General features: G+C 37.9%; 1 non-coding gene across 1 annotated transcript; it reads left to right on the top strand.

Annotated features, from left to right (window-relative positions):
• The first annotated feature begins 42,665 nt into the window (after nucleotides 1-42,665).
• On the top strand, nucleotides 42,666-42,828 carry LOC123575426 (U1 spliceosomal RNA). The gene has a single exon (XR_006700713.1). It is a non-coding gene; the product is annotated as a U1 spliceosomal RNA (small nuclear RNA).
• The last annotated feature ends 101,351 nt before the right edge of the window (nucleotides 42,829-144,179 follow it).

The raw sequence follows: 144,179 nt of genomic DNA, 5'->3' as shown, positions 1-144,179 counted from the left end.
TCTGAACACAAAATTAATTTATGTTTTGTACCTTATACACATCAATTGAAATTAATTTTATACAACAGTTTTAATGCCTTTGTGCATGAAACACAGTTCGTGCACATCAGAAAGCAAAGGTGTCACTATCTCAGACACCCATGTGGATGATCTGTAGTTGTTTGGCATCACCATTTTTCCTAACTCTGAATTTATATGCTACTGATAAGCAGTAACTTCTTACACTTATTCACGTATAAGTACTTAACAGTAAAAAATACAACATACAGGCCGGGCGTGGTGGCTTATGCCTATAATCCCAGCACTTTGGGAGGCCAAGGCAGGCAGATCACGAGGTCAGGAGATCGAGCCCAGCCTGGCTAACATGGTGAAACCCTGTCTTTATTAAAAATAAAAAAATTAGCCAGGCATGGTGGCATGTGTCTATAGTCCCAGCTACTCGAGAGGCTGAGGCAGGAGAATTGCTTGAACCCAGGAGGTAGAGGTTGCAGTGAGCTGAGATTACGCCATTGCACTCCAGCCTGGGCGATAGAGCAAGACTCTGTCTCAAAAATAAATAAATAAAATAAAAATAAATTTTTATATATATATAAATATATAAAAACATACCATTAATACAGGAAATAAAAATGTGTTCAGGGTGACTAACCAGCATGGTGTCATCCCCAGAGTACCTGGATCAGCTGTTAGACAGCAGTGACAACAGGCAAAGGGAGGTTTTCAGTCTCCACCTACCATGCTGGGTTTTAGTTAAAAGGTTACCATATGCTGTATTTTGGTTTTAGGTGAAAAGAAACATCAGAGCAGTTTAGGAATGAGGAAGCATTCTGCTGGGTGGCTCTTTAAATTTTTTCTCCCAAGTCACTGGTCTTACTAACAATAGTTTTTGTCTTAGACATCTCTGACTTTATAAACTGACAAGATTTCTTGTTCTGTTATGAATGCTTGCTGATCTAGCCCTTCACTAAGCCCATGACACTTTTTCACCACCTTGTCTACAGGCACATTTTCTGCAGTGTTAAGGATGTCATCTTCATCATTGCTATTATCACAATCACCTTGATTCAAAACCATTTCGGCTATTTTACCACCAACCAATGAATGAACAACTGGAGCCTCATTGTCAAGGTTGAAAACTTCTTTAGTGTAATCCCAGCACTTTGGGAGGCCAAGACAGGTGGATCACGAGGTCAGGCGTTCAAGATTAGCCTGGCCAAGGTGGTGAAACCCTGTCTCTACTAAAAATACAAAAACTTAGCCAGGCATGGTGATGGGCACCTGTAATCCCAGCTACTCAAGAGGCTGAAGCAGAGAATTGCTTGAACCAAGGAGGCAGAGGTTGCAGTGGGCCGAGACCACACCACTGCACTGTAGCCTGGGTGACAAAGCAAGACTCCATCTCAAAAACAAACAAACAAACAAAAAAACTTCTTTGGTATCCACTTCTTCCAGATTACTAATGGACTCTGAAGGTATAACATTTACCTATATAAGAAGGTAAGATACCGTTTTTTTTCGTACTTGAAATGCAGAATCCTTCAAAGCTACCACATTGTTCATCATTACCAAACATAGTCTCAAATCAGAGGTTGTCCAAGGCATATACAACTACATCTTCAGTCGTGCTCTAAGTGTTGCAACAGCATATATGGCATCCTACATGCTCGACTGTTTGAAAACCTTTTATGCCCATGCCTCTCTTCCCTGTCATTAGCATGGTGTTCAAGAAAGTGTTTTCTATATTTACTCTTCATTGATCTGAGAATACCCTGGTCACATGGCTGAATTAATGAAATCACATTTGGGGAAAAGTACATGATGCAAGTATTTTTTATGAGAATATCAGCTAGAGGATAAGAACAGTTGTGAAGTAATAACAGAATATAGCAGTCATCATCCAGTCCAGCTTCCCAGCAGTAAGCACGAGCTGCTAGTACATAATGTTTGTGAAAACAGTAAGAAAAGATATCCGGCCAAGTTTGGTGGCTCATACCTGTAATCCCAGCATTTTGAGGGCCAAGGTGGTAGGATCACCTGAGTACAGGAGTTCAAGACTAACCTGTACAACATAGTGAGACCCCAATTCTCTACAAAAAAATTATCCAGGCATAGTGGCATGTGCCTATAGTACCAGCTATTCAGGAGGCTGAGGTAGAAAAATTACTAGAGCCTGAGAGTTTGTGGCTCCAGGGAGCTGTGATCACACCACTGCACTCCAGCCCAGGCAACACAGTGAAACCCTATCTCAAAGAAAAATAAAAATAAAAGTTGTCCTTGGTGATCCATATCTTTTGTGAGCACTATAATGGACTGGTAGAAATTCACTCCATGGAAACAGGAAGGATGCAAGCTTTTGCCTATCACAGCAATTTACACTTAGGCATGCCTGCTGCATTAGCACATCTCAGCAGTAAAGCTGTCCTTGGCATCCTTAATTCCTGTAGGGGATGTCTCATCAGCTGTAGTCAATGGCTTTCTGTGGCAATAACCACAAAACAGTGATGCTTCATTGCATTATAAACTTGTTCTGGCATCATATTTTCATCAGTGGCAAACTCATCCATCAGTTTTTCTACTGTTTCATAATTAGTGCATGCTTTATCACCACAAGTCTTAAAAAAATAAATTATGTCTTTTCCTAAATTCCTGCAATGTTTGCTGAATACTCACAGTTCCCTTCAATCTTGAGTTCACTGTTATAGATCTTTGCTTGTTTCATGATCAGTATACAATTAAGTGCCATGTATTCACTGCAATGCTGATGAATCTACTCTTTCAACACACAACGGAGATCTTTGTTTTTAGCTTTATGCAGTGTTGTTGTATTTTTCATTGATTTTTCTACATCACTTTCAGCATAAAACTATACAACTGTGTACTTCTGTTTCCTCAAGTCATACAGAGTGGTCATTCCAACACCATACTGTCCTATGAGGTGTTTTACATTTACACCACTGTCCGATTTCTCCTACAGCTTGACTTTCTGTGCTATACATCATCATAAATGCTTCCTCTTTTCTTATCATTACCCATATGGATATTTGTAGACATTTTCAACATTTTTACACCACAGACAAGAGAATAAGAAAAAAAAAAAACCCATAATGAGTAATGTACATAGGTCTTGGCCCCATGTGGATCATCCTCGTGAACCTACCATTGGCATGTCCAGCCTGCACACATACCATTTTATTACACTTCTGGGGCATATTTGCATGGGGGAATCTGGGCATGCACAGAAAAAATATATCATAGCCGAAGGGGACTGGGAGGGCTTTTGTTCCCTTGAGAATGCTGAATCAATTGTGTGATATGTACCTGTGTTTTGACTATGACCCATCACATGAGGTCAGGTGTGAAATTTGCCACTTGTGACATAGTGTCAGTGCTCACCAAGTTTCAGATTTTAGAGCATTTCAAATTTTCAATTTTCAGATTAGAGGTGCTCAACCTCTAATTCTGTGTAAGAATTATTGTTTCCCCAATAACATTGTTCTTTGGGAGATATTATTGGAATAATATTGTTCCAATATTTTGTTTACACATATTTACACATGTATTAGAATACATGTGTAAATATGTAAACACATGAGGCTAAAATAAACCCTCTTTCTTTTTTCCACTAAGGTGACTACATTGATTATTGATGTGTTCTATTTTATGCACATACAGTCCAAGTCATGAAACTTGGTGTGAAACTTACATGATAGTAGAAACAGCATATCTATATACTTTGTCCATTATAATTATGCTCCCACAACAAGAAGAACTTTCCTAAATGTGGAAATCAGAGTCAGCAATCAATCATTGCATTCAGGAGAAATTTCTCAGCTCATCATTTTACCTAAGAATCTTTTAGTCTGAAGTGATACCTTCTGTTAGTTCCTTCCTGGATCCTGGTTTTCTTTTTGTCATTGAATCTTTAAAAAGGCTGCAGTTTCATCAGACCTTCTGAGAAAGAGAAAACATGCTCTGCACACACGTGACTGTGGGAATCACAATGAGAAGATAAACAGAGTATCTTTAAAATACAAATCCGTAGGTGAGTGCTTTTATGTGTTATCTCAGTAAGTCTGTGCAACTGTTCTAAATCATAGTCATCATTAGACTATTTTCAAGATGACAAACTTGCTAATCAGAGATTAAGTAATTTTCCTCAGGTCTCTCATGTATTAAGTAGCCAGAACTATGGTATTTACAGCCTGTAGTCTTTTGGCTATTCTACAGCCCTGCTCATTAAGTCAGAAGGCTGGGGAGAAGGCTACATTAGCCACGAAGATGGCCTTTAGGATTTAGGAAGCATTTTCCAATACCTCCATAACAACTAGATTTCTTTTGTAATATCTGCAAGGTGGGACATACAGGAAGTTTCTGTGTTTGGTGAACAGCTGATTTCAAAATGGGTTTCATGAATTATCCACCCCAAGGAGCACAGGATCATGGCACAGCAAATTCTACCTCCTGAGAAAATGCTTCAGTCCAACCCTCAAGCTGAAAAGGTCAAAGAGATCTCAACTGCCAGCACTAATAGCAGATTCATGCTACACAGTAGGGTAAGCAGGTGACAGGCACAAAAGTGAAGGAGGAAATTAGCAGAAGCCCATCATTTCAGAGAAAGTGTGTAAACATTTACATAATACCAGTAATCCTTTTAAATGCATGATCATTTAATTTTATCATGATTGAGAAGTAATCACTTTGAAGACACTGATGCTTGCCTTTCTGAAATCCTGCAGCGCATGCAGTTATAATACAAATATAGGTTTACAATATTTACTGTCTTGAAAAATAGTAAATGGTACAGGAAAAATGAAGAATCTAAAAACAGACCAACTTGATCTGTCTTGGTGCTTCCATGTACTTGCTGTATGACCTTGAATGAGTTACTCCATCTTTCTGGGCTTTATTTTCTTCACCTGAATCAAGGTTATAGTTATAAAAGTAACACTTATTTTTTCCTACATGTCAGAAGCTCCTTTAGATGTTTTACATGGATTAATTCATGTAATGATCACAATAACCTTATAAACTACACCCAATTACGATTTTTATGAATACCAGAGTCCAGATCCAAATATAAGCTTTTGTCACCACCAAAGACCAGCTCTTACACTGACTATTTAAATGCCTATACCATTTGGGGTGTGTAATCATTAAGATAACATACTTAAATACCTATTAATAATCAATAAAGGTGAGTTTCTTTTGGTAAAAGAAAATCATGGATGCCTTCCCTGGCCCCTTACCCCCAACTTTACTCCATACTCAAAGAGTAATGTTGCTGTGGATCAATTAATTTTAAGGATACTGATTGACCTTCAGTTTCTAAGAGTGGGACCATAATGGAGTATATATAAATAACTCTGTTTTAGGGGAAAATTACACTTTATCTTGCTGATTGAAATACTCTTCAGTAGCACTGTTTACATTGGAGAAATTGAAGAGAATATTTTCGTTTCTGCATATCATTCTGGTATAGTATGCCTTGTGATGCATTGAAGAATTAAAATGAAAACCAAAATAATCCACAAACATTCAGTTCATAATCATGTTTCTTTGGTAAGCCCTGGTAAGACTTGCCCTGGTTCTTTACACTAATACTCGGAGAGAGGAGAGATATGGATAGATGAAACTCACAAAAACAATAAAACAGAAGGCTGATCATTCTCATTGGAGGTATAATAAATCACTGGTGTGGCATCAAATTTGCAACACTCTCAAAAAAAGCTGAGAGATCAAAAGTTTAAAAAAACATGAGAAACTGGTAGAAACAGACGAATGCTCAGTGATTCAAAATACCAATGACCCTAAAGAATATACAGTAAATTCTTATTATTTGTGGTACTTATATTCTGTAAAGTGGCTATGAACCACTGAATAAGAAACCAGTACCCCTAAGTAAAATACATGGTGAGGTTTCTGCCCTGTGAACCTCTGGTCGCAGTATCTTCACGAATCCATCAGTACATAACTTTGTTTTATGTCTGCCTTTGTTTAAAGACACTTTATTCACTATATAATTTTTATTAACATTGAGCTCACCGCCAACAGCATTACAACTCATGTCTGGAAAAAGAAATAATCTTATCTAAGATGCACAATTCCTCCCTTAATCATCTTGCAGCCTTCCTGCACTTAGGAACACCAGACATACTTCAGTACAATGTTTGGAGACCATTTTAAATGGAGAAATTACCAAGGAAAAGCATAAAAATGTAAAAAAAAACAAAAAACAAAAACAAAAAAAAGTGGCACTAAATATACTGAAAAAAACAAAGTGTTCGCTGGTAAGCACATGATGTTCATGTCTGCAAATGACCGTGAAAGCATTGCAAGTAGTATTTGGGGATTACGAATAAATTTTATCAAGTAAGCAAATTCACAAATACACAGTGTAAGAGTAATGAAGATTGGTTGTATAAGAATGAATTACATTCTAAGTAACAGAGCTATAATACAGTGACATTTATTCTAGTAAAACACTTCTGTATGAAATTGGAGAAAGTCTGTCACATCCCAGTGAAATTGAAGACAACACTGACTGTTTCACCGTTTCTGGCAAAATATCTGAGCTACAGTCTTATAAGGAGTATAAAAACAAATAAACAAAACACTGAGAAAAAATATTCCCAAAAGAATAATGGGTAAAAGACATAAAGTGTTCAAATGGTGAAAAAGTAAGAAACAAGTAGGAATAAAGTGATTCCAACTCAATAATCATCAGAAAAGACAAATGTGTTGCTCACAAAATTATCAACACAAATGTTAATACCAAATGTCAGCAAGGCTGTGAAGAAATAAGTATCACATAAATTTTTTGGCTGGGACATCAGTAAGAACAATTTTGATGGGAAATTTAAGAATGTGAATTAAAAAACAAAAAAGCCTTTTGAGCTAACCATATTTCTTGTAGAAATAGAGCCCTTAATGAACATAAATGTGCTATTATATTCATCAAATTATTTTTATAATAAAATATCTGAAATTCCATGAATGCCCAACATTGAATTAGAATACATTAGAAGATGGAATATTACTTAACTATTTAAAATTATTGTAGAGGATTCATATATAAATACATCTTTAATACAAATGCACTGAAATTGTACATAGCAAAACCATGAATGTACTTATGTGCAATGCAAATTTATACACATATATATAAACACATACCAGGATAACCAAATATAATTATGCACATAAATATTGCTGCACATCATGGATATATATGTGTGTATAATATCCACAGACAAGTATCAAAATGTTAACAGGAATTACTTCTAAAATTTGGGTAACAAGTGATTTTTACTTTCTTCTTAATGTTTCACTGAATTTTCCAAACGTTTTAATGTATATTGTATCACTTTCCATAATTCAAGAGGAGACGTAATTTTAAAAAGGTGGGTAATAAATAAAAATTATTTGGATTTTTTTAAGAAGAAAATTTAACTGGTATGACACTGCCCAAGCTTTAGCCTGTTGCTTCAAATCATCAACTTTGTTTTTATTTCTTCCTCCAGCTTCCTTGGTTGCTCTTAAAAACAGTGCCAACCCCAACTCTCCCAATAGGAAGTTCAAATATTGAACCTTTCTCAAGCCATTCAGCTTTGCCAATGTTCTGCAGAAAATGGTCCTGCCAGAGGTACTGCATTCATACCTGCTCAAGGTATTTTAAGACATCAAATAAATTGTTTCTTGTGAAATTATAACTGGCACGAAATAAGCCACAGCCTGCAGCATCTACAAACATGGTCAAATCCAAGTTCAGTAGCTTATGCTCAAGTCTGTGAGGGGCATGGCATAGGATGGTGCATCCTTGAGAGTAAACAGGGAACAGCTGCATTAGGGAAAAGGGGGAGGGTGTGCAGTCATCTTCAGTAGGAGGATTATATCTATGCCCATCAGATTTAAATACACACATACACACACACACACACACACACACACTGTCTTATGTGACTGATCAAGAAAATGGATCAGTAATTGAAAATGGCTTTCAGTAATTGGCAATTATACCTTCAAAGAGAGTTGTGTAAAAAATGAAAAAAAAAAATGAACTTGAATTCCCAAACTGCAAACATCGGCGACAAGGACTTGTAAGTGTGTATGTGTGTGTACGTTAAATCTTAATTTTACTATAGAAGAGCAATACACACTATGGGAGTGTGACTGGGCACTTGTCCCTGGGAAGTCACAGAGGTTAAAAAAAAGAAAAAAAAAAGCAGCTTTGTTTCTGCTGGAAGAGCAAAGAAGGAAGAGGCTAATAGCCAGGGAAATAGGCCAGACTGTGGATTTTAAACCCAAAAAAAGCACAAACACAAGTCACCCTGAAAATAGCACTGGCTGGACAAATGGTGGACTGGAAGAGTCTGTTGAGAAAGAAATTGCTGAGAACATTTTAATTCTCTTCACCAGTTTGCCTTCTTCCATGATTGTAAAAACCACAACAAAGGGAGCAAGGCTCACCCACTGTAGGACAAAGTGCTGCAAAGGTCGTTACCCACTGGATGGCAGTTGTGCTACTGAACATACAATGGCCTTCCTTTATCATCCTTCCAGGGCCAAATGAGGTACCCCTGCCATCTAACTCTAGAGTTCAAGATTGTCTTAAGTCAAAGATTCCTTGGTTGTTCTGTTGTGAAAATGAACAGACGCTCCTGCCTATTGTCCTGTGGGTGACACAGCTATGTTCAACTAACCCAGGGCCATAAAAACCTAAACCACTCCTCAGTTCTGGTTTAGGAGGTCCTGGGGTCTGGCCTAAGGAGCCACTTGTTTCTGATGACTGGTCCCACTTTGAACAGTTCTCTGTACCCATTTCATTCAGCATGACGCTGTGACTCTTCATCAATCTACTCCCCTATAGGTTCATTACTTACACTGTAGAAATGTGAAAAAAAAATGCCTATAAGAAGAACAAAGTGAGCCTGAGTCCATAGAAGGAAGTCTTCTGACCACTGTTTACCAGTAATCACTGATACAAAGAGGAAGGAAATGCACATTTTATATCAGTTTTATATTAGTTTTATATTAGCACTTATCAATAAGACATGAAACTTTTAATCCAAAGTGGATGAAAACTGTTCTTTAAAACAACAGAGAAAGAGAAATGGATGAAATGCAAAATTCCTTAATCATTCTAAGCTCGAACCTGTTATTTTCATTTGGATATTCTTCAATCAACTTCCTCACCAAATCAAATTTTCACAGTGGAGAGGGTAGCATACTGCTATTTGGAGGTAGGGGGTGGAATTCATTTGTAAGTACTCATATAGCATTACAGGATAAATAATGCATTTATCAGCAAGAGATGAGCATACCACAGAGAAAAAAGGAGAACTAGCCATTTTCTTGGAATTATTCAGAGAGCAGGTTATACCGTGTCACCCAGAGTAGATACTGCCATTTGAATGCGTGTCACATCCATTATGGAATGATGCAGAAAAGCTTAGTTTCCTCTTCAATTTACTGTTCTAGTGGTTATGCTAGAAAGTTGCAATTTGGCCTTCTATGACTTATTATATTAACAAAAGTAATTGTATTAATTACTACAAATTTATTTATAATTTTATAAAGTTATTTCTATAAAAATAGTATAGATTATAAATTTATTATTATAAAATTAAATACAATTATTATATTTTGATTTAATTATATTTAGTAAGGAGGCATTATATTCTCACCAGGGATTTGGGTTAGACAGGTTTTCACATCCCAAGCCACCTTTGCATTTTTCATAGACATGACATCCACATGGAAGAGACTTGGCATTCTCAACAATGCTTTCAATTGCTAATTCAATTGTTTTCCAATGGCATGCCTGCTACACTGCCCAAATTTTGAAAAACAAAACTCATATTAAGCAGTTTTCAGAATACTGATTTTTCCAACTAACTTCTTTGGGAAAAATAGATGTCTTCAAATTATTGCCTTACTCTTTCCCATACATGCCCTTGTCCAGGCATTATCACCTTCATGATTAATTCACAGCAACAGATCTTTTTGTGCCTCTCTCCCAGCTAGCAGTTTCATGACTGCCTTGCAGAAGGGCACAATGAATTAAGCAGGTGTGCACTTGTGGCTGTGTGACAGGCAATGGTAAGTCTATGAGTTAACATGCTGATTCATGAATAATCATGATTCACTAGCTAACATACTCCAAAAAATTACAATTTTTATATATGTGGTGAAATAGGAATTGAGAAGGGCATACTGTAAAATGAGGAAATATTCTATCCCTACCCTTTCTTATGCTCTCATGCTCACTTGGTAATTTCTCTTAAAACAATTTAATTCATATGGATTTCTAAACAGCAGTCCATGGCATTTATAATAACAAGTCTGAATTTTTGGCTGGGCATGGTGGCTCACACCTGAAATCCCAGCACTTTGGGAGGCCAAGGCTGAGGCTGAGGCCGGCGGATCACTTGAGGCCAGGAGTTTGAGACCAGCCTGAGCAACAGGGCAAAACTCTGTCTCTACAAAAATACAAAAATTAGCCAGGCTTGGTGGCACATGCCTATAATCCCAGCTACTTTGGAGGCTGAGGCAGGAGTATCTCTTGAACCCAGGAGGCGGAGGTTGCAGTGAGCCAAGATCACTCCCCCACACTCCAGGCCGGGCAACAGAGCAAGACTCCATGTTTTAAAAAAAAAGAAAAAAGAAAAAAGAAAAGAAAAGAAATTTAGCCTGCTAACTTGTACTACTTTTTAATTTGCTTAGCAAATATTTTAATTTGCTTAGCTACAGTATAGCAGGGAAAAAATAATTTTAAGCTACCACTCACAATCTGATCTTTCCAACTAAATTATTTCAGTTTTTACATATTTTCTTCTAGTCTTGTACCAATTTATGCTATATTATATACATACACATGTACAGTTTTAATAGCCAGTGAAATATGTACACTGTTAAATACCTATATAATTTATATGCAAATACACATTTATTATGGACATACATATATGTACTCTATACTGCTTATTAAAAACGTAAAGATTACTGTGTTCATTTAGTATTGAAACATAGCTATCAATCAATGATTTCTCTCGTTGCTGTAACTGCAATTGTCACTCATCTTGGCTTAATCACCCAAATTTTCTTAACTTCAATTTCTTTTTTGAGGGAAAAATTTATACGAATAATATTGCCCGACCTACTTCACTGGAATGTCAGAAGCCGTTTAGAAAGTCAGTGGGAAAATGCATTGCAAAGACATAAAAGTTTGAAACGCAAGGTGCTGTGGTCACTGTCACAACTGCCTTCTACCACTCCTGTCCAGGTGAGAAGTGTCCTCTGTAGGTGAGACATTGCTGCTATGCCCTCACATTCTATCAAGCCACTTTTACCTGGAGATGCAACTGGCAATTCAAACTCTACCAGAAAGCTTTTAAAAGTGCATTCCACTCTACACTGTCTAGCTTTAGAGTCTATTCTCTCAGTGCCTTTGTGTTTGGAGGAAGAGCCTGAAGAAAAAGGCTTAGTTCTCATTTTTCAGGGTGAAAAGCTAAAATACAATGCCTGAAACAAACAAAAAAAAAAATCAGGAATTAACATCATAAAATGTGTTATTTAGGACATACATGGAAATACCAAGAGAAAAAGCTAAAAGAATGGAAAGCGGCTGCCTATGAGGAGTGGGTGCTGGAAATAGTGGCAGAGGAAACAGTGGTTTTCATAATAGCCTTTGTAGACCTATTCAACCCCTTAACCTATGTGTATATATATATTTTATAACAATGTAAACTTTTTTAAAAGTTTACATTGGAAAAAGGTTTACAAAATGCTTTGTGTGGTGCCTGTTACATGGTACATGCTTATTATTTTATCATATGTTTTACGTGAGAGACAGAGCTGCTTTTATTCCCTCCCCCCGCCATCAACAGAAGTCTGTGCTCTGATTCTCAATTACTCTCATTGCTTAATGATCGATTTGAGCTTCCTGATCATGGCCTGTGTCCTCTTAACCTAATCTCTTCAATTAATTTTTACATAGTCATCAGAAGGAGGCTCCAACTTCCTTAGTGACAATGCCCTGGAGTCCCATTATACTATGGCTTTCAAAACTCTCCATAGTCCAATGAGTTGCTGAATTTACATCTCCAAGCTTGAATTCTGCTGAAAGCTCCAGACTTACGTAGTATGCACTCTATGACTGTGCTGGGAAGCTCAAACTCCATAAGAAGTCTATATGAAATATAAAGTTAAATAGACTTTTAAGACCTGTAGCTCAGCTTTAAGGTCTTCCGTCCATCCTTCCTTCCTCTATGGAACTGAGTTGGTAAATGTCTTCATGATCCACCCAGCTAGTGTTCAAGCTGGAAATCTGAGACTCAACTATGAGTCTCAACTTTCTCCCTCACTTCTCACTTCCAATTCAGAATCAAGTCATGCAGATCCTGACTGTGAAATATATCTCAAAATTGCACACTGTTCTCCAACCACCTCTGTGACCACATTAGTCCACCTCAATACCATCACTTGTTAGAATGATTACAAGAGCTTGCTAATTACTCTCCTTGCTTGCAAACTTTGCTCTTCAGTGGTTTTCCACACAGCAGGCAAAGTGATCTTTGTAAATACAATCTGGCCAGGCCATTCCCTTGATTTAAACCCTTTAATGGATTCCCACTGTGCTTAGGTCCAGGGGAGATTTATTATCTGGGAACTGACTATTTCTCTTTCTCTTGAACCATTCTCCTTCATGCTATCTCCTGCATACTGGCCTCATTTCAGCTTTTCAAGGACACCCAGCCGTTTCCATTTCAGGGACTTTGCACAGAGACTACCACTGCCTGAACACTCATCTACGATGGAGGCAGCTGAACACCTCCCACTTACACTACGTTCCTGTTCAAATGTCCTTTCTTAAATAGCCTTTTTTTGGATGCATTAATATTAACATTTATCACAATTTTTATCTTTATATTTATGTATGTGAACATCTGTTGGTTGACTCCCCTTCCAAGCTATGTTCTGGAAAGTCAAGGACCATGTCTGTTTTGCTGTCCACTTGACCTCAGGACTGGCTCATTGTAGGTGCTCAAACACTATTCTAAAGCATCTTCCACTAATGGTTAATTCATTTTTAAAAGTATCGAGTTAAACAGACTGCAAGGAACTAGCCCAGGGACAATCTATGGGGCTCTTGCTGGCAAAAGGCCCTTGAAAAACGGCTCTTTTCACCCAGGCTTCCAAGCTCCACAAGTCAAGGGCACAGCAGGATTCTTGATGACTTATACAAACTCAGCTCAGGAGAGCCAGACCTTCTTCTTCCCTTGGCTCCACATGCAAATAATATGAACATTTTCTTATTAAAAAGGAAAAGAGCATCTAAGGTATTTTATTCTGAGTATTTGTTCAGTAAGGAGAAGTTTACACAGCTTGTGGAGAATTATTCAGCAGGAAATTAAATCTCTGTAATTCTGAATTTTCACTTTGCTTTTAATTGGCAAAGCTTCCTGGCAAACCACTCTCCCCTCTAGAACATTTGTTAATACCACATCCGCCATCAAAATGTGCTTTCAGAGCCAAATTACAAAACAGGTTAAACAAGATGACTCTCTGGAGGTCTGAGATACTAGGTTTTCGATAGGCTATGAACACACCACCAGGGCATGCAGATTTGGGTAGCAATTAAGTTTTGCATGGCAATTTGAAGCTTACAAAGTATTCAAACAAGATAATGGTTTAACAAAAAAAAAAATTCTCTTACACTATCTATGTAAACAAATTATCTCTTACACTATCTATGTAAACATATTATTTCATTTGAGCCACCCAACAATTTTATGAGACTGATCTTGGAACTATATTTACCAAGAAGGCAACTGAGTGGCTTGGAGAGACTGAAATGACTTGCCCAAGGTCACACAACTAATGCCCCACAGGCAGAACTTGAAATTAAAGCTTTTAGCAGATTTATTTTTGTATTATCTCGTGCTACTTCTCTTCTGCTGAATCTGAGTATTTTGCCATTTCATTTAGGACAGAGAATGGACTTCACCTAGAAACAAATAGTTACAATAAAGAGTGGATTTGTATTTTCAACAACCAACCAACTTGACCCTTTACTTACTAAGGAAAGCCAGGTGGATTTTATCCTTTTACTTTGCTCCATTTAATAAGGAAGGGGCAATGATTTTTACCTCTACTGGACCAGAAGATGTTAGAGGGATTTTATACAGAGAACATGAGAAAATTGGACAGTAACTTATCTCATTTTGCTGAATCTATGGCTCCATGAATTGTTACACTCACCAGTGTGTTTATGCATTTAGAAAGAAGAAAAAATATTCTGCAATTAAACCAGGATAGCCAATGGTAACATGAATCTAAATTTCGAACATCTTTACATATTTTTAAATGTACATTTAGAATATATTAAATATACAAGATAACTCAGATCAGTATGACAGGGAACGTATTGTCTCTCATATATATCTTTAGAAACTCATTCCTTTTTTCTCTTTTTATGCTAATTTAGTCTTCATCATCTTCTTCTGGAACATTAATATGCAAAACCTATTGCTTTTCCCATCTCACTTCTTCTCCCTCCAATCCATCCTCTGTACTGCTATTAGAAAAACTTTTTTTTTAATACAGCTCTGACGATGACTTCCTCACATTAAAGACTTTCATTGATTTCCTACATCCAGGGTGAAATTATAACTTCTTAAATTGTCATCCCCAGGCACTTTACAACTGGGTCCCAAACTTCCTCTCTGTCGCCACCTCATAGTGTATCTTATCCATAGAGCATACTTTACTTCTCACTATTCCCCAAGACTGTGTCCTATCACACCATACATACAGACGTGAACATTCTGTTTTCTCTCTCGGCAAAGCTATTATTCTCCGTCTTTGCTGGTAAACTCTTGTACATCCTTAAAGACCAAGATCAAGTGGAATACCTTTTTTGTGATGCATTTCCCACTCCCAGGCAGCCAGGAGGATTGGAGGGGAGATCCAGTGGCAACTTAGCTCAAAACATTCCAACAGATGTTAAGAGAGAGGCCCAGACAAGTGGAGTGTTTTGTTCAACGTTAAACAGCAAGCTAATGACAATGTTTGGGCAAGAATCCATGACTTCTCGCCCCAGGTTCACTTTTTCTTGCACTTGAATGAATGTAAATAAAAGAATAGAGTGAAGGTAAAACTCAAGACCATCCCTGGCCATCAGATCTCCACAGTTACTTCCAGCAGGTCTACCAGGGACTACCTAGACCACCAGCAAGCAAACTGATGTCCTGACAAGGCAGTCACAATTGGATTCAGACCTCTTTGCCCTTGGGTTACTTCACCCCCCAGAATAAAAATCCCCACCTCATAAAACATTGTGAGGATGAAATGAAATTTGTGTATTTCAATGTCTATCACTGTGCCTAGCATAAATAAAACTCAATAAATGTCACCTCCTTTACCCATTTCATACTAGATGAGGTCAAAATATGGCTGCTTCAAGGTTAAACTCATTGTCAAACCACCAATGTAGTTAAGCAGCATTTTATTTAATACATTTGTAAAAACACACAGCTTTGGTATAAGGTCCGCAGTGAGGATAACACCATGCTGTTTATATAATACACACGTGTTCACTTTGAGAATGGGGTGAGTGGCATTACCACCAAAGTCATAGCATTTGGGTATTGACCCCCAGCAGGAAAATGGATCAATTAGGCAAGCAGAAGGAAGCAAACAAGTCTACAACTATAAATGTCAGCACACACACACACCCAGAATTAGGGAGCGAGATCAAAGGCAGATTGTAGCTACCCAGGAGAGACACCAAGAAGATTCGCATTGGAGCAGCAAGATCCAGGCACCCAGAAGACCTTTTCAGAACTTCCAACCATATCTGGAGAGAAATCAAAGGCTGAATCCTTGGCTATTGCATTTCAAAATAAATAAAGACTCCTCTACTTCCTTCACGAAATATCAGCCAAGCTAAATTTATGCTCTAGAATATTACCCTGGGAGCTGTCCCTGGAAGAAATCATTTTAACCCTAATACTGCTCTTTGTTTTGAATCCAAGTCTTCTGCCTTTGCCCACACAGCCATTAGCAGACAAATTAGAAAAGCATCCAATCAAAAAGTATTTACCGAGCAAAAGGGTGTAAAGTGCTGTACTAGAGGAAGTGCCAGTACCCAGATATTATTGAAACATCTCCCTTCGAGTATTCTAAACTTACTTTGTTACTAGTCCCTTCTGTAGGGTTAAGTATTGCCTTTTTTTGGAGGTCACCCTTTAAGTGTCAAAATCCTTGATGTGAGGATAACACGTTAGATTGACAACACCTTTCCAGAGGGGCAGGACTACTGACATCTGAGAGCATTTGACTGGGAAGAGGCCCTGAAATGTATTGAGAAACAAAGGTAGAAAGAGAACCAAGAAATCGGACTTGCTCCTTTATTGTAGTTAAATATTGTGTGATATGGAGCTAAATTTGAAGTAGACTTATCTACATGTTACCTTCTATTAACTGGCTGTGGCTTTCTGGAGCTCTGTGCTAAGGATTCTAAGCCCATTTCGGGACATGGGCTGACAGATGAGGGGCAGCATACGTCATGTATATTTTCTAACCTCTCTACGGGGAAAGAGCCCAGCATTTGGAGTCAGAATCTGGGTTCTGCCATTTGCAAGTTGCAAGTTCTATGGTGCTATGAGCATCGCTGCACCTCGATGACATTTGGTTTTCTTATCTGCATAACAAATGACAATAAAATTATTATAATTGGGTATGGTACAGTGGCCACAAATTTAGCATCTAGCTAAATTAAGTAGAAATAATTTACTATCAGGTATTAAGTGGCTTACAAAAAAATCACAGGAAGGTTAGGAGAGCCAGCTCTAACCTGACTCCCTGAAACACTTCCCAGTCCCCAGTATCACACTGTCTCTACCACGACTGCAGGAGAGTTGTCACCATCAGTGCGAGAAGGTGCCAGATAAGGAAGCCTCCGACTGAAAAATCATGCTGTCTATGCCACAGATCCCCTCAGCAAATGAATGTCTGCCTGTTCTGTCCCTTACTTCACTCAGTTCTAAATCAAAACCTCCGTGGAGTACCTCTGATCACCAAAACCAAAATCACACACAGCTCTTCATCCGCAAGGGAGTGTGAAACCCTAAGACTTTGGACGTCAGAATGTCTAGTTTAGGAGAGCACTGCAGATGATATCCTCCAGGTGGGTGGCACAGATGCTTATGTGGGACTGAGCCACTCATTCCTCCTGCAACTGATGTTATTGGTGGCCAACCTGTCTAGGCTGAATCTTTCTCTGGAAGTTCCCTCCAGTTGGAGAAACTTAACTTATCCAGGATGAGGCCCAGTCCTGGGGACACACTGCATCTAATTGCTGGTCTGCAGGAGGGTATGAAGGACAGGAAGGACCCTTTGGCTCGAGGCAGGATCATTCCAGCAACAGAGGCCCTCATAGAATGAACTGAATAATCCTGCATTACGACTGCCTTATAGGTTAATTCCTTTCTCTGCACAATCTTATGTCTTTTATTCCCCCACAGCTGCTATGATGGCCACTCTCCAATATAAACTTCCCCTATGCAATTACTCACCTCAGAGTCAGTTTGCTGAGGGGCCTGACCTCAGGCAGACACATTGGATGTAGGTGGAACAGAGGTTGAAGAAGCCAGTTCTCAATACTCACCACAACTTCTACAAATCCTCAATCCTGTAATTCATGTGAAAATAGCCCTGGGAGCTGTCACAGAGCCTGGCATAGGGTAAACCAACACATATTTGCTTTAAAATACTACGATAGCGCTAACATTTGTTGAACACTTCCTGTGTATGTAGATATTGATCTAAGTTCTTTGTATAAACTCACTTAATCTTTATAAGAAGCCTATGGAGTAGATACTACTTTATCCACTTTACAAGTGAGAAAAATAGGCACAAAGTGGTTATTTTCAAAGTTAAACATACTAAGTGGCAGAGCTAGGATTTTAACCCATTTAGTCTAATACTAAGGCTTGTATTCTTACCTGCTTTTCTGCTTTAATATTAATTTTGCAGCCAATAAAATCTCTCACATACAAAAAAAAAAAAAAAAAAAAAGCCCTGCTTTGACATTTTAAAAATGTGATGGGATTAAGAAAAAGGGATTAAGGGATTTTTACTGAGGTCTGTAGTGGGCTGAACAGTGGCTGTTTAAACTGCCCAGATCCTAATCCCTGGAACCTGTGAATATGTTATCTTATATAGCAAATGAGACTTTACAGATGTGATTAAATTAAGGATGTTGACACGGAGAAATTATCTGTAATTAGCCAAGTGGGCCTTAAATGTAATCACAAAAGTGCTTCCAAGAGAGGTAGAGGGAGATACTACGAGGAGAAGGCAGGGTGATGACAGAAGCCAAGATTGGAGTGATACAGCCACCAGAAGCTGGGAAAGACCCCCGACGCATACCAGAAAAGGGTAGAAAAATAATTTCCTCTTGGAGCCTCCAGAGAGAACTAGCATTGATGACACCCTGGTTTTCACCCTATAAGATTCATTCCGACTTCTGGTCTCAAGAACTGTAAGAAAATAAATGTCTTTTGTGAAGGTAGTAAATTGTGATAATTTGTTTCAATAATAACAAAAACCTAATATTGGTTAATAAAAATTATAGCATTTGCAGTACTCTATGGAAGCATCTTTTGGAGAGCTAGATTGGATCCACCTAGCTATTGCAGGTTAACAGGAACGGTCCAATGAACTCTGAAAATATTGGCCGTGGACTTAATCTAACTACCACTTTCTACTAGGGATAGTGGTTAGGTGGGGCATGAGACTCAGAGATGTAATAAATGTGTAGTTGGTAATTAGTATGGGTAGGTGATGTTTCTCCTCCCAAAACTTAATTTCTGAGAGTTAAGAATTGTACATAAGGCAGGTCACCTACTGAATAATGCATAACAAGAGTCATACTTCAATTTCAGGATAGCTTTTTCTGCATTCCACCTCAGAAGTGGCCTTGCACATCATCAAAATGAGAGCCAGAGTTGAGGCCCACCTGGATCCAAGCACACTGTCAACAAGACCAGCTCCCAGATGCTAATAATCTTTTGGAGGGTGGGAGAAAGGAAAGGAAGCTCCCATCCAAATGCCACTGGACTCTTCAAGAACAAAACAAATGTTTCCTAAATTTAGAGAGCCTCATTCCATCTCAGCTTTCTTAGTCCCTAAGCCAGTCTCCTTGAATTTTTTTTTCCAGAACAAGGTAAATACGCGCGCGCGCACACACACACACACACACACACACGAAAAATACAATACATATCTGTCCTTACGTTCACTGTCTAGTTTTAACTACAAACAGGCTTGGCAACAGCTATGATTTGACTCAGAGAGGGAAAAATGGTCAATTTCTGAGCAATCATAAATCACCATCTCAAGGAAAACCATAAACAAAGAGGTGTTTTCACAAATGAAGTGATCTAGATCAGGGCTTCTCAACCTACTCCTGGTGAAAGAACAAGTTTACTTAAAATTCCCAGTCCATCATGGTCCAACACCCTTGTAAAATGCAATCAACATGAATTACTAGAAAAATGAAATTGAAAGAAAAGATACACAAATATGAACCCAATGTATTTTACTTCTTAGATTTAAGAAACATAAAATTACTCTTTTAAAGTGTTATTCAAAGTTCCTGAAAGCTTACTTTTAATTTCTGTACTGATTTTGTCACCAACTGGTAACAAGGATTTCAAAGATGGCACCAGCCCATGGAACACATTTTGAGTAGCCCCAGTTTACATGAACAGGCTCTAGGTAAAAAAATTAAGTTACGACTAGATTCAGTGTGCAAGATGCCATTCTCTAATGTCAGTTGTACTTCTAGGTAACTCCAGTCAACTGTTTCTCTTACGTACTAATTCTGCTAGTTCTGAAGCATCTCTATAATCTTGCACAGAGTATTTTTTTTAACAATGGAAACATTTCCATATACCCTACATCAGGATATTTACTGTTAACACAATTTAAAATGTTCATTGGTTTCATTATTGACTTCAGAGCATCTTGAACTCCTCGGAACATAGGAAGCTAGAGTGTGGAATGTTAACGTTGATGGAAACAGTTCACAATCTCAAGCCAATGGGGCAAGTTTGTGAAAAGTTAGTGGAATTTCATTTCTAGAAGACATCTGCAATACAATTTCATTCTCCAATTATTTCACAAAATATTCTATAAAGAAATCTGCTTGAAGGTCACATGCATGCTCTCTTGAAAGGCATACTTCCAGGGGCTCTACCTCAGCACCACTGATTCTGAATCTTTGTTAGTGAAACCTAAAAATTCACATTTTTATTAAGCAATGCATCAAGATTTTTAACATGAAATATTAAAATAAGTGTACTTGTTTAAAGAAAGGTACATTTGTATCACAAAGTTACCTTACTTCTAACAATGCAATGAAACAAATTCTTAATTTCATTTTTACATTCATTTTAAGTTTCATGACTATATCATATTAGGGTTAGTGTGTACTTAGATCAAATGTTTTTATATCTCATCTTCTTTCAATTAAGGTAGCTTGCAATATTTTGAAAGTAAATACTTTTGGTTTTTGTAGTCTTCATTACAGAAATTGTTTGGCAAGAAAATCGTGGAATACACGGGGGAAGAAGTGTAATGACCGGCATTAAGGAAAATGACACATGTCCTAGAATAGCTAGAAATCATTTGGGATTCATTTAGTTCTGGCTTAGTGGGAGAACCGATTAAATGAACCTAAAAACTAACTTATCAGCACCAAGTATCTGCAGAGTAGCTGGTTCTGAAAATTCAATTTGACAGGAGTATAAATCACGGTACAATTTTACCCTGCCTTTCTGAAATCCCTTGATCCAAAAGGACGTACCTTGATGTTGACATCCAAAACTCTCAATTTGCTTGTCTCCATTGGGAAATATGTTTTGTTTTGTTTTTTTTACCTTTTCTTGCTTCAAAACAAAATGATTATATAATTATATCTTTGTGACCAAGATAGCTCATTCTTTTTAGGGAAGAAGCAGGGCTGAGAGAATAATTAAAGCATCCATTTTTGCATGATTGTATGCGTCAAATATCTTATATTCTTTTTTCTTTTAACTTTCACAGTTCTGCAAAGAGGATATTAGAATTCCTATTCGATAAACGAGGAAATGAAAGTCAGCGAGGGTAAGGAATAAACCAGAAATCCCACAGTAAGTGACAGAGCCAGAATTGAACCCAGCTCTGCCTTACCCCAAAGCCTGTGCTGGGTGGATTACACAGTGGGGGCCTCCTAACCAAGGTAAGTCTGTACATACACCTTTTCCTCAGTAGTGTTTGTTGATACCTAGATTTTGGAGACTACTGTTTACTATATATGCTCTATCCAGAGTTATACTGCCTAGATTAAAAGAGCTTAGGTGCTCATTTAACCCACAATGGGTGGGTTACCAGGAAAATCAATATACTGAATGTGCTCAAGAAATCAGTCAACCACTTATTTCAGGCTCCAGAGAGCCCTAAAAGCATATCTGACACTCAGTTACTTAGCCTGATTCCACAATGACAATTTCCTATAGTCCCCACTCATTGAAAGAACTCTGATAGAAAGAAGACTCTCTAAGTCAATAAGATTGAGTTTCTGAAGTTCCCTCAGTTAAATCCTCTATTTCATGAAGTCAGATAAATCCAGAGTTAGAGGTGAATGGTAACACCCCAAATCATAGAGCACTACAGGGAGGCAAAGAGTAGGTCGCCTAATACCCAGTCAAATACTGAAGGAGACAAAATGAGTCTATACCATGGTTACAAAATCCATTCAAAAGGTAGTTCTCAGATATGCAAAACTTAAACTGTCCTTCAAAGTTTACTCTGCTTGGAAGTCTTACACTGGCTACCGTACAAAGATATACCCCTTGTCACTGAGGGGCCAAGCAACAGAAATGGAAATGAAACCAGCACAATTCAAGATCTTAGACAAGACCTTGGCAATAAATATCTCTTTAGCCTGTAAGTAGTCCTAAATATTTCATTACCAAATATCTTTCTTGTTTCCCCCAACAGAACTCAAAAGTCTACAAATTTGCATTTAATACATCATTTTTCAATTTCTTACGAATAAGGAATGACAGCCAATCAAAGTTTCTGAGCAGAATTAAATAAGTATATTTAGTTGGATATAGTTTTAACCAGTAGCAAAGATCCATTGCTATAGATAATCTTTGCACAGGAGAAGAAACATTTTTCAATGGGGCTGTTTGGAATAGTGGTGTGTATATCCCACCCTCACTTCCCTACTCCCATCCCTGGTCACTGTTACCTGCTTCAAGTATGTAGACTTAACATGGTACCAGACAAGGAGTGCTTATGTCCGCTATCATCTTTCCTTTAGTTTCTTGTACAGTAGGAAGCCAGATAAAGCCCATTTTATGCTCAAATGCTATAGTTTCCCTCAATTTGCAAATTTTATGTTGTTATTACTGTTTTTCAATGAGTTTTGGAGTTTTTTTCCCTCTTTTTAGAAAAGTAACAAGTTAAATGCAATATGGTATCCTGGCTTAAATCCTGGAACAGAACTAGTTAAAACCTGGTGAAATTCAAAAAAAGTATCCAGTTTAGTTAATAGTAATGTATAAATTTCAATCTTATTTTTAACAATTGTACTGTAATTACAGATTATGTTAACATTAGGAGAAGCTGGGCGAAGAGCACACAGGCATTCTGCTCTCTTTGCAACTTTTCTATACCTAAATTATTCCAAAATTTTTATTTTTAAACAACTATTACATATTACAGAAGATTTAGAAAGTACAGATTAACAAAATTATGAGGAAGAACTCAAAAATGACTTAGCAAATTTTGTCACTTTCAGATTTTTTCTTTATAAAGTTATTCTTAATTCATGCTATACATGTTATCTTCTATTTTATTTCAAAGTGGTGAGTATATTTGCATGCCTAATATTGATTTAGAACATTTATCTTCCCAATAGTCAATAATATTAACTGTTTTCTATAAAATGTCTATATTTTATTACTTATATCATAAATTTTTATAATACTCAAAAATTATAGAATGTTATTTTTAATTTTTAATGCTATGAAATATACACCAGGAGCCAAATTATTGTTCACTGCCATAATTATTTTAATAAGAATTATCATAAAGTTATCATTTGAGTTAATGGGTATATCCATTTTGAAAAGTAGTATATGAGAATATCCATTTTGTTATAGCCTTGCCCAGATCAAATATCATAATTTTAATATGAGATAATTTTAAAATACCATCTAATAGGCAAAAAGTAGTTTATCATCCTTTAACTTGAATTTCTTAATGTACTGAAGTTGGACATATGACAGTATATTTACTGTCCATTTGTATTTCTTCCTCTGAATTTTCTGATAACCATTTCACATTGCATTACTAGATGTTCAAACTACTGTTCGAACTTACTGTTGGAACACCTAGTAGTGCAATGTGAAATGGTTGGCAGAAAATTCAGAGGTAGAAATACAAATGTAAGAATTTTGTATTTCTGAGAGACAGAAATTCAAATACACATGAGACACATACGTGTCTAACACATATAAGACAAATATTTCACATGGGGTCTTATCCGCATTTTATTTATGTATTTGAGACAGAGTCTTACTCTGTCTCCCAGGCTGGAGTTCAGTGGCACAATCTCAGCTCACTGCAACCTCCACATCCCAAGTTCAAGCTATTCTTGTGCCTCAGCCTCCCAAGTAGCTGGGGTTACAGGCTCACACCACCCAACCCACCTAATTTTTGTATTTTTGGTAGAGATGGGATTTCTTCATGTTGGCCAGGCTTGTCTCAAACTTCTGGCCTCAAGTGATCCTCCTGCCTTGGCCTCCTGGTGTGCTGGGATTACAGGTGTGAGCCACTTCTCAGCCTATTTATGGTTATTTTTTAAATGTATAAGTTGCTTTTGTAAAGCAAATTTATTTTCTCCTTTATGCTTTCTGCCTGTCACACTTAAAAAATTTTACCCCCTGCCCTCAGGAAATCCTTACCCATATCAAAATTATTTTTACTCATATACATGCATAGTCACAATTTTGGAGATTGCTTTAACATGTATGTCTTTAATTCTTCTGTCTATAATGTATGCAAATGTGTAAGAGACATAGTTATCCCAAAAAGTATGAAATATTCATTTGAAATATTCCTTTTTGAAACAGTAAATTCTTATATATACTATACTCTGTCTGTTTCCCAACTTTCTATTGTAACTACACTGACAAATCTGTTGAAAAAACTATTTTGGGTTGATTTAAAAAAAAAAAAAAAGTTAATACCTCCTACCACTACTTTTCCTATTTCATTCTTCTTTATCAAACTCTAAGTCCCTATTTTTAAGCTTCTAGATGAGTTTTAGAAACATTTTATCATGTTTCAACAACACCTTATGGCATTTTGATGAGAATTGAATTATATGAATGTATTAATAAGAACAGAATGGACATTTTTACAATTTGAATCGTAAGACGATGCTATGAAGTTCTATTTTCAAATTTTTATCAATGCCCTCAGCAAAGTTACATATTTTTCTATGATGCCTAATAAATTTTATTTACTTATTTTTATGGTGGTAAGAGCACATAACATTATATCCACCTTATTACTTTTTAAAATACACAATACAGGCTGGGCACGGTGACTCATGCCTGTAATCCCAGCACTTTGGGTGGCAGAGGCAGGCAGACCACCTGAGGTTAGGAGTTTGAGGCCAGCCTGGCCAACATGGTGAAATCCTGTCTCTACTAAAAATACAAAAATTAGCCAGGTCTGGTGACACACAAATGTAATCCCAGCTACTCAGGAGGCTAAAGCAGGAGAACTGCTTGAACCTGGGAAGCAGAGGTTGCAGTGAGCAGAGATCGCACCAATGCACTCCAGCGTGGGTGACAAAGTGAGGCTCTGTGTCAAAAAAAAAAAAAAAAAAAGAAAGAAAGAAAGAAAGAAAAAAGGAATAAAAAATACAAGTAAAATATACAATACACAATACAGTATTGTTAACCTTGAGTACAATGTTGTACGGCAGATCTCTAGAGCTTATTTACTTTGTTCAACTGAAACCTGTGTTCATTTACTGGTAGCTCCCCATTTCCCCTTCCCTCCTATCCCCTGGGAAGAGCAATTTCACTCTTCAATTCTATGAATTTCACTACTTTTGATATCTCATATAAGGGGAATCATACAGTATTTAAGTCTTTAGCATATTTCACTTAGCATAATGTCCTCAAGGGTCATTCATGTTGTTGCATATTGCAAAAGTTTCTTATTTTTTAAGGCAGAACTTTTAGTTTGATGGAGTCCTACTTGTTTATTTTTGTTTTGTTGCCTGTGCTTTTGGTGTCCAAAAAAAAAATTGTTGCTGAGGCCAATGTCATGAAGTTTTTTCCCCTATGTTTTTGTCTAGGAATTTTGTAGTTTCAGGTCTTACATTTAGGTCTTTAACCTATATTGAGCTGACTTTGTGTGTGTATCATAAAAGAAGGGTCGAATTTAACTATTTTGCATGTGGTTATCCAGTTTTCCCAATATCATCTGTTGAAAAGACTATGCTTTCCCCATGGTGTATTCTTACCACTCAGTTGGCTGTATATGTGTGGGTTCATTTCTGGGTTCTTTCTTCTGTCCCATTGGCCTGTATATCTATTTTTATGCCAGTACCATACTGTTTCAATTACTCTAGCTTTATAATATATCTTCAAATCAGGAAGTGTTTTGCCTCCAGGTTTCTTCTTTTTTCTCAAGATTGCTTTGATTATTTGGGGGTCGCTTGTGGTTCCATATGAATTTTAGTATTTTTCTTTTATTCTATAAAAAGCACAGTTGGGATTTTGATAGAGATTGCATTGAATTTGTAGATAACTATAGATAGTAGAGACATTTTAACATTATTAAATCTTTCAATCCATAAACACAAGATATTTTTCCATTTCCTTGTGTCTTCTTTAAATTCTTTCAGCAATGTTTTATAGTTTTCAGTGTTTAAGCCCCCCTCTTTGTTAAGTTTATTCCAATAGATTTTATTTTTAATACTATTATCAGTTAGATTGTTTCCTAAATTTCCTTTTTAGATAGTGTATTATTAGTCTATAGAAATGTAAATGATGTTTGTATGTTGGGATTTTATATCCTACAACTTTATTTATTAGATCTAACATTTTTGTATGTGTGGAGTTTTGGGTTTTTCTACATATAAGATCATGTCATCTGCAAACAGAGATAATTTTACTTCTTGTCAGATTCGGATACTTTTTCTTTTTCTTGTCTAATTGCTCCTAATTGAATTTATTAGGAGATCGAATTAGTAACCAAAAATCTCCCAACAAAGAAAAGCCAAGGACAAGATGGCTTCACTGACAAATTCTACTAAGACTTTAAAGAATTAACATAAATGCTTCTTAAACTCTTCCAAAACATTGAAGAGGAGAAAACACTTCCAAACCGATTTTCTGGTGCTGGCATTACCCTGATACCAAAGCCAAATCAAGATCCTACAGGGGAAAAGAAAGAAAGAGAGAGAGAGAGAGAGAGAGAAAGAGAGAGAGAGGGAGGGAGGGAGGGAGGGAGGGAGGGAAGGAGAAAGGGAGGGAGGGAGGGAGGGAGGGAAGGAAGGAAGGAAGGAAGGAAGGAAGGAAGGAAGGAAGGAAGGGACCCATTAGCCAATATCCCTAAGAAACATAGCTGCAAAAACCCTCAAGACAATGCTAAGCAAACCAAATTCAACAGCACACAAAGAGGACCACACAACAAGTGGAATTCATCCCTGGGATGCAAAGATGGTTTCAATCTATGCAAATTCATTAATGCAAGAGATCTACAATTAACACAATGAAGGATAAAAATCACGTTATCACCTTAACAGATGCAGAAAAAGCACTTGACAAAATTTAACACACTTTCATGATGAAATATCTCAACATACCAGTCATTGAAGGAATTTACCTCAACACAGTAAAGACTGTATAAGAAAAACTCACAGCTAACATGATCTCAATTGTTAAAAAAAAAAAAAAAAAAAAAAAAGATTTTGCTCCAAAATAAGGAACAAGGGAAGGATGACCACTCTTGCCACTTTTATTTGATATAGTAATAGAAGTCCTATGCCAATTTAAAACTTTTCTTCTTGGTATGAATTGGATTTTGCCCATTATTCTCATGCTTATCTCTATTCTTGAATTCACACAATCTTTTCTTAACACAGCAGCAAGGGTAGGTGATCCTTTTTGAAACAAAGTCAAATTATGTTATTTGGAGTAGCCGTCCTCAAGCCTTACTGCACATAAGAATCACCAGGAGAGTTTAAAAATCCCAATGCCCAAGGCTCACTCCACACCAATTAAACTAGAATTTCTGGGTGTGGGGCTAAGGCATCAGTATTTTTAAAAGACCACATCCCCCCATTCATCCAACCACAATCATTGGCAGCCAACCACTGTCCCAAAGTAAAATCCAAAGTTTTTCAATGGACGATGCTCCTTGAAATTTAACGTCTGAGATTTGCCTGAGGACTTGTTAAAATGCAGGTTGTGTTTGAACAGGTCAAGATGAAACCTAAGATTCTGCATTACTACCATGTTCGCAGAGGATGCTGATGCTGAGGGGTTTCAGGATCACACTTGAGTGGCACAGGGTCCCTGTGTTGTAGCTCCCCTGCTATTTGTCTTACTTCACCTACTGTCCTCTCCCTTGCTCACTCCACTTCACCAGCCTCTTGCCATTCCCACAAGCAAATCAGCCACACCCACATCCTTCTCCATCTTCAGCATTTGCCTTGGTCACTCCCCTTACAAAACAAAAGTCCTTTCTCCAGTTGCTGCTGGTTTCCAAACTCCACTGACCAGGTAAATGGATCCCAGGCCCTTTTCACCTTTCACTCTAAGTCATCTGAACACCAGTTAATGTTGGCGCTTACTATGCAAAATTGACTGCATATTCCCTAGTGAAGTTCTTCTGTATTTCCCTTTATCTATGCTACTTCTGCCAAAATATATTACCTGTAGTATAATGATTTGGTAAAATAAACAGATTAAATAATACAGACATTGTGTCTTCCTTATTATTTTAGAAAACAAAAATATCACATTTTCTGGACCCAACACCCCCTTCTAGAACACTTTCAAATTTCTCTCTAAGTTAAAGCTCTTTTCCTTGTCTGCTTGTGTAATAGCTTGAGTTCCTGCTCAGATGGACAGTTGAAGGGAAGGTTGACTGGCAAAGCTGCTAAGCCAGTCAGTCCTCTGTGTCTAGCCTGTCACTGGGATTTTTACAAATTAGAGCTGGGGTTCCTCACCAACCTGTCCTTAGATCCCATGTTGTTGCTGCTGTTGTTGTTGTTGTTTAGTTTTGGTTTTTTGAGACAGGGTCTCTCTCTGTTGCCCAGGTTAAAGTGCAGTGGTGTGATCTAAGCTCACCGCAACTTCTTCCTCCTGGGTTCAAGCGATTCTCTTGCCTCAGCCAGCTGAGTAGCTGGGACTACAGGTGCCCGCCACCATGCGTGGCTTGTTTTTTATATTTAAGTAGAGACTGGGTTTCACCATGTTGTCCGGGGTGGTCTCAAAATCCTGAGCTCAGGCAATCCGCGCACCTCTGCCTCCCAAAGTGCTAGGATTACAGGTGTGAACCTCCACACCCGGCCAGATCCCATGTTCTGTGACATCTTTTCTATCTAATATTTCATGACTTTAATACTTGAGGTTGAAAAAAAAAAAAAAAGGAAATACTGAGATTTACTAAGAGTTTCACACCCTACTAAGGCATTGTCCTGTTAATACACTTTCTTAATATAAAGTGCAAAAATATGTATCTTGAAAGCCCTTTATGTTTTAAACAGTGATTCTAGGTAAACAAAGAATCAGAAGAGGTTATACAATTTCTTTTCAGTTAAATTGTACATTTTAGGTAAAATTACCAAAGATCTTATTTGTGAATTTTAAGTAAGTACCTGCAGCTGCTATTTAACCTTGAGCACAGAAAAAGCAACTAACAGTGACTTGAGTCCAGTCGGCAAAGTTAAAATCACAAATAGGTTGACTTAATCTTGACGGCTGCTCACTTATCTTATTTGGCTGAGACATCAGGTTCTCATCACCCACACATCTAGGCTGTGAACAGCAAAACTTCAGAGATTGGTTTTGTGTAAGCTGAACCATAGTGATTCTCCGGGAAGCCCATACCAAGGAAGAAGTTAGAAATTCTCTTTTCTTCTCTCAAGATCCACATCGTCCACACAGCCTCCAGCTCTCTCCCCTGTGCCAGCAAGCAAAGCATTTTCTATCTCCACAAAAAATCTGTAAACATTAACTCATCTGTATGGATAACTTCCCTTGCATGTTGTTTTATTTTTTTTAACCAGGAAAAAAGTAAAACCACAATTTAAATCAGTAGCAGCAGCCCAAAATTAATGACTAGCTAAAAAAGAAAAAAACACAGTGTATGAGAAAAACTGCAATGACAAATGACCCCACACAGAGTGGGGAAGAAGTGAAAAGGATGTTATAAGGAATAACACACACAGAGGGAGGAACTATTTTTAAAGGAAGCTTATGGAACACCTTATAATTTACTTCAATTGCTAATTGCTTCTAAACATAGAGAAGACATCAATAGGCGATCCATGGCATTTTGGGCAGGAAATGGTGTGAAAATTAAGTCCAGTGAATCTAGACATGTCCCATCCTTAATGTGGGAAATAGCTACAGACATGGATTCACATTAGATCATATGACTTCCATCGTAATAGGACATCATAGCCAAATAAATAAAAGCAACTATTCTGGTCCATTGGGTTTTTGGAGGATAGGTATACATGACAGATATTGCAGAAACCTGTGGCTTAGGGAAGAAATCAAAGTAGTAAAGAGAACATGTATGCATACGGCAGTAAGAGACGTCAGTGTGGATTTGAAACTGCCTCAACAACATGCTAAGAGAATTACTCAGCCTTTTTCAATTCCACAAAACCTTCTTGAAAGTTGTCAAGCCTTGATGTTAATTTTCTTTGATAGCACATAAATGTATCAGGTTGCATCTTCTGAAATTGTTTTTGAATTTCAAGCCATTTTTATCTTCGAATGAGAATTCTGTAAGATTCGACCTAGTAAACTGGGAAAGACAGGATGAAAGGCTGGGACACGGTGTGATTTTTTTAAGTCATTATCTCTCATCCCCACCCCCAGAGAACCATGTACTACACCAAAGCTGTTTGGGTTGGGTCAAGTCTCTTCTCCCTCCTGCAAAAAGCAAAACCCTTTGCTTAGTAATAAGTTCATTATCGCAAGTAGCAATTTGATAGTATAGAAACTACACCAGTATCACAATTACGTAAATAGAGTCAGTTCTAAGCAAAACTGTATTAACAGGAAAGGAAAATTATACCTGTGATCATGGTAACAGAGGAATTGGTTAGACCTGGGTTGAATCCTGTTTCAAAACTATTGTCATCCTACTAACATGATACCCTGGAGAATCTTTCTGATGCTCCATTTCTTCCTTAATACAAATTAATATTGTTATATCTACATGGTAGGATTATGAAGATTAAAATAGAAAATGTACACTAAAATGCTATAGTGAGTTAGACACATCGTAAGTCTGCATTAAACGTCTGTGTTTTGTATTTTTTCACCCCATTCCAGAGCCTGTCTACCCCATCTTGTCAGAATGGCCTAGAGAAAACCATATGTTCTCCAATATATTTCATCTATTAGTCCTGGCTGTTTGTTACATGCCATCTAAGGATCTAACCAATAAAGTCTAACCCATTTCTAGTGACTAATAGGCTTAATTGTCTTCTAGAAAGATCTGCATTTTAACAAACAAAAATTCCTCTTTCCAAAACAGGGAGGCCTACTGGTTCCGTTCCAAGCATTTGTTAAATTCTAAGATCTGGAGGCTAGAATTAACCTTTTAAAACAGGGGTCACCAAACTTTTCTATAAATGGCCTGAGAGTAAATAATTTAGGCTATAGAGTCCGTGTGGTCTCTGGTGCAACTGTCCTGTTTTGCCATTGTAGCTGAACAGAAGTCAGACACAATGTGTAAACGAATGAGCGTGGCTGTGTTCCAATAAACTTTATGAACTCTGAATTTAAATTTCATATAATTTTATGTGTCACAAAATATAATTCTTTTTTAACTATTTAAAAATATAAAAGGCGTTCTTAGCTCATAGAATCATACAAAAACAAGCAGTGGGTAGTATGTAGCCTGACGCATGCTCTGGTCCTCAAACTTCGCACATCAGCCACTGCTAGCCCACGTAGCCAAATGCAGTCTCTTCTTATAATTTCCCAGTCAAAGCCAAAGCAGTCAAAAGAAGTAAAAAGAAAGAAAAATAGAGAGTGGGAAAAAAAGGAGGCAGAGAGGAAGAAAGAAAGCAAAAAGAGGGAAAAAAAGGAGAGGAAAGGTGGGGAAGGGGGAAAAAAAAATCCACAGTTCAAGAAAGTTGTGCTCATATTTCTCTTCAACCAAGAAATCTTAAGTTGTAAGTTTGATCATAAGGAAATTGTCTTGGTTTTGATCACGAATTGTGTTTCTTTTGATTCACAGGTAGATGGTTTTAATCTACTCTTCTTTTGCAATATTGCATCAAAAAATTGCACTTATATTACTATTCTAGGGACTCTTGGCATTAAATCTTTAGCCCAATTGAAACACTTACTGCCCACCGAAAGCTGCTAGCTTTCTGTAAAGTGAAGAGTTCAAAGATAACCTGGCAGGACATGACACCTCGGTTTAGATGTCAGTTCTGCTGACTATTAGCTAAAAGATCTTGGGTAAAATAGTCTCTAGACAGTTTACTCATCTTTAAAATTGGATTATATTGGCTAAAACATGTCTGGCCATATCTAGTTGGGCCTGCTGCAGCCCTTAACTCATAAAATTACAGTGAAACTTAAATAAGAATTACATATGCAAAATTTCTGAAAGAGTAGAGTTGCTTAATGAATTATGGTCATCATTATTGTCCTCTTAAAGATATAAAAATCTGATCCTCCACACAAAATGTGATAGAATTATTGTAACAAGAAGATTGTTGAATATTGTCCTGGTTGACTACTGCTAAGCTACCTGAAAAGCAGGGGAAGCTATTGAAATTTCTTAGAGGACTCCTATTATTAATGGTGCTTCCAGAGATGGGGAGGTAAATTACTTGAAGACATATTGGTGGGTCATTTTGCATAAGACATGCAGAGGAGGGAGGAAATACCAATGTCTGCCAATTGCTTTGGATTTTTATCAAAATTGGCAAGGAATTCTTATTTGAAAAGAAAGAAGAAATAACATTAAGTAAATTTGTGGTTTTAAAGAGAGAGAATAAAAGCAAAGACAATCTTGTTCATTTTCCTGGAAGCTTAATAACTAATTTGGCTGTAGGTTTGTATTAGAAAAAAACAAGTGCTAGTTAAACACAAGGTAGTTCATGTGTGTGAGTCATAGGAAGTTTCGTGGTACAGGGAAATTATATCATGTAATTTTACGATCTGCTGGGCAATAATTTCATTTAATAAAGACACAGATGTATGCTTTGTCACACGGAGAAAAGTTTTCAAGTGTTTTAGATTTTAGTTCCTCTGGCTTATTTCTTCTTTATTCCTATGGCAAATTTAACTTTTATAGGATTAAAAAATAAACTTTATAGGAAAGGCACTTTATTTACATTCCCCAAGTTAGTAGGCACTTCCTAGAGCTATAACCCAAGTTAGAGATATAAATCAACTTAGGGATAAAGATTTTTCGCAACTGGGAAAACATTTTGAATATAGGCACATCAGTTCAGAGAAAAGAAATGCTTGAGCATACCATTTGGAGAGGAAAGCGGTAATTTTTTATTAAAGTCAGAAAACCAAGTAAAGCATCAAGTAAAAAAAAATACTATAGTTGATTTTAATTCCTTGGGATAATTAATATATTCATTAGGAAACAAAAACATGTTTCCTCAGCATTACTCTGTTATATCAAAAAGGATAAGAATGTGAATGATGTAGAGACATCTTATGTTCATGGATTGGTAGACTCAATAGTATAAAGAGAGTAATTCCCTTAATGTCACCTATGACATGTAAAGAGTTTGGAACTCAACCCTCCTATGTTACAACAAGTAAAACATGAACTGGATGCATAAGACAGGTTTCATGCCAAACTACCCCTGCAAAATCTGGACACACAGGTAATTCCCAACAATTACAGCTGATATCTGCTTACTGTGAACAGAAGCCTTCTGGAGTCAAAAGCTGGGAGGAACACTTCAATGGCAACTTTGATGAATTCCTGGAGGCTACGTGCAGATTAGCATGAAAGAGAGAAACTCCTGGGGTTAACAGTCTGATAGGGCTGTCACTCTTTTCTGGGCTTTATTGCCATAAATAATACAAGGTTCTCAATGTGAAAGTTCAAGAAAGATGGCTGTGGCAGGGGTCAGACAAGAAAAGACATTGTGAAATACACAGAGCCTTATCCATAAGAAAGCCTACTTCTCCAAAGTAAAGACTTTACCAGAGTCTCATCTCACATGGAAAAAGTCATTTCTCTGACTCAAGCCCCTTCTAGCTTTCATGTTCAATCTAAAGAGGGGGAAGCTAAGAAACGTTTGTGAAGAATACAACTTGAGGAGGTAGGCCTACTACAACACTGAGATTTTATCATAAGATTATAGAATACTTCCTCTCCCTCAGACTTTACGCAACACCATTAGGTCTCCAGTATAGTAGCAGTGAACGACAGTTCAAAGAATATCAAGATATAGACTCTATCAAGCATGGAGTTTTGGCTGGGTGCAGTGGTTCATGCCTGTATTCCTAGCAGTTTGGGCAGCTGAGATGGGAGGACTGCTTGAGCCTAGGAGTTTGAGATCAGCCTGGGCCACAAAATGAGGCTTTGTCTCCACAAAAAAATCAGAAAGTTAGCCAGGCATGGTGGTAAGCACCTGCGGTCTCAGCTACATGGAAGACTGAGGAAGGAGGATGTGTAAGTCCAGGAAGTCAAGACTGCAGTGAGGTGTGTTCATGCCAGTGCACTTCAGCCCAAGTGACAGAGTGAGACCCTGTCTCAAAAACAAAATTTAAAAAAAAAAAAAAAATGGAGTTCTGGGAGAATCCCAAACAAAACAAGACAAAAACAAAGCTACTATAGGAATGTGAAGACTCTGGCACCTACAACTACACCAAACATTAAACACGACCTAATTTCTACCCATATAACATAAAAAGTCACATTAGAGGTTTAACTCGGTTTCTATTACTTGATACATTGTCTAGAAAACATGATAAATGTAAAGAAAAAACAGTCTGAGAGACAAAGCAACCATCAGAACCAAATTTAGATATGACACACTTTGGAACTAACAGGGAATTTAAAATAGCTATAATTAATACATTAAGAACCGTAATAAAAAAATAGACAACATGCAAGAACAAATAGGAAAGGTAAGCAGAGAGAAACTCTAAGAAAGAATCAAAGGAAATACTAGATATAAAAAACTCTAACCTAAATGAAAAATGATTTTGAAGGAAATAAAAGTATTTTACCTCAAAATATCTATCTTTGACACATTTTGAAATGGCTTCTGGTGGGGGTCGGAAGACAGAAGTAACCTTGCAAAGCTCTCTTTTGCAGAAGAAATTTGCATCTGTGGAGAATCTCCATTAATGCAGCCCGGTCTTTCTTTTCTCAGCCCTTCCCAGCTCTAGTAGAGACTGAGCCTGATATCTTTCAAAGTTTGAAAAGAAACAGTTATCATCTATTCTCTCTGAGGGCTATGGCCTATGAGACTTCATCTACGTAACAAGGCCAACTTTGCTAGCATAGCTTCTTCCTTTCTCTCTCCCATAACCTGTCTTGACCCTCAAATCTGATTTACTGCCATAACATGTTTTTGGCCATGCTCTGAGACCATTATTTTAACCTCAAGATGGTCTATAAACTTCTGTACCTTGTTGGGGGCTTGGGTCTCTATTCTGAAGCCTCTTGTGTATACATGTTAAATAAATTTGTATGTCTTTTCTCCTATTAATGTGCCTTTTGAGAGTTGATTTTTCAGTGAAGCTTCAGAAGGCCAAGAACTTCTCTTGGGAGGGAGAAAGGCAGGAGGAATAAGAAAAATAATAGACTATCCAAGAAGACATGAATAAATGGAGAGATATTCCATGTTCATTGATTAATAGACTTAGTAGCATTAAGATGGCAATTTGTCTCAACTTGATCTATAGAGTCAACACAATCCCAACCAAAATTGTAGCAAATTATGTTTAGATGTTGACAAACTAATTTTGAACTTTACATGAAAAATTAAAGCGCCAGGAATAGCCAACACAATCCTAAAAGGAGAAAAGTATAAAGCTGGATGACACATATTATTCTATTCCAAAAGTTACTATAAAGTTACAATACAGATACAGTGTGGTATCATTGAGGAAAATAGACACATAGATTAGTGAAACATAATAGAGTGCAGAAATAGATCTAGACAAATGTAGCTAAATAATCTTTAACAAAAGTGCAAAGGCAATTCAGCAAAGAAAAAAATGACCTTTCAACAAAGGTTGCTGTAACAATTGGACATTCATATGCAAAAAAATGGGGGAAAGAAAAAAACATAGACAAACACCTTTTACCCTTCACAAATATTAACCCAAGTAGATCATAGACCTAAATTACTTTGCCCTAGAATGATTAGAGAAGAGATTGTAGCTTGTAATGTGAGAGGATAAAGAGGGAGGTTGTGGGGCATAGGGTCTAGTTGGGTTAGTTTCCATACGAAAGGTAAAGATTGATCTGCTATGCCTAGGAATTAGCTTGACACAGCAGATCCCTCCAGGGTTTCCAGGATCTCAAGATATCAAAGTATCAAATACAGAAACTAGAAAATATGGTTATTGCACTATAAAAGTCATGCAAAATCATGAATAAATCTTAAATACATATTGCTGAGTAAAAGAAATCAGTCTGAAATCAGTCTATATAATGCCAAATATATGCCATTTATATGACATGCTGGGGAAGGCAAAACAAAAGACAGAGTAAACTGAGCAGTGATTGTCAGTAGATTATGGGTGGACAAAGGTGAATCAGTGAAGCACAGGGGATATTTTTTTCAGAGCAGTAAAATATTCTGTGTAATACTGTAATTCTGGATACAGGATACTATGCATTTGTCAAAACACATTAAATTTTATGGCACAGAGATTGAACCTTAATGTATGTAAAAATTTAAAAATCATTTAGGATGTTGAGGAATCCTATGATAGAAGTAGACAGTCACAAAAGAATCAATTTTACTACAAATACGTAAAATAATCTCATTGATGGTAATGGGGGGAAAGTGCTGACCCGAGTAACTAAGAGTAAAGCAAAGGAAAGTGTGCAGAAGCACTGCACTCCAGTTGATAAGTTATTTCCCATGGTTAACAATTCCAAACCATTATATACATATACAGGAATAGAACAATTAAGTGAATTTATGATAGAAGGTAGAAGTCAAGTTTCTCATATTTTGGAATGGGTATTTACAGATAAGCAAGGTATAGAGACATTAGTATAACCTCATGTTTAGCTTAATATAAATGCAAATGATTGCATACAGCAATATTTATATATATATTTATATATATAAATATTGATAATTATATATAGAGATTGATAATTAATAAATATATAGAGAGATATTGATAAATATCTATATATAGAGAGAGACAATATTGATATATAGATATATAGAGAGATATATATAGATATATATATATATATATAGAGAGAGAGAGAGAGAGAGAGAGAGAGTGTGCCAGGATAGCATGCACACATGTATGTTCTTCCTTTGTCAGCCAAAAAGACCTAAAAGTAATGACACCCAAATAGTAATGAGTACACCTAGAATCCAGATCTTGGTTTCCAATACCATTCTCCAACAAAAATACCATCCTCTATTACCAAGACTCCTTGGAAAAAAGGTTGATTTTAGGACTAAGGCAGGAAACACACAAGATGAGACCAGTGCATCTTGCAGGGATAGAAAGTAAGGAAGTACTTAACCCATAATGACTATGGCATATCAAAGGAACACAAAGGCCAACAATGGCCAAAGCTGAGACAATTTGAACAAAATATGGTATTAGATTACAACCCAAAGTATAAATATTCATGAATACATATTCATTTAAATAAATAATTGAATTATGAATTCATTTTAAATAAATGGAAGGAGAAGAGACACATCTCCCATGCAGAAGAATTCCAGATAATTTATGTAGATCCTCCACCCTCAAGTGGGAAGTATAACTGTCCATGCCTTACCTGTGGGCTTTGCAGAGTGACTTCCTCCCCAGGAGTAGAGTAGAGCAAGAGGGGGAAGGAACAATGTCAGAGTAGAGAAATATGACAATCACTGTCTCAGCCCGATAATCAAGGTTAATATGATAGAGATAAGTCTTGTTGATGGTATATATCCTTGAACTTGATATGACAAAAATGGCACTTTACCTCTCTGGTATTCCTCTCAAAAACACAGAATCCCAGTCTAATTATGAGAAAGATATCAGACAAATTCCAACTGATAGACATTTTACCAAATTCATGAGCAGGATGTCTTAAAACTTTCAAGGTTATCAGAAACAAAGAAACTGTCACAGCCAAGACAGACAAAGGAGACAAGATGACTAAATGTAATGTGGTATTCCGGATGGGATTTTGTAACAAAAAAGCAACATTAGGTTTAAAAAAAAAACCCTAAGTAAATCTTTAAAAATCTGAACATCAGTTAGGAATAATGTATCCATATCTGTTCACTAGCTGTAATAAATGTACTATAGTACTGACAGGTACTAATAAGAGAAGAAACAGTATGTGGGGTATGGAAACTCTTTGTACTATCTTGGCACACTTTTTTGTAAATCTAAAACCAAAAATAAAATTTAAAATATATAAACAATCTTTCACATCCATTCTGTATAACAGAACACAAATTATAAATTTTCAAAAACTGAATTATTTCTTTAGGTATCTAAGGGTATCAGTATTTATATAAACCATTCTATATATATTGAATCCATATATCCTACCTATTTGTGCAATATGAACATTTGTCTCCTAAGTATTTATTGGCTGATTCTTTGCTTATGCAATAATTCAACACATTTAAAGGATTAAACACTTGCCCTTGGTTAGGATTACTATACAGGCCTAATGACATCTTTAAAAAATGCTCCAAGGGTTTCAGTTGGTAGCAAACTCAAAAAAACATAGAAAATAATAAAAACATAACTCTCCAAGTTCTCAGGGGAAAAAAAACAATTTATTTCATTGGCAAGGAAAAACTATTAGCTATTTTTCTAAAGGCTTCATGAGGTATTTCATAGCCTACTGAATTTTAAAAGATCAGTTTTGGCCACAAGCCCAACCCCAGATTTTTTTGTTGTTGTCAGCATACTGAGTGGGGAGCAGAATAAGAAAAGGCTCTGCACCTGTCCAGCTGTCAAGCAAGCTGTTCTGTCAGTCAGGCTGTACGACCCAGCAGATCTGATGGTGCTTGAAATGTCTGGGGCAGATAGGCATTTGGCAAGAATCTCTAGGTGAATCACACTGCAGATTTTTAGAATTTTGAAGCAAAACTATACCATCCTTTATGGATATCTTTTTTTTTTTTTTTTTTTTTTGGAGAAACAGCTTCTGGCTTACTACTGGGCCCTGGTAGAGAAGGAATGCTTAGCCGTGGGCTTTTAAATCACCATGCGACTTGAGCTGCCCATCATATCCTGGGGTTGTTTGACCTACAAAGCCAAAAAGTTAGCATTCTGTCAGCAAATAAAGTGGTATAAAAGAAAAAATTTAAGCACATCTTGAAGTCGCAGAGATGGCCAGAAGTGTGTGACTCAAGCACAGTGACCAATGGTTTAGCTGGACTTCAGGGACTTAGAAGAAACAAGATTGGAAAATTAGCCCTCGGCAGGTCTTGAAAAGAGATGTGTGGAGAAACACTCCAAATGGGAAGAGTTTAAATTATACTTTTCATGGCCAACTGTTACCAGCAAAATGTAATCCAAGCAAGAAATAGAAAATGTAAAAGGAGTGAGGATAATGAATATGAGGGAAATTAGATGCTAGAATAAGACCTAAAGTCAACTTTGGGCTGCCTTACCTTCACCTTTGCAGGCCTACCCCTGGTTAGTCTCTAAGCCCAAATTAAACTATAAGGATAGTACATCAGCAGCAGCAATTGAAAGTAGCCTCATGCTCATCAAATGGTATCTAGTATGTCTAAGCGAGCTCTGTTCCTGTTTGTGCATTCTTCCCTCCCCCAACCTCCCTATTATACACAAATAGCCTTCCCCTAGCCCAAGTTCCCAGTCCACTGATCCCACCTTGAATACTGTGCTTTTCATCCCTGACTCCAGTTTATCTAGTTCTACATTCTTGAAATCCTCCTGAAGAGCTGGTCTTGCTCCCAAATACCTTCAGTTGCTGGCCATTGGCCCCTGTTCCCTGTATCTCAATGCTAATTCAACCTGCTGGAGTAAGCCTTCCCAAATATGGATGCCAGCTGACACTACACAGAGCATGCCTGACTCTGGTTGCCCATGTGGTGCCAGCAGCACAGCTGAGTCCATTTCTTCTCTCATTTGTCTGATTGTACACTGCCCAGTATGCATCCCAGCTAAGCCTGGTGTGAGGAGTGACACCCAACAGATACGTTTTAGGAAGGTTATTAAAAAACAAATACTAGGATGAATGATAATCTGATTCCCCACAGCAATCCAAGTGTTCTTTTTGTAGCACATACTCATTCCCTCGAAGTAATTATTAATTCAGATTTTTAAATTCAGATAGGTACTCTAAAACTACCAGTCTGGAAGAAACCTGGACATATCCTTTTACACTCAAATTTCTGTGGTACCGGGCTTCCAAAGATACTTGCAAACATAAACGTCTTGAGATTTTTCCCTGTTAGAAACTCTGCTCAAGTATCCTAATGCCTTCATATGAATTCTGTCAACTGGATACTGTTGGCTTTTTCCTTTCTGTGCCTCAGAGGGAGGCAGATTAACTCAATCTAATGTGCCCAAAAAGAGAAAAAGAAGTTGGGAGTGGAGGAAGGATCACACCAGTTCATAAGCTGACAACAGAAAAAACTGCCTGACACCAGGCCTGAAATTATTTGGTGTTATTTGCCTGCTAAATCAACATCTGTCTCCTTTAGATGACTAGGAATTAAATAAGAAAAAAATCTCTCTCATGCTGCAAGATTGCTAATAATGACAATCAGTTCTCCAGGGCTAAGCATAATTGGAAATATTTTTTCTCAGCGACTCAAAAAGTAGAATATCAAAATTATATTTAAATGGTGCTACTTCCAAAATATATTTAGAGTCAAGGAAAAGTAATATAGTGATTTAATCTATAATGTCAAAAATAAGAAGAAAATTGGTTACTTAAGAACAAAATAGCATCATGTCCTTGTCTATGAGTAAATTACAGATAATGGGTAATCAGTAGAGATAGGAGTATATTGACACAATGTGTGATGAAGATTCTCAGCATCAAAGATAATGCATTTACTAAAGTCACAACAAGGCTTGCTAATTGTTCAAGGGGGCTCCTGAGCATCTCACATGTACCCCTAATACTACAGCTAATAAGTAAAGTTACCTACTTATACATCAATCTTCCTAACCAGGAGCTAACATTTATAAAGTTAGAAGACGTGTAATAACAATTATAGTCTCAGTATTTAGCAAATAACAGGTACAGGGGTCCCTTTGTATCCATGGAGGATTGCATTCAGGACCCCCGCAGAGAGAAAAATCTGTGGATGCTCAAGCATCTTCCATAAACCTACAAACATATAACCTACAAACATCCTCCTCTATACTTTAAATCATCAATAGGCTACCTATAATACTTAAAACAATGTAAATGTTATGCAAATCATTGTTATGCTTTATTGTTTTTAATTGTATTATTTTTATCATTGTATATGTATTTATTTACTTTTTCTTTATTTTTGATCCTCAGTTGTTTGAATCCTCAGATGCAAAACTCGTGGATACGGAGGGTCGATATACTTGGTAAACATTGACTGAATGAAGTGTTCAGTTGATGTAGCAACTGAGATGCCTCGTGTAACCCCAAAGGTTTAAAATGCTCAGAATAGCTGATTCTATTTTCTTCCTGATGGGAAGACACATCCCATCCCTTTCCCTTTCATGTCATATCTCAGCTGAAAAACAAAAGAGATGCGAAAAGGAGGGCCCAGAACATCAGAAGAGTGAACAACAGAAGGTATGATCCACATTTACAAATATCTGAGTCCTACTTGATCTAGTACAGATGGAATCAGACTAAAACCAAGAGCCCCAACCACAACTTTGTTCTGTCATCTAGCTAAGAGTATCTTGATGTTTAACTGTCCAGACACTATAATTGCTCTCACCCCTGTGTGGAAGCCCACATTATAACACCAGCCTGACTCATCATCTTGTCTCTTAGATTTCTAACCATTGCCACTTGTATTTTAATTTTGAAATTATATTATTAATATAAGGTATAAGCTGTGCCAAAACCCTCTCAGCTTCCCACCCTCTCAGTCTAAAGCTAAAATTTGACAAGAAAATACTGCTTTACACAATCGGGGATAATACAACCCGTCACTTAATGAAAATCCATTAATATGAAAAGGAAATTGTAGGTATCAAGAGTAGTATTAGCATAATAAGTTTTCAGATGATGGGCCAGTGGAAAAAAAGTGAGAGGTAAAAACAAGGCAAAAAATTTCCCATTTACAGGTGAAAAGGTTTTATAAGCCTAGAGGGAACGATGTTGAAAAATTCAGACTTTATTTTAACAAATGTTTACCATAGTGAAAAACTGCTTAAGTTCAAGTGTTTACATGGATGTAATAATAATAATTATTATTATTATTTTTTTTTTTTTTTTTTTTTGAGACGGAGTCTGGCCATGTCACCCAGGCTGGAGTGCAGTGGCGCGATCTCGGCTCACTGCAAGCTCCGCCTCCCGGGTTTACGCCATTCTCCTGCCTCAGCCTCCCGAGTAGCTGGGACTACAGGCGCCCGCCACCTCGCCCGGCTAGTTTTTTGTATTTTTTAGTAGAGACGGGGTTTCACCGTGTTAGCCAGGATGGTCTCGATCTCCTGACCTCGTGATCCGCCCGTCTCGGCCTCCCAAAGTGCTGGGATGTAATAATTATTTTTATAAGTAAAATATACAAAAGGGAAATCAGAAAAACCTATTTTTAAATGTTAAAATTCATTCCCATGGAATCATGGTAGAAAGAGAATACAGATAATCATTGAGACTTTATAATAGATAAACAGTACTTAAAAAGTACTTTTTAAAACAGAGGGGATATGTGCCTAGTCATGATGGAATAACAGGGACTAAATTTATACGTACTTTGAAATAACAGGGAAAAAGCAGACAAAATATAGGAAAGAGCAGTTTTCCAACATTGAAAAACAAATAAATAATGGCAGTGATCCCCAAGAATCAGAAATCAAAGTAAAAGAGTCCTAAGATTGCTCTAGCTTACTGCCTGGAGAGAGTATGCAGCATCAAACAGATCAAACCAAGTTGGACCTGGGCGTTTTCCCTGAGTTGAAGAGGCAGAGATCAGGATTTAAGAAGGCTAAGAATTCATACTTACTGGCAGGGGAGATACCATGATCATGAAGGTGGTTTTCCCAGCATGAGGCTCATCCATTGCACTCCAGATGTGCTGACCCCTGCAATTTCCCCAAATGTGGGAAATTCAACTGCATAATTTGTGGTAGTGGGGGACTGTGTTTGCGCTTTCCCCTGGTCTTCATGGTTGAAGAACAGGTCCAGGCCAGGCTTGGTAGCTCACACCTGTAATCCCAGCCCTTTGGGAGGCTGAATCAGGTGGATCACCTGAGGTCAGGAGTTCAAGACCAGCCTGGCCAGTATAGTGAAACTCTGTCTCTACTAAAAATACAAAAATTAGCTGGGCATGGTGGTGCACGTCTGTGGTCCTAGCTACTCAGGAGGCTGAGCCAGGAGAATTGCTTGAACCTGGGAGGTGGAGGTTGCAATGAGCCGAGATCATGCCACTGCACTCCAGCGTGGGTGACAGAGCAAGACAAGAAGAAGAAAGAAGAAAGAAGAAAGAAGGAAGAAGGAAGAAGGAAGAAGGAAGAAGAAGGAGGAGGAGGAGGAAGAGGAGGAAGAAGAAGAAGAAGAAGAAGAAGAAGAAGGAGGAGGAGGAGGAGGAGGAGGAGGAGGAGGAGGAGGAGGAGGAAGGAAGGAAGAAGGAAGAAGAAGGAAGAAGGAAGAAGAAGAAGGAGGAGGAGGAGGAGAGGAGGAAGAAGAAGAAGAAGAAGAAGAAGAAGAAGAAGAAGAAGAAGAAGGAGGAGGAGGAGGAGGAGGAGGAAAGAGGAAAGAAAGGAGAAAAAAGAAAGAAGAGGAAAGAAGAAGAAATAAGAAGAAGGCGGTTAAGAATTGTCAATTCATGAGGCAGATTACTGAAGAGAAGAGAATGAACACCAGAGATTATCAGAGGGTTTCCTCAAAGACTTTAGCCGAATACTGATCAGCATATGCATGTAAAATAAGTCCTAAAGCTAAAGCAAGTAGCATTAGAAAGGAGCAGGGAGAATGAATGATCTCCAAGTCTCACTAAAAGATGGAACTAGTTCATGCCCTCAACAGCTACAATGGAAAGCTCTCCTAATGCTTATCATTAAGTAAAGCAGGAGTCAGTAAAACATGGCCCACAGGCCAAATTGGAACGTAGCCATACTCATCTGTTTATGTATGATCTATGACTGATTTTGTGCTGCAATAGCAAAATTAAACCATTTCAACAAAGGCCATTTGTCCAACAAAGTATAAAATATTTATTATCTGGTCTTCTAGAGAAAAAAATTTGCCAATGTTTGTGTTAGAGCCCTCAAATGTGTTTTGCCTTAGGAGTTGAGACAAATTAGTCCTAACTTAAAAGCTGCTCTGGACCCACATAACAAAACTTAAAAACAAACTTTAAAGTAGTTTAGTTATGCCCTGGAACATAGACCAAAACTATTTAAAGAAGCAAAACAAGATTTATCATCTAAAATTCATAACTGGTATACAATTAAACATTAATAGTCATGAAAATAATGAGAAAAATATGAAGCATAACAAAAAGCCAATAACAAAGAAATCAAAGAAATAACAAAGATAATAGAATTAGTGGACAAGGGTGTTAAAACACAATTATAAATACAACTCAATTTGTTCAAGAAGTATGAACAGAATAAAAAGATAAGTAGAAGATTAGAAAAATTGAACTGAAATGAAACTGCAATGTTTGACATAAAAGTGCACTGACTGACAGATTAGACACTGCAAAAGAAAAACAAATAATAAACTGAAAGACATGATAGGATAGGGTATCCAAAATAAAATAGAGGGGAAAAAGACTTTAAAAATAAACAGAACAACAGCGAGTTATCAGCAATCTCGAACAGTGTAATGAGCATGGAATCGAATTCCAGAATAGAAAGAGTAGTGAGTCAAAAAAAAATTTTTTTGAAAGAATTGCTAAAGTTTCAATCTGTAGAATTATAAAAATTATAATTCTACAGATCCAAGAAGCTCAAAAAACCCCAAATAGAAGAAACAAAGAAAATCACAAGAAGACAAATCATAGCCCAACTGTAGCAAAGCAGTGACACAGAAAAAAAATCTTAAAACCAGCCACTGGAAAACAAAAGACACATTACACACAAAACAATGAAGGTAATGACCATGACAGACTTCTAAACAGAAACACAAGCCAGAACACAGTAAAGCAACATTGTTAAAATACTCCATAAAAAAACTGTCAACTTAGAATTCTATACCCAGTGAAAATATCTTCCAAAAAGAAAATAGATTGAAAATTTTTACAGGTCTATAAAAGCTGAGAGACTCCATTAACAACAGATAAGCACTATAATATAAAATGTAGAAGGGAGTCATTCATGAGAAAAAAAGAATCATATCAACTAGACGTTTGGATCCATGAAGAGGAACGAAGAGTGCCAGAAATGGTAAATATGTTGGTAAATTTCATTGTATTACTTTTAAAGCTCATTAAAATATTATTGGCTGTTTAAAGCAAAAACAGTAACAATGCATTGCCAAGTTTGTAACATTTGTTAAAATAAAATACATGACAATAGCACAAAGACCAGACATGGAAAATGAAAGTGTACTGTTATGATGTTCTTATAATATGTATAGAGTGACAGACTAATATTAAAAGGTATCTTGCTAGAAGTTAAAAATTATATGTATATGTAAACTATAGGGGAAAAAAAGTAATAAAGAGGATCAAACAAAATCATGGAAAAATATGTAATTCATGCAAAACAAAGCAGAAAAGGAGAAAAACTAAGAACCCAAAAATAGATAAGACAAAAAATGAATGAAAAGCTGGCAGATTTGAAGACATGTATATAATCAATCACATTAAATGTAAATGATATAAGTATACCAATTAAAAGGCAAAGTTAGACAGATTAAACACAATGACCAAAAAAAACAAAAAGAAAACAGAATGACCAAACTATACACTATCTAAAAGAAAAATTGACATTGAATACAAAGACACATATAGGCTGAATAAATAACAAAGTTGTATTTTGCAGGTATACACACATATACACAAACAAGCTTGACTATATCAATATCAGCTATAATATTAGTATATAGTATCGATATCTATAACTGTATAAAACCAAGGAAAAAGCAGGTAATTGTATAGGATTAAGGGGTCACTTAATCCAGAAGAGATAAATATTCTAAAATGTATTCACTTAAAGGCACTTCAAAATACATCAAAAACTGAAAATACAAAAAATACAATTTTCTTAAATCCACAATTATTGTTGAAGATTTCAAATTCCCTCTGTCAATAATGGATAAAAATTAGCAGACAAAAATATCAGGAAAGACACAGAAATCGTGAGCAATACATATTATCAAGTAACTTGACTTAATTGATGTTTATGGAATAATCCCCTCCACCAACAACCAGAATACACATTCTTTTCAAGAGCACATGAACTATTTTCCACAAATGACCATATTTCTGGGTCATAAAATTATTCCCAATAAATATAAAAAATTATTGAAATTATACAAATATAATTGGGTATAATTTTAAAATAACCATAAAAAGTCTGATAATTTTCCAAATATTTAGAAACCTAGCATCTCACTTCTAAATAAACCATTAGTCAAAAAAATACCACAAAGTTAGACAATTTTGTGAACTAAATGAAAAGGAACACATAATATTAAAATCCATGGGATCAAGTAAATCAATACTTAGAAATTTATGGCATTAAAAGCTTATATTACAAAGGTTGAATAGATTAAAATCAATGACCTAGGCTTACACATAATAAATTGTAATAAGAATAACAAATTAACCCAATGCAAGCAGAAGGAAGAAAATAACACACATTAAGCAGAAATTAATAAAATTGCAAAGGTAAATAACACAGAAAAATTCTTGAAGCCCAAAGCTGTTTTTTGTTGTTATTTTAATACAACAAAACTGCTCTTTAACACCCATTGTTAAAAAATGAAAAGGCAAGCCACAGCCCAAGATAAAATATTGGCAAATATATAACAAATGAAGAACTTGAATCCAAAATATAGAGAACTCAAACAACTCAATTAAAAGAAGACACATAACCCAATTGAAAAAAAAAAAAAAAAAAAAGCAGACAAAAGACTTGAACAGACACTTCACCAATGATGATTTGCATTCTTTTTCCTGCCTCAATTTACCTCTGGCAATCCATACAGAGTCTACTTAGGATCAGGATTTGAGAGCTCCTTTACCCCATTAGCTCATTCCATCTGCTCATCATCAACAGAGTTGGAAGCCTTTGTTTTCCACCTCAAATCCACACAGAGCGTTGTTCTCTGCAGAAGCAGAGCTGATCATTTGTGGAATTTGCTTCCTTCATAAGCATCATAGGATCTTAAGCCTTCTGTTCCCCTCTATTCCCACCCAATCCCAAATCCAGCCTTTCTTCTCATTGGCTTCAGGCCTCAGTTATAAGGAGTGAACTTCAGATCAATGAAGCTGAATAAGGGTATAAAGAAAAGTGACACTCCTTGGCCTGAGGCCAAGACAGCTTCTACTGTAAGACAACCTCTGATAAACTTCAGCAAGTGACCAGACTTTATATTTTACCCTACAAGGAACTGCTGAAGGAGTGAACCCTGGGTACCACTAAATTGCAGCTTCATATCATCTTAATCCACAGGAGAAAATCTAGGGAGGCTAGTGTTAAAGGAAGGGGTTACAGAGTGAGACACAGCCTCTGTGAACCAGCTTGCCTGTCAGGATCATGCCCAAGGATGTAAACAAGCTGCAGTGCTCCCAGAGCATATCTCTGTGCAAAAGACTGTGAAGGAAGCTGCAGAGATGGCTCTGTCAATGAGTTGTAAAGCTGAAATAAACTTCTCCAAACTATGAATTACAAACAACAAATTCTGATCAAACATGCTAAGGGAAATGCTGAATTATCATTGTATCTTTCTATAGAAAAAAATATTACAAAACCATTTTCTAATACTCAATGGTGCTTACAGATGTAACTATAGAGGAATATAGCTGAGTACAATAGTGCTGAGTAAATAATTTCACAGACCATGTAGGAATCAACAAATTCAAACCAACATCGTTTTAGTGTTTCTATTATCTTCCTTTAAAAGTGTCCAAAATGGCTGGGCATGGTGGCTCACACCTGTAATCTCAGCACTGTGAGAGGCTGAGGCAGGTGGATCACCTGAGGTCAAGAGTTCAAGACCAGCCTGGCCAACATGGTGAAACCCTGTCTCTACTAAAAATACAAAAATTAGTTGGGTGTGCTGTCAGGCACCTGTAATCTCTGCTACTCAAGAGGCTGAGGCAAGAGAATCACGTGACCCAGGAGGCAGAGGTTGCAGTGAGCAGAGATCACGCCACTGCACTCCAGCCTGGGCGACAGAGTGAGCCTTGGTCTCAAAAATAAATTAATGAATAAAAATAAATAAAAATGCCAAAAATTCTCACTGAAAATTAAGAAGAGAGACAGAGAGAAAACACAATTAGATTGGATTTAGGGTTAATAATCTGAGCCTCAGTTGCCCTATAAGCTGGGTGACCTACAGCAAGTCTTTTGCCCTCTCTGAGCCTCACTTTGTTACAAAATCAGAAGACACATGTAGCTCGCACATGTAGCTCGTCATCTACATATGGCCATTAGCACTGTTAAAGTCCATGTGAGTGAGACATTAAACAAAACAATATTCTTCCCATTTTTCTAGTTTTTGTGAACTGTTTACAAGGCTCACCATGTCTAGAAAAGAAGATTCGACATAAAATTTTTAGATGGCATGCTGGCTCCCTTCCCCACCCAGCAAAAATCTGAGCCTTATTAAGATAACTGGAATATTGATATTAGGTAAGGAATGAAACAGAAGCCTCTGCCTCATATACAGACCTAGGAAAATAAGAGATAAATTAATCAGTTTTGTTGTTTTGTTGGAGTCAAAAGGACAATGCTCGTGAAGCTAACACTTCTCACTATAATTTTTCATCCATTAAACTGTATGCAAATGAATTTACATAAGTACACATGGAGGTAACACAATATAGTGGAGAAAACAAATTTGTCTAATAACATGGATGTGTTAATTACTGTTTGACCCTCAACAAGTCTCTCAACTTCTGACCTATGATTTTCTTATCTGTAGAATGTGAGTTGGACCATCAATCATAGCAATTTTACCAAATTGTTACTAAATGAAATGAATTATGTAAAAGTGATTTTTAAACTCTGAAGTTTAATAGACATGTTAAAGCATGTCATGGACATTCCATCTAGGGCAATATTGACATTAACTAGATTTGTGGAGGTGGGCTTAGAAATAATTGAGGAAAACCATGACCCAGCATGTTTAAGAGCAGTTTGAGCAATCATAGGATTTGGGTTTCCATTCCAGCTTTGTTACTCATTAGCTGTGTAATCTTTTTTTGTTGTTGTTGTTTTATTATTTTTAGTTGATACATAATAATTGTAAATATTTGTGGGGTACAATGTGATATTTTGATACATTTATGCAATGTGTAATGATCAGGTAATTAGCATATCTATCACCTCAAACTTATTATTTATGTTGGGAACATTCAAACTCTGCTTACAGCTATTTGAAAATATACAAATTGTTAATTATAGTTCACCCGATAGAGCTACAGAACACTAAAACTTGTTCCTCCTATTTAGCTGTGAGTTTGTATCTGATAACCAACCTGCCATTATTCCCTCACCCCACGAACCCTTCCCAGTCTCTAGAAACCATTGCTCTATTCATTACTTCTAAGAGGGCAACATTTTTTGTAATCTTGAGCAAGCTACTTAATCTCTCTAATTTGACATTTCTTCATAAATGTTACATAAAATAGGGAATATCTCTTGTTGTTTAGATTAAATGAAATAACACACATAAAATGCCTATCAACAGAACTGGCATATTGCCAGGGTCCAGTAAATGAGAACTGCCATGATGATGATGATGATGATGATGATAAGGAGGAGCCACATACATGTAGACTCAGAGAGGAGAAAGAAAGCACATTTTCCATCCTCCAACTCTCAGAGAAATAACAGTTCTCAAGAGCAAAATATTAACATCATGAACAGAAGCAAAGTTTGACTCACCTCACCAAAAATCGTGGTCATTCTAATTTATAAAAGGAAAAACCTACCAAGTAACTTAAAATATTTATTTGCTGTGAACATTTTCATTCTCAGTTATAAAACAGCATGTGCTGCTTTGCTGGTACTCCAGGATTTTTTTCTATACATGATACACATATGTACACACATCTATTTGAGAGAAACCTTCATGACCCAGGTACACGTGTCCACATGATTTAACAAGACACATGTTTGTACCTCCATAGAGCACGAGGTTTAACTGGAAAGATACACAATTAAACAACTAATTACAATAAAATGGAATAACAATCAGAGCAGGAGAAGTTCATGGTGCTATGGGGACATATAACAGGTAGATTTTATTGTTTTATAGAAGAAAACAATTTCCCTGAACTAATAACATTTACACATATTCTTGAAGCCAGTCAGGTAAGACAAGAAGCCGCATTTTCCTGGTGGGGAAAGTATCAGGAGTGAGAGCACCTCATGTTACAATAAGTGAGGGGAGGTGGAGAAGGAAAAATGAAAAAACATGGTATCTTCTCAGGCATATTGAAAAGTTTTAATTTTCCCTGAAGACAATGGGAACTGTGGAAGCATTTTAAGAAGAATGCATTTTTTTTTTTTTTTTTTTTTTTGGACACAGAGTCTCACTGTGTCGCCCAGGCTGGAGTACAGTGGTGCAATCTTGGCTCACTGCAATCTCCGCCTCCCAGGTTCAAGCCATTCTCCTGTCTCAGCCTCCCAAGTAGCTTACAGGCATGCATCACCAAGCCTGGCTAAGTTTTGTATTTTTAGTAGAGATAGGGTTTTGCTATACTGGCTGGGCTGGTCTTGAACTCCTGGCCTCAGGCAATTTTCAAATGTACAACTATAATCACTCTAACTGATGCTTCTTCCACTTTCCAAATGTGAAAATGATTACAGAATCCATCTCCCAACTTGTCACATTCTCCTAATCAAAATCCTTCAGTAGCTTCCCATCAGCACCGATTAAAATCCATTTCTTCACTTGATATTCCAGGCCTTTCACTGTCTGGCCTCAAATATCTTTCTAGACCTATCTCCCTCTGCTTCTTGTCATATATTTTATAGTCCAACCAATTATTTCCAAAACTCAACCTGTGCCTTTCTATTTTTGTCTTTGATCTTATTATTCACTGACTCTAGGAGATTCTTTTCTTTCTTTTTATTTGCTTATATTATTCAGGATCCTATTTAACTGTCTCTTCTCTAAAATCTCCCTTATTCTCTGAAGTGGTACTATTCTCTTTCCACTGAACTTTTTAACTATTCCTTCAGTCTTTTTCCTACTAAATATTTGCATTATGTATGTCTATGTCACATACATATTCAATCTCAAATTAAATACTTGACGGCAAAGGATAAACTTTATTAATGCTCATATTCTCTATAGGTCTAAGCCATGTTCTTGGACTATGATAGAAGAACAATTAATCAGTAAATAAATGGATGAATGGTAGCTTTACTATTAAAGATTCTCTTGCTTCAAAGCTATAAATGGCATTGTAATTTATAGTTTCACTTTCTCAGAACCTTGTAACCAAGTTTCTGCATTATAGAATGTCACAAAATGATTGAATTTATGTCTATCTTTAGGATATTTATGAGTTGATAAGATAATAAAGGAAGAGTAAGCCTCCGAGTTTGAATTATTGTGAGAATCCTGCAAGAAAATTAAAGCACTTTTTAAAGTACTAGGTGCTATATAAATAGGAAAATCTAGTATAAGTTTTTTAAAATTTCAGCATAATTTTTTGCATTGAATATTAGTGACGTGGTAATGGTACCTAAAAATAGATTTATGTAATAGATTTGTATCAGTTAAAAATCATGTGTATGTCTTTCTGTTATTAATTGTATAACTTACAAATCGAGCATTTGTATAATGAAAAGAACATGGAACCCTGAGTTAGAATTGGTTTGAATAATGAATCCATGAATTATTCCTTTCTTATGTGAGGTTGGGCAAGTTATTAAACTCTCTGGGCTTCAGTTTTATAATAAGCACAATAACCCCCCTACCTCATAGGGTAGTAAGAACTGAAGTAACAAATATCAGTACTTTTGTAAACAGCAGCATTCCCGTTTATTGTAAACGTTAAATTTATGATTTCCATCAATCTATTGAATCTTATTCCATAAATAAACTCTATTACAAATCTTGTATCAAAATAGAAAATAATTCCTTCTACTCTATCCATTGTTCATAAAGCAAGGTCTTCATATCCTGGCCCTGCTTATGAAAAAGCTTACTGCTTGCCTGCCTGGAATGGCTTTTAAGGTTAGAATGGGCAAAACATAAATGAACAGTGGATGAAATGTTTCATGATAAAAAAGGAAGTAGAGACACCAAATCGATATTTCTCATATATTTTAGTCTAACCATTAAATTTCCAATGTTACATTACAGTTTAAGCATTTTTGCATATTCAAACTTGTGCAATAAGGCATGGTTCTTATTCTTAAGAATTTCATAAATATGTAAATATAATAAATATACTAAACCTCAAAATAAAGACCTATATGGAGTGCTTTCTGAATACAAAGGAAAATCTCCTCTGAAAGATAGAGTGGAAAAAGTTTCCAAATATGTTGAAACATTTCCTATGTCTTAAAAAGAAAATAAATGAATTTTTTAAACAAATGGGCAAAAGGAGAGATGGACAGAGATTTCAGATCAAAGAAATAACATGTGATACAAAATCCCAACATACTTCAGTAAAGGGAAATTCTTCCTTGCTATCTCTTCCTGTAACAGGGGTGGGAAATGACCAGGTGGTGATTCTGGCATAGATAGATGTAGTCGTCTTTCATCTTTTATTTTATTTAACATCCAGCTCTTAAATCTTCCCACCGTTCTTAAAAGCGAGAATGACTCAGAATGATAGAATTGATGCTGACACATCTGCTTTGCTTTAATAACAAGCTAATTACTACAACCAGTTATTAATTAACTGTATTATATGTAAATTTTAAATGTACAACAGGATGTCAAATGGGATGTTTTCCCATCATGTTAATTTTGGCTGGTAACCCAAACCTGAAATCAAAGGGTGATGAGTACCCAATATTCCAAAGAGATACCAGACCATCTAGCAGGTGGTCTAGCAAATAGGGTTAGCAAACACTGGGCCACGTTGAGGGCATAAACCAAGGACACCTGCCTAATGCTGAGGAGACACTGGTGCATTAGCATTTCTTTAGCAAGAGCATTTCAAGGTACAGTATCTTCCCTCTTCCACCCTCCAAACTAGTAACCTGGATTTCAGAAATCTGATGGGTATATCCTCTGAAGTTTGGGGGATATTGGACCTGATACCTGACTTATGCCCCTCTCCCCACCGCCCCCCCTCAAAAAACAAAAAAACAAACAAACAAACAAAAAACTAAAGGCCAGAAACTGCTTAGAGCATCCTGGCCTGACAGAAGAGATATGGTTAGAGTGAAGGTCATAATATAAGTGTAATAAAAATGCTGTATCAAAAGTGAAAATAATTCCCCATACTCTATTATGTAAAACAAGGTCTTTGTGTCTGGCTCCACTTACTGGAAAGAGATGAATACCTTACACTTTGAGAATTTTTAGAGATTCCAGGACAAAAAGAAACGTAGCATTGGGGAATGAAGTCAGACATGAGTCAACTTGCAAGGAACCCTGTCCAAAAGTTGGGCTTCGAGGGGTAAGGCACTCCCAAGAAAGTTGTTTGGAGTAGATAGAAATGGACTGAGGAGAGTGTTAAGCGGCCAGCCATAAAATATCACTTCCATCAGGGAACAGCGGGAGGAAGATCCCCAGAAACGAGATCCTCTGAGAGACAAACAAGAACTCAAGAGAGAAATAGCTTGCATCTGCCTCTGTCCCATTAGAAACATGCCAATACTGGGTAAAAACTATGCTGGCCAAAAGAACTTTTGTGTCCTTCCCTCTCTTCCCTTTCCCAGGCTCTTCCCTGTAAGAACAGGGGCAGCTCAGTGAATGACAGGGGGAGGAGTAACATGAGAAAATATTAAGGAAGGTCACTATAACCTCTTTCCCCCGTCATGGTTTTCCTAACCTGAAGTTATCCCAAGCTGGGATATCTCAAGCAGGAAAGACTCAGAACTAAGTGAGAAACTGTTGTGAAATCACAATGGACTAGACTCTTTAGTACCTGAAAATGAGACTATCTATTCACACTTAAGAACGATCAGAAAACCCATGGTTATCTGCTTGATATTTTACCCAGGAGGAAGGAAGGAGTCAACAAGACAACTTTAAAGAAACAATGAAAAAAAAAAGTTAGGTTGCTTCTTACTCACACCCTACTGAGCCCACAATGTTCAATAAACTAATTGCACATAAAATATCTAATGGAATTGTCATCAAATCATTTGTCTTAGACATTTTTATTCCTATTTTATAGATGAAAATAATCTTGCATAGGTCAATGTACATTGTTGAGGGCCACCACCTGTAAGGGTGGATTTAAACACAGGTTTGCTTAACTCCAAATCTGGGACTTAACATCTAAGCTATTCTGACTTATTACACACACTATAAACTGAAGTCCCCATTACCATTAAACAGGCTTTGTTGTGAAAATGCTTAATATTTTACTTACTATTTTACCCAGATTCCAGAAAAGGAGATTATAAAGATGTGGCAAGAAGGAACTAGGAATAGCTAAGGGGCAAATAAAAGCTATGTTATAATTGGGCCAGCAGTGCTTTCCCAAACTCCTCCTTTTTGTTCTTTAAAATACAGTTCAAATGTATTGATTTAACAAATATCTATTGAGCTTCTCCTATGTGCCAGGCACTATATTTGGCACTGAAGACACGAAATGAGCATGGTTTCCACTATTATGGGAATACAAGAACAGTGAGCAGCCCACCATCCAATTGCAGCCCAATCTGTTATGTTTTCTAACACACATGTGCGCGCACAAAGAAGGGGACCTAACACTAACTTAAAAGGTCAGAGAGAGCTTCCTGGAGAAAGTGACTTGTGAGCTGAGACCTGAAGGATAAGCAGACAAGGAGAAGCGAAGAGGACGTAGAAGTGTTTTCCCCACAGAGAGAAAGCCACATGTGAAGAAATGGATGCAGGAGCGGATACCACAGGTTTAAAGAAATGACAGAAGTTGAGAAGTGCCGAGTCACAGCGGGCAAGGGAAGATGGTGAGAGATGCAGCAGCAAAGGGAAGCTAGACTCTCTGGCCACGTTGAAAGGACTTGGACTTTCCAAGAAAGGAAGGGCAAAGACAAGACCTCAGCCAACAACTCATAGGCTTACAAATTCTTGAAATCATATAAACTATTTGACGCCTGAAAAACTTCTCCCTCTGAACTTAATCCAAACCACAACTCTGATCCAAAAAAATGGGGAAAATGGGAAGAATGCAATGTATTGAGTTTAATGTCCAGTTTCACAAAAGCTGTTTTTTTTTTTTTTCCTTAGTCTGCACCTTATGCTGGTACGTGCTCAAGGAAAGGGTGTGAACCTCAGAAAGAACCATGCTGCCACAAATGCATTATCTGGGCATCCAGATAGACATAGATCCACCACAAATATGACAACAAAACAACTCTGGTCACTAAAATTTCTAAAGTTATGGGAGTTAAATTTGAGATACCCTTTCCATTTTGAATCACAGAAATGATATGTGTTTATTGGGTTGATTATAACATAACTTTATTGATTGTTATTCTAAAATTCTACAAAGCTTTTCTTCTCTTTTGCCTTGCTTTGTTTTATTAGGAACAGAAAATTACTAAACAGAGACACAGTTCTGGGATTCTCTGCTTTATCATCACTCTAAAGCTACAATATCTAGTCTCCCTCTTTCCTTCACTTTCTTCTTTTAGTACCTTTTCTTGGGCACTAAAGAAAAGGGAATAGACTCAGAGAAATAATACTAATAAACAATGATTTTTTAAAAATCCATCATTCATTGAGTTCCTACTCCATAAGAGGCAAAATACTAGATGTTTTGCATAAATTATCTCACTTAATCCTCACAACACTCCTACAGCATAGATACTATTTTCTTCATCTTTCAAGTGAAGAACTAAGGCTCAGAAAGATATGCTTAGAGATTTCCCTGACTCTACAGGCATTGTATGTTCTTAGTTACTCTAGTGTAGTTGAAAATAGTCTTCAGTTTCCTTATTCTTACCCAGAGCCTTGGATAGGTCTTGGGTAGGTTAGACAGGAATAAAATAAGGGTACTCTTCTTCAAATCATGGAGTGTATTAACATGAGAGAAGATCTTTTATATTCATTAAAAACTGCAGTACTGCAGCCATATTCTTTATTCATATTTTTACTTTTGGTAAAGGAACAAATAAAAATGTTCTTTCACTCTACAAATTTATTTTTCATTAGAAGTAGGCACTCCCTCAAGTGATATTAAACATTGGGCAAGTGCCCAAAATGTATTGCCAAATTGTTTTCTTAATTTGGTAGTGTGAAGCTATTTCTAATTTTCTCTGACAGCAAGTTTTCTAGGCTGACAATTGCTCAGCGTATTTGTATTGTAATGCATTCTCCAAACTTCAGAGCTTTTGCAATCGTAAAATGTGAAATTTCAGAACTATATCCCTATAAAAGATTTCATTATAAGGTGCAGTACATGTAAAAAACTACTACAAATTCTAACACAAAGTAAACACTCTATATGCTTGCATTTTTATTGATGATTATCCAATATTCAGGTTTTGCCTATAAATTATCTTTGTGTGTATAATGGTCTCAGAGCAGATAACTTTTTGCAAGACACACTCTAATTTGCAAGTCAGAAAGCAGGTAGATATAAACTGAAACTCATTGCTTTAGTTAGATTAATCCAACTAACATTGATGGGGCTGATCTGTTAATCTCTAAGATGTTTAAATAAATTGAAATAATGATATACATTAAATAACCTGAGATGTCCTGAGATCTAGCCTAGAAACTGACAAAAAAGGAGAGGAGTTTTAAGAATCAAGTTGGAAATCTGAAATGGAATTAAAACCTACCCTTTCACCTGCCCACGTCCAAATTTCCACTAGAGCAGGCAAATGGAAATAAAGAGAAATCTATATGATTACAGAAAATGAGACGTATAGACCAAATCAGAGCAGAGAAATGGAGAGTTGGCCAATCTCAGGTTTTTAAAAATTACTCAATATTTTTTCAGCTCTACTGAGGTATAATTGACCAATATAATGTGTGTATATTCAAGGTATACAATATGATATTTTAATATATGTATATATTGTGAAATTATCAGGCTAGTTAACATATCCATATACTTATCTACTCTTAGTGAATTTTGAGTATATATTATCAATTATAGTCACCATGCTATACACTAGGTCAGAATTTACTCACCTTACAGCTCCTATTTTTACCCTTTGACCGATTTCTCCCATCCCTTTGTCCCCTGATAATCACCCTTCTAGTATTTGTTTCTATGAGGTTGACTTTTACATATTCCACATGTAATTAAGAGTATGCATTATTCTTCTGGGTCTTACTTTAACTTTACTTGGCGTAATGTCTTCCTGGTTCATTGATGTTGTCATAAATGGCAGAATTTCCTTTTCTTTTAATCCTGTTCCCATGTAGAAAAAAAAAAAAAAAGTGCAGCTCACTGCCAGTGCTCATTTAATTTTACATAAACACACTTTTTGAGGCTGAAGCAAATCTGATTTTTAATGTGAAAATAAAATACAAAAACTGTTCTCCAAGCTATTTCTAAACAAAATTAACATCAAAATTGTCTGACTCACCAGAATCATATACTTTGGAAAACCTTAATTTATCCAATGAATCTCTGGCCAACAACTGTTCGAGAATGATGTTAACATCACGTGTAGGACTGCTATGTTTTCTAGGATTTGACATTTTTAGCAATCAAGAATTACTATATTTTGTAAATGGAAATACCGCTACTAAAAACAGAATGTTATAAATAGAATGTCTTTTGTTCCCAAAGTTGATTTACCAGAATGATGGAAAAATAATCATAAAAGCAATATATTTCCTGGCAAAGTTATCTCAGGGTAAACGCTGCAGCCACAAGCATGGCTGACAAGTATTCTCAAGGCAAATGGGAGAAGGGTTAAAGCTAAATAATATTATATTTATATGTATATATTTTGCTATATATATGACAATTTCTTTGTTCATTCATCAACTGACACTTTCGTTGTTTCAATTTTGGCTATTGTGAACATTGTAAAAAATGCTGCAATGAGCACAGGCCTGGGGATATCTCTTCGAGATAGTTATTTTGCTAACTATGAGTATATACCCAGAAGTGTGATTGCTGGATCATATAGTTCTATTTGTAATTTTTTTAGGAAACTCCGTGCCATTTCACATAATGGTTGTATTCATTTACATTCCCAGCAATAATGTATAAGGGTTCCATTTTTCTCCAGACTAGAGAACACTTTTTTCTTTTGACTGTTTCATACTAGCCATCCCAATAGGTGTGAGATAGTATCTCATTGTAGTTTTGGTTTGCATTTGAAATCAAACAATTTGAAGAACACTGAGGATTAGTGATGCTGAGCACCTTTTCATATACCTGTTTGCCATTTGTAAGTCTTCCTTGAGAAAAAAAAATATATCTTTTCAGGTCCTCTGCCCATTTTTTAATTGGGTTATTAACCCTTATCAGATAAATGGCTCACAAATGTTTTCTACATTCCATGGGTTGCCTTTTCATTTTGATTGTTTACATTGCTCTGCATAGAATTTTGAGTTTATGTAGTCCCATTTGTTTATCTTTTTGTTGTCTGTGTATTTGGTGTCATATCCAAAACAATTGCTAAGACCAATGTAATGAAGTTTTTCCTTACATTTTCTTCTATGAGTTTTATGGTCTCAGGTCTTATATTTAAATCTTTAGTTCATTTTGAGTTGATTTTCATGTATCATATCCAATTTCATTACTTTGCAGGTGGATATCCAGTTTTCCCAGTGCCATTATTGAAGAGTCTTCTTTCCTCATTGTGTATCCTTGACAGTTTTGTCAAAGATTAGTTGACCAAATGTGCATGGGTAGAAGTGTAATGTCTCCCATTTTGTTCTTCTTGCTCAAATTGCTTTGGCCATTCAGGGTCATTTGTGATTCCATACTGATTTTAGGATTGTTTATTCTAATTCTGTGAAAAGTGCCATTAGAATTTTAATGGAGATTGCATTTAATCTGTAGATTGCTTTGGGTAATATGAATATTTTGACAATATTGATTTTCAGATCCATGAACATAGCATCTCTTTCCATTTATTTGTGTCTTCAATTTCTTCCATCAGTGTTTTACAGATTTTAGGGTACAGATCTTTCACCACATTAAGTGTTTTATTCTTTCTGGTGCTATTTTAAATGAGATTGTCTTCTGAATTTCTTTTTTGAAAAGTTTAGTCAATGTATAGACAGAAAACTGATTTTTGTATATTGATTTTATACCCTGCAACTTTATTACTTCTAATTTTTGGTAGTCTTCAAGGTTTTCTATATATAAGATCATGCCATCTGCAAACAGAAACCATTTTCCCTCTTTTTTAAAAAATTTTATTTCCATGAGTTTTGGGGGGAACAGGTGGGTATTTGGTTACATGAGTAAGTTCTTCAGTGGTGATTTATGCGATTTTGGTGCACCCATCACCCAAGCAGTATACACTGAACCTAATTTGTAGTCTTTTATACCCCCTTTCCCACCCTTTCCTGAGTCCCCAAAGTTCATTGTGTCATTCTTATACCTTTGCATCCACATAGCTTTGCTTCCCACATGTGAAAACATAGGATGAGTTTGGTTTTCCATTCCTGAGTTACTTCACTTCAAATAATCATTACCTCTTTGGATGCTTTTTCTTTTTCTTGCCAGGACTTCCAGAACTATGTTGAATAGAATTAGCAAGAGTGGGCATCCTTGTCTTGTTCTTGATATTACAGGAAAAGCTTTCACTTTTTGCCATTGAATATGTTACAATTTGAATGTTTGTGTTCCCTCTAAAATTTATGCTGAAACTGAATCTTCAAAGCACAATAGTAAGAGGTGGGGCCTTTAGAAGTTGATTAGGTCATGACGACTCATCCCTCATGATTAGTGCCCCTATAAAAGAGGGTTCACAAGGGTTCAGCCCTTTTTGTTCTTCCTCCTTCTGCCACGTGAGGACACAGGATTTGCCTCTTCTGCCATGTGAGGGCACAGCAAGAAGGCCCTCACCAGACACCAAGTACTAGTGATTTAGTCTTGATCTTCCCGGCCTCCGGAACTGTGAGAAAATAAATTGCTATTGTTTATAAATTATCCAGTCTCAGATGTTTTGTTACAGCAGCATGCACAGAATAATACAAGTATGATGTTAGCTGTGAGCTTGCAATATATAGCTTTTATTGTGTTGAAGCACATTCTTTTTATACTTAATTTGTTGGGAGTTTGTCATAAAAGGATGTTAGATTTTGTCAAATGTTTCTATACCTATGATGAACATGATTTTTGTCCTTCATTACATTAACATGATGTATCACATTTGTTGATTGGCATATGTTGAACCATTCTTCAGGTATACATCTCACTTGATCATTGTGTATGATAATTTTAATGTACTGGTGGAGTTGGTTTGCTAGTATTTTGCTAAAGAATTTTGCATCTGCTTATCAGAGATATTGACCTGTAGTTTTTTGTTGTGTTCTCATAGAATGGGTTTGGAAATATTTTCTCCTCTTCAATGTTTTAGAATATTTTGAGTAGAATCGGTATTAGTTCTGTAAATCGTTGGTAGAATTCACCAGTGAAGCCATTTGGTCTTGTACTTTTCTTTGTTGGGAATTTTTTTTTAATGACATTCAATCTCCTTACTCACTAATAGTCTGTTCAGATTTTCTACTTCTTCCTGATTCAGTCTTGGTAGTTTGTATGTTTCTAAAATTTATTTCTTCTAGATTGTCTACTTTGTTGTCATATAATCGTTTATAGTGATCTCTTATGATCCTTTGTATAAATGTAATATCAGTTGTAATGCCTCCTTCCGTTTCTGATTTTATCTATTTTTCTCTTAGGTCTAGCAAAAGGTTTGCCAATTTTACTTTTCTAAAAACCAATTCTTAATTTTCTGGATCTTTTCATTGTTACTCTAGACTCTTATTTATTTCTGCTCTTTGCTATTTTCTTCCTTCTTCCAAGTTTGGGCTTAGATTGTTTTTTCTAGTACTTAGAGGTGTAACATTAGGTTGTTTATGTGAGATCTTTCTTTTTTTCATGTATGAATTTATGACTACAAACTCCCCTCTCAGAACTGCTTTTCTGGCATCACATGAGGTTAATAACATTGTGTTTTTCCATTTTCATTTGCCTCATGATATTTTTAAATTTCCCTTGATATCTTCCCTGACCCATTCGTTGTTCACAATGTGTTGTTTAATTTCCATGTACAGTAAGTCCACACTTAACATTGTTGATTGGTTCTTGGAAATCATGAATTTAATTGAAATGATGACCTGTATAACAAAACCAATTTTACCATGGGCTAATTGATATAAATAGAAGTTCTTGTGGCACAGGTTAAGCCATTTCACTTAAAGTTATAGTTTCCAAGAACCTATCAATGCTGTTAAATAAGTACTTACTGTATTTATAGATTTTCCTGTTTTCCTCCTGTTATTGATTTCTAGATTCATGTCATTGTAGGTGAAAAAGATAATTAATATGATTTGGTTTTCTTTAAATTTTTACTTGTTTATGGCTTAATATATAATCTATCCTGGAGAACTTCTGTGTGCCCTTGAAAAGAATGTATCTTCTGCTGCTGTTGGATGAAATGTTCTGTATATAACTGTTAGATTTCATCCAAGGTATAGTTCAAGTCCAATGTTTCCTTATTGATTTTCATCTGGATAATCTGTCCATTGTTGAAAGTGTGGTACTGATATCCCTACTATTGTGTTGCTGTCCATCTCTTCCTTCACATTTATTTATCAGTATTTGTTGTATATATTTTGGTGTTCTGATGTTGGATGCCATTATACATCCAACATCAAAACAACTTAATAACTGTCGTTTATGATTGTTAAGTCCTCTTGATGAATATATCTTTTTATCATTATACAATGATCTTTGATTTTCTAGAATATAGATGTCTTCTAGACTTCATAGGCCGGTGTTAGTAGGTAAAAATGTTCATCCAAGGGTGGATGTAGAGGGGCTGGCTGAGTGAGGTGCAGTGATTTTCAGCTTGAGTAAATGTGCAGTGATGTAGCCTTCACACAGGTCTGTCATCTGAGATTGACGTCAGCAAAGATTTGCAGGGGTCGTGAGTAGCCAAAATCATGAGTGTCTGCATTACTAGGGAGAGCTGTTGGGATTTTTGGTGGTAAAGACTGCTGAAGTTCTCCTGATCTCTTTCTTCCATGGGGAAGTTGTGGCCCAGGGAACCCCTCTCTTAGCACCAGATCTGGCTTGTGGGTAACCTTGGCAGTTGGGGTGGCACTAGTGTCTGATCTGTGGTGCCTGTGTAGTGACCAGAGCCTGGGTCTGGACCATGGGCATGTGTAAAAAAACTGTGGCTACAGGATTTGGGGCAGTAGTAGCACAAGGGCCTGCGTTCCAGGCACTTCCATTGCCACATTGATAGCAGTGAGAGGTGTGGGTATTTATGGACCAGTTGCAGAGCCAGGCTCCAGCATGGAGTATATGTAAGGTTATTGCTGCTCTGGGGACTAAGGCACAGACATTTGCTGCAGCAATCGTTCCTGTGTTTGTAGTATAAGACCTCATATAGTAGCAACAGAGCCAGAGTCTGGGGAGCAAGCACATGCAGAGTGACAGTTGATTTAGGGTTTAGGATGCAGGCTAGCTCACTGTGTTGGTGGCTCTAATGTCTGTGATGTGGCTGTAGGGTCCGGGGCTCAGAGTAGCTCACTGTGGCAGTGGCTCTAATATCTGAGACATGGGCATTCATGAAATAAGAAGAGAGCTAGGGCCTGGACTGCAGTTGCATGCAAAGATACTATGGCTCCAGGGCCTGCGGTGCAGTGTGGCTTACTGTGGATGTGGCTAAGATGCTCAAGACATAGGTGCTTACATAGCAGTGGCAGAGCCAGGGTCTATAGCACAGGCATGTACATAGCAATCATGACTCAAGAGCCTGGAGCAGGCTAGGCATGGTGGCTCACACCTGTAATCCCAGCACTTGGGGAGGCTGAGATGGGCAGATCACCTGAGGTCAGAAGTTTGAGACCAGCCTGGTCAATACAGTGAAGCCCCATGTCTACTAAAAATACAAAATTAGCTGGGTGTGGTGGCACACACCTGTAATCCCAGCTACTCAGGAGGCTGAGGCAGGAGAATCGCTTGAACCTGGGAGGCGGAGGTTGCTGTGAGCCAAGATCATGCCACTGCACTCAAGCCTGGGTGACAGTGAGACTCAGTCTCAAAAAAAAAAAAAAAAAGAAAGAACCTGGAGCAGGAGCAGTGTTATCCCACAGCAGTAGTGGCTTCATTGTCTGAGGCACAAGTACATGTATGCGGCCACAGAACTGGGGTGTGGAACATAGACACATGTGGAAAAGCCATGATGTCCTAGGCACACGCAGGGTTGGGGGTTGGTGGTGGCCCAACAGTGGATTTTTCTTGGAGTAGATGCACAGTAGCATCTCCCTATCCACTATGTTGCAGCAGTGATGGCTGTTGATTACCTCAGTGAAAGCTTCCAGTGTCCCTGGCAGAGAAGGCCACTAGAGATCATGGTGGCACTCACTGCATGGTTGATAATCATAGCCCCCATCTTTCTTCTTTTTTCCTAGCCATTGCCAGGTGTTTCAGGTATGCCAATCTTCCCAAAAATCATTTCTGTGCAGTTATTCTGCTTTTTTCTCCACTACAGGTTTTTACTTGAACCCTCCCAAGGCTATTTTCATTGGCCGACAGACGTGTAATTGTTTTTTGTGTGTGAGGGAATAAAGGATGGTATCTCTTACCCCACCATTTTCCTGACATTACTCCCTTGGTCAATCTCAGATTAATCATAAGTTAGGATTTAACATCCACTGGGAAAATAAATGAAATAAAATGCCAGCATAACATCTTTGCTTTTCTAAATTTAGACTGATAAATGTATGGGATGGTTGTTTTTGGTAAATGTTGGTATTTCTAAGGTCCTAAAGAAGTGTTAGAGAAACTAGAGTTTTGACTAAGCAAAATTCCTACTCTTAGGACACATCTAGCTTCCTGTAGGTATGGGATGGGCTGCTTGTGAAATATGATAGGTGGGTGGCATGGCTATCTCCTAACAGCAGCACTCCTGGCATTTAAACAAAGTTGTCATTACAAATACATTAAAGAAATACGTCATCCCAGAGATAAAGATTCATTCTTGAATATTGCTAATTAAAGCTTCTTTTCTACTCTATAATCAGTTGAACCTATATTCCAGCAAATTAAAAACAAAAAAATAGTTTAGACGTAACAGTTTCCAATAATGAATCACATACTCTCTGACAGAACTCTCTCAATAAGCACTTAGACTAGCTTTGACCCTCCTTTGTCAGGATGAGACAAGCATAATAAAAAATGTTGCATTTTTAACTAAAAGACCACTCTGAAAAATTAGAACTAGTATTTCTTTTATTATATAGCTGTTTTCAAAAAAGATAACATGTAATACAACTTTATTTTTTGTAAAGAAATTCAAGAAAGGATTACAATTTTAAGTGGATGGAGACAATTGAAGAAAAAGATTATGAGATCAGGAAACTTATTTGGAAATTTAACAAAAACTAAGAACAGTTTATTTCAAAAGTATAATCCGGACAATTAAAAGCTAATCATGGCAGAAATTGCATTTATGGGTTAAAAGAAAAGTTAGAGAGATTATCTTAGAAATAATAGGAAAAGTACAACATTAAAAATTATTTGGGACACTCAAGAAAGAGGAGCAATTCACGATCCCCCAAGCTTGTGAATAGCAGCAGAAGCATTGACTCACTATGACAGCCAGTGGATCAACATCAGCAAGTAGAGCCCTTAGAAGTCACCACCGCTGTCTTTACAATAAGAACATGTTGCCCTCAATGAAAAGCAACTACTTTTCTTGAACCCATTAGAGACCTGAAGTTGCAGGACAAACCACCGCCTCAATTTCAAAAATGACAGGCACATCTAATGTCTTCTTACACATGGTGGAAGATGCTGGAGCTACCAACCCTTAAATTGACAAGTTGCTGGAGTTTGCATGTGAGTTAGTGTTACAATTTAGAAATTCCTAGGGAATGCAGTGTTAGAACACCTTCCACATTCATGCGCTTTACTTTCAGGAACACTACCAGAAAGATCTCCTTATGGCTCTCACAAAGAGAAGGGAAGAGTAATCACTGTAAAATATACCCAGTCCCTTCCCCATTATGAAGTTCTACTCTCCAAGTAACTTACCTATAGAACAAAGAAAAAATTATAGTCAATTTTTCATCAGAAACATGCAAGAAAAAAATGGATAAAATATTTAAAATATTTTTACAGCCAGTAACCTAAACTTCTAGATCTAGCAAAATTACTCAAAATGTTGAGTAATATCATCAGAAGTGAAGGAAAAATATTTTTTTCAGACAAATAATATCTGAGATAAATCATTTCTTGCACAATTACCTTGTAAGAAATGTTAAAACAAGTTTTTGAGGTAAAAGAAAAATTATATGGACTAGATATTGGGTCCAAATAAAAGAAGAAATAAAGGTAAAATAAAATTTTTACTTTTCTTATTGTAAATTGATCTAAAACATAACTATTTAAAGAACTGTAACAATGTACTAGGTTATTAAAACATACAGATAAATAAGTGAAAATAATATCACAAAGGATGGGAGAAAGAGATTGTAATAACTCTGTTCTAAGCTACCTATACTACATGTCAAACAGTATAGTATTTCCTAAAAATGGATCTAAATTAGTTTAAAATATATTATAAAACAGAGGGCAACGCTCACTAAAAATTATTTTTAAGGATAAATAAGCTAATAAAAGAGATAAAATGAAATCATATAAAATAATAGCAGAGAAGGCAGAAAAAGAGGAAATCTAAAAAGTAAATGCAATTAACAGAAAACCATTAAAACATGGTGGACATTAATTGAACTGTGTTACTAATCACTTTAAATGTGAATAGTCTAAAATATATTGATTAAAATACAGAGAATGTCAGTGAATTTTTAAACAAGATTCAAGTACTAGTTACCTGCAAAAAAATGTTTCTTACACCTAAAGTCTTGGATATTTTCAAAGCAAAAGAATTGAGAAAAATATACCAAATAACAGTCATATAAACTCCTGCATTGTTCAAGGGTCAGCTGTAATTGAGAAACTTCTATGTAGACTGAAACTGAAAAAACAGATGTCAGGAGCTAAAAGTATCACAAATGAAAAAATTCAATATAGACCTTATAGATATTTTTTAAATAATATTATGAATTTTTTGCTATTTAATTGTATAACTAAGGTAAAGTAGATAAATTAATTGATATAAGAAACAGAAAATATAAATAGGTTTTCATGTATTAAAATGAATTGGTAACTTAAAACACCTTTATAAAAAAAAATCCAGACTCTAATGTCTTAACTGTTGAATTACATCAAATATTTAAGAGGAAAATTTAATATCAATATATTCCTACATAAACTCTCTTAGAAAACAGTGGAGAAGAAAACACTCCCTGAGGCATTTTATAAGGCATTATCCTGATTTTAAAAAAAAAAAGTCAAATAAAAACAGACAACTTAATCAATAGACAATCCAAAAAAACTATAGACCAATATTTTTCACAAACATAAAAATATTTATCAAAATTATAGCTAATTGAATCCAGAAATAGAAGCATGATAATACAATGTGAGTGGACTGAATATTAAATTGGTTAACATTCAAAAAATCTATTCATTATACTGATAAAATAAAAACACGTATAGCCATTTTAAACTAGCAAAAAAGGCATGCAACAGAAATTAACACGTAATCATAGTTAAACTTTTAGAATAACAGCAGCAGAAATGAACTTGTTCACCTTAATCAAAGACACATGCAAAAACTCTACAACATAAAAAGATGATTTTTGTCCTAAGACCTTACACAAAAAAGGGATGTTAACTCTCACTATTCATAGTCTGTAATATACTAAGAGCATGAAATGGTGCAATAAGACAAGAAAGGTATCTAAAACATAAGATGGTAAGGGAAGAAGTAAAAATTTATTTATTTATAGAAGACTTGGTGGTACATAGAAAATCCTAAAGAATCCATAAAAAGTGCTACTAGAACTAACAATTCAGCAAGGCTTAGGAATGTAAGATCAAGGAAACTCTCTTACTATATATTAACAGTATATACTAACTCTATACTAACAGAGAATAGTTTTGGAAATTAAAATGTAAAGCAACACCATTTAAAACAGTAGAAAAACAAATGAATTATAGGAAATTTAACAAAATGTGTACCAAATCAGTTTACTGAAAACTCTAAGATATTTATGAGAAATTAAAGAAGACCTATATAAATGGAAGGATATAATACGCTCATGGTTTCATTAGGACACGGTATTTTGAGATGTCAAAACTACTCAGATTAATAATCTCAATAAAATTTCCAGAAGGCTTTTTGAAGATACTAATAAATTGAGTACCAAAAAAATAGAAAGAATAAGATATACTACTTGATAGCACAACAGGTGAATATAGTCAATAACTTAATTGTATTTTAAATAAGTCATATATTTTAGATAAATTTTGAATAATAAAACTATAATTGGTTTGTTTGTAACCCAAAAGATAAATGCTTGAGGGGTGGATACCCTCTTGCCCATGAAGTGATTATTACACATTGCACACCTGTATCAAAACATCTCATGTACCCAGTAAATATATATACAACTGCTATGTATCCACAAAAATTAAAAATAAATAGATTCTAAGTTTACTTGCACATCCAAAAAACCTGGAATATCCAAATTAATTTTAAAAAAGAACAAAGATAAATGAATCATACTACCTGATTTCAATACTTATAAAGTTAAGTAGTGAAGAGAATGTGACATTAGAAATGAATAAACATAAATCAAGAAAATAGAGAATACAGAAATAGATCCATGTGTATTTGCTTATTTATGGCCAAAAAAATTCCAAGGTATTTAATGTGGGAAAAAAGAGTGTTTTTAACAAATGGTGCTAGAACAACTAAATATCTACGTGAAAAAAAATGCATAAATAACTTTGACCGTTCCTTTACTCCATGTGTACAAATTACCTTAAGATGGATCATAGAGTTAGATGTAAAGGCTAAAATTGCAAAACTTCTAGGAGAAAACAGATAAAAAATTCTTTGCAACATTGGAAGTAGACAAAGATTTTTAGATAGGATACAAAAGCCCACATTATAAAAAAAATTAAATGTGTTTATCAAAATTTAAAACATCCACTTTCTCAAAGGTATTGTTAAAGAAAATACACACAAGCTAGAAGTTGGTGTAAAATTTGTTAATGCGTATGTCTGACAAAGAACTTTTAACCAGAAAATACATAGAATTCTTACAACTCAGAAAAAATAAAGACAAAACCTCAATTTTATTTTATTTATTTTTTATTTTTATTCTACTTTAAGTTCCAGGATACAAGTGCAGAACATGTAGGTTTGTTACACAGGTATATGTGCACCATCATGGTTTCCTGCACCTATCAACTCGTCATCTAAGTTTTAAGTCCCACGTGCATTAGCTATTTGTCCTAAGGTTCTCCCTCCCCTTGTCCCCCACCCCTCAACTGGCCCCAGTGTGTGTTGTTCCTCTCCTTGTGTCCCCGTATTCTCATTGTTCAGCTCCCACTTGTGAGTGAGAACATGTGGTGTTTGGTTTTCTGTTCCTGTGTTAGTTAGCTGAGGATGATGGCTTCCAGCTCCATCCATGTCACTGCAAAGGACATAATCTCATTCCTTTTTATGGCTGCATAGTATTTATTGGTGTATATGTACCACATTTTCTTTATTCAGTCTATCATTGATCAGCATTTGAGTTGGTTCCATGTTTTTGCTACTGTAAATAGTGCTGCAATGAACATACGGGTGCATGTGTCTTTACAGTAGAATGATTTATTTTCCTCTGACCCAGGAAATGGGATTGCTGGGCCAAATGGTATTTCTGGTTCTAGATCCTTGAGGAATTTCCACACTGTCTTCCACAATGGTTGAACCAATTTATATTCCCACCAACAGTGTAAAAGCATTCCTATTTCTCCACAGCCTCACCAGCATCTATTGTTTCTTGACTTTTTAATAATCACCATTCTGACTGGCATGAAATGGTATCTCATTGTGGTTTTGACTTGCATTTCTCTAATTTATCAGTGATGTTGAGATTTCATATGTTTGTTGGCAGCATAAATGTCTTCTTTTGAGAAGTGTCTGTTCATATCCTTTGCCTACTTTGTGATGGGGTTGTTATTTTCTTGTAAATTTGTTTAAGTTCCTTGTAGATTCTGTATATTAGATCTTTGTCAAACAGGTAGCTTGCAAAAATTTTCTTCCATTCTGTAGGTTGCCTGTTCACTCTGATGATAGTTTATTTTGCTGTGAAGAAGCTCTTTAATTAGATCCCATTTGTCAATTTTGGTCATTGTTGCCATTGCCTTTGGTGTTTTTGTCATGAAGTCTTTGGCCATGCCTATGTCCTGAATGGTATTGCCTAGGTTTTCTTCTAGGGTTTTGATGGTTTGGGGTTTTACATTTAAGTCTTTAATCCATCTTGAGTTAATTTTTGTATAAGATGTAAGGAAGGGGTCCAGTTTCAGTTTTCTTCATATGGCTAACCAGTTTTCCCAGCACCATTTATTAAATAGGGAATCCTTTCCTCATTTCTTTTTCCTGGTTTTTCAAAGATCATATGGTTGTAGACGTGTGGTGTTATTTCTGAGGTCTCTATTCTGTTCCATTGGTCTATATGTCTGTTTTGGTACCAGTACCATGCTGTTTTGATTACTGTAGCCTTGTAGTGTAGTTTGAAGTCAAGTAGCATGATGCCTCCATTTTTGTTCCTTTTGCTTAGGATTATCTTGGCTGTATGGGCTCTTTTTTGGTTCCATATGAAATTTAAACTGTTTTTTCCAATTCTATGAAGAATGTCAATGGTAATTTGATGGGAATAGCACTGAATCTATAAATTACTTTTGGCAGTATGGCCATTCTCATGATATTGATTCTTGCTATCCATGAGCATGGAATGTCTTTCCATTTGTTTGTGTCCTCTCTTATTTCCTTGAGCAGTGGTGTGTAGTTCTCCTTGAAGAGATCTTTCACGCCCCCTTTTAAGTTCTATTCCTATGTATTCTCTTTGTAGCAATTGTGAATGGGGGTTCACTCATGATTTGGCTGTCTGCTTGTCACTTGTTGGTGTATAGAAGTTGTGTTTTTTGCACACTGATTTTGTATACTGAGATTTTGTTGAAGTTGCATATCCGCTTAAGGAGTTTTTGGGCTGAGATGATGGGGTTTTCTAAATAATCATGTCATCTGCAGAGACACAATTTGACTTCTTTCTTTCTACTTGAATATCCTTTCTTTCTCTTGCCTGATTGCCCTGGCCAGAAATTCCAATACTATAGTGAATAGGAGTGGTGAGAGAGAACATATCCGTGTCTTGTGCTGGTTTCCAAAGGGAATGCTTCCAACTTTTGCCCATTCAGTATGATATTGGCTATTGGTTTGTCATAAATGGCTGTTATTATTTTGAGATATGTTCCATAAATACCTAGTTTATTGAGAGCTTTTAACATGAAGGGGTGTTGAATTTTATCAAAGGCCTTTTCTGCATCTATTGAGATGATCATGTGATTTTTATCATTGGTTCTGTTTATGTGATGGACTACGTGTATTGATTTGCCTATGTTAAACCAGCCTTGCATCCCAGGGTTGAAGCTGACTTGATAACTGTGTATAAGCTTTTTGATGTGCTGCTGGATTCAGTTTGCCAATATTTTGTTGAGGATTTTTGCATTGTCATTCATCAGGGATATTGTCCTGAAGTTTTTTTGTTGTTATGTCTCTGCCAGGTTTTGGTATTGGGATGATGTTTGGCCTCATAAAATGAGTTAGGGAGGAGTCCCTCCTTTTTAATTGCTTGGAATAGTTTCAGAAGGAATGGTACCAGCTCTCTTTGTATCTTTGGAAGAATTCAGCTGTGAATCCATCTGTTCCTGGGTGTTTTTTGGTTGGCAAGCTATTAATTATTGCCTCAATTTTGGAACTTGTTGTTGGTCTATTCAGGGATTCAACTTCTTACTGATTTAGTCTCGAGAGGGTGTATGTGTCCAGGAATTTATCCCTTTCTTCTAGGTTTTCTAGTTTATTTGTATAAAGTTCTTTATTTTGTGGGGTCAGTGGTGATATTCCCTTTATCATTTTCTATTGTGTCTATTTGAATTATTCTCTATTAGTCTAGCTAGTAATCTATGTTGTTAATTTTTCCAAAAAGCAGCTCCTGGATTCATTGATTTTTTGAAGGGTTTTCCTATCTCTATCTCCTTCAGTTCTGCTCTTAGTTATTTCTTATCTTCTGCTAGCTTTTGCATGTGTTTACTCTTGCTCCTCTAGCTGTTTTAATTGTGATATTAGGGTGTCAATTTGAGATCTTTCTGGCATTCTGATGTGAGCATTTAATGCTATAAATTTCCCTCTTAACACTGCTTTAGCTATGTCCCAGAGATTCTGGTACATTGTCTCTTTGTTCTCATTGGTTTCAAATAACTTCTTGATTTATGTCTTAATTTCATTATTTACCCAGGAGTCATTCAGGAACATGTTGTTCAATTTCCATGTAGTTGTGTGGTTTTGAGTTTCTTAATCGTGACTTCTAATTTGATTGCACTGTGGTCTGAAAGACTGTTATGATTTCAGTTCTTTTGTATTTGCTGAGGAGTGTTTTCCTTCCACTTATGTGATCAATTTTAGAATAAGTGTCATGTGGCACTAAGAAGAATGTATATTCTGTTGATTTGGGGTGGAGAGCTCTGTAAATATCTCTTAGGTCCACTTGATCCAGAGCTGAGTTCAACTCCTGAATATCCTTGTTAATTTTCTGTCTCCTTGATCTAATATTGGCAGTGCAGTTAAAGTCTCCCACTATTATTGTGAGGGACTCTAAGTCTCTTTGTAGGTCCCTAAGAACTTGTTTTATGAATCTGGATGCTCCTGTACTGGGTGCATATATATTTAGGATAGTTAGCTCTTCTTGTTGAGTTGATCCCTTTACCATTATGTAATGCCCTTCTTTGTCTTTTTTGATCTTTGTTTTTTGTTTTTGTTTTTGTTTTTGTTTTTTCCTTTCCATTGGTGAATTTTCCTCCATCTGTTTATTTTGAGCCTATATATGTATTTGCACATGAGATGGGTCTGATTACAGCACACTGATAGCCAATTTGCTAATGTGTGTCTTTTACTTGGGACATTTAGCTCATTTACATTTAAGGTTAATATTGTCGTATGTGAATGTGATCCTGTCATCATGATGCTATCCAGTTATTTGGCCCACTAGTTGATTCAGTTTCTTCATAGTGTCATTAGTCTTTATATTTTGGAGTGTTCTTGCAGTGGCTGGTACCAGTTTTTCCTTTCCATATTTTGTGCTTCCTTCAGGATCTCTTACAAGGCAGGCCCGGTGGTGATGAAATCCCTCAGCATTTGCTTGTCTTGAAAGGATTTTATTTCTTCTTCACTTATGAAGCTTAGTTTGGCTGGATATGAAATTCTGGTTTGAAAATTATTTTAAGATTATAGAATATTGGCCCCCCACTGTCTTTTGGCTTGTAGGGTTTCTGCTGAGAGGTCTGCTGTTAGTCTGATGGGCTTCCCTTTGTAGGTGACCTGGCCTTTCTCTCTGGCTGCCCTTAACATTTTTTCCTTCATTTTGACCTTGGAGACTCTGATGATTATGGGTCTTGGGGTTGATATTCTCATGGAACATCTTAGTGGCATTCTCTGTATTTCCTGAATTTGAATGTTGGCCTGTCTTGCTAGGTTGGGGAAGTTCTCCCGGATAATATCCTCAAGTGTGTTTTCCACCTTAGTTCTATTCTGCCTGTCTCTTTCAGGTGCTCCAATCAGTCATAGGTTTGGTCTTTTTACATACTACCATATTTCTCAGAGGTTTTGTTTGTTCCTTTTTTTTTTCTAATCTTATCTGCATGTCTTATTTCAGCAAAATGGTCTTCAAACTCTGATATCCTTTCTTCTGCTTGGTCATGCTATGTTTTTCAGCTCCATCAGGTAATTTACGTTCCTCTCTAAGTTAGTTATTCTAGTTAGCAGCTCCTGTAACATTTTATCAAGGTTCTTAGTTTCTTTGCAATGGGTTAGAACATGCTCCTTTAGCTCAGCGGCGTTTGTTATTACCCACCTTCTGAAGCCTACTTCTACCAATTCATCCATCTCATTCTCCCTCTGGTTCTATGCCCTTGCTGGAGAGGTGTTGCAATCATCTGGAGAAGAGGAGGCACTCTGGCCTTGTGGGTTTTCAGCATTTTTTCATGGATTCGCATCTTCATGAGTTTGTCTAGTATTGATCTTTGAGGCTGCTGACACTTGGAATGGGTTTTCTTTTTTTGGTGGGGCCTTTATCTTGATGCTGTTTGTTGTTGCTTTTTTTGTTTTCCTTGCAATGCAACGGTCAGGTCCTTCTCTGTAGGACTGCTGTGGTTTGCTGGGGGTTCACCTCACTCCCTATTCATCTGGTTTACTCCTGCACCTGGAGATGTCACTCAAGGAGACTAGAGAACAGCAAAGATGGATGCCTGCTTCTTTCGCTGGGATCTCTGACCGCGAGGGGCACCCACCTGATGTCAGTAGAAATGCTCCTATATAGGGTATCTGACAACCAGTTGGAGGGTCTCATTCAGTTGGGTGGCACAGGGAGCAGGACCCATGTAACAAAGCACTTTGTCCTTTGGTGAAGAGGGTATGCTTTGCTGGGGGGAAACCCACTTATCCGGGCTGCCTGGATTCCTCAGAACTAGCCGGAGGTAAGACTAAGTCTGCTGGTCCATGGAGACTGTGCCTGCCCCTACCCCTAGCGGCTCAGGCCCAGAGAGATCAGAGTTCTTTCCCTGAGCCCCTGGCTGGAGTTATTGGAATTCCTGCAGGGAAGCCCCACCCAGTGAAGAAGGGATGGGTCAGGTCCAGGCCTGAAGAGGCACTCTCCACAGTCTCCCACAGCCGGTGTGTTGGGCTGTGGGGGATACCTCTTGTGACCATGCTGTCCAGCCTTTCTAGTTCTAGCAGGAAAAAAGCACAGCCTGAAGCTATAGAGATGGCTGCTGCCCTTCCCTGACCCTGGGAACTCGGTTTGTTAGGCAGCTATGGGTCCCAGTGTTAGCTGTCATCCCTCCCCCAAGGAGCTCAAACAGCTTAGAGCTCAGGCAGCTGCAGCTCTGGTGCTGGTTGCCCCTCCCCCTGGGAGCTCTGCAGGTTTAAAACTATTCTAGCTTGGTGGCTACTGAGAATCTGCATAGCTCAGTCGCTGGGATCCTAGGCCCCTGTGGCATGGTCTTGTGAGTGGGATCTTCTGATCCGTGGGTTGCACAGTTCAATGGAAAAAGCATGCTTTCGCAGGCTGGGTAGCACGCTCACTCACCACCTCCCCTGGCTGGGGGTTGTGGGATCCCCTGCCCGGCATGGCTCTCAGGTGGGCTGCCGTACCACACTGCTCTTCTTCACTTCTCCATGGGTCATGCCAGATGCCTAGTCAGTTCTGATGACAGAACCTGGATACCTCAGTTGCCGGTGCAGGATTTGCATGCTGTTATGATTCTTCTTAATGGGAGCCTCCAATTGTCACTGCTTCTAATGGGCCATCTTGGACCCCCAAAGTCAAAACCCCAATTTAAAAATGAGCAAAGATTTGAACAGATAACTCACAAAAGAAAATATATAAATTGCCAATAACCACAGGAAAATCATTAGACATCATGAAAATTCATATTAAAACCATAATGTAATATTACACTCTGTATTAACTCGTTTTCATACCACTATAAAGAACTACCTGAGGCTGGGTAATTTAGAAAGGAAAGAGGTTTAATTGACTCACAGTTCACCATGGCTGGGAGGGCCTCAGAAAACTTATAATCATGGTGGAAGGCGAAGGGGAAACAAGGCACCTTCTTCACAGGTAAGAGGAAGGAGAAGTACCGAGTGAAAGGAAGAGCCCTTTATAAAACCATCATACTGTATCTCGTGAGAACGCACTATCATGAGAACAGCATGGAGAAAACTGCTCCCATGATTCAACTATCTTCACCTGGTCTCTCTCCCTTGACATATGGAGATTATGGGTATTACAATTCAAGATGAGATGTGGGTGGGAACACAAAGCCTAACCATACCACACCCCCAACAAAATGGGTAAAATTTTCAAATCACAGTACTCAGCACTGAGGAGAACGTGAAGTAACTAAAATTCTTATTCATTGCAGGTTAGGCTGTAAAACAGTGTAACAACTTTGGGAAACAGTTTAGCTGTTTCTTATAAAGTTAAACGTACACTTTCCATATCAGCCAGCATGTCAACTTCTAGATAATTATGCAAGAGTAATGAAAACATATGTCCACAAAAATACTTAAACATAAATGTCTATAAGCAGCTTTATTGAAAAACTAGAACAATCTAGATGTCCATAGATGAATGGTTTTTTTTTTTTTTTTTTTTTACAATTTCAACTTTTCTAGACTCATGAGGTACATACGCAGGTCTTTTCACATGGATATATTGTGTGATGCTAAGATTTTGATATGAATGATCCTGTTACGGAGGAAGTGAGCACAGTACCCAATAGGTCATTTTTTAGGACAAATTTTTATATATTTACAAAATGGAATACTGCTACGTTAAGCATTGACTACAAAATCAGATGATTGAGTATTACGAATGTGGTCTTATGATACTGAATATTACAAATGAACATGATTAAATTTGGAAAATTGCTATATACTTTCTAAATATTAATGAAGTATTGACAGACACTTTTTCTGCTTGTGTGCTAAGCAAAATGACATACACATGAAGTCTAGGCTTCCTTTAAATTTCAGCTATATTCTGGGAAGGGATATAGACACTTGATTTTCTCCTCACTAGAGCCTTCGATATGTTCCTAGCAATAAAGGTTTAAAGTTCTTCGGTTGCCTCCTGCCACCCCCTCCCCCAAGCATCTGACTTATTTGTGCCTTCCTTTCCTGCTATTTTACTGTGTGTTTAGCCTTCCTAGAGCAGCAGTTTCCTTAGCAACAGGCTTGCCCTTTTAGAGGCTCAAACCATGACAGCCGCTTATAGGCAGGCATTCTCCCAGGCCTCTGTACCGCCTCTCTCCTGTCTCCCCTATGAATGCTCAAAGGTCAAAAAGTAAAGTTCATGATGTTTCACTCTTTTCAAACAAAGGGCAGGAGGCTACAACAGGCTGAGAAAAGACATCTGAATGGGAATATCTTATGTAAAAGTCACAATCTGAAATTTGTATGGAAAAGAACAGTTTTCACTGAAGACAAGGAAGGAGAAGTGGAAGCAAAGATTACAAAGGATAAAATCTGGAAAGTTGGCTACATGGAAAAACACAGTGGAAACCTCACATGAGCTAGTGGGAAAACAACATAATCTATTCTGTCTTTTCATAGGAATCTCAACATGAGAAGAGAGGCTGAGGGTATTCTTGGCCAGTGTAAAACCTGGTACAATAATTAGAACTTAGGGCTCTGTGCCTTAGGTTCTGAGACTTTTTAGTTTAAAATTCATAGCTTTTAGATATGAATTTTAGACATTTTAAAAATAATAAAAGAAACAGTTATCGACTGAATTTATTAAGAACCTGGATACTATTTTGTGCTGTTTTTTGTATAGAATTTTATTCATTGAGTCATCAAATATTTGTTAAGTGTCTACTATGTGTCAAAGAGTCTTCCATGTCTTGGGTATATCACTGAACAAAACAGATTTTTAAAAATTTTTTTTCCTTGAGAATATATTCAAATTTAAGTATATGCAGATGTGGTTAAAGCATGGCACTTCTAAGAATTCACAGACAATAACTTCAAATTATATTACAAAGCTATCATAGTTAAAACAGAATGATACTGGCATAAACATAGATACACTGACCAGTGGAGCAGAATAAAGATCTCAAATATCAACCCACATATTTAAGGTCAATTGCTTTTCCACAAAGATGCCAGGAATACACAGTGAGAAAAGGTCATTTATTGAAAGGATCTTCAATAAACAGTGTCGGAAAAACTGAATAGCAACATGAAGAATGAAATTAGAACTTTATCTCACACCATATACATATGGTCCCTGACTTACATTGGTTTGATTTTGATTTATTTTTTTGACTTTGTGATAGTGCAAAAGCACGTAGAAATCATACTTTGAATTTTGATCTTTTCCCAGGCTAGTGATATGCAGCATGATACTCTCTTGCAGTGCTGGGCAACAGCAAGCCATTCCTATTTTCATTTCCAATGCAGTATCCAACAAATCACATGAGATATTCAACACTTTACCTATAAAACAGGCTTTCTGTTAGACAATTTTGCTCAAGTGTAGGCTAATGTAAGTATCTTGAGTATGTTTTTTTTTGTTTTTCAAGATGGAGTCTTGCTCTGTTACCCAGGCTAGAATGCAGTGGTGCGATCTCGGCTCACTGCAACCTCTGCCTCCTGGGTTCAGGTGATTCTCCTGCCTCAGCCTCCCAAGTAGCTGGGATTACAGGTGTGTGCCACTATACCCGGGTGCATTTTTGTATTTTTAGTAGAGATGGGGTTTTACCACATTGGCGAGGCTGCTCTCAGAAGTCCTGACCTCTGGTAATCCGCCTGCCTTGGCCTCTCAAAGTGCTGGGATCACAGGCATAAGCCATCACACCCAGCCTCCTGAGCATGTTTAAGGAAGGCTAGGCTAAGTTTTGATGTTTACTAGAATAGGTGTAATGAATGCATTTTTTACTTACAATATTTTCAATTTATGATGGGTTTGAGATATAATAGCCCCATCATAGGTAAAGAAGCATCTGTACAAAAATCAACTCAAAATGGATTAAAGACTTAAACATAAGATCTGAAACCGTAAAACTAATAGAAGAAAACAGAAAGAAAACTATACAACGTTAGACAATTTTTTTGTGTTTGACCCCAAAATCTCAGGCAACAAAACCAAAAATAGACAAATGGAATTATATCAAACTCAGTAACATCCACACAGCAAAGAAAACAATAGAGTGAAGAGGCAACCTATAGAATGGGAGAAAGTATTTGTAAGCCATACATCTGATAAGGAGTTAATATCCAAAATACGTAAGAAACTCAACTTAATAGCAAGAAAATAAATAACCCAACTTAAAAAAAATGAGGAAAGACATAAGAAAAGATGTTTGGAGTACTCTGCCAGAAATGAAAAAGATAGTCTCTAAACAAGACATACAAATAGCCAACAGATATGTGAAAAGATGCTCAACATTCCTATCATTAGGAAAATGCAAATTAAAACTACAGTGAGATATCACCTCACATCTGTCGAAATGACTATTATTAAAAAGATGAAAGATAACAAGTTTTGGTGAGGATGTGGAGAAAAGGGAACCCTTGTACACTGTTGGTGGAAATGTAAATTAACACAGTATTATGCAAAACAGTACGAACTGTCCTCAAAAAATAATAACAGAATTACCATATGAACCAGCAATCCCCCCACTTCCCAGCATATATCCAGAGAATTTGAAATCAGTATGTCAAAGAGAAGTCTGCCCTTTCGTGTTCATTACAGCATGATTCACAATAGGCAAGTTAAGGAACCAACCTAAATGTCTCATAATCAGATAAAGAAAATGTTGTATATATACCATGGACTACTATTCAGCCTTAACAAAAGAGAAATTATGCCATTTCCAACAACATGGGTGAAACTGGAGGACATTATGCCAAGTGAAATAAGCCAGGCATGGAAAGACAAATATTGCATGTTCTCACTTACATGTGGAATCTAAGGCATTCGAAAGCAGAATTGTGGTTAACAGAGGCTGGGAGTGAGGGAAATGGGGAGATGTCAATCAAAGGATCCAGTGTTTCAATTAGACAACACATGGTATACATATATTATAGCATCATTTTTACCCCATAAATATATACAATCCCTTTTACCCCATATATACAATCATAACTTGTCAATATCTGATATAATTTTTTTTTTGAGACATAGTCTTGCTCTGTCACCCAGTCTGGAGTGCAGTGGTTCGATCTCAGCTGACTGCAACCTCCATCTCCCCAGTTCAAGTGATTCTCCTGCCTCAGCCTCCTGAGTAGCTGGGATTACAGGCACCCGCCACCACGCCTGGCTAATTTTTTATTTTTAAGTAGAGATGGGTTTTCACCATGTTGGCCAGGCTGGCCTCAGGTGATCTGCCCGCCTTGGCCTCCCAAAGTTCTGGGATTACAGGTGTGAGCCACCATGCCTAGCCCCAATATACATTTTTTAAAATAAAATTAAAAATTCATAGGTGAAATTGTTCATGTGCAAACACTACTGGCCCTACCTGTACTGCATAATGAGTCAAATGGTGGCAAGGCTTAGTTCTATTTGCTCAGTAATTGTACCTTCCCGCCTTAGTGGACAATCAGATGTACAATTAAAAATCTATGATTTTCATATCATTCTCTATTTATAAACTGCTGAATCCAAAATCCACAGCTCAGTCTTTGAGTTCTAGATCCAGTACCCTAATCTTTACTCTGTATCTTGGATATCCCATAGGTACCTTGGATTAAACCTGCCCAAAACTGAATTCAGCACCTCTTCCCCCAAATCTGTTATTTCTTCTGGGGTTGTCATATTAGTTAATTACACTATATTCGATCTTTCATAGCACTGAAACCTAAAGTCAGCCTGCGCCCTTCCCTTTTCCTCACGTCCAATGTGTCATCAAGTCCTGCATATTCTATTTCTTTAAACTCCCTTGAATCTGTCTACTTTTCATTTGGGTATGATACAACCCCAGTTGTGCCTCTTAACTGGTCTTCCTGCCTCCCTTCTTGCCTTCCCTTTTCAATTCATTCATCAGCTGAAGTCAGCAAAAAGCAAATCTGATTGTGTTCTACCCTATGGTTATGGCCCTACCTACTGGCCTAGGGACAAATATTTGACTTACTGGAGTTTATGGTCATCTTTTCAGCCCCATGATCCTCTGTCTTCAAGTCATTATCTCTATTTGAAGTTCTCTTACTGCCCCCCATAGGCTTTCTTCCTAAGGCCTTTGTTTTATGCTGTTTCTTTGCCTTAGAACATATATTTCCCACTCATTATTGTGTGTGTTTTGTTTTGTTTTGTTTTTTTGAGACAGAGTCTCGCTCTGTCTCCCAGGCTGGAGTGTAGTGGTCGGATCTCGGCTCACTGCAAGCTCCGCCTTCCGGGTTCACACCATTCTCCTGCCTCAGCCTCCTGAGTAGCTGGGACTACAGGCGCCCGCCACCTCGCCCGGCTAGTTTTCTGTATTTTTAGTAGAGACGGGGTTTCACCGTGTTAGCCAGGATGGTCTCGGCCTCCTGACCTCGTGATCCAACCGCCTCAGCCTCCCAAAGTGCTGGGATTACAGGCGTGAGCCACCGCACTCGGCCCTTGATTGTGTTTTTTAGATTTCCAGTTAGAAGTCTTCTGAGATGTATTCCCTGACCTACCCAAACTAGATAAAATGTGCTCCCTATGTGTGCCAAATTTAAAATTCTAATTACCCCCATCACATTAATAACAGACCATTTCTTTCAGCAGACTGGAATTTCTTGGAGACAGGGACCATGTATATCTTGTTCACTCATGAATCTCTAGCACTTGATATTTTTAGCATAAAATTTATTGATTTGTTGATTGAATGAATTAACGCATTCTTGAGATATAAAGTTGTTAAATGGACCTGAATGATACTGAGCTCAAGAATTACTCCCATACTTCTTTACATTGAATTATTTATCTAAAGGGCAAGCCTAAACAAACTTCTACTTAGATTTATAAAAACATCTACCTCTGAGCTTTCATACTATGCTTTATGGTGAAACTGGTATCCTAAGGAATTTAATTACTCTCATTATTTGTGTCCTCCAAATTCATTTCATTTGAGGGGGAAGGCTGAAGAGCAATCATGACAACTAGGATAACCTGAACCAAGTCTTTCTTAAGGAAACAGAAGGAATACGTGCTTTTTAAGCTCCTAAAGGGAAAAGCTTGTTAGATGCCAAATAACATAGAGCTAAATATGTGCACGTTTCTGGCCAAATAGTATATTGTGCAACATGGTTTTTATATTCTGAGAGGAGAATTCATTCCAGTCAATCTGCCGTAAATATAATTAGATAAGTAAACATTTTAAATTAAATTCAAGAAAATACTTATCTCCTGTGTGTCTTAGTACCTAACATGATTTCTATACGATATATTTGGCCAGTTTTTTGAAAGATATGGAAAACATTCAAAAAAATGTTCTTCTATTGTTAAATGTCAAGAACACAAAAACATACTATAATGCAAACCTTAAGGAACTCGGATAAAGAAATTTGGCTTAAATGTACAGTAGTAAAATAAGAATAAAAGTTATTATCACTCTTGTCAACTCTTAACAATATGTAAGGGTGACAAATAATTCTAACTAACCCTTTGGCAAGGGTTGTGGAGAACATAAACTAGGTCTCTATCTGATTCAGTATAACAGTATGTTCTAGATGTATAAATGATTCAACATTAAATAAATGCATAAATTATTGGAAAAATATGAGTATATTATTTGTGTTTTTTTAGATTTAATTACATAAAGTAACTAGATATGATTTTACTTAAGTATTTTTAAAATTTTAGACATCAAAAAATGAATAAAAAAGGAGTCAACAGATCCTGAAAAATATTTGCTACATATACAATAGACAAAAAATTAGTATCAGGATATCAATATATAAAGAACTCTAGCACATCAATTAAGAAATTTTGAAAAACCAGACATGAAAACTAGACAAACTAGAGACAGATTCTTCTTCTTGTGTCTTGAATCCAGGTTAATAGGCTTTTGTCCCCAAATCAACAGTGAAATAAGGTAACCACACATGGTTTTAAATTTTGCTATAGTCCTATTTAAAAAGTAGAAAACCACTCTAGGTATTTCAAACAGTGGCCATTTAATGCAGAGAACTGGTTACAAAGTCATGGAAGAACTGAAAAGCCAAAAGAATAGTTAAGCAACCCAGACATTTAGCCACAGCTAGAAGTTATGAGCACCCCTAGGACTGCAGGGGCACAGAGCAGAGATAGTATTACCAGAACCCATAAGCCAGGACTGTGGGGGAAAGCTGGTACCACATGAAGGCTACTTAGTAGGGGTTCAGACTAGAGATAGAGGACCATTGGCCAGATGTGGTTGCTCATGCTTGTAATTCCAGCACTTTGGGAGGCCAAGACGGGCAGGTCACCTGAGGTCAGGAGTTTGAGACCAGCCTGGCCAATATGGTGAAACACCATCTCTACTAAAAATACAAAAATTAGCTGGGCATGGTGGCGGGCACCTGTATTTCCAGCTACTTAGGAGGCCGAGGCAGGAGAATCTGTTGAACCCGGGAGGCAGAGGTTGCAGTGAGCCAAGATCATGCCACTGCACTCCAGCCTGGGCAACAGAGTGAGACTCCATCTCAAAAAAAAAAAAAAAAAGAGAAAAAGCAAAAAGGACCATTCTCTACTTCATGCTGCACTTATTTCAGACCTTCAGACATGGTATGATCTCTCCTCTATAGAATAGTTTCTCTGCCTAGAACCCTCCTACCCTCTAATTCTGACTAATTCCTAATCAATCTTAAGGAGTCTGCCCCAAGTTCGCTCTTTCCAGGGCACCTTACTTGAGTCTGTAGCCTAAATAAGAGCTCTCCGTAATCCTCTTTGTTCATTCTGTTATAACATTCACCCAATTTTACTGTAATTGTAATTGAATTATCTGCCTTCCTGGCAGATAAGCTCTAAAAGAACACAGGCTTAGAGTGTGATTTGCACTGTCTTGCTATATGCTTAGTGCATGAGCCAGTCTGGCATATGGCATAGGAATCGTAAGTAGTGGTTGATAGGATGAATTTTCAATAATAGATATTTGGTATATTCTCAATTGTCCTGTGAAAACCCAGCCCTCCTTTCAATCCATATGGATCGGTTAGATCTGACTCTACTACCTTCTACTCTCCACCATTAAAGGAATGAGTACATTTTTCAGGTGTGGTCTATTAATTCCACCCCCTAGACTGCCCCAGTGTTTGACTTAGGAATGATCAGATGGCTACATTGGTCAAATAAACTCCGTATCAGGACTTGCATTGGAGTTAATCCTTAAGAGGCATTCTTTGGGAGGCCAAGGTGTGCAGATCACCTGAGGTCAGGAGTTCAAGACAAGCCTGACCAATATGGTAAAACCCCCGTCTCTACTAAAAAGTACAAAATTAGCCAGGCATGGTGGTACATGCCTGTAATCCCAGCTACTTGGGAGGCTGAGGCAGGAGAATCGCTCAAAACCGGGAGGCGGAGGTTGCAGTGAGCCAAGATCGCACCATTGCACTCTAGTCTGGGTTACACACTGAGATTCCATCTCAAAAAAAAAAAAAAAAAAAAGAAGGCATTCTTCATCTGCTAAGATCACTGAGCTGAATGATGTTAATCTATACAAGAAAAAGCTGCTAGTAACCATTTCACCATCACAGAATAAAGCCTTCATCAAATAAGAAATAGGGATTTGGCCGGGCGCGGTGGCTCAAGCCTGTAATCCCAGCACTTTGGGAGGCCGAGATGGGCGGATCACGAGGTCAGGAGATCGAGACCATCCTGGCTAACACAGTGAAACCCCGTCTCTACTAAGAAATACAAAAAATAGCCGGGCGAGGTAGCAGCGCCTGTAGTCCCAGCTACTCGGGAAGCTGAGGCCGGAGAATGGCGTGAACCCAGGAGGCGGAGCTTGCAGTGAGCTGAGATCCGGCCACTGCACTCCAGCCTGGGCTACAGAGCGAGACTCCGTCTCAAAAAAAAAAAAAAAGAAATAGGGATTTAATAACGAGCAAGAAAGGGAAGTGACTGAATCTAATAGGTAACAGCCTTTGAGCCTCTGCATCCGTTCATGCCTAAAGCCAAACACATACCTAAATACTTCAACTACATCATCCAACAAATTCTTCTCTGGCTGAAGCCTGTTTGATTCCCGTCTCTTACAGATGAAGAGCCCTCACAGATTCTTTTATTGAGAACCATGTATTATCTCTGACCCTCTTTTCGTATATCCAGTCCTATCACTCCACCCATTCTTAGACCCAGACTCTGTCTCTTCTTCTCTATGATGTAGGTATTATGGCCAAGGGACTTATTTTTTCCATATTTATTGGCATAAGCAGGCACCATAAAAGACTTTAATGATGCACATGGAGTAAGGTATATATAGACTCTAGTATACCAGATATTACTAGGGTAGTGGTTCTCCAACTTGCAAAGCAGAAGCTGGAGAGCCAGCTATAGATACAATTTCATTGTTTCCACTTCAAGAGTTTCTGATACAGCAGTTCTGGAGGTGTGGCTCAAGAATCTAGTGTTTTAAAAATAAAAATCTCACATCACCTTAATCTAGGCTATCTTCAGACTATACCTAATGAAACTCCAGAGAGAAAAATAGCAATAATTATGCCACGGAGTAACTTCCTTGGTGATATTGCCACTGAGCAAAGCTCAGAGAGAAAAATAGACCCAAACATACTGATTACAAAGGAAATGCTAGTGTTGTGACAGCTTATTACAGAATGGGAGGGGGAGGGCTTAAGCTAGTCTGGGGAATCACAAAACCCTCCCTGAAGAAGGGACATTGAATTTGAGGCCTGACGCAAGTCCAGGAAAAGAGCTTGGCAGAAAGAACACGGAGAGTGTTCTGTACCAAAAGATGGTATGCATGAAGCCACCAAGAAACAATGATCATGGCCACATGTGAGTTGTTGAAAAATGACCAGAAGAGTTGGAGGAAGGAAACTAAGGGAGAATAGTTGGTCATCAGGCAGGAGAAGTAGACAGGGTCCTCATCCTAGGAACCTTGTGGGCTGCATAAAGGAGTTCAGACTTTACCCTAAGAGAAAGTCCCACCAGTGAAGAACTTTAGGCAGATTTGTATTTTATAAATTACCCTGGAATACAGTAGTCACTCCTTATCCAGTTTCACTATCCACAGTTTCAGTTGCCCGTGGTCAACTGTGGTCCAAAAATATGAAATAGAAAATTCCCGAAACAAACAATTCATAAGCTTTAAATCACATGCTATTCTGAGTAGCATGATGAACTCTCTCACCACCTTGCCTAGGCCATGAACCATCGCTTTGTCCAGCATATCTACACCATCTATGCTACCTGCTGTTAGTCACTTAGCAGCTTCTCAGTGATCCACTGTTGCAGTATCAGCATGCTTGTGTTCAAGTCATCCTTGTCTTATTGAATCACGGACCCAAAGTGCAAGAGAAGTGATGCCAGCAATTCAGATATGCCAAAGGGCAGCCCTAAAGTGCCTCCTTCAAGTGAAAAAATGAAAGTTTTCAACTTAATAAGAAAAAACATCATACACTGAGGTTGCTAAGATGTATAGCAAGAACGAATCTTCTGTGAAATTGTGAAGAAGGAAAAACAACTGTGCTAGTTTTGCTGTTGCATCTTAAGCTGCAAAAATTATGGCCACAGGGCATGACTGAGTGCTTAGTTATGATGGAAAAGGCAATGTATTTGTGGGTGGAACACATGAACAGAAATGTACTCTGATTGACAGCTATCAGGTTCGATCAGTACTATCTGCGGTTTTAGGATCCACTGGGGGTCTTGGAAGGCATCCCCCTCAGATAAAGGGGACTACGGTAGTATTGGCTACTTTCATTTGTTCGCTCCTTCTGTTTCAGTGCCTTTAGGCAGCTTGAAGCTGTTTCCTGCCTGATCTCACTTTTCATTACACTTTCAGTTCATTCATTCATTTAGCAAATAGGTTTTCCATACCTTCTTCATACCAGTCATTGTCCCAGATATTTGAGAAAGAGTGATGAAAAGCCAAAAGCAAACCCTCACTCACTGGTAGAGGTTGGGATGGATACAGGCAAAAACAAAACAACAAAACCCATTAATCAAGTAAGGTGATTTCAAATTGAGCTATGTGCTATAAAGAGAATCATGCAAAAACAAATAGAACAGATAGGGAAGTAATGGAGATGTTTTAAGGATGGGTCATCTACTTAACTAGGATTGTCAGAGAAACCTGTCTAGGGAATTTTACATTTAGCTGAACTCTCAAAAAAAAAAAGTAAAGATCTGGGGAAAAGGCCTTTAGGCCAAGAGCAGAGCATAGGAAAAATCCTAAAAAAAAAAAAAAAATCAGGCTAAGGACAAAGACTGGCCCGGGAAATGCAGTAAAAGGAGCTCAAATAGTGTGACCAACAAAATGATACATTTGAAAAATACTGAGGCTATGATAATGGAATATGACAGAATTAAAAGAAAGTATTAGAGAAAAACTTCTAATCTAATAAAGAAAAACAGTATATGGGCTGTCTCTGCAGGAATATTTACATGTTAACAATAATTGAACATCAGTGCTGATTTAAATAAAAATGTCAATCCTGGGAGGATGGTGTGTGCAGAATCAGACCCTGGGAGAAGGGTTTTTGAGCAAGTGATTCATGAAGAACCAGCGCCTAAGGAGAAACCCCTGGGGGGGAAAGGGCAGGCAGGACAGGGAAGAGTTTGGTTTCAGGTCAAGTCCCTGCTGAGCAAGGCTTACATTTGATCAAGGAAAAGAAGCTGGTCATCCACACTCCCCCACCTATGGCCACCTGGAGGATCATCAACTCCCAAGCACTTCTGGACTCTGAGTGGTGGGAAGCTCAATGACTCCAGTGACCGGAGTCCAGTAGAAAGTGTGTGGCGTAACTGACAGGAAAAGCACAGAAGCCTCTGGGGAGTGGCACTAAGGTGGGGAGGGAAGGGAAAGGAAAAGAAAATGAGTATACGTGACCTTATTTTTGTCGCCATTTGTTCCATAGACTTTGTAGGCGAACCTAATAATTGCCAGAATCTTAGGGCTTGCATATGTGTCAAGTATTTCGTCCTAAAATGAACTGTAATCCCTTCCTCCTAACTCTAAAGTCCCATGTCCAAGCCACTATGCTCGGCTGTCCCATGTGGAATTGTGCTCAGAGCTTGTCCTATGTTCTTGTGAAAATCCTCAGGAGTTTCAGAAACAGCCTGAATTCATCCAAAGTTGAGTTTTCGGAATAATGTATGCCATCAAGCTTAGCAATTCTGATTTTTTTTTAAAATTAGGGTTGACTTTTAATACATGAGCACTAATTTTCACTAGGTAGCTTGTGAAGAATTCTAAAAGGAATTGAAAAATAGAACTTACAGACATTATTTTGAGCAATGACAGTATTGTTCAAATAAATGCATTGCTTTCGAAGGGGTCTCCCTTGAAGGAGACTGCACTCACTAAGCTTGTTTATTGTTATACAAAAATTAAATTTAATTTAAAAGTCCTTTACTCATAGCCCATTCCTCAATGGTGTTCCATTAACTATAGATGGAGACAAGATATAGGTAAAGATCAGTTTCACAGCATGGGACATTCCCACGTTGCCCTACTCCAGCATGATTAATGATCTAAAAGAAAAAAAAGGCAGTCACCAATCATCTTAATCTCAATCTATCAATGGCTTGATACTGCCTTCTTTTAACAAACAAACAAACAAAAAAAGGTGGGGGGGATGAAGAGAAGGATGATAAAGATTCTTTTTTCCTTTTCATCCTTCCCTGAACTTTGTAATTATAACCTCAATAAAAGGGTGGAAACATGGAAAGCAACATATTTTACCTGAAAAGTCTCATAGGAGACTCCTTTATCTCATGAAATAATTAACTTTGGGCAATGAGAAAATGGCATAGTAAAGGTACAGGCAAGCCAAAAAAAATCACAAACTTGAAATTAGACCGCTCATGCCCAATTTACAAATATTCTGCTTTTTCCCACTATCCTCAGCAGTTTTAGAAATTATTGATTATGGCTTCAAGGTGAAGTCTGTCCAAGGCCAAGTTAAACATGTTCCAGTACTAGTCTGGGCCTATTCAAGGAAAAAAAAAAAAGGAATTGGGTTTATTGAAAACTACTTTTGGGGCTCAAAAGCCTTAGTTCCAAAAACAGTATTTTTTCACCTTACTCTCACTAAACATGTTATTAATAGTAATGATTACTGATGTTTTAGTAAGAGCAAAAAGGTTGTATTGCTGTTAATAAATTAAATATATTTAAATATATGTTACTTTTTTCATTTCATCTTTTATATTTTATTTAAATTTATATTTCTATATATGTTTTATGAAGAACCTAAACTATCAATAGAGTAGTACATGTATATTATGTATGAATTATGCATATACACAAATACATAAACAGGCACATATGCAAATATATTGTTTGCATATATGCAAATATATGCAAATATGAATACACATTTAATTGTAAAATTATGCATACACTACAGGTGCCTGCTTAGACACTTTTACTAAATGATGAATCCCTTAGGGACCACTATCTAGTCGCATACTTCTGAGATAAAACATAAAATTTAGGAGAATGAGGGATTTTTATCCAGAAAATAGAAAAAGATTCTTCCAAAGTGACACAGGAAGGAAAAAATATGAGAAACATTTAGGGGTAATGAAGATCAAATCTGATCATGTTTTATATATAGAAACAAGGAGGAATTGTGCAAATGGACACCTTAAGGGACCTCAGGGCATGGTCTCAGAACCTGGGCACCTGAGGCATCCATCTCAAACATCTCAGCCATTGTGAGAATGAAAACTGTCCATCTTCTCTTCCCAGGAGCCACCCTCACCCCTCCCAACAGAATCTGATGAGGGTTTTCCTTCCACAAAAATCCAGAAGTGACCATGTGAGCCCAGACACTGCTCATACCCTGCTCAGATAAAGAAAACAATCACCTTTCACATTACCCAAACATCTAAAAGTCCACAGGGGAAACTGAGCCTGAGCATCTGGCAGAGTTAAGGAAAAGCTTCTGTCGCTGTACTTGGTGCAGGTGGTGGAAAGGTGACAGTGCTCAACTCTCAGTATCAGTGCAAGGCTTCTTGGAGGTAGGCCAATAATTCGAAATATCTACACGTCACTTGAGTGATTAAAATGAAATTTAGAAATCAGAAGTATAAGATCAGAAAAATTTATAACTTATCTCATATAATGAGGTTGCCTGACATATACCAGGACTCCACTGTAGTGGGTGACCAAAGCTTAAATGAGCCCCCAGCCTCAGCAGTGCTCACCCACAAGCAGAGAAAGGGACTATCCCATGACATCCTACTATCCCACACAGCCCTGCTAAGATTTTATCAAAACCTCCCTCTTTTCAGACCTTCCAGCATCCCCCAGCATTATACACGCAGATATACATTCTCAGATAATGACCTCACTTTTTACACCACTGTAAAAGAAGGCAATGAAGGAAAACTGCCTCGTATTTCTCTCAACAAAAGCATGTTTCATCTTCACCTGCATCCATCTTCATCTTCTCTGCCTTCTCCATTATTCCAATGGAGGAAGTGTGCTGTTCTCACTGCACACAATTTCTTCTGCCTGACATCTGGGTCTCATCCCCTCTTGCTTTCTCCAAGACCCAGCCTCTTCATTTTTCCCTTCTTTATACCCTATGTCATCAGTTTCTCCATCTCTGTTGGGCCATTCTCTTTACATATATACTCAGCAAACACAAGAAAACAAAACATTAACTCTCACATCTCCTATCAGTGTCTGCTCAATTCCTCTTATCACAGAAAAACTTTTTAAAAAACGTATTCAGGGCATACATGTGCAGGTTTTTTACATGGGTATATTGTGTGGTGCTGATGTTTGAGCTTCTATTTATCCCATCACCCAAATGGTGAACCCAACAGGCAGTTTTTCAGCTCTTGCCCCCTGCTCTCCATCCCCCTATTGGAGTCCCCAGTGTTCACTGTTTCCATCTTTACATCCGTGATCACAGAAAAACTTTAACAGTCATCTCTGCTAGCTCCCTCTTCATCCTCACTTCTCATTCACCTTCTGTGGTCAGTGATCTCCTGTTTCTAGGTCCAATGGACTCCTCTCTGTTCTCATCTCACTTGCATCTTCAGCAGAATATGACTCACTTCATTCTGTCCTGCCTCATGGAACATTCTACTGTTTCCTGCTTCTGCAGTGAGTGTCTATTGAAGTTCTTTCACCAAGATCTACTTTCACTTCTGTTGACAATACTCTAGTTTTGTACCCTCCTCCTTCTCTTGGTCATATCATTTCAGATAGTAGTGACCTTCTACTCCAGACCTATTCAATCGAATAGTAATAGCACAGAGTGCTGACTATATCCAAGGCACTGTTCTAAACATTCTGGAAATAATAATTCATTTAATAGCCATAATAATTTTATGAAGTAGGTACTATAATTAGCCATATTGTAGCAACAATGAAACAGAACCACAGAATCCTCGACTAGTCCAGCTTCACTCAGCTAATGAACAGTAGAGCTGAGTTGAAGCCCATACCTTTAATCATGGTGCTATTCGGTTTCTCTCACACTTCCTGACCACAGTCATTGATTTAGGGGGTGTGCGTTAAGATAAATTATCTTACCATTGGAATTTGTAAATCAGAAGAATCCACTGTGGAAAGTCTGTGTAAGCATAAAGGGGAAAGTGGGAAAAAGTGGAGCCCCAAAATTATACATGATGTCATTTGAGTACTTAGCTCTAGCTATGCCTGAAGCTGTATAATCTTGAATTTTTCAGTTGCACAATTTTTTTTTTTTTTTTTTTTTTTTTTGGCGCAAGTCAGCTACGATGTTTTTTCTTATGAGTCATCACTTGCCTCCAAAATGCATTGACAAATAGTGTTCATGACAGCACATTCATGTTTTTCTTTCACAGATTTTCCCTTTATGTTTCTTTTGCCAGTTTCTCCTTCTCCAGCTGACCATTAAATGCTGATGGTTCTTGAGTATTAGTGCACAATCTCTTTTTTAATCTCTTATTCTCTTCCTAGGTAAGCTAATCTAACATCATAATTTTAAAGGTCAATTATACGTTGGTGACTCCCAAATTCACATGTCAAATGCGTTTTTGCCTTTAACTCTAGACTCATCTGCCCACTTAACACCTCCAGCTGGATGTTTAACAGACATCACAAACAAATCTATTTTTGGCCTCTCCCAAATTCTTCCTACTCCAGTCTTCCCTACCTCAAGAAAGGGTACCACCATCTAATCTACCTGGTTGCTCAAACCAAATGTCTAAGTCAGCCTTATGTCCTTCATTTCTTTTGCCCTCTTGTCAAATCATGTCCCATGAGTTTTTTTTCCTATTTTCTTTTGAGACAGGGTCTCACTCTGTCACCTAGGCTGGAGTATAGTAGCACAATCTCAGCTCACTGAAACCTCTGTCTCCAAGATTCAAGCAATTCTCCCACCTCGCTTCCCAAGTAGCTGGAACTACAGGTGCGCACCACCACACCTAGCTAATTTTTGTATTTTTGTTAGAGACAGGATTTCACCATGTTGGCCAGGCTGGTCTTGAATTCTACACTTCAAGTGATCTGCCTGCCTCGTCCTCCCAAAGTGCTGGGATTACAAGTATGAGCCACTGCGCCCAGCCAATTTTCTTTTTCCAAATGTCAAATCCATTCATTTATTTTTGCCTGTCACCACCTTTATCCACTCTTGCCCCCTTTCTAATTTTCAGTCTCTAGGAGTCAGTAAATCAGGCCACATCATTTCCCTTTCCTAAATTCTTTAACTAGGACTTTTGCCATTGGAATGACTTCTATCCCATTTCTCTGCTCTCTTTAAAGCCACATCTGATCGAGACCCTCCTACTTGTTTCATCACATACTACTTTCTGCTAACCCCAGTACTTCGCTGGCCTGTTTTTCAGTTTCAAACACATACATCCTTTCCTACTTCTTCACCTTTCTTCTTGAAGTTCCTATTTCCAGAAATGCACAGCTTCTACCTCTGCATGTGGTGGCATCGTTTTCATTCCTTCTCTCTCTACCCAAGTGTCATTCAGAAACTGGGGCAGACTCCATAGGTCCCTCTTACCATGAAGACCTGACTTCCGATTCCTGGCACCTACATTTTTGGTTTTTTGTTTTTTTGTTTTTTTCCAGCTGAGAGCTTTTCTCTGGCTGCTGGATCTCCCCTGGCCACATGTTTGGTAGGCAGGAAATGTCAAGAAATGCCCTCCTCTCACAGTAACTTTCAACTAATAAGTGACCATGATTGCTTTATCAATATCCCAGCTCCCACCCACCTCAGGTGGAATAACTCAGAGGTCCATGTTCAACACCACCTCCAAGAGTTCCCCAGGGGAAGTCAGCTACAGTTGCCTAAGTGATTGGAGGGTTAATGAAGCACTTTGCTGGGCTCTTTCCCTTCCTTGTCTCACCCCCTGCTCTTCTGGGGACTCCTGGGATTACCTTCCAAATAAACTACTTGTGCCTAAATTCTTAGCTCAGAGCCTCTTCCTGGAGGAACTCAAATCAAGAGAAAGGCTTTTTTCACGGCCACTCTCTCTACAGAGGCCACCCCCAGCTATTCAAATACATTATCTACTTAATCACAGTCCTTAAAAAAACAGGGCTTATTTACTTGTTTTCTCTTTGTTTTTTCCTAGGACTTTATCTTCTCAACAATTGCACCTCCCTTACCTAGTTTAGTGCCTGAGAGATAATAGACACTCAATAAACATTTGTTAAATGAATAAACAAATGAATGAACCAATCTCATGCTTCTTTCCTGCCATGCTATGATGGTACAGTAAATTTCTTTTCATTGACAGGGTAGATTGTCTTAATGAGGATTTTTATACTACTTTCAGCAGTATTCCACAAGCAGAACATGGAGTATTTTGTCCTGATAGTATTAGGGGAACAGTGACAGAGATAAAACATGCAATCCAGGTTTTCCAAATCCAAGTCCAGTGGGATTTCTACAGCATGCCACTTTTACTAGTTCTGTAGAGTGTGGATCTAAGTTTCCTTTTCATATATTGAGAAGAATCTGCATCTGAACATTCACGGCTCTTGCCTGCCTGACTTCCCATGTGTCAAAACTACGCAATTATTAAATGGCTGCTCAAGGTCAGAGGTGCAGCTGCGACCAATAAACAAAGGATTCATTATGTAAGACTAACTGTCCTGGATGACAACCGAACCCTTGACCATGGCCTTGTTAACATAGCCTCCAAACAGGCTGTAACCGGTATCTGACTTCCTATTTTTCATTTCTTCGTTTTATTTTGCTTAAACACAGTTTGTGTTTGTAAATTCTTCAGGGAATACTTTGTCCCTCTGACAGTTTTGGAGTTCATTTCCTTTCACAGTCAAATTCATGTATTGTCTCCAATGCTCACCACCAATTACAATCTGGCTCTTTCTACCGAAATGACTTTCTTGGAAGTCACCCATTGATCTCCAAATTACATTATTTTTCCACAACAAATTACTTGCCTACCCTTGTTTTGCTGGTGTTTTTTTCTTTTACACTGCCAAGATGAGGATATGGTAGGCACACATATTCTAATTAACTGCAATAGTAAGTTAGAAGTACTTACTGTGCTCAGCACTTCTCTGAGTAGTAAGTACTGACTCAGCACTTCCTTGTGACCTTACAGTGACTAAGGGCTACTCCTCTGTCTCCTTCACTATGACCCTATCCTTAAGGAAATATTTCCCAAAGTTCCCTTCTGGTCTTCAGAGCTGAAGATGTGACAAAGGAGCCATCCGCAGGCAGTTTGGCTATAACATGTGCTATAGGAAGAGGAGTCATGGGCAATAGGGATGAAGTGGCTGTTACTCTACTAGAGAACCTCAAATACTAAGCATGTACAAGCGGTCTTGCTTGTACAAGCAAGAGGATCCACTGATGTTTCTCTAAATATGTAAGTAACACTCTACTGAATGTATAAGGGTTTAAAAAATACATGTAAACCTACACTTCACACCCTGCACATGCACACACCCTAACGTTAGAGGAAGTTTTTTACAGAATCTTAATTTTTGCATAAAACCATCACTGTCAATGTACAAAATAAATGTGAAACAGAATCTAAATCTTATCAGTAGGGGAAATGAATATCTAGTCTTTTCTTAAGCAGACCTGATTATAATTACATCAATTATATCTTTCAATCTTAGCTTTCTATGTGATAGTAATGGCTACTTCACACCTCTAAATGAGATGGATATCTCAGTCAAGTAAGATCTATTGTCTGGTGAAGATCTAGGAAAGGTTAAAAACCCAAATTCCAGGGTTAGATTTAGTTTCCATCCTTAATCTGCCACCTCCCACCTATGTGACACTAGATGTCTTTTAAATTCTCAAAAATTCAGCATAGGTTTGAAAAGAGTTTTCAGTAGAAATTGGGATTCTAGGTCATTTTTTACAGCTTTATTGAGATATATAGTTCACATACCATAAAATCCACTTAAGCTGCACAGTTCAAAATGTTTTATTCTATTTACAGAATTATGCAACCATGACCACATTCTAATTTTAGGTCATTTTCAACAATCCAAAAATCCTCATAGCAGTCATATCTTATTCTTGCTCCCCTCTTGTACCTAATACAATGTAAATGCTGTGTAACTAGTTGCTATATTGTGTTTTATTTGTTATATTATTTTTTTCAATTATTTTTGGTTTGTGGTTGACTGAATCTGCATATGTAGAACCCAAGGGTATAAGAGGAACAATTGCAGTATGTTTTAAAACAGCAAAGTGTGAATTCTCCAACTTTTCTTTTTCAAGATTGTTTTGACTATGCCAGGTGCATTGCATTACCACATACATTTTTGGATCAGCTTATCAATGTCTAGAGGAAAGTGGGATTTTGATAGGGTTATATTGAATCTGTATATCGAAATGGGAAGCATTGTCATGTTAACAATGTTAAGTTTTCAAATCCAAGAACACAGATGTCCTTCTATGTACTTAGATCTTACTTTCAACAATGTTTGTAGTGTTCAGTGTACAAATCTCGTTTTTGTTTAGGGAAATTTAATTTTTGTTTACACAAATTTATTCCTAAGTACTTTCTTTTTTTGATGCTTTATAAATGGAATTGCTTTTTCAATTTTATTTTAAAATTGTTTCTTGCCAGTGAATAAAAATACATTGATTTTTATATATTGAGCTTGTATCTTGCTACATTGATGAACTTGTTTATCAGTTTAAATTGTTTAGTTTTCTTATATTTATATATGAAAGTATATACAAAATCATCTGCAAATACAGTTGTGCTTTTTCCCTTTCCAATTTGAATGTCATTTATATCCTTTTCTTGCCAAATTGCCCTGGCTAGAACCTCCAGTACAATGTTTAATAGAAACAGCAAGAGCAGCATTCTTGTATTGTTTCTGATCTTAGGAGAAAGTCATTCTTTCTTTTGCTATTAAGAATGGTGCTAACTGTGGGTTTTGCACAGATGTCCATCACTGAGTTGAAGTTTCCTTCTATTCCTAGTATTGAATGTTTTTATCATGAAAGTATTGGATTTTGTCAAATGCTTTTTCTTCATCTATTAAAATAAATGTGGGGTTTTTTTTGTCCTTTATTCTATTAATTTGGTATATTTATTGATCTTAAAATGTTAAACTAACCTTGCATTCTTGAGATAAATCTCAATTAGTCATGGTGTATGATCATTTATAAATGTTACTAGATTTTGTTTACTCATTTATCTCGAGGATATTTGCACCTTCATTCATAAAGGATATTGGTAAATAGTTTTCATATAATGCCTTTGTCTGGTTTTGGCAAAAAGGTAATGCTGGATTCATAGCATGATTTGGGAAGTGTTACCTCCTCTTACTCTTTGGAAGGGTTTGTGAAGAATTGGTATTAGTTCTTCAAACATTTTTTAGAATTCACAAGTGAAGACATCTGGCTCTGAGCTTCTCTTTGCTAGAAGTGTTTTTAATTATTAACTCAAATTTTTGCTTTTTATAGGTCTACTTAGTTCTTTTATTTATTTTTGAGTGAGTTTCAGTAGTTTGTGTCTTTCTAGGAATTTATTTTTTCATCTAAATTTAATTTATTGGCATACAGTTCACAGTATTCCTTTACAATTCTTTTTATTTTTGCAAGGTCAGTGATGTCTTCTCTTTCAATTTCTGACTTAATAAAAACTTGTTTTCTTTTTTTCTTGTTCAGTCTAAAGGTTTGTCAATTTTGTTGATCTTTACAAAGAACTAACTTTTAATTTTGTTGATTTTCTCTATTGCTTTTTTATTCTCCGTTTCATTTATTTCTGCTCTCATTTATTCTTTCTGCTTGCTTTGGGTTAGTTTTTGTTGTTCTAGTTTCTCAAAAAATATCTTAAGATGAATTATCTAGAGATCTTTCTTAATATATTTAATATAATTATATTATATAATCATATAAATATATAATATATTTAATATAATTATATGATTATATAATCATATAAATATATAATATATTTAATATATTAGTTAATATATTTAATATATTTTTTAATATATTTAATCTATAGTGGTGAAAAAGCTCCATTTCTATCCCCTTAGGGTCCTGGCTGGATCCAAGAATTAAATAAGATAGGTTAACAGGAGAAAAGCATAATATAAGTTTTACATGATATGAGAACCCTCATAATGAATACCCAAAGGAGCAGTTATAGTCAGCTACTTATGTACTAGATTGCACAAACAATAGTTAATTGTGAATAAGCAACTAAGGCTTAAAAGATAAAAGTTATTTTAACAAGGTCTATGCAGAATTCTCTCAATATTGACTTCCTATCTTGAGTATAAAGATGTTACTTTTCCTTCTAATCTTCAGAGTATTTCACATAGGAATTTTGTCTTCTGCTTTCAAGAAACAGCACAAAGGTCAGAATGATCTTTATGTAACTGCTGTTTTTAAATGCCTTTAACTTAAACTGATGTCAAAATTACTTATTTTACCCCTTCATTTGTTTACAATTGCATACTTCCTTCTAAACACTGCCTCAGCTGTACTCCATATATGTTGGGATGCCGTATTTTTGTTTTCATGTCTTAAAGTGTATTCTCATTTCCATAGCAATTTCTTCTTTGACCCATTGGCTATTTAAGAGTAACTTAATTTCTGCATATTTGTGAATTTCTCAAATTTTTTATTGATGTCTATTTAATTCTATTTTGGTTGGACAACATATTTTGTATGATTTAGAGACAACTGTTCTACAGATGTCTATTAAGTCTATTTGTTCAAATCTTTTATTTCAATGTTGACCTTCTGTCTGATCTACTCATTACTGAATATGGTGTATTAAATTCTCCAAATATTATTGCTAAATTCTCTGTCTCCCTTCAATTCTGTCAATTTTTGCTTCCTGTATTTTGGGAACCTTTTAAAGGTGTCTTTGTTTATAATCATAACATCTTTCTGAAGGACTAATATTCTTTTCATAAAATGTCCTTTTCACCTCTAATAACACTTTTGTTTTAAGCTCTGTGATTACTGCTATTAGTATAGCCACTGAAATTCTGATTTGGATACTGTTTATATGGTGTGCCTTTTTCCATGCTTTTTAAGTCTTTAATCATTTTATGTCTTTTTCCAAGCTATAACTTTGGCCCTTAAGTGTATTGCTTGTAGACAGTATATAGTTGGATCATGATGTTCTTTATTAAATTCATTCTACTTTTGACTGGTGTGTTTAATCAATTTACATAATATAATTACTGATAAAGACTTTGTTCGCTGTTTTTTCTATGTCTTTTTTGTTTCACTGTTCCTTAATTTGTCTTTTTTGTGTGTTTAATGAATATTTTCTAATGTGCCCCCGTTTCAATTCTCTTGTCAATTCTTATATACTTTTAAAATTTATTTTCTCAGTTGTTCTGGGGATTACTATTAACATCTTAATTTTTAACAACCTGGTGAAATAATTCCAACTTAATTTGAACACTGTTTTAAAATTTGGCTCCTCTGTAGCTCAATTGTCTTCCCTCCTTTGTGCTAGTATTGTCATACAAATTAGGTCCTTATACATTGTTGAGTGTGTAACAAATATTTTTATAATTATTGCTTTATACAGTTGCCTTTTAAAACAGGATAGTTACAAATATTTATTTATACTGTCTTTCATAATGACTTTCATTTGTCCTGAAGTAGTGCTATTTCTTTTTGTGAGTTTCGGTTATTGTCCACTGTATCACAAAGGACGTACTTTAGAAAATTTTAGGGAAGGCCTACTAGCAGTAAATTCTCTATTTTCCGGAAAATCAATTAATTATTCTTCCTTTTTAAAGAATAGCTTATCTGGATACAGGAGTCTCGATTGACAATCTTTTTGTTTTAACGCTAAGAATGTATCAGATTTTCCTTAGCCTCTATTCTGCCTTATGAAAAGTCGGTTATTACTCTCACTAAGGATGCCTAGCATATGATATGTCATTTTTCTCTTGCTGCTTTCAATATTTTATTTCTGTTTTTGACCTCATCAATTTAACTATTATATGTCTATGTGTAGATACCTTTCAGTTTATTCTAATTGTAGTTTATTGAAATTTTCAAATATTTAGATTAACATTTCTCATCAAATTTGAAAAATTGGGAGGCACTACTTCACTTTTTCCTGCCTTTTCTTTTTCTTATCCTCCTGAAATTTCCATTATGTGTATATTTATGGTATCCCACGGGTCTCTCAGACTCTAAGATGAAAAGTCATTCGAGATTATCCAGTCTGAGGAACAAAAAGAATAAAGGAAAAGACTCTGCTCATTTTCCTTTATTCTTTTTGTTCCTCAGACTGGATAATCTCGAATGACTTTTCATCTTTAAGTCTACTACTTCTTTCTTCTGCCAGCTCAAATCTACTATTGCTGTTATATATTTTTTCTTTTCTGTTATGGTCTTTTCAACTCCAGAATTTCTATTTAGGCTCTTTTCTATAATATCTAGCTCTTTAATAATATTCTCTATTTGGCAAGAAGTATCATCATACTTTAAAAAAATTCTTTAGACACAGTTTCCTGTAGTTCCTTGAGCGTTTTAACATAGCTGATTTAAACTCTGTCTAGTAAATCCAATGTCCGAGTTTCCTCAGGAACTTACTAGACAAGGACTTAATTTGTGATTGAACATTAGATTTTTAAAAACACATTGTAACATCTGTGGCATCAGATTCATCCACTCATCCCAGAGTTTTGTGGCTTTTGCTGTTGTTTTTCCGGTTGCCATTTGTTTAGTAACTTTTCTAGACTCTATTCCCTGAAGTATGTGGCATCTGCTAGCTTTTTGTTAAGTTCTTCCTTTTATTTTTAAGCCTAGCCTCCTAAGGGGCATATCTGGTTTAGTATAATTTAGTGGTCACCAACTGATTGGTCAGAAGAGGTCCTTAAATTCCTTGCCTTTCAATCTGTCACTGTGCCAAGGGGAACCATGTAAGAAGGTAACCCTTCAAACTTCAGTTTACAAGGTATCCTTAGCTCTTATTTCTTACTTGCAAAAGGACAGTAAGTCATGAGTGCCTTTTCCTTTCCCGGGTCTTTCCTAGGCATTTGCTCAGGTTTGCTCATGTAGTCTTTTAGATCTCAAGGAACATGTCTGAGCTTTCTAAAGTTTCCTGTAGTTATCCAGTTCTCCAGGATTTTCTTTAAAATTACCCAAACAGGCTTTTATTTGGCCAACTGATATCACAGCCTTGGGCAGCTGAAATGTTGCCAGGAGTTTGCTATTGTTTTAAATAATGTCCTAGAGCAGGCTTCCTGCTACACACACACACACACACACACACACACACACACACACACACACACAGAGCTAAGTTCTTTTTTGTTTTGTTTTGTTTTTTTGTTTTTTGAGACGGAGTCTCGCTCTGTCGCCCAGGCTGGAGTGCAGTGGCGCGATCTCGGCTCACTGCAAGCTCCGCCTCCTGGGTTTACGCCATTCTCCTGCCTCAGCCTCCTGAGTAGCTGGGACTACAGGCGCCCGCCACCGCGCCCGGCTAATTTTTTGTATTTTTAGTAGAGACGGGGTTTCACCGTGGTCTCGATCTCCTGACCTTGTGATCCGCCCGCCTTGGCCTCCCAAAGTGCTGGGATTACAGGCGTGAGCCACCGTGCCCGGCCAACACAGCTAAGTTCTGGGTCAAATAGCTACCATACTCTGAGAACAACACTTTTAACCAAGCTCCAAAAGCAATCAATCTTTCCATTTTCTGCATGGGTGTCAATGTTTGGTGACCACACTGCTGAACTGAGTATGAAGGAGGAGAGGAGGAGAGAAACAAACTCATTGTTAAAATTTTTTTTTTTTTTTTTTGAGACGGAGTCTGGCCCTGTCGCCCAGGCTGGAGTGCAGTGGCCGGATCTCAGCTCGCTACAAGCTCTGTCTCCCGGGTTCACACCATTCTCCTGCCTCAGCCTCCCGAGTAGCTGGGACTACAGGCGCTCGCCACCTCGCCTGGCTAGTTTTTTGTATTTTTTAGTAGAGATGGGGTTTCACCGTGTTAGCCAGGATGGTCTCGATCTCCTGACCTCGTGATCCGCCCGCCTCAGCCTCCCAAAGTGCTGGGATTACAGCCGTGAGCCACCGCGCCCGGCCCATTGTTAACATTTTACAGACCCTATTTTACTGATCTTTGGTAGTTTCCCTTGGATACATGATTTCCAGTCTGTTCTGTGGTGTTGGTTATTGCCAGATTTCTGTAATGTTTGTTTTTAGTTGTTTGGACCATATTTTTGTTGTTTTAGAGGAAAAGCAAGTTCCCTAAGGTCTTTAGTCTATAACTCCAGAAGTTCGTTTTTCTTTCAACTGTTAGAAATTTCTGTCTTGTTTCTATATTGGTTGACCAACTGAAATACTCTCTCTGGGCTGTTTCTTTTACCCAAAGTAAAATAATAGTATATGTCACATACTATAAAAGATTGCTGCATAAGTGAGTGCAGAAAGTTCTAGAGAATTATACTTTGTATATAAATGTATACCTACATATGTAGGTATAAATAAATATGTAGATATGCTTTCCTTCCATCATTCTGAAAATAAGAGAAAGATAGGCTGTTTTACCTTGAGGACTTCAGGTGACAAAATTGGCTGGAATAATTTGGTGGCTGACAGCAAATTTGGACAAACATATTAAATGATTCTTTGAGGAGAGAAGACTCATGAAAAAAATCTTAAAGTTACTATATCTCCCACTGTGCCTTTGAAGGTATTCAGTGATGATAGTTTTTCCTTTACCATTGAATAAAAATTTAGTTAGCTCTTCCCTTCCATATCTCCTCTGGACACTTTACAATACAAAGATCATGAGCTTGAGTCACAAATACTCAGTTCAGTCATAAAATTCTCTAGCCTAATTACCTACTTTAATTAAAAACAAGACATCATCATACTCTTTCCAAGCTAAGCCTTGTTGAAGACAAGGCATCTGCCTTTAAGAAAGGAATTGCAGGTAACTTCCTTCTTTCTCCTTCATTTTTATCCCTCATATACCAGCTGCTAATCCTCATCCCTTCCTCTGAGGTTAGAGGAAAGGAAGAGAAAAGAAGTAATGGAAACAAAAATGCCATTAGGTGACTTGTACCATTATAAGCTTCCTTCTGCCCAGCAGGTTGTTAAATCTGCATCTTTTTCCTGTGATGCTTCCATGTTTGTTTGCATTTTGTGATACCCTCGCTCCAAAGTTTATACTGAATCACCTGTGGTTCATAGGACTTTTTACTAAAGCCTCCAGCCTTAAAAGAAACTCCTTTGTTTCAGGGAAACTCCCTTCTTTCAAGGCTGGGAAGAGGCCAGTTGCATTTCTACTAGGTTCACTATTCCAAATTCCCAGATTTGTCTAACCTTGATGAACACCTATTATAAATAACCAACTTATGTTTCTTCCTTTCATTGCTCTTTAACTTCTTGAGCAACATTTCTTGACTCCTGAATCAGATCATGTTCTTCCCACAGTCAGAGATGACGCTGCATGGTCTTTATAAACTTGCATCATCTTTACTGTCATCAACATTTGAGCAATGAAATTAAATGCCAGTTGCTGTAATTATAGTTAATAGTAGCTAACATTTATGGAGCACTTACTAGGCATTGCCTAAGTATACATTTACTTTATATATACTTATAATCCTTACATATATTATCATACATAATCACCTTATGGGGTAGGTCAAACAAAACCATGCATAGGTAACACCTTTATTTTAAATATGAGGAAGATTAGTCCCAGCGGAACTAGGCAGCTTATTCAAAGGCACATAGTTAGGGGTGGCAGAAGCATGTTTTTAGTTCAGAGCCCAGCTCCAGACTCCACACACCTGTACCCTTTGGTGTTTTCTCTCCTTAGTGTCCTTGTGACTCTGACATTAGTTTTTCAGATAGTCTTAAATTACTTCATCTTCTTCATCCTCAATGTTCCTGCCTTTAAATGGAGGAGGAAAGATCAGAATCAGAAAAGCATCCACTCTTATTTTGTCATTCCATGGCTCAATAAAGACACCTCTGGGCCAGGCTCAGTGGCTCATGCCTGTAATCCCGGCACTTTGGGAGGCTGAGGCAGGTGGATCATCTGAGTTCAGGAGTTCAAGACCAGCCTGGCCAACATGGTAAAACCCTGTCTCTCCTAAAAATACAGAAAGTAGCCAGGCATGGTGGCACATGCCTGTAATCCCAGCTACCTGGGAGGCTGAGGCAGGAGAATCACTAACTGAGGAGGCGAAGGCTGCGGTGAGCTGAGATTGCACGCGCTGCACTCCACTCCAGCCTGGATGGAAGAGTGAGATTCATCTCAAAAAAAAAACCTCTGATAACACCCTCTCTATGAAGCTCTGAAGCTCTGTCCAGCCAAACCGTCACACACTAATTGGCTTAAACAATACTAATGAAAACAATCTCTTCTCTCCATATCTATTATCTTACTTCATCTTTACAGGATTTTTAACCAATTACTGAATGTTCAAGAATAGAGCCGCAGATACAGATATAGAACAACATCAACAAAAAGCCCTGAATTCTGACACAAAAATTTGAACATTTTCATGTTTCCTTGACCTAGAGATACTTGGATTCAGCATGTGAACTTATCTGTCCTCGCAAACCTTACAGCAGGACCATGGTAAATAAGAAGAAAAAAAGTGTAAAACACAATTATCTGCTAACTCTTAAAAATAAAATTCCTCCCTATCTCTTTCTGCAGGAAAAAAAAAATTAATAGTTATATTTGCTCTCCCTTTCCATCTCTTATTCTGCTCCATCCTCATTGGTCTTCTAAGTCTTTCCTTTCTTAATATCTTTGTATTATCCTTAAAAACACATATCCTACTGTACAGGTCTGACCTTGACATTAAGACCCTTGTATATGAGCTGTCTGAAAAGGACCCACAGAGGCTCTGTCAATAAATAATAAAGATCCAGCACATGCAGGTATGACTATGATGTGAGATACCCAGAACATTGGTGTGACATAAAATTTCTCAAGTGTGGCAATGCAGACTTATTTCTCTAAAAACATAATTTAATCTCATCAAATTATCACTTGACAACTGGTTGTAAATCACAAGAGGAAGCAGTGGAGCAGCTTGGAACTGGTGCCACCTTTAAAGCCAGTATTTAACCAAGAGATAATATGCTTGCAGGTAATCAGCTCTATGGTTCTGCATCATTAGCAGATCCATTAATACCATTTGCTTATTGGTTCAGTATCTTGCACCCATCTCCACAGTTTCTGGCATGGGTATCCATAACAAGTTGATATGCAACAAGGTCAATAAGCACAGCTGTTGGAAGTTTAGGGATAACAAGTACAATGCTATGTGTCCATGTGGGCCAAAGAGCACCACATGACCCCAGGGATTCAGACCATATCTTGACTGGCTATGCATGTGTATTATTAGTTGAAGGGCAAAGACCTTCACAATTCACGGTGAGCAAGTAATGTTAGGTATGCATAATATGATAAGACAAAATTGAGTTTATAGTCAACTGTCAGTGATTCATTACTACCAGAGAGTATGGATGTTGTGGCTTATCCAAAAATCACTTCAACTGGCTTTGACTAAATCATTTCCAAAATGGATAAAGCAAATCTACCTATAAAGTTTGTATTATTACAAAGCTAGTCAATGATGACATGGAGACCAGAAACCAAGTCTTCTGAATACAAAAAAAATCCAAGGTTTTGCACTTTTATCATATTTTCCAATGTGTCAGCAAATTCCAGCATTTGACAGAATGAGCAACAAAATAGATGTGGTTTCAGAGAGAAGAGGGAGATACAGACCTTAGGTTCTCTAATTTTTCTCAGGAGAAGTTAGATCCTGAAGGCAATACTGGAGGAGAATAAGAAAATTGGCTGGAATGTTCCATGCCGAAGGACAAAGCACATGTTGTAATGGTTTCAATTGTTTATTTAGCTATTGCTATTAATTTCACGTTTGTCATTTACTGACATGACTGAAAGATTTAGAAAATTATCAATTTCTGTGAGTCAATGAGCCTTCTACGTATCATTCTTGTTTATTCTCTTCAAGATAACTTAAGTCTGAGTGCAGGATTCTGCCACAGAGGTTTATATAAACTAACTCTTCAGCTTTGCCTCTTGCAAAAATCTCCTCTGCAAAAGCAGATATAGCAGAGTTGATGTGGTTAGCAGTCTGAAGCATTGCATGGAAGACTTTGAGGTCAGCAGAAAACTTTATCACCATGTTTGTCTACTAAAGATTTCTATACTAATGAGAATTGTAAAGGCCAAATAATTAGACCACATCTAATAGTAATGCATGCATTAGAAATTCAGCATAGTGAAAACAAAAAAAGGTTGCTGATATTCATATCCTAATAATTATACAATAGTTTTTCAACCTCCTTCAGCTCGATGAGCTTCTTCCTCATTTATCTATTGGCCTTTCTATCTCTGACAAGTGCTTCTGTGGAAAAAGAAACAAAAAAAGAAACTGACCACTTCTCAAAGTTTGATAGCTCATAAATAACAAGTTGTACACCTAGTACTATTATCACTTCATATAAGCATTACAGTTCAGCTTTGGAATTTATTAACTCAGTAGCTCAAAAACATGACCAGGGATGCAGGATTTCTCCATCTTCCAGCATTGCGTCCTTAATCCGTTTTCTTTCCTTCTTAGGTTTGTTTCTCATCATTGCAATATGAATACAGAAGTTGCATACATCACAATAGTCACAGAAATATTGAGGGATTGAAGAAAAGGAAAATAGTTCCTCCAGCATAAATATTTACCAATGAAAATAAGCTCTACAAGAATCATTCAACAGGCTTCCCCTCATGTCTCTTTAGCCAAAATTGCATTAAATGTCAAAACTTAAACTATACACTTTAAAGGGCAATGAGATGATCTATAATTGGCTAGAACTCATCAAGATGCATCCCCTTGTTGCTGGAATAAAGCCAAGCTTACAACCTTGCCTCAAGGAATAAGGGGGACAACGAAGAGTGTCTGCTCATTTGATGGAACTGGGATAAAAATTCTAAACATAGCCAAGATTTAAATACAAGAGATTTGGAATTACAGAAAATGAATTTGACTTGTAGTATGAAGTAGGAACTAGAGTGGCAAAGCATGAAATAATTAAAACCACCAGTTACAGCAGGGATTTTTTCTATGTTTTATAAGAAACACAAATATGGCATAACCTGAGAGCAGATACTATTGGCAATTATTTTGGTGTGTAAATGTTTCAGTGTGACTATGTTTAAAATAAGTTACACCCTGTACCATCATGTATCATCAACCCCCTTCCCCCAAGACAAGACTCAAACTAGACTCACCATATGCCACCACTTCTAAGAACATTAAACTACTGAATTGCCAAATTTTCCCTATTATGAAATAACCTCACATTGAGAATGTGTTACACAGCCCTTAAAAAGCATTTATTGAATAAGATCAATGCTCACTGGAGTGTTCACCAACTGCCACAGGCGCTCCAAACCATGGATAGGACATTTAACTGGGGGCTAGGGGCGGGGAGAAAAATAAAAATAAAAACAGTAAAAACATTAAGAGGGTCAGAAAGACATCTGTAGGTACACACTGAATGTTAACAGTGGGTTTTCAGACACAGCCCTGTAGGTATCCAATGTAAGCTTTGGAAAATGAATTCTTGTTAAACACAGGGCACTTGATAGGCTGTTTGTGATGGTTGAAAGAACTTTAGCTTAAGAATTAGACCTAGGCTTAATTCCTGGCTTTACTGATCACTGACCTTGGGCAAGTTGCATAATCCATTAGATAATCAGGGAGCTCATGAAGAATGATGGCAGTGATGCAGGGTTATGGGAGGATTGGAAACAGTACAGAGACAGTGTCTAGCAGCATGCTGAGTATAACAGCCAACAGTGGTAGCAGTAATGGATATGGAAGTAGCATTGGTCATGGTGATAGCTGTGCATTGCTAAGGTTAGAAAGGGGCGGGGGAAGTCTTAGTGCCAGATTAGTAATCATACAGAAAGTTTCTTTATATATTGCTGACTATGTGGAGACACTGTGGACTGAAGAATGATCTCCATGTATCAGTGAGAATTATCCTTTGGGAAGTGCCATGAAATAGTGAAGGAAAAGGGAAATGCCTGCACAGCCTCTAGGATGATTCCATCAGAGAGGAGATAAACCACCCCCATATCCAGTGGCAGGCAACAACTATGTCATGAGGTCACTCAGTGGATCACTCACATGTTAATTAAGGTTTAAGAGCAATACAAGCTGGAACACGAGAGATAAATTAGGAATGTATTAAGGCCAGGCACAATGGCTCATGCCTGTAATCCCAACACTTCGGGAGGCTGAAGTGGGTGGATCACTTGCAACCAGGAGTTCAAAACCATGGGCAACATGACGAAACCCCATGTCTACAACAAAAAATAAATACGTAAAGCCAGTGTGGTGGCTTGCACCTGTAGTCTCGCCTATTCCAGAGGCTGAGGTGGGAGGATCCCTTGAGCTGGGGAGGTTGAAGCTACAGTGAGCTGTGACTGTCATCACGTCACTGCACCCCAGCCTGGGCGATGGAGTGAGACCCTATCTCAAACAAACAAAAATGTGTTTAAAGGAGAGACAAATCTAACTAATAGGTAGTGGAGAAGAGGGACTGAGAGAAGAGAGAATGAAACTATAAAATATTTGTTGTTTTCAAGTTCTCTCAAGGCCAAAAGTGATATTTGCTACCAGATTCATGATTGCTTTCTCCATCCCTTATTAAATTCTCTGCCTCCCAGCTCTGCCTTTCCCACTTCAATAATTCATTAACAAACAGTTATTAGACACAAGGTTTATGAAAGCAGTGCTGCTTTTGGAAAGCTGTGTAACAAATTGCTGTTATCTAAAAGACTGAGACAGAATAGCATTACCACGCAAAGGGACAAAGCTATAGAAACAAGATTTGCAGAATAATGGGATAGCATATTGCAAGAAATACTGTGCTTAATTTTGCAGAATTATGCCAATTGCTCCAAATTTATATTCTACCGTCTGCAGCCTGAAATTCTTATCCTATTCAAGCTCATTTCCATCTGATCGGTTCTACTATATCTCAGTGTCACCATCATATTCATACCTGCTCAACTAATAAAATCATTTTTTGGATACATTCTTTTGAATTCTAGTCATTTGATGAAGCTTTTCCTAACCACTTAAAGCAATGCTGTTCTACCGTGAGCTCACTTTGTCCTTAGTGTCTGTTCTTGTGATTAGGTGTTTACTACATATATTTTCTTGCCCTATTATAATTACTTTCCATTTAAATTTGTTCTATATTTTAGAGAAAGTATTTGCAAACTATGCATCTGACAAAGGGCTAATATCTAGAATTTATAAGGAATTCAAACAAATCAGCAAGAGAACAATATCACCAAAAAGTGGGCAAATGACATAGACATTTATTAATAGATGATATACAAATGACCAAAAAACATATGAAAGAATGTTCAACATCACTAATCATCAGGGAAGTGCAAACCACTATGAGATTCTACCTTACACCAGCCAGAATTAATAAAACGTCAAAAAATATTAATAGATGTTGGTGAAAAAAAGAACATTTATACACTGCTGGTGGGAATGTAAATTAGTACAACCTCTATGTAAAGCAATATGGAGATTTCTTAAAGAACTAAAAGTAGATCTACCATTTGATACCCAGTGATCCCACTATTGGGTATTTACTCAAAGGAAAAGAAGTCAGTATATCAAAAAGACACCTGCATGTATATGTTGATTGCAGTACAATTCACAGTTGCAGAGATACAGAACCAACCTAAGTGCCCATCAACCAAAGAGTGGACAAAGAATATGTGGTGTGTGTATACACCATAGAGTACTACTCAGCCATAAAAAGAGTGAAATAACATTTTGCAGCAACATGGAGATGGAAGCCACTATGTTAAAGTGAAATAACTCAAAAATAGAAAACCAAATACCATACAGGTTTACTTATAAGTGAGAGCTAAGACATAGGTTTGCAAAGGCATACAGAGTGGTATAATGGACATTAGAGATTCAGAAAGTGGGGAGGGTAGAATGGAGTTAAGGGATAAATAGCTGCCTATTGCGCATAATGTACACTTCTCAGGTGATGGGTGCCCTAAAATCTCAGATTTCACAACTCTACAATTCATCCATGTAACCAAAAACAACCACTTATACCCCAAAAGCTACTGAAACTATATATACATGTATTTTTAAAAAAATAAATATGTTTCATATTCTCAAGTAAGCACCTTCCAGACAGTTCTATGTCTTGGCATCCCTGGAGTCCACAACAGTGAGCCAATCCAAAATAACAGTGGAAATTATGCTGAACTATGTCATAATTTTTTTTTTTTTTTTTTTTTTTTTTTTTTTTTTTTTTTTTTTTTTTTTTAGATAGAATCTCACTCTGTCACCTAGGCTGGAGTGCAGTGGCACAATCTCAGCTCACTGCAACCTCCACCTCCCAGGTTCAAGCGATTCTCCTGCCTCAGCCTCCTGAGTAGCTGGGATTACAGGTGCGTGCCACTACACCCGGCTAATTTTTGTATTTGTAGTAGAGACAGGGTTTTGCCATGTTGGCCAAGCTGGTCTCAAACTCCTGGCCTCAGGTGATCCACCTGCCTCAGCCTCCCAAAATGCTACAGGTGTGAGCCACCGCGCCCGGCCTTATGTCATACATGTTAATTTAAACTTTGTGCAAGTCACAGGACAGAGTGAAAGAAATGGAAATATATATTGTAAGGTCTTAAATTGCACATGAAATAGTAGATTGTGATAAATTAAAGCTTCATATTGTAAACCCTAGAACAATTATTTAAAAAATGAAAATGGCAAATCACTAAAAATTGAGTAAAGATGAGATGAAATAATGTACAATACTGAATTAATCCAAAAGAAGGCAAGAAAATGGAACACAGAACAGATAGAGTGAATAGAAAATAGTAAGATATGCCAGGCGTGGTGGCTCACACCTGTAATCCCAGCACTTTGGGAGGCTGAGGCAGGCACATCACGAGGTCAGGAGATCAAGACCATCCTGGCTAACAGGGTAAAACCCTGTCTCTACTAAAAATACAAAAAATTAGCCGGGCATGGTGGCAGGCACCTGTAGTCCCAGCTACTCAGGAGGCTGAGGCAGGAGAATGGCATAAACCCGGGAGGCAGAGCTTGCAGTGAGCCGAGATCGCATCACTATACTCCAGCCTGGGCAACAGAGCGAGACTCCGTCTCAAAAAGAAAAAAAAGAAAGAAATAAAATAGTAAGATATAAAATATAAACCAAACTATGAGAAATTACATTAGTATAAATGTCCTAAACTCTCCAATTTAAATATTCAGCATATATTAAATAGTCAATATATTAAAACATCCAATTTAAATTTCAAACGACATAAAAAAATAAGATCCAATTATATATTGTCTACAGGAAGCTCACTGTAAATATAAAAATCCAGATTATAATAAAACGGAGAGAAAAAGGATGCAAATACAATTTTTAAAAAGCTAAAGTCACTATAGTCCTATGAAGAAAATTAACCATCGAACAAGAAATATTACCAAGGATGTCAGCAAATATTAATTTAATAATTAGTGTGAATCTCTCTAAAAATTCAATAATTCCCAGTCAAAATCTCAACTGGTTTTGTCAACTGATAGTTGATTCTATATGTTAGACATTTCTGGGTTTTGAGGGAAGGATTAAGCTTAGATTGGAGGATAAATATATCTTTGACTAAAACAAAAGGAAGAGGTTAAACAAGATGTGAGAAACTACATGGAAGACAGGGAGAAGTCCCACGTGATGACCATATCTCTGTCCATTAGGTAGTGAGGTCATTGGCTAAATTGAATAGCAGGACAGTAGAATGAATATCCTGAAAAGGGGATTAATATTTTGAAATACTCTCCGAATTTAACGGGAAAATGAGCAGGCTAGGGATGCTTACAAGAATTTTGAAGTGAGAACTAAGAGCTGAGGTCAGGTTTGAAAACGTGTATCTGTATAGGCACCATTTGGGGGCTTTATCTCCAGTAATTCTCAGAGGCTAGAGTTTAGATGACAAAATTTGGGATTTATAACAGGACTATCTCCCCAAGGCTCCAGTGGACAGGCTGCAGTGATCAGGCAATCATAAGATAACAGCAAGGATGAGGGAGGGAGGAAGGTACAGCTGAATGATATGGGCATCCAAAAATAGACACTTTTCCTGAGCTTAGACAGGAAAATGCTAGCTCCTATGTTTCCATCATTCATTCTCTCGCGCGCGCGCGCGCACACACACACACATACGCCGCACAGGCACACGTGAGACGAACAGTAGTTCATCTAAGACTAAGTTTGGTTAGATCTAAGGAATCTTACATAGAGATGGAATCAACAAAAGGACACTGTAGCTGGAAGATGTCAAGTTTCCCTTTTTTTTTTTTGTTATTTTTTTGAGACTGAGTTTCACTCTTGTTGCCCAGGCTGGAGTGCAATGGCACAATCTCGGCTCACTGCAACCTCTGCCTCCCAGGTTCAAGCGATTCTCCTGCCTCAGACTCCCGAGTAGCTGGGACTACAGGCATACGCCACCATGCCTGGCTAATTTTGTATTTTTAGTAGAGATGGGGTTTCTCCATGTTGGTCAGGCTAGTTTCGAACTCCTGACCTCAGGTGATCCACCCAACTCAGCCTCCCAAAGTGCTGGGATTACAGGTGTGAGCCACCATGCCTGGCCAAGCTTCCCTTTAAAGAACATACATGCAGAAGGTATTGGAATTTGGAGCCCATGAGATTAACCCTCCATGTTCACAGATGAAAAAAATCACAATCAAATTTCTAACGTGCAGATAAACAATATCTACAATATTGGAAATAAACTGCATCAGTTTGTGGAATCATATGGGTCTATTCAAAACCATTGCTTACATTTCTTTTTAATGAACAAATAGAATTCCAGCTTAGGATTAGTTTCAGCTTGAGATAGGTAAAGTTTAAAAGAGCATTGCTTTTTCCTTTATAACAATACCAAAAGCTAAACCAATTGCAAATTCCCAATTTTTCATGAACCCATTAGAGAGCTGAGGTTTCAAAGTAACCAACTAACCAGCAATGTAACACTTGTATGTGATTGTCTATAGCAGCTTTATTCACAATAGCCCAAAACTATAAACAACTGAGATGTCCTTCAATCAGTGAGTGGATAAACAAACCGCAGTGCCTCCGTGCAGTGGAATACTCATTAGCAATGAAAGGAACCAACTATTGATACACACAACATAGGGAATCTCAAGTGCATTTGCTAAATGAAAGAAGGAGAGATAAACCAAAAGGCTGTAAACTGCATGATTCCATTCATATGGCATCTGGAAAGGCAAAACTATGGAACAGAAGAAATCAATGGTTGCCACTGGCTGAAGCTGGGGATAAGAGTCAACAACAAAAGAGCTGTGTTAGAAGCATTCTGTAACTTCATTGACCTTTTACACAGAATCCCTATCATCATTCCAAAGAAGTCTTGTTCCATAGAGTCATTTTGGGAAATGCTGGCGTAATCAAGAGAAAATTAGCTTTGGGAATTAAAGAGGCTCAAGTTAGAATCTCTGGTTCTTGCAGAAATATGACCTTGAGTGAGTCATTAAATATCTCTAAGTTCCAGTTTCCTCATCTGGTATATGAGAGTTGTTGGGATTTGTAGAACAACTAATATAAAATAATTAAAAGATAATTGATCACTTTCCTTCCTTTCCTCTGCTCATTCTGAAAGGTCACCCAGTAATGTCAGTAAATGCTAGCATGATTAGCACTCCTCTCTCCTTTTAGAAATCTAATTTGCTGTTTCTACGTGGTATGCAAAGCCAGGTAAGAATGTGTCTAAAACATGAGTACCTGTGTTTTGATTGATGATCTGAAGGTCTCTTATTAATAAATTACACATTCTCTTGTGGGATTTAGGTTTCGTGGAAGCCATCAATGGATTTAGCTGTGAGGAGCTTCTGAAGTAAGAAGCAGGGGAAATGAGCAGGCACTGAAAAATCTTGGATATTAAAAATAATCCCCCAGAAGGCAAAATGACCTCCATTTGTTTATGCTCTCGAGCCCACGCTGAACAAGCTGCCACAAAGAGCTTTATTACACAACTGCAGAGCAAAATTATTTTCTCCACGTATTTAATAATGAGTGGGGGATGTTCAAATGAGAAAGGAAAAGCTAAGGGCAATCTCTCGCAATCTCCTGTCTCTCACACAGAGAGAAAAACAGTTAGGAACCTCTTGCAACAGCCTAGATGAGAGGCTAAACTAGAAAGGGGGAGAGGGGCGAGCGAACAGAGGGCTGTACCTGAGAGAGAACCACCTGGGAAGAATTCTCAGTGGCTTACACCTGCTTAATCCTGCCCTCTCCTTGACCCTGCCTATTTAAAAAAAAAAAAAAAAAAAAAAGTTCTACAATTTCAGGTGTGACTAGGAAGATAATGGTACCCTGAGCAGAAACAGGGAGGTTGGAAATAGGATGATGGTAAGAAATTAAGGAGTTTGGTTAGGGCAGGGTAAGTTAAAGGTACCAACAGCATGTCCAGGCAGAAGGTCCGGGGGACAGTTAGCTTTTTCTCTAATTCTCTTTTGGTTTGTTGTTGTTGTTGTTTGAGACAGAGTCTCACTCTGTTGTCCAGGCTGAAGTGCAGTGGCATGATCTTGGCTCACTGCAACCTTTGCCTCCTGGGTTCAAGTGAATTCTCCTGCCTCAGCCTCCCCGAATAGCTAGAATTACAGGTGCCCGCCACCACACCTGGCTGATTTTTGTATTTTTAATAGAGATGGAGTTTTGCCATGTTGGCCAGGCTGGTTTCCAACACCTGACCTCAGGTGATCTGCCCACCTCAGCCTCCCAAAGTGCTGGGATTACAGGCTCTAATTCACTTTTAATAGTGAACTTAAGAGCAAAGGTGTCACTTATTTCACTTTATACATCTGGTATCAGGCATAGGATCCAGCCCACTCTTTAAGGAAGAAAGGAAGAATGGAAAGGGGAAAGGAGGGACGGCAGAAAGGAAGGAAATGTGGTACTCACAGACACTGAAGGCCTGTGCTGAACTTCATATTTGGAATCAGTTCCCCCCGGAAATACTAGTTGAAACCAGAGAAGTGGTTGAAATCGCCAAAGCAGAGAGAACAGAGAGTGGGTGAGTGTGAGAGAGATCTACATGGAGGAGTCAGGAACAGGAGAAGCAGCTTGCAAAGGACATATAGCAGAGGTCAGGTTGGAAGTGAAGAGAGAAGTTCCAAGAAGGCAGAGCATTAATCAACAGGATTGAAGGCTGTTATACACCCGAGAAGTGAGGATAAACTAAGAAAGGCTGCTCTTTCTCTGACTCTGTATAAAACCTAGAAACTGAGGCAGTCACTAAAAGATTGCTCTTCATGACTCCCTTTCATCATGGCCATTCACTATCGAATCATAAGCACAGGACGCTGTCATCCCAGACTCTAACCTGAGCCTCACACAAAATGGCAAGTTCCATATGACAACTGTTGAGGTGAATGAAAAGAGGTAAATCAGGCCAAGTAAGAAAAGGACAAGAAGTCAGTGCTTCTTTAGCTTTCGAAGAGAACTTGACAGTGTATTTCACCTTGGGAGCCTATTACCATCTCTTGGGTAGATGGGGAAAAGAGGCTTCAATATTACTAATTGGATTCAACAGATGTGTATTGGTTGTGCACTAAATGCAAGACTCCATGCTAGGAACATAAAGCAATAATTTGTAAGCTTTAGCCTGCCTCAGAATCACGAGGACTATGTGTAAAAACAAACATCCCTGGGCCCCAGCCCAAAACTTCTGATTTAGCAGGTCTAGGGATGGGGGCTGAGAATTAGCATTCCTCACCAATTCCGAGGTGGTCCTGCTGCTGCAGGCCTAGCAACCACCCTCTGAGAGCAAGGAGCCTCATGGGTCATCATCAGAAAAGACTAAGTAAGCTGGGGTGACTTAATTCAACAAGCAAGAAGTGTACACAATTCTATACCGTATCACGATCATTTCAAACTTAGTTAACCCAGCATTCCTGAAATGAAAATCAGAATCAATGAGAGGCTACATACTTCTTACCTTAACAAGCAGTCCTGGAGCAAAATATACTCATATCATCTACAGAATAAAAAGTAAATCAATGTACCTACATCTCCTTACCTGTTGCATTGGTCCATTCTCACGTTGCTAATAAAGACATATCAAAGACTGAGTAATTTATAAAGAAAAGAGATTTAATTGACTCACAATTTCACATGGTTGGGAAGGCCTCACAATCACGGCAGAAGGCGAAGGAGGAGGAGGAGCAAAGACACACCTTATATGGCAGCAGGCAAGAGAGTTTGCGCAGGGGAACTCCCATTTATAAAACCATCAGATCTCGTGAGAGTTATTCACTACCATGAGAACAGTGTGCGGGAAATCATCACCCCCATGACTCAATTGTCTCCATCTGGTCCTGCCCTTAACAGGTGGGGATTATTACAATTCAAGGTGAGATTTGGGTGGGGACACAGCCAAACCATATCACTTGTGTAAAGATCTACAAGAAGAAGAAGAAAAAAAATCTCTAATCATTTCTCTTAATCCAAAAGTAGCTGGGCCTCATTCACTGAACCTACCCCTCACATTTGCACCCAGCCTTTTCTGTAACTCACTTGCAATAGTGAACTTCTTCAAAGCAAAGGTGTCATTTATTTTCCTTATACATCTAGTATCGGGCATAGGATCTAGTCCACTCTTTAAGGAAGAAAGGAAGAGTGGGAAAGAGGAAGGGAGGGAGGGCAGGAAGGAAGAAAGGGAAAAGGAGGGAAAAAAGGGAAGGAAGAAAGAATGGAAAGAAGAAAGGCAGGAAAGTAAGGGAAGGAAAGGAGGGAAGTGGGGAGGGAAGGAGAAAACAGCCTGGTTTAATTCTTGGACTCTACAGAGCTGACGAGGCAGCTCATTTTTAGTACTGTTTCCTTTCTGATCAACAGGTCTTGCCACTGTGCAATTCTCCTCTGTTCTGGTCTGTTTCCATCCTGCAACTTTTACTTGACTCTCCTCAGTCCTTCCTCCAGTGTGACTCCTGTTCCAGCCAGGGGCTGTCTCCCAGCCCACCCTCCTCTGTGTATTGTTATTTAACAATCCTAGCCAATGCCACTTTCACACTTTGAACAGCCCATCACTCTCTCCACTGCCCAGCCCAAATCCCAGATATCTTTGGCTCTCCATCTTCTTTATGGTAGATTCCCAGGCAGTCTCCACATCCTCCTAACTTCCTTCCTGCGATTCCTCATGGGTCCCTTCTCTCCCAGCCTCATCACCACTACTCTTGTGCCTTGATTGTTAAAGCCATCATGTAACTGGGCTCCCTGTCCCACTATATCCCTCCTCCAACTAATCCTACACACTATCACCACATCAGTTATCCTTAAACACCATGTTCATTATCAAAGCAGCCGTTATTCTTTATTAAGCACTTAATATGTGTCCAACGTAACTGTAAACATTTTATATGCATTATGTCATCTAATTCTCACCCCATGAAATGCCTTATTATCCACATTTTAGAGATGAGGTAACTAAGGCCTGTGCATCTACAAAGACTTGCTTAAAGGACTTTTTTTAAGGGCCTTCCCAAGTCAACCTGCATTCCTAATACTTCTTCTCACTCTCCTCTTCAAAAACCTCTGCACTGGTCAACGTTGTCTACTGATGCCTCCAGATCAGGTTGTACCTCCCTACCTCTATTGTTGAGTGTGTCTCTCAGAGTCAACACAGATCACCAGACATGTACAGGACTCATTGAAGAGCTCACAGGCCTGGGGAGCAATTCCAACACTCCTGTGTAAAGAACTTTCTGCTTCTAAGAAAACCATAAGCACAACCGACCCATGAAACTTGACCTCTGTAGCCCCTCAGGCACTCCAACTCAGGCCCAGGAAGGAATGTTCTCCTATTCCTTGGTGGCAGAAGCCTCTCAGTACCTGGTCCCTGCTTCAGATCATTCCTGACCCTCTGGAGTATGATCCAATAAATCCTATAAATATATTTGCACCATCATCTGGCCATCTGAATGGTCACCCAGGTAATCAGACATACAGAAAAGCACAAACTCAGCAAAATATAGCAATATGCTTGAGAGAAAGTATGTCACCTAGACATGCACCTGTCTATCACTTACTGTAACTGGGTAGCCAGATGCACACTGCATGCATAGATTGTCATGTAGTCTCTTGGTATACTTCCTCACAGCTTTCAGATCTCCACTAAAAGGATTCTCATCGGAGAGGCCTTCCCTGACTACCCTGGCTAAAATGCAACCTGCTTCCCCTCACACGGCTTCACCTTTCTTCACAGACCTGCTGTCACCCATGTACTCCCTTGCATGCATGTCTGCCCCACTCACATGTAAGCTTGGTGAGTCAAGGGCTTTGCCTGTTGCTTCTTGTAATCTCAGAATCTAAAGCAATACCTGGCACTTAAAAGGCCTTCAGTAAATATTTGTGGAGAGAATGAATGTAGAGAAGATGACGAAAAAGTAATGAGAGGGAATAAAAGCCTCATTTGAAACAATCTTATTTTAATTCAAATGCATATGCAATAGCAAGTTTTTAGTTAAATGGAAATGAGCAGGCCTATTGAGAAGTACACCAGCCTTTTCCCAGTTTCCAATCAGTGTATATTTAATCTGGCTTCAGCTCCACTCTTCATTTGGCAGCATATAACCAAAGGGTAGGAATAATTTCTTATAGCAGTGAAACACTTCTGTAGGAATTCCCTTTACAACCCACTTAGCTATGGAATCATTGCCCAGTGACCTGGCTTATAGATCGGGATAGATGTCTAGGTATCAAAGAATGGTGATCAGATATGTGCTTGTCCTATTTCCTGCCTGATGGTAAGAGACATTTTCAAGTGCAATTATAAAGGGAAATTGAAAATTGGAAAGAAAAAAATGGAGGTTGAAAAGCAAACACAATGATTTACATTTTTCTTAGGAGACAAAGAAGTTTTCTTAAGATTCTGTCTGACTCCAAGATAAAACAGATATGCATGCCATCCTCTCCCCAGGCCATAACCATCAGTTTAACCCCATACATGATTTTTATGCTCATGAGGCAACATTTCACCATTTCAGGACATAATGATGACAAAATAATTGGTGGTGATGCAGTCTAGCCTTAATTAATATAAGACAGCTTATGCAAACTTTCAGACAGACCCAAGGGAAACACCAGGTTTCAAGACTTTCAAGAAAGCCAGGGCACTCTTTGACCAAGTCTAGGTAGCCAATACCCACCCTCTTCCACATCACTCTCCTAGGAAAGCCAAAGGTATATCCATTTCTGGAATATCCTAGCCAAGGTACATGCTAGATAAATGGAGAACACCTAGAAAAAGCTCTGATGAAAGAGCAATTGCTGCTGGCCACCAATAACAGGGCGCATTGCTCTTCCTTGCAGTGTGTGTGTGCAGGTCTGGGGCCCACCAGGTCTGAACGGGGAGTTTCCCTTTGGCCTGCCCTGGCCCTGTAGCTTCCCTTTGGCCATAATGGACCATGGCATAGCCAAAGCCAAGCATGGTGGGGAAACCTGCTTCCTTACTTTTCAAATTAATCTTTCTCCCCAATGTGTAACAGCACTCCATGTTTTGCTGTGTATTTTACTTTGTGATACTAGGGAGAAAAAATCCTGAGTATTTTTGGTTTTGCTTTTTCTCTCACCTTTGTTTTTTTTATAGAATGAAGCCTTTGAAAGTTACCAGGCAACAGAAATACAAGCAAATAGAGAATGGTGTGTAGTGAAGCTAAAGCAAATTCAATCAATCACTTATTTGGCACTGACTATATTCAAGACATAGTAAGTGGCCACTTACAATGATGGAACAAAGAATCATAGAAAGCAGGACCTGTTCTCAATGATGTATTTTGTTTGAAATTTATTCCACCATCTAGAAACAAAATGGTGACAATTGAGAATTTAAAAATGACATTTGTCTTTAAAATTAGCATTCCAGTGAAAATTCAAGTGAAGATTTTCCAGACAAAACAATGATTCTGGACAATAATTTGTCCCTCTAGGTCTCCTATCTATCCTTCAACCTGCTTTGTGCCCTAAGAGGCTGATATTTACAGGCTATAATCATGTCAAGAAATATTTTGTCCTCTGGCTTCTGGTTATGTTTGACTTGACTTCTTCAAGCCAATGGGAGAGCTATGGCAGGAAACTGGAAGGAGAGGAATGAGGTTCAGGTATTTATTTCTCAGCAACCTTCTTGCAGAGTCAGCTCAGACTATCTCTGTGCCTTGGCCAACTCATCTCAAGTTGATCCCACACATACAACTCTTTCCTGGGTTCCAGTAACCACTTCCTTGCCCTACCCCTTACCCCTGCATGCCTACTGTGCTTATAGTTTACCTACAGCTATTTATAGCTTTGCAAATACTCTCTTTATTAACATTCCCTCAAAATATTGTGAGAGTACCACCTGCTTCCTGGTAGGACTCCAGCTAACGCATATCTCAAGTCTGCTAAAGGAGAATAGGGACCAGAGTGAGGAGAAGGAGCCAGTGGAGAAGAAGAGACAGAAAGTACAGAAGAAAGAGAAAGAAATACATAATGCAATCCTTGTATTTGGCTAGATGAGAGAGAGGGGCGTGCAGAGTCCAGACACAAGAATTAGTCTTGAACAGAGAAGTCATCTTCTTGGACTGCAGGGAAAAAAAACTAATGTGATTACACAGATAAGTCCATTTGTCAGTGTGCAGGCAAAAACTTAAGGCAATTCACACCTGATAATCGTAATTTTCCCAGTGAGGTAGGAGTCAAAGTCATTTGCTAAGAGCGAATGAGAAAGGAGTGAGGTAGAGGACCCAAGGATTGTTGTGCTGAAAGGTTTGAATAGCCACTGAAGAAAGGGAAATAATTATCTAAACTGGATTCAAGGAAAAGCTCAAGTGATTCTGGAGATGATGATTCTGTAGCGACACTAATCCACCTAGCACTGACAATTTCCCTTTAGCAGCTCTTAGAATCCTTGGTGTAAGGCCGGGCACTGTGGCTCATACCTGTAATCTCAGAACTTTGGGAGGCCAAGGCAGGTGGATCACCTGAGGTCAGGAGTTTGAAACCAGCCTGGCCAACATGGCAAAACCCCGTCTCTACTAAAAATACAAAAATTAGCCAGGCGTGGTTGTGGGCACCTGTAATCCCCACTACTTGGGAGGCTGAGGCAAGAGAATCGCTTGAACCTAGGAGGCAGAGGTTGCAGTGAGCCAAGACCGTGCCATTGCACTTCAGCCTGGGCAACAAGAGTAAAACTCTGTTTCAAAAAAAAAAAAAAAAAAAAAAAAAAAAACACCTTGATGTAAGAATAGGAAAGTAAGCGTAGGCACAGTGGCTCATGCATGCCTGTAATCCCAACATTTTGGGAGGTCAAGGCGGGCAGATCACTTGAGGTCAGTTCAAGATCAGCCTAACCAACATGGAGAAACCCCATCTCTACTAAAAAAAATACAAAATTAGCCAGGCGTAGTGATGCATGCCTGTAATCCAAGTCACTCAGGAGGCTGAGGCAGGAGAATCGCTTGAACCCAGAGGTGAAGGATGCAGTAAGCCAAGATCACACCATTGTACTCCAGCCTGGGTAACAAGAGCGAAACTCCATCTCAAAAAATAAATAAATAGATAGATAAAATAAAAAGAGTAGGAAAGTGGATGACAAAAGTCTTTCAAAGCAGCAATTGCAGGGCAGGTAAGATGAGGCTATTGAGGTTCTAACAGAATGGTTTAAAGGAGTATGTGTTCTGGAGCTACACAGAACCTCAATGTACCTCTTTCCAAATATATCACTTGAGGGAAAGTAATCATCCTCAGTTATAGTTTCTTCATTTGTAAACTGGAGATAATAATAGCATCTAACCATAGAGTTTGCTTTTAGAATCAAGTATGATTATTCACATAAAGTGGTTACTAGCATACCTACTAAATGTGATTTCTGTTATTACTAATAAAATTTGGACAGTCGTGGGGAAAAATGATAGCTAAATAATGCAATGGAGTTCTCGACTAGATGGAGAAGAAGTCAAGCTGTAGAGGAGACTCATGGACTGGAGAAAGAAAGGAAATGAGAGATCAGAGTGAGATCTAAGTCCAGGGTATCTGGGACAAGAGGAAGGTCTACAGACATGGAAAGTTGTAGGTAGAGAATGATTCTTGGAGTTTATTATCTCAGAGGGGATGCACAGCTGACTCACATTAGTATTGTCCAACATACAGAATACCACAATCCCTTCCACAGCCATGAAGACAACTCATCCATCATGGCCAGACTCTGTTGAATATGGAAATAATCCGTGATCCAGGTGGTCATGCCCTCAACTAATGAAGAAGAATGCCTGATATAACAATGGCCTGGTCAATTATAATGGTTAGGTCAGGAAAGGCAAAGGAGAGATTGTTGATGGCGTATTCATGCCCTATGAGATAACGGAGCAACTGTCTCTACTCAAGAGAGCTATAAGGAGATAGCATCCTTAGGAGAGGATCTAGGTTTCATTTTAAATGAAAAGTGAAGTAATCCCAATCATCAAGCCACAAGTGCTTTCTTGATGGGGTAACATTGAATTACATTTCAATATGTTCTCAAAAATATGCATTTTAAAATTTGCCATTTCTGTAGCAGTTTGTTAAAAAATTTGGCTTATCATTATGGATTAATTTACTATAAATTAAAGAGTATGTCTCATTTTGTGAATGGGAAAAATGAAAATACACCTATGATAAATATTAAATATGTATGTATATTAATGAATAAAATTTTATATACAAATTTCAACTTTTCCCTTTCTGAGTTTGAGAATCAAATGGAAAGTTTGTTTTATAATGACATTTATAATATGAACTTTAATAGTATGCTGACATGAGCAAAGCATTTTATTTCAAAGCACTTCATCACATACCATACAAAAATAATTAAATGAATTTCAAATTCAAAAAAGAGTCCAAAGAATTATGTAATATTGCAAAGGGAGCTCAAGAGTTTAAAAACTGTAGTCAGTTTAAGCAAAGTTAAAGTATTAGAAAGAATTCTGTAAAGAGACTAAAGATAAATAAAAATGTATTTATATGAAGGATGCTGAGTAAGAAGCAGCAGTAGGAAGAGTTATATAGAAGAAAGCCTGGGGAAAAGAAGAGTAGGAGATGGGGAGATAGGAAACTGGAGAGGCTGCCTTGTAGGTGATATGGATAACAGGGATAGGGCACAAAGTCAGGGCTGGCTGGACTGAAGGTTTCGTCGGTGGCGGGCAGAGTCATCCAGGAGACCACAGACAAGGTGAACTCACACACTGTGACCTGCCCAGTAGACTGTAGGTTTTGTTTGCTCTGCAGTCCAAGCAGAACCCTAGCAAGGTGCCACTTTGGTGGCCATGAGAAGAGCCCTTGAGAATGATGAAGGGTAAGAAACTACCACACCTAAAGGCAGACTATGCACAGATAGTAGAGATAGTGTCAGGGACCCTCATCTTCCAATCGCATTCACTGTGGCCACAGTCATACGAAGGTCTGAGACTTCACAGCACGGCCTTGTGAATGCATGATGGGGCCAAGGTCACTGGCCTCTGAAGTGAACTCCACTGACCATAGGGTAAATATGGGAGATTGAAAACAAAAGTCAACTTTCCATGTCTCTCAAACGACTATTAAAAACAAGATAAAGAGATTTCTTTTAAAGGTCTACATCGACAAAGACAAAGAAAATAGGAAAATATATTTCTCCTTCCCCACCACCAAAGAGAGGACTGGGTGTTTCCTAAGGAGTCCAGCTGGCATGGCTTACGGGAATGCTGGGCACCATGAGGATCGGAGTTCTGCGCAGGGGGTATGGGAAAGTTTATACATACTGAGCAGGGCACCTCACGGACCCATCCTCTGTCTAACTCCGGAAATAAAAACAGTCAGGCCTATAAGTCCTCAGAAGAAGATTGCAAGACTCCTTTCTGGATAAACTGACCAGCCCAGTGAAAAAGCCTCAACTACCATCCACAGTGAACCCGCCAGTCAACAGGCCTTATGCAAAAGGACTTTTCGGAATTTCACTCTCAAATATTAAATACTGCCATAGATCATCAGATATTTGAGGAAAGCCTGAAAAATGAAAAACAGAAACCAAAACAAACAGAATAAAAGGTCCTGAAGCAAACAGACCATTCCAGAAGAAGCAGGAAAAAAAAAAAATTCAGTTATCATTGATGTGCTTATGTGCTTATAGAGATAAGAAAACAGAACATGATGCTATTTTTGAAAAGAACATTCTAAGAACAAAAAAAAAATTCTTGGGAATTAAAAACATAACACAAATAAAACACTCAATGTAAGGAAGCTGGAAGAGATGATAAAATATTCTAAAGAGTAAAACAAAAGTCAGAGATGGAAAAAACAGAAATTAAAATATTATAAAATTTGGAGAATCAAACCGGTATATTCAATATCCAAAGAATTCGATACCCAGAAAGAAGAATTAATGTATTAGTAATACAAAAGATTTCCCAAAACTACAGAGTTTCCAGATTGAAATGGTCTAACCATGGGTTCAACATAATAAATATTTTTTAATTCACACCTTGGCACACCATTATGAAATTTCAGAACTCCCAGGATAAAAAGAACAGAAACGCTTTCCAAGAGAAAATACAATTCACATCAAGAGATAGAAATCAGAATGGCAATGGTCTTTTTAATGGCAACTCTGGAAGTTCTGAGTCAATAAACCAATTCTTTCAAAAATCTAATAGAAAATTACTTTTTAGCTAGAATTATATATCCAGACTAAATATCAAATGAGAAACTAAAATAAAGACATTTGCAGACACCTAATGTGTCAGAAAATTTTCCTCCCAAGATACTCAGAATAGATGCAGAAACTTTGATAGCATCAGGGACAAAGAGAAGATGCCAAAACTATTCAAAGGATTAAAATTGATTATATACAAAAAAAAAATCAATAGTTAAAATACATTGGCCTTTTAAATAGCAATACTGAATGCTAGAATAAAATGGAACACAGTCTTCAAAATTTTTAGGGAAAATCAGTTTCAACCTAGAATTCTTTATTCAATCAAACTATCAAGCAAGTGCTGGAGTAGGTAAAGATGGGTTTGTGTCCATGCTATATAGGGTTAACTATTAGGACTATCACCTCATCCTGTGGCTATGGGGAAACTAGCTGTTCTACCAGAAGGTCATGGCCTAGGTGTCACCTCTCCCTGCTAAATTGTGTGCAAGCAGAGTTAGGACATGTGGTACAGGCTGGGTGCTATGCAATAGGAGAGGAATAAAAGGGCATTTACATTGAGCATAATATCAGTGGTGCTCTCTGGAGTTGTTCAGTTTTCAAAGGGTTACAACTGTAGTAGCCACCAAAAAAAAAAAAAAAAAATAAGCTTCTAGCAGTTTAGGTTTGAAGATTATAAACCTGTAAAATGATATTCAGTATCTTATGTTTGGAAAAGAGCCAGATAGCAATCTGACACTTACTAAATATGTTCAATTATCACACAAAAATGCTGTGGTGCTGTGTCTGCTAACTATTTCAACATATATAGGCTGATTATATTTTTCCTTTTTTAGTCTATCGATTCTAAATGAATATGAATAGAGTATAAGTGAAAGCTTTAGATGCTTCAAAAAACTGCTCATTCCAGATTCTAAACCATTACCAAACGTGTTATCTATAATCCATTAGTAAAAGTACATGCTATGATCTATCTGGGTGGGGTAAGGATGAAAGAATGAAGGACAATGTGGGAGTGAACTGGATTGCATTTCAGAGGAAAGCTCCTCCGGGCTTGATTGTCAAAGTTAGCCAATCTGAGCTTTAAAAACACATAGCAAAGCACACACCAATTAAAATTCAAAAGAAAAGCAAATAAAAAAAAATTTCATCAGAAAATTTCAGAATCGCAAGAGATATTACAAACCACGTCTCAGGATATTTAAAGGCCTCAAAAGTAGGTGAGAATTTAGAATGACAGTTATTTCAAATGGCATCCAAGTGCCACTCAATTTGTATACTGCTCACTTACTAACATCCCTGAAATGTATCCTGTATATTCCACCATCTCCACCCATCCTTGAGTCCTGACCTTCACTTAAAGTTTCTTCCCTACCATCCAGATCCTACCTCACATTTAGAGTGAAGCTCAAACTTCAATGTCTTCACCTAAGCCTTTTCTGATCTCCCCAACCCATAGATTTTACTGTCATTTGCTGGCCACTAGCACCATTTTTCTTGGTACTAAGACAGAGCTAATGAAGCAGCAGGTCTTATTTCATCAATTCAGTTTTGAGCCTTTTGAGAGCAAAGACCTTATCTTGGAATTCATGCATTCAGCAGCATTTAGCAGCATGTTAGGACATAGTAGGCACTCAGTAGACACTCAACCATTATTTTTCTGTGCAATATGACAGAAAAAAATATTTCTTCCCTCACACCAAGGTAAAATACTTCTTTAATTAGGATCCTGCTGAATGACCACAGATTCAGAAACTTGGATAAAGTAGTTTTTGCCTCAAAAGGAAATAAAAAACACTGAAACAACATTTTTAATACACATTTTCATCATATTTAAACTATAGCATTTTATTAGAACATAAAAAGCGCCTAAAACATGGCTATAGTCCTACCTGCTACAGGAGCAGCACTGGAAACTCTTCCTCATTACACCTTTCTTATTTTTCCTGATGTTACACTCTCCTGGCATTCTTCCTTCCCCTCTGGTTATGCCTTGTCTATTTTAGTTAGGGGCTTATCTTCCATTTGAAATGCAGGAGCTCCTCTAAGCTGATTCTGGGGTTCTCATCTTATTCCGTGCTCTCTTCTAAGCCATCTTATTATCTATGCCCATGGCCTCAAATACCATGACAGCTCTAAAATTTACATCTACAGTCCAGACATCTTCCTAAGCTCTATAATTATACATCCAGCTGCCTTCCCTACTTTAATGTCTCACAAGCAACTCAAATTCAACTTGCCTAAATTGAACTCAAGATTTACTCTCTTTCTCAGCTGTGTAACTCGGCAAATGGCCCCACCATCCACTCCATGCTGAAAGTCAGTAACTCTATGCTTATACCTGACTTTCTTTATCCTTCAGTCTCTCCAGCCAGTCCATTGTCAGATTCTCTTTTTCATACCTGGTGTGTTGTTACTCAAATAACAATCCATCTCCTCTGCCACCATCCAGTGCAACCTATTGTTATCTGATGCTTGAGTTACTGCCACACTCTCCTAACTGGTCTCTCCAAAGCCAATCTGATCAGCCTTCCAATCCATTCTCCATGCAAAAGTCAATGTCATCTTTTCAAACACAAATATTGTATTACTCCCAGGCTGAAAACCTTCCACTAGTTTCTCATTAGACTTAGAATAATATCAATAATGGATACCATGGTGTACACCAAGATCCTTTCCTTCAGATCAAGACATGCATTTCCCCAGCTGTTGAGAGTATAACAGCTGACAACTGTCAGCTGAATCCCTCTCCTGGACTTGTCCTCAGATGAAGAAAGCCACTAAATTAAGAAAACACACCCTTCCCCACTGCACTTCTCAATTGGCTACTGGTCAACTGGTCATTGAGAAAGCATAAAGACCCAGCCCCCTCACCTAAATTTTGGTAATTCTGAGAAGCCCTCCCAGCTCTCTATAGAATGAACTGACACATTTCTTGAGACTATACCATAAGTCAACTTATCTCTCTTTCCAGTCCCACTTGCTTCACTCTTTTACTCCCTGCATGCTGCTTATTTAAGTCTTGAGTCTGTTTCTTGGGAAACCTAACTTGTGACAATATCCTTTACATGATCCAGACAGCCACGTGTGATCCAACCCCTGCTGACATCTATATTACACTTCCCCAAGCTCTCTCTGTTCCTGTCATTTTGGCCATCTTTTAGCTCTTTAAATATGGCATTTTTCTTCCTGCTTCAGAATCTTCACATGCCTTAGGCTCTACCTGGGACATTTACTGCCAGATGACTTCCACTCCCCAGTTCCTTCATTATCGTCACTTCACGTTTTTGAATAATTCTTATTCTCTATTCAAATCTCAACTCTAGCTCAAGGAAGCCTTCCCTGGCCCCCAAGGACAGCTAGCTTTCCTTTTATCAGCTCTCACTGCCTATTATACCTCTCTTTCAAGATACTTTAAAAGAATCATAATCATTGCATAATCAATTGTGAAATATTTATCTCCCTTGATATAACATCAAATTCAATCTCACTTGTTTGCTACAATAAACCTTGCATACAGTAGTTGCTCAAAAAGTACTAATATACCATACGGAACATGCTGTTTAATCAGTCATATAGCTGGAATTATATAGTTCAATCCTCTTATAATAGTATATAAATAAAGGGAGATAAAGTAGTCACTGAAGTCATATCGCTATATATTTACACAGGAAGGATAGTTTATAGCTTAATCCAACTCCTGATTCTCCTGATGATAAAATAACCCATCTCTCCTAGCCTTCCAACAATTAAAGAATTATAGAGGTTACATGAAAAATTATAACCACTATCAAAATTGCCAAATCCCATCAGCAAAGAAATCCGAGATAAGCCTTCCTAGAAATGTGTTTGGGGCAAAAAGAGGAGGGGCAAAGGATTCAGTGTGTGTTTGGAAGGGGAATGACTACCTCCAAATAGAACAAAGACTCTGAATAGTAGGGAATGTTCCAGATTGAGAAGAATGGTGGGAAAAGCCAGGGAAAAAGACGCGTAAGAGCGTTGGGTGATGTGGCAGAATGTAACATAAGTGCATATAACGCACTTTCTATTTTTCTAATATTGTGCATGACCAGCCACAATATGGCTTTTTCACGTACACCTAGAGTGTAGACACAGAAGACAGTAATAAATCAGTTCGCTCTAGCAAGTCTGATCTTAACATTCCTGTGATCACTAAATATGTCAGAGTTTCCAGATTCATCTACAGTCTAGTCTAGTGTTGCATGTTGGGGCTAAAGGAACTGCTGCTATACATGGACAAAGCTTCCACCAGGACCTTCACATAGCACAGCGCTAAGAGGCATTGTTCACCTTGCATTCTATGTGAGTGGTGGCCCTGTAATTGTGCATTGTGGCAGCCCTGGTTGTAGAAATGTGGTTGATTAATTTGAACGGTAGTTGTTATAATTATACCTTTGGATCTCAGGATGAGTCAGCAAATAGATGGTGGCAATTGTTTCATCACTTGCCAGGCAGTCAAGTTTCACAGTAAATAATTTAAAGAGGAGCTAGAGTCAGGAGCCAACCTAGGGTAAGAAACCTAGGAGGAAGTGTGAATCAACCAAGAACAACTCTGGGACAGTATGTGTGAAGCAAGTAGAAGATGACACATCAGTATTCAGGAGGGAAAGAGTGTTAGTGAATGTTTTGAATGTCATCATGAACTCAGTACCAAGGGATGTTTAGAGAGTAATGTATGAAACCCAAAGCTTACAGTCAATAACCGAAAGCAGGGATGAGCTGTAGATAATTCCAGAATAAACCTCAGAGTCAGAAGTAGCAGTTAGGTGTGGAAGAGCTTATTTTGCTAATGCTGTACTTAAATGCCAGTGGGTTTGGAAGGCTGCAGGGCTTAGAGGGGTTGTTGCTGCAGGTGCTCCTGAAACTACCCTCCCAGCCCTCTGTAGAGTTGTACCTTTGCCATGTCCAAGGACAATATGGGCAGCCAATAAAAGCAAATGTGTGTCCTGAGCATCAGTTACCCTCATTCATGGAAACAGACATCTTGGTTCATTCACAATCAAATATCACTTTCTTTTTTGAGGGAAATTGAGTATAGGGATTTTTTTTTTTTTTTTTTTTTTTTTTTTTTTTTTTTTTTACCCAAATCACCTGAACAATGGTCTCAGCTCTTCTCTCTTTTTGTACTGAAGGCAGACTAAATGCAAGCAAGATATCTGTTACTAATCAAAACAGGCTCACCACCACCCCACTCTCCTCCAGGCCCAAACCCTTCCCAGGAAGCTTCCTGGGCTGTGGTGGAGCCGAAACCTCATTACGGGGAAGCTTCTACAAGGCCTCCAGGAACAGAGAAACAACCCACGGGCACTTCAAGAGACCATGGGTGTGATGGTAAATTTTAGGTGTCAACTTGATTGCATTAAGGGATGCCCAGATCACTGCTAAAGCATTATTTCTAGCTATGTCTGTGAGGATGCTTCCAGAAGAGACTGGCATTCGAATCAGTGGACTGAGTAAGGAATATCCACCCTCACCCAGCGTGGGGCAGTGCCATCGAACTGGCTGAGGGCCCTGATAGAACAAAGAGCAAAGGAAAAACTAATTTACTCTTTCTTTTCTAGAGCTGGGACACCCTTCTTCTGCCCTTAGACCTCAGAACAACAAGTTCTCCAGCCTTCAGACTCCAAGGCTTACACCAGTGGCCCCATATTCTCAGGCCTTTGGCCTCGGCCTGAGAGCTGCACCACTGGCTTCCCTGATTGTCAGGCCTGCGGACTTGGCCTGAGCCATGCTCCTGGCTTCCCTGATTCTCCAGCTCACAGATGACCTGTGATGGGACTTCTCAGGCTCCATAATCATGTGAGCCAATTTCCATAATAGAGTCCCTCATATATCCATCCATCAATCCATCCATCCATCCATCTACTACCTGTCTATCTGTCCATCTGTCTGTCTATCCATCCATCCATCTAGCTATCCTATTAATTCTGTCTCACAGGAGAACTCTAATACAATAAGTGAGCACACAGTAATCTCAAAATAAACGGCCCTCAAGGCACTCATCTTTAATGTATCAGGGTGCAATCTTGAAAAGGAAGATATGAAATTGAGGGTTGAGTACACATAAAACTTGGAGATCTAGTCCCTGCTGCATTTATTTTAAATTTAATAAAATATGAGTGAGCTGTGCAGTGACAAGGATGGCAAAAAGAGTTAAGTAATCTGGGACTTGAGAGAAGATGAGGTGGGAACATAGGAAGGAGGGTCAGTGATCCATTTCATTCAAAGGCCAAGGACCCATAAACTCTCTTACAGAATGTTCTTTATGGCCCTTGCATTTTTAGTGACACGCCAAGCCAAGCTTACTCTCTCAGCTGTCTGATCCAAAAGGCTATATCTGAGAGCCAAGCTTCCTTCCCCCTCAGTAACTGTACCACAGGATGGGACCGATACCAGCAGCAGCAAGTTCCTGGCTTAAGGCCAGCTGCTTTATTACTTATTAACTTATTTTATATAGCCTGCATCATGGCAAGAAAGCTTTCTTTAATTATCAACAGGAATGCAGAAGCCACAAGGGGGAATCAGAGCTAGAGAACTGCGGCTGTGCTGATTACACCATAGCTCTTATCAAAGCAGACACAGGGTTAGAGCCGCAGAGATATGATGCTGGAAGCTTCCAGCAGTGCGTGGGAGGGAACCTAGAAGGCAGGCTCCCTGCCGGGTAATTGTGCTGGAATGAATTCTCGACAAAGAGGAGGTTTTTCTTCTTCCCTCTTCTTCCAGTTCAGGGAAGTTGAACATCACAGTTGCCAGAGACAGGACGTACAGTAGAAGTGCAACCTTGATATGCAGGTGGCCAGCACAACAGAGTGTGGTGGAGCTGTGAGGTCATGAAGAATGTAGAGAGAAGTGATCATTAAGCAGAGGCACTGGCAAAAAGGCAGCCTTGAACCTTGGTATAAGCACTGATAATTACCATGGGGGCTGGGCTGTCTTACCAGCATGCAGAGTCAGCAGCAGCTTACTGGGTGGGCTGGAGAATGTCAGGATGATCCTTCCCCTGCCCAAACATATCTCCCCTTTGGGTTCCCTGGGGTCTAAGAGGCCATCATCTAAGAATCAGATCAAGTACTGCCTTCTTCCTAAAGTTACTAATACCTTCCCATAACTATCATAGCAAAACTTTAACTAGCAAAAGTATTTGGTGAAGAGAAATGAGACACAAGATAATACTGAAAAAGATATTGGGAGTACTGAAAACAAACCACCCATATCCCTGACTTCTCAGGCACATGAAATTTCCAGAATGTAGCATCTGATAGATATTATGATTCTGTCCTAGAATATAATTCTGTTTGGGAGAATTTGGGGAGCCATGCCTTTGTTTAGGCTCCAAAGAGAAGACATACCTTAATGCAAGACGACAGAAACAGACTAGAATGAGACTAGATGTTGAGAAAAAAACGTATCTTCAATAGACACCCACAGAAAGAAATTTAGTTTTGTGAACCAGGAAAGAAATTCTTTCTGCAGAAGGAAATTCAGTTTATCTGAAACCCCTAGCACACACTGGGATCTAAAAAACCCTCACCACATAAAATTAAGACATTGCAGTGGTAGAAAAAGCACTCCGCTAAGAGACAAGTCAACCTGTCCTACGTGGTGAATATCATAATGAAAGGCTGCTGTGGGAATGTTGTATGTATCACATCCCTCAGAGGGCTGGTAAAAATTTACATCACCCTGATGCAAGAGACAAGCATCTGCCTCAAGTAAACTTATAGAAAAGAGGTGAGCTATAAAATTTTGACAGTAAAAACTCTGGGGAAACAGAACAACATTTTAGTATAGAACAAGTTGAAAGAAAATGACAAAGTGAGGGGGATGGTGATATTTCATCATCTCTGGCAAAATGCTGAGGCATAGAAACATGGAGAAGAGGTGACTATAAAAAGATAATGAATTAAGGGAAAGGGAGAAAAGGAGGAAATAAGAGAAAATAAAACTTCAGGTTTTTAATTTTTATAAAAAGCTAAAATGCATTGTAAAAATATTTGGTTTTCTTGACAGAGAAAAATAACTATAAATTTGTATAGCCGGTAAGTCTATTTATAAGAAGAAATACCTAGGAGATAAAGTACTTGAAGCACTTCGAAAAAAATTAGGTTATATGTAGGATATTATTAAGAGAACTGAGTTTGTCCCCTTTATCCAAGACTTCTTTCCCATAATTTTTCTTTCTTTGGCCCTTTCCTTGGGTGGTGGAGGAGAAGTTCTTTCCATTTTAAAACATGTTCTGAACTTTCTATCTTAAAAACACTTTTTAAAGGGCTTATTCTAATGCTTTCTTCTCTCTTCCTCTGTTCTATCTCATCTTTCACTCTCCCATAGTAGCCAAAAAACTTTGTACACATGGTGTTCACTTGTCACCTTTACATTCTATACAAGTCATCCCTCTTTCTGTCCCTTCCAGCAATCTAGCTCTTAGCTCCCTACTTTACAGAAATGTATTATATTTCCATGGTATAACATAGCCTGCTTTCTGCGACAGCCACACCCGTTTCTAAAACTTCATCCTCTTAATTTATCTACCACATTTTAAACTACTGGAAACCCCAATCTTTCTTAACTGCACCCCAACTTCATCTCACATTCTTCCCCTTCTCCTTTGTTGTGTCTTCCCTCAGTCCAGCCCCAGAATGTCAATGTTGTCTATGCACAATTATCCCTACAGGATAGCAAAGCAATCCCTTTGAGCCTTTGGAGACATACTTCCATTGTTTCTGATCCAGACAAAACATTTAAGGGTATGGCTCTTGGCCAACATCTAGAGAATCCCTTATATCTTCACATTGCTTTTGTTTCTGTTTTTGTTTTTTCATTTTGCTAGGATATAGACCACAATAACCCAGAAGATATCACTTACTCTGATTATTTTGATCATCCTGGTTATTTTTTATTTCAACTTTGTCTCCAAAAAATGGTGTGGTTTCATAGATGGTATAGCAGATGGCTGAGAGGGGAGGCATGGGACTGGGCATTGTTTATTGTCCCATATTCTCCTTTCCCAGATTTTTGGAAACAAGCCCTGAGTTCTACTCACCATCAACTATAACATACATACGACAGACTTCTGAAAGGAGATAAAACAAAACAAACAAGCAAACAAAAAGTTTGGCGGTTAATGCCTCTGAAGAAGAGAATTGGATAGCTGGGTGAAGGAGGTGAGAAAGAGATTCGCTTTTCACTAAAGCTATTCTGCCTTTTGACCATGGGCTGTGGCCATATACTATATATTAAAACAGTAATTTGTAAATCAGAAATGCATGGAATACTTTTTGTAGACCCTGATGATGTAAAGAAATAGAAACATGTTTCCTGCTGTCAAGGAGCTTATAATATCATTAGGGAGACACAACATTATTTTAAAAGGAAATTATAATAGTTTATATTTGTCTCTCCACAAACTTGCTGCCTCATATGAGCCAACTTATTTAACTACTTTGACTTTCATTTCCTTTTTTGTGGAATGGGAAGATTGAATAAAATCATCACCTATTTCATTTATTTAATCATTTATTCATTCATTTAAATTTTCTACTCAATAATTTTTATTGAGGACTGAGGACTATATTTGTTGATGTTTACGGTATAGCCCCCACAAAACTCAGTAGCTTAAAACATGAACCATTTATTTAGCTCAAAATCTGACAGAGTGGCAAGTTGGGCTGGGCTCAGCTGGGTGATTGTTCTGCTAGTCTCAGTTGGACTCACTTATATGGCTAAAGTCAGCTGTCAGTCAGCTAAGGTAGCTTTGCTTCTGGGACTTAACTAGCTATTGACTGGGACAACAGAGGTAACTGGGCCACCTGGCTCTCATGTGGTCAGCTAGCCTGAGTTTACTCACATAGCAGCCTTGGAAAGCAGCAAGAGAGCAAAGTCTCAACAAGAAAGCACTTTTCAAGTCCCTACTAGAGTCACATTAATTAATGCCCCAATGGCAAAATCAAGTACAGCCCAGACTTAAGGAGTGGAGAAAGATACTCCAAATGTGATGAGAGGAGCTATGTAGTAAATTGCAAGGGCGTATGGAAGATGGAGGAGAATAATTTGAGGTCATTTTTGTGATTAGCACAAGCATTATGTGCTCCAAGTCTTGACCTGTGTGCAGCTTACATTGTATGCTTTCTGCTGCTGAGTTTCTACTGCCAGCAGATGATCATTATGAAAATCTGGGGTGAAATGGACCACAGGGAAATCATCAGAAGGGAAGTGATTAGGTTGACAGAACTATTATGATTAAGCAAACAAAACTTTCTTGAGATAGGCTATTCTGACCAGACTTTCCAGAACGTTTGTTGTTGTTGTTGTTGTTTTGTTAAGCTTTTACCTAAAGAAATCTCTCTGCAAACCCAAATGACAGCATTACTATGTTTGGACCCCTTAAGAGTTGAAGGAAGCAGTGACTATTAACAGATTTCCCTTACTGGGGCTCATGGATTTTGTTTGTTTGTTTGTTTTTAACTACAGCTTGTGGGGCAATAAGCTATATGTCTCCCTGACCACTGAGAATAGCAGGAATCAATCAACTAACAATGAGTCCTAAACACATACACCACTCCTTTTACTGTGCCAGATATTGCAGGGATGTATTGAGGCAAAACACCATTCCTTCCATCTGAAAGCTTGGCATGCAATTAGAAAAAAAAAATAACATATGCAAAGAAAGATAACTAACAATACCAGGTAGCAAACTAAATGATGATGAAGATGTTGAATCCACAATTCCCTCCAAGTATAAAGTTTCTCCAGGTGTTCCAGCTGTTCTTACACTATCTGCTCCACATTTCCTGCCGTGTCAAGGGTCCCCTAGTAAATTACCCTGTGGAGAGGAAATGTTACTCAGCCAGACATGACTGTGCTCCATCACACTCTCTCACACACCTGCTCGCAACCTCACATCCCTCACACACCTGTCATCACCCACAAGACACCCCACCTCTCTCCTATGCATCAGCCCTATAAATTTACATCCTCATTTTTCCATTCAGATGATACGTTTTCTCCCAAACACACCAAAATGAGAAGGAAATGTCACTTAAAAAAATAGTGAAAAATATGCAGTAGCAAATATTTCTACTTTTCCTTCTCTATAGCAGCTCTAAAGAGAAACTAAAGTCCATTTAGATAATGACCCAAAGGGCAAAAGGCCAAGGTGGGTGGATCACCTGAGGTCAGGAGTTCGAGACCAGCCTGGCCAACATGGAGAAACCCCGTCTCTACTAAATATACAAAAATTAGCCAGACGTGGTGGTACATGCCTGCAATCCCAGCTACTCAGGAGGCTGAGGCAGGAGAATTGCTTGAACCTGGGAGGCAGAGGTTGCGGTGAGCCGAAATTATACCATTGCACTCCAGCCAGGGCAACAAGAGCAAAACTCCATCTCAAAAAAAAAAAAAAAAAAAAGAAATGAGAAAGAAAAGGGAAGATTGCCTACTAGAGAGAGCACTTTCTCTCACAGGGCTCAGAGGCCCTGCATCCTGAAGAAGATGTTGATGGTTCTCATTGTATAAACTGGAGTGTGATCACTGCCACTTTGAGTTTTCTTATCTTTCAAAGAAAGTTGGCCGGGCGTGGTGGCTCATGCCTATAATACCAGCACTTTGGGAGGCCAAGGCAGGTGGATCACTTGAAGTCAGGAGTTCAAGACCAGCCTGGTCAACATGGTGAAACCCCATCTCTACTAAAAGTACAAAAATTAGCCAGGGATGGTGGTGGGTGCCTGTAATCCCAGCTACTCAGGAGGCTGAGGCAGGAGAATTGCTTGAACCCAGAAGGCAAAGGTTGCAGTGAGCCAAGATCACACCACTGCACTCCAGTCTGGGCAACAGAAGAACGAGACTCCTCAAAAAAAAAAGAAAGAAAGAAAGAAAAAAAGAAAGTAATGAATATTATATTTTCCTCATCTACCTCAGAGAGTTGTTAACACTTTTCCAATGTGATAGGTCTGTAAAATCATTCTATAAAATGTAAACTACCACATTATGGGTTAACAACTGTATCTAAAATCAGGAGTGGTACTCAAAATTTATTTACATAAATGTCCTCTTTGAGGACATCCAATCAGTTGGAATAAACACCAACCAGCAGTACTGGGGCTTACCCATAGACTCTCAACCTGTCTCTGCAGATCTTCGTACAATATAGTAGGAGAAGTGGTATAACCAGCAAAATACCAAAATAGGTACATGGGCAAAACCACTGTGGGTCCTGCCCAAGCTCAAAAATAAATACTTGTTATAGCATGCATAGATTCCTAATGCTAATATAATTTTTAAGGACTTTGAAACCCATCCCAGCACTTTGGGAGACCAAGGCAAGAGGATCACTAAGGCCAGGAATTCAAGACTGCAGTGAGCTATAATCATGACACTACACTCCAGCTTGAGCAACAGAGCAATACCTTGTCTCTAAAACAATAATAATAAAATATCAATATTTAAAAAATACTTTGAAATCCCAAATTTAAAGAAAGCATGACCATAAGAAAAAAATTAATAAAATGAATTGTGACCTTTTTCTTTTCTTTTCTTTTCTTTGAGACAGAGTCTCGCTCTGTCTCCCAGGCTGGAGTGCAGTGGGGCGATCTCGGCTCACTGCAAGCTCCGCCTCCCGGGTTCACGCCATTCTCCTGCCTCAGCCTCCCGAGTAGCTGGGACTACAGGCGCCCGCCACCACACCTGGCTAATTTTTTGTATTTTTAGTAGAGACGGGGTTTCACCGTGTTGGCCAGGGAAGTCTCGATCTCCTGACCTCGCGATTGCCCACCTCGGCCTCCCAAAGTGCCGGGATTACAGGCGTGAGCTACCGCGCCCGGCCGAATTGTGATCTGAATAGTCATATTTCCAAACACGTTTAAGTATCATAGACTTCTGTATACTTTCACCTATATACCAACTAAATATCAAATGTCTACCAACCCCTATGCAAGTGCCTTGCCTTTGCTGGTGCCAAATGAAGTTATGTTCCCTTGAAGCTAATAATTAAAAAGGTTTCAGAAAAGAAACCCCCCACACCAGAAGATACCATCTTTTTAAACGTTATTACAAATTAGATGTATGGCATTCCGCACCAGTAAACTTCAGAGTAACTAACATATGAGATGTTCTTATAGGAAACAGAAAATGTCTGAATTTAGGGCCCTGTAAACGCCTAAAAGGCCCACTGCTAGAGTTGATATATATCTAGGTATGTCTGGCAAACTGATGTGCTAGACTTGCCAAATGTCTATTTGAATGAAGGATGAAGAAACCTCCCACGGGAGAATTCATTCCAAGGGAATAGAAGTTCAAACAGATAAGCATGGCCGATGGAGTCAGGGAAGGGACAATTCTAAGGTGGGCGTGGTGTTTGAATGGAATTTGAGTCCTGCAGAAGTTGGTTGGGTGGTAGGTAGCTCCAGGGGGAGAATTTGGAGTTTTCAGTTGTTAAATTTGGGGGCATAAGCTACACTGCTTTGGTAAATTCCTGTGTGTGTCCACATACACGTAACCTCTATTCTACCCATCTCTGGGATCTCAAGTGTCTAGGACTACCCTAGCTCTGCAAAACGCAGCACTGTGGTACCCCGAGTAGCCGCACACAGGAGAAGCCCCACCAGTGCCCAGCAGATGGCAGCAGTGCCTGGCTGAGGTACCAGAACCTGTGACCCTGGCGCCCTGGTCTCCAGGGCCTGGAGGTGGGGTGCAGGGAAGGGAAGCCCATGGATCTGAAAAACATAAATGATGACTGGGGATGTTGCGGCACCCCTAGGCCTGGGGCGTTGCCTCCTCTCCATCTCCTATTTTCAAGGTGCTCTCCTTAAGTGCCATGATTTTAAGGGTCATGTCTGTGCCAACAACTTCAATTTGTATCTCCCCCTCGTAACTTTCCTCTGCACTTTAGACTCATACATCTCACTGGCTACTAGGTATCTCGGTTTCTATACCAAACGTATAATGTGCATAACTGAGCTTCCAGTCCTCTCCAATAACATCTTGAGCCTGCAGCCTTCCTTATCTCAGTCCATGGGAACATCATCCTTCCAGTTGATTGGGACAAAAATCTGACAATCATTCTCACCTCCTTTCTTTCTCCACATCCACATCCCATTCATCAGCAAACAGTAAAATCCAGTAACTTCTTACTGTCTCCACTGCTTCTCTTTTGGTCTAAAACACCCTCATCTCTGGGCTGAATAATTTCAATACATTAAGGCATGGAATTGGAACTGAAACACTTCTCTTTCTAGTGCCAGAGAAAAAAAAGGGGGGAGGCAGTATTTCAGTTTCCCTTAAAAACAGGAAATTAGAAAACTCATTAAATGAACTCTATAAGGATGTATGTGCTAAGTATGTCTCAAGTAGGATAAATGAAAGCAGGATCCCTCCTATCAAAATCGTGCTCTTGCTTCTGGATTCAGCACACCTCTATCCTCATGTGCAGTCTTTCTTAACATGTGCCTGTAGGGACCATCCTGGCCCCGAATCCCATTGCACTGGCAGTACATGTCATCTGTGTAGCATTTGATTATGTTCCACGTTGGATTGTGTACTTATCTTTTCACAGATGTTAATTTTTTTTCTTTTATTTATTTATTTATTTATTTATTTTTATACTTTAAGTTCTAGGGTACATGTTCACAACGTGCAGGTTTGTTACAACATGTGCCATGTTGGTGTACTGCACCCATTAACTTGTCATTTACATTCGGTGTATCTCCTAATGTTATCCCTCCCCACTCCCCCTACCCCACCACAGGTCCCGGTGTGTGATGTTTCCCATCCTGTTTACAGGTGTTAATCTTATTGCTCCAGCTGAATAATGGGGCAGAGGCTTTGGTTTGAGCCACAAGTGGGATTCAAACACGTCTGAGCAGCCTGGCCCGTGTGATGACTAAATGGTGGGGCCACCAAATGTTATTTGCATATGAGGTTTTTGTTAAAGATTTTGGATGGGGGTGTGTGTGTATATTGCCAAGTGGAGGAGGGGAATACAAGGAATGCAGGAAAGCCTTGTGTCTGACTTTAGATATTAGACGTCTACTAAGTCTTCAGATTCAGATATGAGCTGAGGAAGAGAACTGTAATAGGGTTTGGCTGTGTCTGCACCGAAATCTCATCTTGAATTGTAGTTCCCATAATTCCCATGTGTTGTGGGGGGGGACCTGGTGGCAGATACTTGAATCACGGGGGAGGTTTCTCCCATACTATTCTTGTAATAGTGAATAAGTCTCAGGAAACCTGATGATCTTATAAGGTCAAACATTTGTCTTCATAAGAGAACCTTTTGCTTGGCTCTCATTCTCTGTTTGTCTGCTGCCCTGTAAGATGTGCCTTTTTCCTTCCACCATGATTGTGAGGCCTCTCCAGCCACGTGGAACTGTGAGTCCATTAAACCTCTTTTTCTTTAGACATTACCCAGTCTCAGGTATGTCTTTATCAGCAGTGTGAGAACAGACTAACACAAACTGCTAGCAGAGCTGACAGATTTGTATTATTATTATTATTATTATTATTGAGCAAGCCTTGAGACCAGGGTGCTAAGCTATCCTGCTTTGATGCCCATGTGATAAAGAAAAACAGACAGCAGGTAAGCCAAGCATAGCTGCCCACTTCTCAGAGAGAATCAGCCTCGCAGTGGCTCAGGGAAAGCTAGAGCCTCCAAGGGCAGATTTGGACCCCATTAAAAAGGAGAATTCTAGACTCCCTCCAATGACAGATGGGGAAACATGTTTACTAGCAGTGTATGTTGGCATTTTACGGAGTTGGGCCAACTCCCTTTTGAATCCCCATTGAGAGTAGTGGGGAATTGTTTGGGGGTTTACACGTCTACCTTTTTCAGGAACTTAACTTGATCTGGAGATATTTACATTATTACTTTTACAGTGACCTCATTTGTAGCCATAGACCAGTGAAGCAGGAGGAGCCTGGACTTTAATATAAACCCCATAGGTAGAAGGCCTCAGGCAGTCACTCATCCAGAGCAACCCAACTAACTCATCTGGTGGATTCTGGTTAAACAAATTTTTCTAAAATAGGAATAAGTAACAAATGCTGATTCAGGCATATCAGAATCCAGACTGAGAGGATCAGCTCCAATTTCTAGCAGTGGACTAGGAAAGTCACATAACCTCACTGAACTTCATTTTCCTTAAAATAAAAAGTAGTAATTCTTAGACTGACTTCTTTGAGGGTTGTTAGGGTAATTTACTGAGATCAAGTATCTGAAAATGCTTTGAAAACTATAATGCACCAAAAACTTAAAATAGTATTTTTATAGTAATTATAAGAAACTCAATTCTTATAATTCTCTATCTGAAGATTAAAGATTGAGACAATAATTAGAATAATTTTTTTCAATATTTACTTTATTAGCTAAATATTTGGAACAAAACAGAGCTGATTTGTTTTCCAATTCACCTTGCACCACTGAAATTAAAAAGAAGGCCTAGGAAATAAGCTTTTGGCTTTATCAAGGGTTTAAGGCCATTTACTTATTATTAAAATGTCCCATACATTGGGAGGGGCGCAGCCTCAAACACTGATGGGGAAAACATCACCATTTGAAGGTGATTTTATTACTTATAAAAGACATCCCAGGTATGTTATCTTGTTCTTGCCTTCTTTGGTGATTTAGTGCCAGATGATGTTTTGTATCTTTCAAACATTTTTACATCAAAGAGCTTCTCGCACACTATTGTTACTCTCCCAATTATAAAAGCTAAGGGATTTTTCTCAGTGCCTTCCTTCCCTGACACTGATGTCTTCTATAAGAGGCAGTACTTTGGGGGCTGCTATTTCTTGGGGAAGAGATGGCTTTTGCTAACATTATTAATATCACATTTTTTGTTCCCACTGGGTGTTTTCTGACCAGATCACCAATTTGTGCAAAAATAGTCCCATAGAAATTAACAAAGGTCTAAAATTGCACATTTCACCTTATGTTGATTTTTTTCATTTTTATGTCTATTTTACGTATATATAATTAATATACAATAAGATGCACAGATCTTTAAGAGAATCGGGCATTTTCACAATTGTATATGTCACATAACTAACCAAAATGGGATAATAAAAGTATGGATATTAGAGAACTCCACTAGCAACAATGATAGCAAGATTGCAGATCTATGTTTTTCTACTGCTCTGCCTGAGCTAGCTTTTATGACACATAGGGTGGCTTTCCAGAGTTCTTGGGATTCCAGTAGATTTGTAGAGAAAAGAATCTCAACACTGATCATGTCCAACTTTGATGTTAATTTGCGGGCTCAAATACTTAGTAGATTTGCGCACATCTTTAGATATTTTCTGATTATAAAGGTAACTCGTGTTATTGAAAAAAATAGAAAATACAAGAAACATCAGAAAATGCTTTTAAAATCTAAAAAAGAAAACACAGACTATTCAAAATCAATGCAATGTCAGCTTTATGTCTTTCTATCTTCTTTTAGGTACATATTTTTAGATAAAGAGATGATAGATAGGGGTGTATGTATGTGTGTGTGTGTGTATCCTTAAAATAGAATCTTACTACACATACTGTTTTATGCTATTAAGCAAAAGAAGGGATTTCTTTTTTTTTTCAAGTATTCTTTTATTATTATTATTATACTTTAAGTTTTAGGATACATGTGCACAACATGCAGATTTGTCACATATGTATACATGTGACATGTTGGTGTGCCGCACCCATTAACTCATCATTTACATTAGGTATGTCTCCTAATGCTATCCCTCCCCACTCCTCCCCTGCCCATGACAGGCCCCGGTGTGTGATGTTCCCAAAAGAAGGGATTTCTGATTGAAGGTCCTGCACCCTCCATCTAGCCTGTGCATCTTTCTTCACAGACACTGGAGCTCACTGGAGAAGACAGGCTTGTGGATCTCAGGAATCCACCTAGCCCCACACCCGGCCTCCGGAGAGGGCTGCAGCTCAAGTCCCTTGAGGGCCTGCCTGTCCAGCTGTTTGAAAGCTAGGAAGCTGACAAGGACCTTCTGAATATCTAATTCAAGACTTGTAAAACATTGCAGGATATTTAGATATCAGTATGCATAAGCCTCTCTTCTCTGGCCAATTATTGGATTCCCTGTGTGAACAAATCCTTCTCAGCAGCTCCTGGCATGAGATGCTTACCGCTGATGCCATAAATCACCTGCCTACGACGACCAGCGTGGAGTTGTGTGAGTATTTCTAATCCTGTCATCGAAACTCAGTGTGATTCTGAGACTGTGCACTGAGGAATTGGGTTTTCAAGACAAAGTGACTACAGTATAAATAAACCAATAAGATGAATTTCTGTGGGCAAATGTATTCAAGGTCATTATTTTATCTGTATCTTTGGTTAATATTTTCAGAAACCTTCAAGTTCTCTATTTCCAATTTTCTCCACCCTCAATATAAAATCATTTTTTTCATGCAAAGTAATGTTAGCTTGTTAATCTTCAAGTAACACCCTCCCCCACCAAAATATATATATATATTGCCCCTCTTGAATAGAGCATAGATTCCAAGAAGGATGAAGTAAGAAGAGATCCTCTCCAGACTATATGAAAGATAAGAGCTGTGTTCACAAAGGAAGGGGAGGGTAGAAAAGAAAAAAAAGAAAGAAAGAAAGAAGAAATTGATTCCAAGTGAATTCAGCAAAAGAAAGCCTGTGATTCAGCAAAAGAAAGCCATGGACGATTATGTTTAGCTCACACTCACATAACTGCAGCTGGGAAAAGACTGCTCTCTAATCTCAGCCTTCCCAGCCAGCCAGAAGCAAGGAACATTACTCGTAGCTATTCTTTCTTTCTTTTTAGGAAAACCAACTCCAAGGGAAGATCCCATGCTGTCTAAAAGAAGCTACCTAGGAAGAAAAATGAGAACAATTAAGCCCTAAATCTGTACAAGAAACTTTAACAGCTGAGACTCTAAAACGAAAATGGAGATAATGCTAATGATTATGTTTTATAGCCTCAACATGCCTTACATCTGGAAAAGTTCCAAAGCCCTCAGCAGGTTGTCACATTGATAGAAGGGGCTCCTGCTGAGATGCAGCTGCTTCTGGGGAAGAGTTGGCATCTGGAGAACAGCTGCATATCAATCCCCCACCACACGAAGGGCAGGAAAGCAAGAGAAACTGTCTGCAAGGACACTCCTTCCACCTGGAGCCTCTCTCTCTTGCTCCAAAGACTCAGAGAGGCTGAGGCTTCACATGAGCAAATGAATTGAAATGCAATCCAAGTTTAACTCTCTGTAAACTTGGTGGAAGGAGATGGTTTGGACAGTCAAGCTTTCTAGCTAGCTGAAGGTTTTTGACACATTAAAGCACTAACAATTGTTTAACCATTACAGATGAAAACTTTTCTAAAATGTATCTCTGGATTCCCTAACTTTCTCAATCAAATTAACTATATATTTCTAACGTTACAGCTTCAATTAATCCTGTTCCATCAACACAAAAAGACTGATGCTGGGTCGATGGGCTTTTGTTTTTGTTAGAGAGACTTCCAAAACATACTCTATATAAACCAATGTGTGTGGGGGCGCATACACACACAGACATATGCACACACACTCATACACAGAGGGAAGGAGGAAGAGAGAAATGACACTGGAGTGGAAATTGGCAGACTACATTACTAGTTTCATGCCTCTATCAACTAGCAGTGTGACTTTCAATTAGTCACCTCAACTCTCTGTGTCTCCATTTTCTCATAATCTGAGGGAGGGTCCCTAAGTGTTCCTTAAGATCTGATCAGATTTTAATCTTGGTGATTCTCTATGAATTATATTGCTCCAAATTCTTTACTCTCTTCTCCCCCTTTCTCCTTCTTTCTTTTCTTCTTCCTTCCGTCCTTTTTTTTCTTTTTTTTTTTTTTTTTGCTTTCCAACATCTGATTATTCATTATTTGAAGTGTCAAATGAACCAAGTAAATCTGAAATGCTATGCAGTCCAAAAGAACTACAATGTGTAAGCTGTGGCCAACATTGAGGTGTGCATTTTCAATTAGATGGCATGGTACCTGTCTTCAAGGATCTTGAGTATCATTATAACATTATTGTAACACATTTCAATAATCACATTTCCTCTACCTCATCCCCAACATTTGAGAATTACATGTGTTGACAAGTAAGAAGGCAAGACAGTGGCCAGGTGCAGTGGCTCACACCTGTAATCTCAGTACTTCAGGAGTCCCCACTTGAGTCCAGGAGTTTGAGACCAGCCCTAGCAACATAGCAAAGCTCCTAAATAAAAAAATTAGCTGGGTGTGGTGGCATGAGACTGTAGTCCCAGCTGCTCGGGAGGCTGAGGCAGGAGGATCACTTACTTGAACCAGGGAAGCAGAGGTTGCAGTGAGCTGGAATTGCGCCACTGCACTCCAGCCTGGGCAACAGAGTGAGATCCCATCTAAAAAATAAATAAATAAATGGCAAAAGATAGTCATGGACTAAAATAACCTAAGAAGTCTTCTTGGAAGTAGTGTATGAGATACGTAAGATTTGCATTCAAAGAATGGGTTAAGAAAGATACAATAGTTGAGGATACAATATGCACAAAGACCAGGGCATAGAAAAAACGTGATCCTCACAAGGTAATACTCACTAGGCATCTGAAGCAGCCCACAGTGCTGCCATAGAGCGCACTGCAGACTATATAAACTAGAAAGAACGAGCCCAGGCTAAAGGACTTAAAAACCAAAATTTTATAAAATATTTATTGAGCAAAATAAATGGGTCTTCAGGCAAGACAGGCCAGTAGGACCACAGTTTGTGACCTTGCATAATTATTTAAATGGCTTGCTGTTTTATTTTTAAAAAGAGAGGTAAAAGGAATCAAAATTATATGGCCTTCATAAAAAAATAAGTCGACTTAAGGTCTTGATGAATAAAACATGACGAGGTTAATTTTAAATCCCTTTTATGCTATCTGTCTTCTGAAGAATTTTCCATTGTCCTTGTACAATAATGTAAGTTATCACATTGGGGATTTTTTGCTCATCTATAAATAGCTCCTTCACCCATAACCCAGGCATGACAGCCTACT

The sequence above is a fragment of the Macaca fascicularis genome, chromosome 8, assembly GCF_037993035.2.
Source record: "Macaca fascicularis isolate 582-1 chromosome 8, T2T-MFA8v1.1".
Classification (NCBI taxonomy): Eukaryota; Metazoa; Chordata; class Mammalia; order Primates; family Cercopithecidae; genus Macaca; species Macaca fascicularis.
The sequence above is the reverse complement of the archived record's forward strand: the minus strand, read 5'-3'. Positions and strand labels throughout refer to the sequence as shown.